At 40.0% G+C, this 144,179-nt stretch overlaps 1 protein-coding gene and 1 non-coding gene across 5 annotated transcripts; both read left to right on the top strand.

Moving 5' to 3' along the window:
- The first annotated feature begins 28,261 nt into the window (after positions 1 to 28,261).
- Positions 28,262 to 134,137, top strand: BMS1 (BMS1 ribosome biogenesis factor). Of its 4 annotated transcripts, none has more exons than XM_049894667.1 (23): positions 28,262 to 28,472; positions 31,972 to 32,181; positions 33,306 to 33,496; positions 38,867 to 38,946; positions 41,732 to 41,920; positions 42,548 to 42,690; positions 43,358 to 43,479; positions 43,768 to 43,961; positions 47,394 to 47,533; positions 49,551 to 50,323; positions 50,538 to 50,639; positions 71,118 to 71,275; positions 74,866 to 74,947; positions 88,140 to 88,213; positions 88,988 to 89,164; positions 91,251 to 91,439; positions 91,531 to 91,711; positions 91,897 to 91,955; positions 126,340 to 126,462; positions 127,365 to 127,512; positions 127,848 to 128,023; positions 132,673 to 132,834; positions 133,616 to 134,137. In XM_049894667.1, exons 2-23 carry the CDS (start codon positions 32,006 to 32,008, stop codon positions 133,829 to 133,831), a joined length of 3,855 nt encoding a protein of 1,284 aa, XP_049750624.1. In that variant the 5' UTR covers positions 28,262 to 28,472; positions 31,972 to 32,005; the 3' UTR covers positions 133,832 to 134,137. The 4 variants fall into 4 exon arrangements, with proteins under 4 accessions (XP_049750624.1, XP_049750621.1, XP_049750623.1 ...); XM_049894664.1 differs by having other exon boundaries at positions 31,969 to 32,181; XM_049894666.1 differs by having other exon boundaries at positions 28,262 to 28,524.
- LOC126082302 (U6 spliceosomal RNA) lies at positions 123,021 to 123,127 on the top strand. The gene has a single exon (XR_007518539.1). It is a non-coding gene; the product is annotated as a U6 spliceosomal RNA (small nuclear RNA).
- Positions 134,138 to 144,179: the final 10,042 nt, after the last annotated feature.

Raw genomic sequence — 144,179 nt, 5'->3', positions numbered from 1 at the left:
AACGACATTTTTTAATGAGATGGAGAAACAAATCACCAACCTCATATGGAAGGGAAAGAAGCCCTGGATAAGTAAAGCACTACTGAAAAAGAAGAAGAAAGTGGGAGGCCTCACTCTACCTGATTTTAGAAACTATTATACTGCCACAGTAGTCAAAACAGCCTGGTACTGGTACAACAACAGGCACATAGACCAATGGAACAGAACTGAGAACCCAGACATAAATCCATCCACATGTGAGCAGTTGATATTTGGCAAAGGCCCAGTGTCCATGAATTGGGTAAAAGATAGTCTTTTTAACAAATGGTGCTGGCACAGGTGGATACCCATCTGCAAAAAAATGAAACAAGACCCATACCTCACACCATGCACAAAAACTAACTCAGAATGGATCAAAGACCTAAACATAAAGGCTAAAACGATAAAGATCATGGAAGAAAGCAGGGACAACGTTAGGAGCCCTAATACATGGCATAAAGAGAATACAAAACATTACTAAAAATGACAAAGAGAAATCAGGTAACTGGGAGCTCCTAAAAATCAAACACCTATGCTCTTCCAAAGACTTCACCAAAAGAGTAAAAAGGCTACCTACAGACTGGGAAAAAGTTTTCAGCTATGACATCTCCAACCAGCACCTGATCTTTAAAATCCACATGATTCTGCTAAAACTCAACCACAAAAAGACAAAAAAAATAAAAAAAAACCGAATTAAAAAATGGGCAAAGGATATGAAGAGGATAAAGAAGACATTCAGGTGGCTAACAGATACATGAGGAAATGCTCTCGATCATTAGCCATTAGAGAAATGCAAATCAAAACTACAATGAGATTCCATCTCACACCAACAAGGCTGGCATTAATCCAAAAAACACAAAATAATCAATGTTGGAGAGGTTGTGGAGAGACTGGAACACTTAAACACTGCTGGTGGGAATGTAAAATGGTACAGCCACTTTGGAAATCAAACTGGCACTTCCTTAAAAAGCCAGAAATAGAACTACCATATGATCCAGCAATCCCACTCCTTGGAATATACCCTAGAGAAATAAGAGCCTTTACGAACAGATATATGCACACCCATCTTCATGGCAGCACTGTTTACAATAGCAAAAAATTGGAAGCAACCAAGGTGCCCATCAACGGATGAATGGATAAATACACTATGGTATATGAGAAATCCTGGTGGTGTAGTGGTTAAGTGCTACAGCTGCTAATGAAATGGGGCAGTTCTACTCTGTCCTACAGGGTCACTCTGAGTTGGAATCATCTCGACAGCACTGGGTTTTATATTCACAAAATGAAATACTACTCATGGATAAAGAACAATGTTGAGTTCATGAAACATTTCATAGCATGGAGAAAACTGGAAGACATTACGCTGAGTGAAATCAGTCAATTGCAAAAGGACAAATATTGTATAAGACCACTATTAAAAGAACTGGAGAAACAGCTTAAGCAGAGAAGAAAATACTCTTTGATGGTTACAAGGGGCGGGGGTGGGAGGGAGGAAGAGGGTATTCACTAATTAGGTAGTAGCTAAGTTTCATTTTAGGTGAAGGGAAAGAATACACAATACAGGAGAGGTCAACACAAATGGACTAAACCAAAAACAAAGAAGCTTCCTTAAAAAACTAAACACTTCAAAGGCCAGCATAGCAGGGGTGGGGGTTTGAGGACCATAGTTTCAGGGAATATCTAAGTCAATTGGCATAATAAAACCTTTTAAGAAAACATTCTGCAGCACACTTTGGAGAGTGGTGTCTGTGGTCTTAAATGCTAGCAAGCGGCCATCTAAGATGCAATTGGTCTCAACCCACCTGGAACAAAAATAATGAAGAATACCAAAGGCACAAAATAATTATGAGCCTAAGACACAAATAAGACTACATAAACCAGAGACTACATTAGCCTGAGACCAGAAAAGCTAGATGGCACCCGGCCACAACTGGTGACTGCCCTGACACGGAACTCAAAAGACAAACCCTGAGGGAGCAGGAGCGGTGAGATGCAGACCTCAAATTCCCATAAGAAGATAAGACTTAATGGTCAGACTGGGACTGGAGGAACCCCGGAGTCCATGGACCCCAGACCTTCTGTTACCCCAGGCCAGGAACTATTCCCAAAGCCAACCCTTGAGACAGGGATTGGACTGGAATAAAAAAAAGTGGAAAATGAGACTGGTGAAGAACAAGCTTCTTGGACCAAGTTGACACATGAGACTATGTTGGCTTCTCCTGTCTGGAGGGGAGATGAGAGGGCAGAGGTGGTCAGAAGCTACCTGAGAGAGAGTGGAAGGAAGTACTGTGCTATCTCATCAGAGAGAGAGCAATTGGGAGTGTATAGCAAGGTGTATGTAAATTTTTGTATGAGAGACTGACCTGATTTTTAAACTTTCACTTAAAGCACAATAAAAATTAATAAAAAAAAAAAAATTATCCAACAAGTGTAATGGTGAAATTAGGACATTTCCAGATAAACAAACAAAAAAAAAAAAGAAATTTGTAAAAACCAGACCAACTTTACAAGAAATATTACAGAGAGTCCTTGGGAAAGAAAACTAATAACTAAAAACTAGAACCTCCATATGGAAGGGAATTCAAGGCGATATCAAGAAATAAGTTGCTACTTTAAACTTGGGAAGATAACAGTAAATTTTGGGGTAACCACAAAGAAAGTCAACAAACCTACTCATCAAAATATAAAAGAAGAAAATCATAAAGATTCAGCACACACAAAACCAAAAACAATGAAAGAAATGAAAAGACAGGTCACAATTAAAAAAAAAAAAAAAACTCAGCAGGAAAATTAAGCTGAACAAAAAAAAACAGTCAACACCACACACACACACACAAATGACAACAATAAACTCATATCTATCAGTAATCACACTGAATATAAATGGCCTAAATTCACCATTAAAACGATGAGGAGTGGCAGAGTAGATTAAAAAAACACGACCCATTAATATGCTATCTGTAAGAGACACAACTTAGACACAAATATATAAATAAACTAAAACTTAAGGGACAGAAAAAGATACATCAAGCAAATAACGACCAAAAAAGATCAGGAATGAGAATATTAATCTCTGATAAAACAGCTTTTAAAGCAAATTCCACTATAAAAGAAGGACATTATATAATGATAAAAGGGTCAATCCACCAAGAGGACATAACCATAATAAATATACACTCAACCAATGACAGGGCTTCAAAATACATAAAACAAACTCTAACAGCACCGAGGAAAGAAATAGACACTTCCACAATAACTCTAGGAGACTTTAACGCACAGAACAACTAAATAGAAGCTCAGCAAAGACACAGAAGATCTAAACAACACAATCAACCAACTCGACCTCATAGATATATACAGAGCACATTGCCCAACAGCAGCAAAGTAAACATTCTTCTCCAATGCTCACGGATAATTCTTCAAAATAGACCACATTTTAGGCCACTAAGCAAGCCTGGACAAATTCAAAAATATCAAAATAATATAAAGCATCTTCTCTGAGCACAACGCTATAAAAGTAGAAATCAATAATTGGAAAAGCAAGGGGAAAAAAAACTAATAAATGGAAACTAAATAATACCCTGCTTAAGAACTTTTTTTTTTTTTTTTAAGAACTACTACTGGGTAATAGAGGAAATCAAAGATGAAAATAAAAAATTCCTAAAATCAAATGAGACAAAAGCACAACATACCAAAACCTTTGAGACACAGAAAAAGAAGAGTTCAGAGGTCAATTTATAGCAATAAATGTACACATCAAGAAGAAAGGACAAAAATCAAAACATTAACCCTACAACTCGAACAATTAGAGAGCAGCAAAAGAAGTCATAGTCAGCAGAAGAAACGAAATAATCGAAATTAGAGCAGAAATAAAGGAAACCGAAAAACGGTATAAAGAATCAACGAGACTAAAAGCTGGTTTTTGAAGGGATTAATAAAATTGACAAACCACTAGCTGAACTGAAAAAAGAAAAACAGGAGAAGATGTAAATAACACAAATTAGAAATGGGATGGGTGACATTACAACGGAATCAAATGAAATAAAAAGGATCATAACAGAATACTGTGAAAAATTATGCTTCAACAAATTTATAAACGTAGAGGAAATGGACAAATTTCTAGAAACACACTACCTACCTAAACTAACACAAACTGAAGTAGAAAATTTGAACAGACCCTTAACAAAAGAAGAAATTGTGGGGGTCATTAAAAAAAAAATCCCAACAACACCAAAAAAATCCCTGGTCCAGAAGGCTGCACAGGAGAATTCTACCAAACATACAGAGAAGAGTTGACATCAATTCTACTCAAACTATTTCCAAATGTATAAAAGGAAGGGATACTCCCAAACTCATTCTATGAAGCCAGCACAACCCTAATACCAAAGATAGGAAAGGACACACCTAAAAAAGAAAACAACGGACCAATATTCCTCCTAAATACAGACACAAAAATTCTCAACAAAATCCTAGCCAATAGAATACAACAGCACATTAAAAAAATGATACATCACAACCAAGTGAGAGTCATACCAGGCATGAAAGCTTTGTTCAACATTAGAAAATCAATGTAATTTGCCTCATAAATAAAGGAAAAGAATCACAAAATCATATCAATCAAGGAAGAAAAGGCATTTGATAAAGTCCAACACCCATTCCTGATTTAAAAATAAATAAACTCCCAGCAAGATCGGAATAGAAGGAAAATTCCTCAACATAATAAAGGGAATTTATACAAAACCAACAGCCAACATTATCCTCAATGGAGAGAATCTGAAAGGATTCCGCCTCAGAATGGAAACCAGACAAGGATGCCCCTTATTACCACTTTTATTCAACATTGTTTTGGAAATCCAAGGGAGACCAATAAGGCATAAAAAGGAAACAAAGGGCATCTATACTGGTAAGGAAAAAGTAACCTATTCCTATTCACAGATGTTATGACTCTATACATAGAAAATACTAAGGACTCCACAAGAAAGCTATGGAACTAACAGAAGCATTCAGCAAAGTGGCAGGATACAAGATTAACACAAAAATTAGTTGGATTCCTCTACGTCAACAAAGAGAACTGTGAAAGGAAGATCAGGAAAACAATACTATTTACAATAACCCTCCAAAAGATAAAATACTTAGGAATAACTCTAACCAGGGATGTAAAAGACTTATACAAAGAAAACTACAAAACACTACTGCAAGAAACCAAAAAAAAACCTACATGAATGGAAAAAACATACCATGCTCTTGGATAGGAAGACTTAACATTGTGAAAATGTCAATAATACTCAAAGGGTTATACACACATAATGCAATTCCGATTTGAGTTCCAACAGCATTCTTCACTGAGATTTAAAAAACTAATCACTAATTTTATATAAATGGGAAAGAGGCCTTATTAAAAAAGAAAAACAAAGTAGGAGGCCTCACACTACCTGATCTCAAAACCTACTATACAGTCATGGTAGTCAAAATAGACTGGTACTGATACAGCAACAGACACACAGAACAATGTAACAGGATTGAGAACCCAGACGTAAATCCATCCACCTATGGAGAGCTGAAGGAGCCCTGGTGGCCCAGTGGTTAAGAGCTCAGCTGCTAACCAAAAGGTCAGCAGTCCAAATCCACCAGCCACTCCTTGGAAACCCTATGGGCAGTTCTACTCTGTCCTATAGGGTCGCTAGGAGACCCAACAACACCTAACAACAATGACAACAGAAAGCTGGCCTTAGACAAAGGTCCAAAGATTATTGAGTGGGGAAGAGACAGTCTCTTCAATAAATTATGCTGGCAAAATTGGATATCTATCTGTAGAAAAATAAAACAGCATCCGTACATGACAGCATACACAAAACTAGCACGAAATGGATCAAAGACCTAAATATAAAACCTAAAACCATAAACATCTTAGAGGAAAATTAGGGACAATGCTACGGACTCTAATATATGCCATGAATACATTACCAAGCATAACTAAAGATGCACACACAGAAGAAAATGAAACAGATAAATGGGACCTCCTAAAAATTAAACCCACCACATATCTGTCAGTTTCTCCAACCTTAGTGGATAGGCTATAATGGAGCTTCCAGACTAAGATGGACTAGGAAGAAGGGCCTGGCGGTCTATTTCTGAAAAAAATTGGCCAGTGATAACCTTACAGATAACAGTAGAACATTATATAATATAGTGCTGGAGAATGAGCTTCTCAGGTTGGAAGGCACTCAAAACATGACTGGGGAAGAGCTGCCTCCTCAAATTAGAGTCATCCTTAATGACACGGATGGAGTCAAGCTTTTGAGACCTTCATTTGCTGATGTGGCACAACTGAAAAAGAGAAGAAACAGCTGCAAACATCCATTAATAATGTACAAAGTATAAATCTAGGAAAATTGAAAGTCTTTGAAAATGAAATGGAACTCATAAACATCGATATCCTAGGCATTAAAAAAAAAAAAGGCATTAGTGAACTGAAATTGATTGGTGCTGGCCATTTTGAATCAGACAATCATATAGTCTACCACGTTGGGAGTGACAACTTGAAGAGGAATGGTGTTGCACTCATCAACAAAAAGAACATTTCAAGGCCTATCCTGAAGTATAATGCTGTCAGTGATATGATAATATCCACATGCCTCCAAGGAAGGTCAGTGAATATGACTATTATTTAAATTTACACAACAACCACTAAGGCCAAACATGAAGAAATTGAAGATTTTTATCAACTTCTGCAGTCTGAAATTGATCAAACATGCAGCCAAGATGCATTGTTAATTACTGGTGATTGGAATGAGAAAGTTGGAAACAAACAAGGATTGGTAGTTGAAAAATATGGCCTTGGTGATAGAAACGACTCTAGAAATTGCATAGCAGAACTTTGCAAGACCAAAGACTTCTTCATTGCAAATATCGTTTTTCAACAACATAAATGGCAACTATACACTTGAACCTCACCAGATGGAATACACACGAATCAAATTGACTACGTCTGTGGAAGGACATGATGGTAAAGCTCCATACCTTCAGTCAGAACAAGGCTAGGGGCCGACTGCGGGACAGACCATCAACCGCTCATATGCAAGTGCAAGTTGAAGTTGAATGAATTTGAACAAGTCCACAGGAGTCAAAATACGACCTTGAGTATATCCCACTTGTCTTAGTTATCTAGTGCTTCTATAACAGAAATACGAGTGGGTGGTTTAACAAACAGAAAGTTATTTCCTCACAGTAAAGTAGGCTAAAAATCCAGATTCAGGACATTAGCTCCAGGGGAGCTGATTGGTTCTGGAGGAAGGTTCTTCTCAACAACCTTCTGCTGGTCTAGGAGATTTTCTGTGCAGGACCCCAGGTCCAAAGGATGTGCTCTGCTCCTGGCACTGCTTTCTCGGTGGTATGAAGTCCCACTGTCTCTCTGCTTACTTGTCTGTTTTATATCCCAGAAGAAACCAGCTTGAGACACAATCCAATCCCATAGATTGAGTCTGCTGCCCATTCTCCCACATTAACATCACAGAGGCCAGATTCAGAACACATAGGAAAATCACATCAGATGAAAAAATGGTGTACAATCACACAATACTGGGAATCATGGCCCAGCCAAATTGATACACAATTTTTGGGGGGACACAATTCAATCCATGACATTCCACTCTTTGACCCCCAAAAATTACATCCTTGCAACAAGCAAAACATATTCACCCCATCATATCATAGCAAAAGTCTTAACTTCAAGCCCAAAACCCAAAAATTCCTCTTCATCTGTGAAATCTAAAATACAAGTTGTCTGCTTCCAAAGGTACAATGGCAGAACAGGCACAGCTAGACATTTCCATTACAAGTGGGAGAAACTGGAGGGAAAGAAGGAATAACAGGCACCAAGCAAGTCAGCAGAACACATTACATTAGCCCTCAAGGCTTCGAAAGTAATCCTCTGTTCTCTGAGACGACTTACACAATGGCCCTACTCTCCAGGCTCAAGATATTGGCCACACTCTCCGGATTCTGAACAGAGGCCCCTCGGCCCTGGGCTTCAGCTCTGCCTTCCAGACCCACTTGGCTTTAGACACACCATTCTCCCAGTCCATCTGAGTGGCAACTAAACCCTTAGAAACACCAGAGGCCATGGCTCCATGCTTTGAAACCCCTGAGATCATGGCCATACCTTTTGAGACTGAGGCAGCTCGGTTTCCTGTGTTCCTTGCCTCTTCAGCTTCTGCTTCCCAGTTCCTTGACCTCTCGGCCCCTGAGCCTCACGTCCACATCTGCCCTGCTGGGGCAAGTGTTCCAAAGCATCGTAGCTCTGCTGATAAGTGCCTGGAGGCACCCCACTCTGCCAGTAAACTTCAAACAGAAGGCACTTAGCTCTCTTGCTCTGTGGGTTGGCAAGCCCAGCTCCACTGATGAGTGCCAGGAGGCACCCCATTCCACCAGGAAGCCTCCCCCGCAAAGGCACTCAGCTCTCTCGCTTTGTCAGTCGGCTCCAGGGCTGTCTGGTGCTAGTCTCCTGCTTCTGCTGCTGCCAGTTCTCTGCCGCCTCTCACCATCTGTGCCATCATCTCTCCTCATTTCCTTCTGAGTCCTCTGTCCACTCAGTTTCAAACCACTTCCACATTTTAGGCATCTGTTAGGGCAGCACCCCACTCCTGGTACCAAATTCTGTTAGTTATCTAGTGCTGCTATGACAGAAATATCACAAATGAATGGCTTTAACAAACAGAACTTTATTTCCTCACAGTAAAGTAGGCTAAAAGTCTAAATTCAGGGCATGAGCTCCAAGGGAAGGCTTTCTCCCTTTGTTGGCTCTGGAGAAATGTCCTTCTCGTCAATGTTCCCCTGGACTAGGAGCTTCTTCACACAGGAACACTGTGTCCAAATGTTGCAGTCTGCTCCTGGCACTACTTTCTTGGTGGTAGGAGGTCTCTTTGTCCCTCTGCTCATTTCTCTCCTTTATATCCCAAAAGAAACTGGCTTGAGACAAAATGCAATCCTGTAGATTGAGTCCTGCCTCATCAACACTATTGTTGCCCACCCCTCCTCATTAACATAATGGAAAATGGATTTACAACATATAGGAAAATCACATCAGATGATAAAATGGTGGACAATCACAGAATACCAGGAATCATGGCCCAGCCAAATCAATACACCCATTTTTTGGGAGACACAATTCAATCCATGACACCACCTGAACTTAGAGACCATCTCAAGAATAGATTTGATGTATTGAACACGAATGACCAAAAACCAGGTGAATTGTGGAACAACATAAAGGACATCATACATGAAGAAAGCAAGAGGTCAGTAAAAGACAGGAAAGAAAGACCAAAATGCATGTCAGAAGAGACTCTGAAACTTGCTCTTGAATGTAGAGTAGCTAAAGTGAAAAGAAGAAATGACAAGAAAGGAGAGACTGAAAGGGCTGACTCAAGACGGGGAGAGTAAGTGGGAGTAGGGAGTGAGATGTATGTAAACTTATATGTGACAGACTGATTGGATTTGTAAACGTTCACTTGAAGCTTAATAAAAGTTATTATAAAAAAAAAAAAAAAAAAAAAAAAAAAGAAGAAATGATAAAATGAAAGAGCTGAACAGAAGATTTCAAAGGGCAGCACCAGAAGATAAAGTATTGCAATGAAATGTGAAAAGGCCTGGAGATAGAAAACCGAAAAGGAAGACACATTAGGCATTTCACAAGCTGAAAGAACTGAAGAAAAAATTTAAGCCTTGAGTTGCAATTTTGAAAGATTCTATGGTGAAAATACTAAATGGTACAGGAAGCAACAAAAAAAAATGGAAGGAACATACAGATGTATTTTACCAAAAAGAATTTGTCGACATTCAACTATTTCAGGAGGTAGCACATGATCAAGAACTGTTGATACTGAAAGAAAAGGTCCAACCTTTGCTATAGGCATTGGTGAAAAACAAAGCTCCAGGAACTGACAGAATATCAGTTGCGATGTTTCAGCAAACAGATACAGTGCTGGAAGCTCTCACTTGTCTATGCCAAGAAATCTGGAAGACAGGTACCCGGCCAACCAACTGGTAGAAATCCATGTTTGTACCCATTTGAAAGAGAGGTGATCCAGCAGAATGCAGAAATTATCAAACAATATCATTAATATCACACTTAAGCAAAATTTTGCTGAAGATCATTCAAAAGCCGTTGCAGCCATACGTCAACAGGGAACTGCCAGAAATTCAAGCCAGATGCAGAAGAGGACTTGGAACAAGGGATATCATTGCTGATGTCAGATGGATTATGGCTGAAAGCAGAGAATACCAGAAAGATGTTTACCTATGTTTTATTGATTATGCAATGACATTCAACAGTGTGGATTACAAATTATGGATAACATTGAGGAGTTCCAGAACACTTAATTGTGCTCATGAGGAACCTGTACATAGATCAAGAGGCAGTCATTCAAACAGAACAAGGGGATACTGAGTGGTTTAAAGTTAAGGAAGGTGTGTGTCAGGGTTGTATCCTTTCATTGTACTAATTCAATCTGTAATCAGATTTTTTTTTAAATCAGATAAACTGTACTATATGAAGAGGAATACATTATCACTACTGGAGGATAACTCAATAACAACCTGTGATATGCAGATAACACAATCTGGCTTGCTGAAAGTGAAGAGGACTAGAAGCACTTACTGAGGAGATCAAAGACCACAGCCTTCAGTATGGATTACACCTCAACATAAAGAAAACAAAAATCCTCACAGTGGACCAATAAGCAAAATCATGATAAATGAAGAAAACATCATATTGTTGAGGGTTTTATTTTACTTGGATCCATAATCAACACCCGTGAAAGTAGCAGTCAAGCAATCATATGCCACTTCGCTTTGGGCAAATATGCTGCAAAAGACCCTTTAAGTGTTCAGAAGCAAAGATGTCACCTTAAGGAGTAAGGCGCACCTGACCCAAGCCATGGTGTTTTCAGCTGCCTCATATGCATGTGAAAGCTAGACAACAAATAAGGAAGACTGAAGATTAATGGATGCCTTTGGATTAAGGTCTTGGCAAAGAAAATTGAATATACCATGGACTGCCAGAAAAAAACGAACAAATCTATCTTGGAAGACGTACAGCCAGAATGCCCATTAAAAGCAAGAATGGCAAGAGTTCGTCATACATAATAGGGACATATCAGGAAGAACCAGTTCCTGGAGAAGGACATGCTTGGTAAAGAAGAGGGTTAGTGAAAAAGACCCTCAACAAGATGGCTTGATGCGCTGCCTGCAACAATGGACTCAAGCACAACAGCAATTGTGAGGATGGCACAGGGCCAGGCTTTGTTTTGTTCTGTTGTGCATAGGGTTGCTATGTGTCCGAACTGGCTTGACAGCACCTAATAACAACAACAAAAATTAAACACATACTCAGCAAAAGACCTCTTTAAAAGAGTAAAAAGAGAATCTACAGATTGGGGGAAAAAAATTGACTATGATATATTCGACAAGGGTCTAATCTCTAAAATTTATAGCAAACTTCAACACCTCAACAAAGGAAAGACAGATAATCCAATTAAAAAATGGGCAAAGGAAATGAACAGACAGCTCACCAAAGAAGACATTCAGCCTGCTAACAAACACGTGGAGAAATGTTCACGATTATTAGCAATTACAGAGATGCAAATTAAAACTGCAATGAGATACCGTCTCACCACATTGTTGGAACTGATTTAAAAAAAAAAACAGAAAATAACAAATGCTGACAAGGATTTTGGGGAGATTGGAACTCTTATACACCGCTGGTGGGAATGTAAAATGGTACAACCACTACGGAAAACGGTATGATGCTTTCTTCCTCAAAAAGCTAGAAGTACCACAAAAAAAAAAAAAATCCAGTACTCCCACTCCTAGGAACATATCCTAAAGAAATAAGAGCCATGACACAAATAGACATATGCACATTCATGTTCACTGCAGCATTATTCACAATAGCAAAAAGATGGACGCAACCTAAGTGCCCATCAACAGATGAATGGATTAACAAAGTGTGGTACATACACACAATGGAATACTATGCAATGATAAAGAATAATGATGAATCCATAAATCACCTCACAACCTGGATGAATCTGGAGGACATTATGCTGAGTGACATAAGTTGATCACAAAAAAGACAAATATTGTGTAAGACTTCTTTTATAAAGTAACTACAAAAGGTTTAAACACAGGAAAAAAAAGACTCATATTTACTAGGGATGGGAGGGAGAAGGAGGGAAAATTACCAAAGAGATAGCATATACAAGTTAATATTGGTGAAGGGAAAGGCAATACACAGTATGGGCGAAGTCAACACAACGTGATCAAGGCAAGAGAGGACGATGAGAGGAGAAAATCCTGCAACAATAGAATAAACAAAAACAATAGTGTATGAATTGATACATAGATAGATAGGTAGATATGCCAGGAGATGAGGGAGGGGTTAAGGGAACACACCCACCGGCAGACACAGGTTCAGAGGTGAAAGTTTCTAAATATATGATTGTAGGTGCTCCTCATATATTAATATAGACAATAGAGCACAGTATGAGAAATCTCTTACACATAACTAAACACCTCATGGGATGAAGTTCCCAGGCTCAAAGGTAAAGTACCATAGACTCAGGGAACATCTACATCAATTGGCACAATATAGTTCTTAAAGGCAATATTCTACATCCTACTTTAGTGAGCAGTGTCTGGGGCCTTAAAAACTTATGAATGGCCATCTAAGACACAATTATCGGTCTCTTCTACTCCAGAACAAAGAAGAGGGAAAAGTACTAAAAACTCAAGGGAGCAATTCATCAAGAGAACTAACAGACCACATGAACCACAGTCTATGTGACCCTGAGACCAGAAGAATTAGATGGTGCCAGCTAACACTACCAACTGCTCTAACTGGGATTGCAATAGGAAGTCCAGGACAGAGCAGGAGAAAAATGTAGGACAAATGATCAAATTTACAAAAAAAAGATCAGGCTTACTGGTTTGACAGAGACTGGAGGAACCCCTGAGACTATGGCCCCCGAACACCCTTCTAAGTCAGACTTGAAGTACCTCCTGAAGTTCACCTTTCACCCAACAATTAGGCAGGTGTTTTTTTTTTTTTTTTTTTATAAGACAAGCAGAAACTCTAGTGGCATAGCGGTTAAGAGCTATAACTGTAAAACAAAAGGTCGGTACTTCAAATCCACCAGGTGCTCCTTGGGAACTATATGGGGCATTTCTACTCTGTCCTGTAGGGTTGCTATGAGTCATAATCAGCTCGACAGCAGCGGGTTTGGTTTTTTTTTTTTTTTAATAGGACAAACAATAACACACATGAGGAATGTGCTTCTTAGATCAAGCAAATAAGATCAAATGGGCAACAGCTACCCAGGAACAAAGACTAGAAGGCAAGAGGGGACAGGAAAGCTGGACGAACAGACGAATGGACATGGTGAACCCAAAATGGAAAGGGAGAGGAGGAGAGTACTTACACAATGTGGGATTGTAGACAATGCCATGAAACAATTTGTGTATAAATTTTTGAATGAGAAACTAATTTGCTCTGTAAGCTTTCACCTAAATCACACACACACACAAAAAACCTAATCTTGTACATTGTGACCTGCCTCACTAACGTAAAGGCAACTAATCCTGCCTCGCTGACATCATAGTGGTTAGGATTTACAACATATAGGATAATTACATTAAATCACAAAGTGGAGAACAGCCACATAATGCTGGGAATGATGGTCTAGCCAATTTGACACACATTTTTGGGGAACACAATTCAGTTCATAACATTCCACCCCTTGGCCCCGAAAAATTCATGTCCTTGCCACATATAAAACGTATTCACCCCATCTTATCCCAAAAGTCTTAAACCAACACCAAGTACCAATTCCATTCTGGGGCAAAATTCCTCTTCATCTGTGAAATCTAGAATACAAACTATCTGCTTCCAAAGTATAATGATGGAACAGGAACAAGCTAGACATTCCCATCACAAATGGGAGAAATAGGGGGGGAAGAAGGGATAACAGGCACCAAGCAAGTCCAAAACCCAGCAGAACACATTACATTAGCTCTCAAGTATTGAAAATAATCTTCTGTTCTCTGAGACCATTTAGGCAGTGGCCCTGCCCTCCAAACTCTGAGTGTTGGCCATATTTTCTGGATTCTTGGTAGAGGCTGCTCAGCCCTGGGATTCAGCTCCACCTTCCGGGCCCACTGGAATGGCAACTCTGCTCCCTCAGCTTTGGGTGACCCCGTTCTTCTAGTCCCTCTGAGTAGCAACCCCACCCCCTTGGCCATGGCAGGCCCTGTTCTTCTGTTCCTTGGGCATGGCAGCCACGACCCCTCAGCTTTGGGCAACAGACTGGCCCCATGTCCCCAGTATTCATGAATGGTGGCCCCACACTCTGGAAGTGAGTTGGTGAATATTTGATTCTTTGAAACCTAGGAGGCTATGGCGCCACACTTTGAGACCCCAGAAGTTGTGGCCCTACCCTTTGAGAACAAGTAAAAGCTGAAGAGTCAAGGAGACCTGTGCTCCTTGACTCTTCAGCTTTTACTTGTTCCTTGGCCTCTCAGCATCTTGGGCCTCTTGGCCTGGCCAGGCCTCTACCCTGCCTGGGCAAGTGTTACAAAGCTCTCTAGCTCTACAGACAAGTGCTTGGAAGCACCTCACTCCACCAGTAAACTTAGGCTGGAAGGCACTCAGATTTCTTGCTCTGTGGGTAGACTCTCACACTGTTTTGCACCAGTCTTCTGGTTCTGCTGCTGCTGCTTCTCACCATCTGCACCACCTCTGGTGTTACAGCTCTCCTCATTTCTTTCTGAGCACTCAGCAGGATTGCCTTTCCTTAGAATAAGGAACAAGTCTTGGGCTAGGGTTAGGGTTAGATTTAGTTCTAGGGTCAGGGCAATGTTTAGGGTTTGGGGTTAGGGCTGGGTTACCTCTAGGGTTAGGCGTAGAATTTGGGTTAGATTTAGTGTTAGATTTGGGTTAGTGTTATGTTTAGGGGTAGAATTAGGGCTAGGGCTTAGGTATAGGTTAGGTTTAGGGATAAAATTTGGGTTTGGCTAGGACTAGAGTTAGCTTTAGGTTAGGATTAGGGCAAGGACTAGTCCTGGGTTAGGACTCGGGATAAGGCTAGGGTTAGGGTTAGTGTTGGTGTTAGGGTGAAGGTTATAGTTAGGGTTTAGTCTAGTGTTCGGGTATGGGATAGGTTTAGGATTAGAACTATTTAGGTTTAGGGTTTGTTTATTACTATGGCTAGGGCAATGGTTGATGTAGGGTTATGGTTAGAGTTAGGGTTAGAAAAAAAATTTTTTAGGGCTAGCATTAGGGTTATAGTTAGGGTTAGTGTTTGTCTTAGTCATCTAGTGCTGCTGTAGCAGAAACACCACAAATGGAAGGCTTAACAAAGAGAAATTTATTTTCTCATAGTCTAGTAGCTTAGGCTAGAAGTCCAAATTCAGGATGTCAGCTCCAGGGGAAGCCTTTCTCTCTCTGTTGGATCTAGAGGAAAGTCTTTCTTGTCAATCTTTCCCCGGACTAGGAGTTTCTCTGTGCAGGAACCCTGTGTCTAAAGGACACGCTCTGCTCCTGGTGCTTCTTTCTTGGTGGTACGATGTCCCCAACTCTCTGCTTGCTTTCCCTTCCCTTTTATCTCTTGTAAGATAAAAGGGAGCCGGCCACATCCAGGGAAATTTCAATTACATTGGATAAGTGATGTTACCTTAGTAAGGGTGTTACAATCCCACCCTAATCCTCTTTAACATAAAATTACAATCACAAAATAGAGGACAACCACACAATACAGGGAATCATGGCCCAGCCAAATTGATACACACATTTTTGGTGTTATAGTTTGATTTAGAGTACAGTTTAGGTGTAGGGGTAGAATTAGGGCTACTGCTAGGGTTAGGATCAGGTTTATGCTTAAAGTTAAGGTTGGATTTAGGATGTCGGTTAAGTTTAGGGGTAGATTTAGTGCTAGAATTAGGGTTGGGGATAGGACTTAATTTTGGGTAGGGTTAAGGTAAGAGGGTTAGTTTTAGAGTTAGTGTTACATCTAGGGTTAGAGTTACATTTAGGGTTAGACTTAGGGCTAGGATTATTGTTAGGATTAGGGCTAAAGTTAAGTCTATTGTTAACTTTGCATTAGGGTTAGGGGTATAAATAGTTCTAAGGTTAGAGTCAGAGTTTGGTTTATGGCTAGTGTTAGGGTTAGAGTTTTGGATGAGTTAGGGTCAGAATTAGGGTTAGAATTATTATTAGAGCTAGTTTTAGGGTTGGGGGGTTTAGGGTTAGGGCCACGATTGGGGTTAAGGTTGGGTTACCTGTAAGGTTCTTCTTGTTGTTGTTAGGGTCCATCAAGTCAGTTCAGGTGCATAGCGGCCCTATGCACAACAGAACAAAACACTGCCTGGTCCTGCGCCATCCTTACAATTGTTGTTATGCTTGAGCCCATTGTTGCAGCCAACTTGTTCAGGGTCTTCCTCTTTTCCACTGACTCTATACTTTACCAAGCATGATGTCCTTGTCCGAGAACTGAACCCTCCTGACAACATGTCCAAAGCATGCAAGGCGCAGTCTCGCTGTCTTGCTTCTAAGGAGCATTCTGGTTGTACTTCTTCCAAGACAGATTTGTTCGTTCTTTTCACAGTCCATGGTATATTCAATATTCCTTGCCAGCACCACAATTCAAAGGCGTCAATTCTTCTTCGGTCTTTCTTACTTATTGTTGAGCTTTCACATGCATATGATGTAACTGAAAATACCATGGCTTGGGTCAGGTGCACCTTAGTCCTCAAAGGGACATCTTTGTTTTTCAGCACTTTAAAGAGGTCCTTTGCGGCTGATCTGCCCAATGCAGTGCATCTTTTGATTTCATGACTGCTGCTTCCATGGGTGTTGATTGTGGATCCAAGTAAAATGAAATCCTTAACAACTTCAATCTTTTCTCCATTTACCATGATGTGGCTTATTGGTCCAGTTGTGAGGATTTTTGTTTTCTTTATTTTGAGGCATGATCCTTACTGAAGGCTGCGGTCTTTGATCTTCATCAGTAAGTGCTTCAAGTCCTCTTCACTTTCAGCAAGCAAGGTTGTGTCATCTGCATAACGTAGGTTGTTAATGAGCCTTCCTCCAATCCTGATGCCCCATTCTTCTTCATATAGTCCAGCTTCTAGTATTATTTGCTCAGCATACAGATTGAATAGGTATAGTGAAAGGACACAACCCTGAAGCACACCTTTCCTGACTTTAAACCACTCAGTATCCCCTTGTTCTGTATGAACAACTGCCTCTTGATCCATGTACGGTTCCTCATGAGCACAATTAAGTGTTGTGAAACTTTCATTCTTCTCAGTGTTATCCATACTTTGTTATGATCCACACAGTCAAATGCCTTTGCATACTCAATAAAACACAGGTAAACATCCTTCTGGTACTCTCTACTTTCAGCCAGGTCCATCTGACATGAACAATGAGATCCCTGGTTCCACGTCCTCTTCTGAATCCAGCCTGGATTTCTGGCAGTTCACTATCGATGTACTGCTGCAGCCACTTTTGAATGCACTTGCAGCAAAATTTTGCTTGCGTGTGATATTAATGATATTGTTCGATAATTTCCATATTCAGTTGGATCACCTTTCTTGGGGATAGGCAAAAATATGGATCTCTTCTAGTCAGCTGGCCAGGAAGTTGTCTTCAATATTTCTTGGCATAGACAAATGAGCACTTCCAGCGCTGCATCCGTCTGTTGAAACATTTCAGTTGAAAATCCTTCAGTTCCTGGAGTCTTGTTTGTCGCCAGTGTCTTCAGTGTTGCTTTTTTTCAGTATCATCAGTTCCTGATCATATGCTACCTGTTGAAATGGTTGCACATCGACTAATTCTTTTTGGTATAATGACTCTGTGTATTCCTTCCATCTTCTTTTGATGCTTCCTGCGTCGTTTAATATTTTCCCCATACACTCCTTCAGTATAGCAACTTGAGGCTTGAATTTTTTCTTCAGTTCTTTCAGCTTGAGAAACACAGATCATGCTCCTCTCTTTTGGTTTTCTACTTCTAGCTCTTTGCCCATGTCATTATAATACTTTGCTTTGTCTTCTTGAGCTGCCCTTTGAAATCTTCTGCTCAGTCTTTTACTTTATCATTTCTTTCTTTTCCTTTAGCCGCTTGATGTTCGAGAGCATGTTTCATAGTCTTCTGTGATGTCTATCTTGGTCTTTTCTTTCTTTCCTGTCTTTTCAATGACGTCTTGCTTTCTCAATGTATGATGTCCTCAATGTCATTCCACAACCCCTCTGGTCTTCAGTCACTAGTGTTCAACACATCAAATCTATTCTTGAGATGGTCTCTAAATTCAGGTGGGATATACTCAAGGACATATTTTGGCTCTCACTGACTTGCTCTGATTTTCTTCAGTTTCAACTTGAACTTGCATATAAGCAATTGATGGTCTGTTCCTTGCCAGATGGAGCACACAGGAATCAAATCAACTACATCTGTAGAAAGAGACAGTGGAAAAGGTCAATATCGTCAGTCAGAACAAGGCCAGGGACCGACTGTGGAACAGACCTGTAGGGTTAGGTGCAGAAATCAGGTTAGAATTAGGTGTAGAGTTAGAATTCAGGTTAGTGTTCAGTTTAGGGGTAGAATTACAGGTAGCACTATGGCTATTTTCAGGGTTGGGAGAGGATTATGAATAGGGTTATGGCTAGTGTTAGGTTTAGGTCTATGGTTATTGTTAGGTAGGATCAGGGCTTGGATTAGGGTTAGGGTTAGTATCAGATTTAAGGGTATGGTATGTGTTAAATTTATGTGTAGAATTAGAGCCAGGGTTAAGGTAAGGATGAAGTTTAGGCTTATGGCTATGAATAAATTTTGGGAAAAAGGGCTAAGTTTAGGGTGTTGGGGTGAAGCTTAGGTCTATGGTTAAAATTAGGATTAGTGTATCTTAATTATCTAGTGGTGTTGTAACAGAAATACCACAAGTGAATTGCTTTAACAAAGAAATTTATTTCCTCACAGTAAAGTAGGCTAAAAGTCCAAATTCAGGACATCAGCTCCAGAGGAAGGCTTTCTCTCTGTTCTGGCTCTGGAGGAAGGTTCTTCTCATCAATCTTCCCTTGAACTAGGAGACTTTTCAAGCAGAACTCCAGGTCCAAAGGACACACTCTGCTCCTGGCACTGCTTTCTTGGTGGTATGAGGTCCCCCTATCTCTCTGCTTGCTTCTGTCTTTTATACTGTAAAAGAAACTGGCTCAAGACACGATCCAATCCAGTAGATTGAGTCCTTCCTCATCAACACAGCTGCTACCCATCCCCCCACATTAATATCACAGAGGTAGGATTTACAACTCAAAGGAAAATCACATCACATGAAAAAATGTTGGAAGATCCAGTAATACTGGGAATCACAGCTCAGCCCAATTGATACACACATTTTTGGGGGACACAGTTCAATCCACGACTTAGGGTTAGGGTTAGGATTTGGATTAGAGTTAGGGGATAGGGTTAATATTAGGATTAGAATTAGTTTTTAGGGTTAGGGTGAAGACTAGGGCCATGGTAACTTTTAGGTTTATGTTTCAGGTTGGTGTTAATTTAGGTCTATGGTAGGGTGAGGTGTAGGACTAGGACTAGGGATAGGGTTTGGCTAGGGTTAGAGTTTGGGTTAGGGCTAGGGTTTGATCTATGTTTAGGTTATGCATTAGGTTTAGGGTTAGAATTAGGGTTAGGGCTAGGACTGATGTTAGGGTTATGGTTGGGGTTAGGGCTAGAGCTAGGCTTAGGTTTAGGGTTAAGGTTAGGGTTAGATCTAGGAATAGGGTTTTGGTTATGGGTAGAATATTGGTTAGTTAGTGCTAGGGTTACGGTTTAGGGTTCGGGTACTTTTACAGGTTTAGGTCCATGGCTAGGGTTAGCGTTGGGGTTAGGGTTAGAGGTAAGGTTAGGTTTAGGTTTAGGTTGACTGTTACGGTTAATATTACGGTATGGGCTAAGGTTATGGCACTGGGTTAAGGTTAGGGATAGACTTAAATCTATGGTTAGGGGTATGGTTAGGGCTAGGTTTAAGGTTAGGTTTAGTGGTGGAATACGGCTATTGCTAGGTCTAGGGGTAATGTTAAGTTTAGTGCTGGGATTTAGTTTATTGGTAACATTAGGGCTATGGCTAGTGTTAGAGTTTGGGTTAGCATTAGGGTAAGGGTTATGGTTATTAGGATTTGCGTTTAGGTTAAGATCAGGGTGAGGTGTATAGCTACGGCTAGGGCTAGGAGTAGGCTTAAGGTTGATTTTATGATTACGTTTAGGGTTTGAATTAGGTTTAGGGCTAGACTGGGGTTAGTGTTAGGTTTAGGACAAGGACAAGGGCTAGGGTATGGGTTAGGGCTAGGGTTAGGGTTAGGGCTTGGATTAGGGTTATGGTTAAGTCTAAGATTAGGTTTAGGGTTACAGTTAGGGCTAAAGCCAGGGATATGGTTAGTGTTAGTGTTATGGGTAGAATTACAGCTTGTGCAAGGGCTGCTGTTACATTTAGGGTTAGGGTGAGCTTTAGATTAAATGCTAGGGTATGCATAAATTTAGGGGTGGGATATGAGCTTTGGGTAGTGCTAAGGTTAGAGTTTAGGTTGGTGATAGGTCTGTGGTTAAGTTTTCAAGAAACAGACCAGGGCTATGGTTTGGTTTAGAGCAGGGTTAGGGGTGGGGTTGAGGTCTGGGCACAGGTTAGATTTATGGGAAGAATTGCTACTGTGTTAGAACTAGGGTTAGGGATAGGCATAGGGTTAGGGTTATGTGTAGAATTAATTCTAGGGCTAGGATTAGGTTTAGTGCAAGAGTTAGGTTTAGGGGTATATTTGGGTCCTGTGATATGGATAGGGCTAAGATTAGTGTAGAGCTCTGGTTTGCAATGGTTAAGAGCTGGACTCTTAACCAAAATGTCAGCAGTTTGAATCCACCAGCTGCTCCTTGGAAACCATATGGAGCAGTTCTACTACAGGGTTGCTATGAGTCAGAACCGACTCAACAGCACTTAACAACAACACGATTAGGGTTAGCATTGTGTTTAGGGTTCGGGGTATGAATAAGGGCTAGGGATAAATATTGGGCTAGGGTTAGTTCTAGGGTGTGGATATGAGTTAGGTTTAGGGGTAAAATTAAGGTTAGGGCTAGGACTAGGGTTGTGGTTAGTGCAAGTGTAGGAGTAGGACTAGGGCTAGGAAAGGATTAGTGTTAGTGTCAATGTTTTTGTTATGGTCAGGTTACAGTCAGGGTACAGGATAAGTTTAGGAGTAGGATTAGGGTTAGGGATAGGTTATGATTTAGGTTTAGCTTTATGTCTAGGGGTAGGGTCAGGGTTAGGATTAGGGTTAGGGCTAGGGTTGAGTTAGAGTTAATATTAGAATTGGGGTTATGGGTTGGTTTGGGGCTACGGCTAGGGTTATGACTATGGTTTTGGTTAGGGTTAGAGTTAAGGTTAAGTTTAGGGTTAGGGTTAGGGATAGGGCTAAGTTTAGAGTTAGGTTTCAGGTTAGAGTTAGTGTTAGGTTTAGGGGTAGAATTATGGCTATGGCTAGGGCTACCATAGTGTTAGGGTTGAGATTAAAGTCAGGGTTAGTTGTAGGATAAGTGTTAGGCTTATGGTTAGGACTAGGGCTATGGCTAGTGATTGGATTAGCAATAGGGTTAAGATTACAGTTAGGGTTAAAGTGAGGTCTCACCCTGGTGAGGTACAGTATTGTTTAGTTTTAGGGGTAGAATTAAAGCTAGTGCTACGTTTAGGGTTATGATTAGAGCTAGGGTTATAATTAGGGTATGGGTTAATTTTAGGTGTAGAATTAGGACTAGGATTATGTTTAGTGTTAGGGTTAAGATTAGATTTAGGTTTGTGGTTATGGTGACATCTAGGATTATATTTAAATTTTGGGTGAGAAATAGGACTAGGCTTTGGTTTATGGTTAGGAATAGGGTTAGGACTATGGTTAGGGTTAAGGTTACTTTTTGTCTTAGATTATGGTTAGGTCAAGTGTTGTGGCTAGTCTAGTGTTAAGGCTAGAGTTAAGGGTGTTGTTACAGCTAGGTTTGGTGTTAGGTTTAGGACTAAGGTTTGGGTTAGGGCTAGGATTGTGAAAGAATAAACTTCTGTTTGTTGAAGTGTGGTATTTCTGTTAATGGCAGCACTAGATTTCTAAGACACTAACCATAACCCTAACCATATTCATAATCCTAGCCTTAACACAAGCCCTAGATCTAGCTCTAATGCCTAACACAAAATCAGACTCTACAGCTAACAATAACCATAACCCAAGACCACAGTTTAGAAGGCTAGAAGTCCAAATTCAGAGTGTCACCTCCAGGGGGAGGCTTTGTCTCTCTGTCAGTTCTGGAGGAAGGTCCTTGCCATCAATCTTCCCCTGGACTAGGTGCTTCTCAGTGCAGGGAGCCCGGGTCCAAAGGACTCCTTATGTTTCCAACGCTCCTTTCTTGGTGGTAGGAGGTCCCCATGTCTCCTGCTTGCTTCCCTCTTTTATATCTCAAAAGAGATTGCCTCAAGACACAATCCAATCTTGTAGACTGAGTCCTGCCTCATTAACATATGAGGCAGGGTATCGACTGGAGGGCACTGGGTTGGGTCACTAACATAACTGCACTAATCCCATCTCATTAACATTATAGAGATAGGACTAGGTCTAGGGCTATGGTTAGGGCTATGGTTATGATTAAGGTTGGCGTTAGCTTTAGGGTTAAGGTTAGGTCTAGGGTTAGGGAACTGTTTAGGCTTAGGGAAAGATTTAGGGCTAAGGCTAGGGTTAGGGTTAGGGTTAGGGTTATGCTATATATTAGGTTAGCAGTATATTTAGGGTTAGGCTAGTTCTAGAACTGGGAATTGGACTAGGGCTATGGCTAGAACTAGGACTAGGGCTTAGGTTAGGTTTAGTGTTAAAGTCATGGCTAGGGCTAGCGCTAGGTTTAGTGCTAGTAGTAGGTATAGGTTTATGGTAGGGTTAGTTTCAGGAATAATATTAGTTTTAGGTGTTAGGGTTAGAGTTAGTGGTAGTGTTAGGGTTAGAGTTAATTTAGAGCTAAGTTAGGGTTAGGTTAGTAATTGCATTAGGGTTATGGTTAAGTTTCAGATCATAGATAGGGTTAGGTTAGGGGTAGAATTATGACTAGTACCAGGGCTAGCACGGGGTTATGGTTAGGATTAAGGTTAAAGTTAGGGTTACGTTTAGGGTTAGGAATAGAATCAGAGTTAGGGCTGTGGCTTGGGGTTATGGTACTGTTAGCGTTAGGGTTTGATGTAGGCTTAGTTTTAAGGTTGAGTTTAACAGTAGAATCGGGGCTACTGCTAGTGTTGGGGTTATGGTTAGTGCTAGGGCTATTTTAGGTTTAGGGTTAAGCCTAGGGTTAGTTTTAGAGGTAGAATAATTAGGCCTAGTGCTAAAGCTAGTGTTAAGTTTGCATTTAACGTTAGAGTTGGTCTGGGAATAAGGCTAGGCATGTGGCTAAAGATAGTGCTAGAACTATGGTTAGAGTTAGTGTTAGTTTTAGGACTAGGGTTAGGGTACAGTTTAGCTTTAGAAGTAGAATTGAAATCAGGGCAAGGGCTATTTTTGGCTTTAACGGTATAGTTAGATTTAGGGCTAGCATTAAGTTTAGGAGACGGCTTTGGTTAGGGTTCATGATATATTTAAGTTTAGGGTACATGTTTTATTTTGGGGGTGTAACTAGGGCTAGGGTTATGATCAGGGTTAGGGCTATGCCTAAGTTTCAGGGAAGGGTTAGGTCTAGGTTTAGAGTGAGTGCTAGGGTTGAGGTTAGAGTCATGGTTAAAGTAAGATTTATGGTTAGAATTAGGGTTAGTGTTAGGCCTAGGCTATGGTCAGGGTTAGGGTTAAGGCTAAGGTTAGGGCTAGTGCTAGGGTTAGGGTTAGGGTTAAGTTTAGGATTTTGTTGAGGGATAGAATTAATGCTAGGGCTAGTGTGTTTATTGTTTTTTAAGTCATCACAATCAGTTTAATTAAGTGCACAGAATAGTAGCCAGTCGTGTCACTAAAAACAAAATAATTATTTTTACTTTGAGTGTGCTTTATTTTGTCCACAGGTATTCTGTTAAATAAAGCACCATAGAGAGAGAGAGAGAGAGCCAGGCCACAGCTAAAGAGGATTCCTTACAGAATCCTACTTCTTGTGGCTATTTTGTATACAAGTAAACTTAAGTTTGATAATAAGAACCAGAGGTATTGGGGGCAATCTGCCTCTATTATAAGGTGCCAAACAGGCACAGAGGACATTATATTGTACACAATAAAAATGCTGTAAGTTTAAATTTAACTTATCGGTTCTAAGGTTTGGGCTAGGACTAGGGTTAGTGTTAGGTTTACGGTTAGGTTTAAAGTTAGGTTTAGTGATATATTTAGAGCTAGAGCTAGGGTTAGGATTAGGGTTATGGTTAGGGTTTGTGTTAGTGTTAGGTGTTAAGGTTTGGGTTATGGTTAAAGTTAGGGATAAGGTTCATGCTATGACTAAAGTTAAGTTCAGTGTTAGAGTTAGGGTTTAGAATTAGGTTTAGTGTTAGGGTTAGAGTTAAGATTTGGACCCGGGCTACAGTTTGGATGTGGGTTAGGTTTATGGGTAGAATCAAGTTTTATTTTAGGGGTCGGGATTTTCATTAGGGGCAGGTTTAGGGTTTAGGACTAGGGTTAGGTTAGGGTTATGGTTAGGACTAGGGTAGTGTTAAGTTTATGGCTAGAGTTAAAGTAATATTTAAGGGAGCAATAGGACTACTGCTAGGGCTAGAGTTTGAGTTATATCTATGGCTAGACTTAGAGTTAGAACTAAGGTTAGGTTTAGAAGTAGAATTAGGGCTACCGCCCGGGCTAGTGTAAAGTTAAACTTTGGGTTAGCATTAGGGCTAGGACTGGTTTAGGGTTAGGATTAGGTCTAGGGTTAGGTTTAGGGTTAGAATTAGGGCTAGGACTTGGGCTACTGTGAGGGTAGGGTTAGGGTTAGGAATTGGGCCAAGACTAGGTCTGGGGCTTAGACTAAGGGTTAGTGTTAAGTTTAGAATTAGTGTTAGTTTTAGGGATAGAGTTAGGATTAGAGCTAGGTTTAGGGCACAGGTTAGGTTTATGGGTATAATTAGAGTTAGGGTTGGAGGTCTGGATGAATATTCATGTTCAGGGTTTGGCTAGGACTAGAGCTAGGGCTTGATCTAGGGTTAGTATTAGGGTTATGGTTAGTGTTAGGGTTTGTTACAGGTTTACTGGTAGATTTAGGGCTAGGGCTACAGTTAGGGTTGAGTTTTGGTTAGAGTTCTGAGTAGGGTTATCTTTAGTTAGTGTTAGTGTTCAGACAAGGGCCACAGCTGGAGTTAATGTCAGGGTTAGGGCTAGGGCTAGGTTTAGGATTATTTAGAATTAGGATTAAGCTCAGTTTTATTGGTAGTATTAAGGCTACTGCTATGGCTAGGGTTAGGGTTACATCTAATTTTAGATTTAGGGGTAGTAATAGGTCTAGTGCTAGGGCTAGTGTTATGGTTACAGTTAAGGTCTGGTTTATGGGCCATGGCTAGGGCTAGGGCTAGGGTTAAGGTTAGGGTTAAGGTTAGGATTAGGGTTTGGGTTAGAGTTAGGGTTTGGGTTAGGACTAGAGTTTGGGTATGGTTTAGGTTTAGGAATTGAATTGGGGTTAGGGCAAATTCTGTGTTTAAGGTAAATTTTAGGGCTAGGGCTAGGATCAAGTATATGGTTAGGGTTTGTTTTACACTTAGGTTTAGGATTAGGTTAGGGATAGGTTTAGGGGTAAGATTAGGGCTATGCCTAGAGCTAGGTTTAGGGTTAGTGTTAGTTCTTTGGTTAGCTATATAAAAAAAAAAAGCTATAGGGGTCCGATTAATGCTTGTGGTAGAGATAGTATTAGGGTTAGGGTTACCGTTAAAGTTAAGGTTAGGATTTGTTCTAGGGCTAGGCAACTTTCTTCATTACATATATTTGAATTGGTAAAACTGTACAGTGTTTTTTCAGTCAATGAATGTATTAGGAACTTTGCTTGTTTAAAAAATTAAGGCAAGGTGTAATTTGCAAAGTAAGATAACTCTCTTGACTTCATGTACTTGCATGGGAGAATATGTGTAGTAGTGTGTCAGTCAAAAAATGAGTTGGGAGCTTTCACATCCTTGCAAAACAAAATGTACTTTGAAAACCTGTATTGGCTTCATTTATTTGAATGGAATAATCCATGTATGTTTTCTTATTCAAAGAATGTATGGAGAAATTTAATGTCCTTGTTATGCAAGACGGTCTCTGGTGGCACAGTGGTTTAGTATTTGTCTGCTAACCAGAAGGTCCACATGTCCAATCCACCAGCCGTTCCTTGGAAATCCTAGGGGACAGTTCTGCTCTGTCTTATAGGGTTGCTATGAGTCAGAAGCACTCAACAGCAAAGGTTTTCTGCGTCATACACGATGTGCTTTGAAAACCGAGATAACTCTGTTGAATTCATGTGCTTCAGTGAAGAAACTTTGAGTGTTGTAACAAGGATACACTGTGTAAGTGCATGTTTTAGTTACACAGGGTGTACTTTGAAAACCAGGATAATCCTCATGACTTCAGGTACTCGAATGGAAAATCTGTGCAAAGTTTTCTCAAAGAATGTGTTGTGAACGTGCCTGTCCTTTTTACACATAATGCACTTCAGAGAACAGGGTAATTCTCTGGAGTTCATATTTCATGAGCAAACGCATGTAGTGTTTATTCAGTCAAAGAATGTGCTGGAAACTTTTTCACCCTTGTAATAAAAGATTTGCTTTGAAAACCCGGAAATGAATGGGAGAATCTGTGTAGTGCTTTCTAATCAAAGAATATATGGGGAAATTTCATGTCCCTGTCACACACAATGCATGTTGTAAATGAGGATAATGCCCTTGAAGTCATGCACTTGAATGGAAAATCTGTTTTCTCAAAGAACTTACTGTGAACTTCCCTGTCCTTGCTATAATGTATTTTGAAAACGAGGGTAACTTTCTTGACTTTGTTACCAGGTGGAAACCCCAGGTTCTGCTTGGTGTGACTGGAACTGGCCACTAAGTGAGAAAGCGAGAAGGGAAGGCAGAAAAAACCTGTTTCCTGTCAAGTCGATTGCCACTCCCAGGGACACCATAGGACAGAGTAGAACTGCCTCATAGAGTTTTCAAGGAGCGCCTGGTGGATTTGAACTACCAACCCTTTGGTTAGCAGCTGTAGCTCTTAACCACTAGCCACCAGGGTTTCCTGGCACCTTAATTTCGTTGGGCAAAGACAGGAGTCAGTCAGAGCTGTTGCTGCCAAGACTGCTTCAGAAGGGCAAGGGGAAACGTTAGTTTTAAGGGGTTTACAAGTAGGGACTTCATACAAGTTACATCAGAAACATTCTTAATCATACTACGCGGGCGCAGTGGGGCTTACTTCATGCACCACTAGGCCAAGAAGGGATTCTAATGTGTGGCGGGGCGGGGTGAGGGGGACGCCAAGCAAAGGAAACAAGATTCTAAGGCAAAGCTGTTTAAGGCTCGGCCTTAACTTCGTGTACATGAGAGGCATAATCTGTGTTGCTATGTCTCAAAGAACGTATTGGGGATTTTCCCATCTAAGTAATACAAGGTGAGCAAGTGGAGGAACAAGAGTGGGCCTGCTGTTGGCCCCAGAGCTGATGCTGCGGAATCCAAGACTAAACCCATTGCCGTGGAGCGGATTCCAACTCATAGCGACCCTGTAAGTCAGAGAAGAACTGCCCCATCGAGTTGCCAACATTTTGGTCAGCAGCGTAGCACTTAACCACTGTGCCATCAGGGTTTCTAATCGAAGACTAGAGCCCTTGTTTTCTGACACTCAATCTTGGGATATCCCATTATGCGAGTGCGGGACATGGTAGGTCTGGGGTGACAAAGGCTAAACGTGTTCATTTCGGTTTTCTGTACCGCACTAAGGAACGGCCGCACTGTCGACATTGCCTTTGGCGGGGATAAGCCGGGCGCGGCGTAGGCTCCAAGTTAGTGTAAAGACGCTGGCGCCCCGCCTCCACTGCCCAGCGACCCCCTCTGATGAGAACAGAGACTAGGCACGGCACCGCTGGGAGGCGGGGCGGGGCGGGGCGGCAAGGCGGGGCGGGCGGGGCGGCAAGGCGGGCGGGGCGGGGCGGGCGGCTAGGTGGGCGGTGCGGAGCGGCGCGGCGCGGCGCGGAGCGGGGGGCGGGCGGGGCACCGGGTGGAACATGCCATGGAGAAGTCGCTTGCGGCCACCCTCAACCAATCGCGGGTCTTATTCTTGGCTTTCCCCTGAAAGTCGTCTCTCCGCCGGAGTCCTTCTTCTGCTTCCTTGTTTCCCGCCGGGGTATAGAGGCAGTGCGTAGGGTTTATTTCCGTTTCCGTCCGTGTCCATGCGTGCCTGAGGAGCTCTAGCTGTTGTGAACCAGGTAAACGCTGCGGTTGGCGGAACCTGGGCCCTGGGGCTCTCTGGGAGGATTGGTGAGTCGCCCACCGGGTTAAGATCCTCCTTCGGTCCTCCCGCACAGTCTTTCCTTTTGAGGATCCCCTCGTAGCTCGGACTGACGCACGTTTCGTTCATGCCGGAGAAGTGCTTCGAGGTCTTGGGCGAATGGCAGAGTGAATTTATGCTGAGTCCAGACGCGAGGGGGAAGTGGCGGGAGGGGGAAGTGGAGAGGTCACTTCCCGGCGGGGGAGAGGGGGCATTCCGAGCAGGTGACGGTAGACCTGAGCTAGATTGGTGGGCTCCAAATTGTGCTTTTCCCACGAAGAAAGTCACCAGTACAAGTTGAGAACCAAAATATAAAAGAGAAGAAAATAATCTCTTAAAGTCGCCAGTGACTAGTTTAACAGCGTTCTTTGAACCCAGTTTTTCTACATCCCGGGCCAGTGTTCCTTGACGTTATCCTAAGATGTAAAAAACTAGTTATCCTAGAGTGGATCCTTACTTACGGCGACCCCATGTGTTTCAGAGTAGAACTGTGCTCAATAGGGTTTTTAGTGGCTGATTTTTTCAGAAGTAGATCCACAGACCTTTGTTCCAAGGTGCCCCAGTGGACTGGAACCTCCAACCTTTCGGTTAGCAGCCAAACACATTAACTTTTTGCACTACTCAGAGATGTAAAAAACAGAAGACCAAACCAGCTGTCTTTGAGTCGATTCTGACTCATAGCCATCCTATAGGACAGGGTAGAATTGCCTCATAGGGTTTCCAAGGAGCAGCTGGTAGATTTGAACTGCCGACCTTTTGGTTAGCAGCCATATCACTTAACCAGTGGGCCATCAGGGCTCCTACTTAGGACGTAAGAACTGTCTGTGTGTCTGTGAGAAGCCGCTGACCTATATGTGCTAATTGCAACCAGTGCAGCCTTCTGAAGTGGCAGTTTCTGATTGGCACAGATGAGATCAGTGTGTATTTCCTCTACCGGTCAGACTGTATCTGTAGCTGTCTCCTGGTACAGTGCTTAGGACATCATAACCCATTACCTTTGAGTCGATTTTGACTCATGACGATCCCATGTGTTACAAAGTAGAACTGCTCTATAGGGTTTTCTTGGCTGTGATCTTTTTTTTTAATCTTTCTAAATCATATTTATTTTTATTGTACTTTAGATGAAGTTTTACAGAACAAACTAGTTTCTCATTAAATAATTAATACAATAATGTTTTTGTGACATTGGTTGCCAACCCCACAACATGTCAACACGCTTTCCTTCTCGACCTTGGGTTCCCCATTACCAGCTTTTCTGTTCCCTCCTGACTTCTTGCCTTGCGCCTGGGCTGGTGTGCCCATTTAGTCTTGTTTTGTTTTATGGGCCTGCCTAATCTTTGGAATCAACCCGACAGCAGTGGGTTTTTAATCTTTGGCTGAAGGGTGAACCTCAGGAGTGACTTCATTACTGAGCTGTAAGGGTAGGGGGCCATACTCTTGGGGTTTCTTCAGTCTCTGTCAGGCCAGTAAGTCTGGTCTCTCTTTTTTTTTTGTGAGTTAGAATTTTGTTCTACATTTTTCTCCAGCTCTGTCCGGGACCCTCTATTGTGATCCCTGTCAGAGCAGTCAGTGGTGGTAGCGAGGAGGCACTATCTAGTTGTACTGGATTCAGTCTGGTGGAGGCTGTGGTACTTGTGGTCCATTAGTCCTTTGGACTAATCTTTGTCTCGTGTCTTTGGTTTTCTTCATTCTCCCTTGCGCCAGACTGGATGAGACCAGTGAAGTATCTTAGATGGCTGCTCACAAGCTTTTAAGAACCCAGATGCTACTCACCAAAGTAGAATGTAGAACGTTTTCTTTATAAACTACGTTATGCCAACTGAGCTAGATGTCCCCAGAGAACATGGTCCCCACAGCCCTCAGCTCAGTAATTTGTCCCCTCAAGGAGTTTGAATGTGTCTGTGGAGCTTCCATGACCTTGCCTTGGGCAAGTTGTGCTGGCTTCCCCAGTATTGTATACTGTCTTACCCTTCACCAAAGTTATCACTTATGTATTGTCTATTTAGTGTTTTTCTCTCTGCATCATTCCCCTCCCTCACAACCATCAAAGATTGTTTCTTTTTGTGTGTAAACTTTTTCATGAGTTTTTATAGTAGTGGTCTCGTACAATATTTGTCCTTTTGTAATTGACTTATTTCACTCAGCGTAATACCCTCCGGATTCATCAGTGTTTTGAGGTGCTTCACAGAGTCATCATTGTTCTTCATCCTCGCGTAGTATTCCATTGTGTGTATGTACCATAGTTGGTTTGTCCATTCATGTCTTGATGGATACCTAGGTTGTTTCCATCTTTTTGCTGTTGTGAACAGTGCTGCAGTGAACATGGGTGTGCATGTCTATTTGTGTGAGGGCTCTTATTTTTCTAGAATATATTCCTGGAGTGGGATTGCTGGGTCATATGGTATTTCTATTTCTAGCTTTTTAAGGAAGCGCTGTACTGTTTTCTAAAATGGCTGTACCATTTTGCATTCCCAGCAGCAGTGCATAAGAGTTCCAGTCTCCCCACAGCCTCTCCAACATTTATTTTCTGTTTTTTTGACTTCGTGTCTTGGCTATAATCTTTAAGGAAGCAGATTGCCAGGACTTTCTTCTGTGATGCCTGGGGTGGGTTCAAGTGGTTAAACTTTAGGTTAGTAGTCAAGTGCAAACCATTTGCGCCACCCAGGGATCTGTAATGCTAGAGAGTCATTAACATTTTTTAATTTTTTTAGTAAATTTTGAAAAATAGTTTAAGGTAGGAAAGTACTTAATCTGGTTGATATCTAGGCTTGATGTCCAATGTGGTAGCCATGAGCCACAAATGGGTGTTTAAATTTAGAATTATATTAATTAAAATTAAGTAAAATCATAAATTCAGTTTTTCATTTTCACTAAGTACATCTTAATTTCACAAGCATTTGGTGTTGAAAAGTGCAGACTGAATATTTCTGTTGTAGAAATGGACAGTGCTGACCTAGACACTAGGGTCGCTATGAGTCGAACTCAACTCAGTGGCAGCAGGTTTGGGGTTTTTTTGGACCTAGATACTTCGAATAAAAGGTAACGTAAGCAGAGGTAAATAATCTATTTTACAGCATAACAGGACAACTTGGTGGCTTAGTGGTTAAGTATTATGGCTGCTAACAAAAAAGTCAGCGGTTCAAATCCACCAGGTGCTCCTTGGAAACTCTGTGGGGCAGCTCTACTCTGTCCTGTAGGGTAGCTATGATTTGGAATCGACTCAACAGTAACAGGTTTTGTTATCATTTTTTTTTTTTTTTTAATAGCATAACAGAAAAAAGTGAAATTGAGGATGACATTAAGCAGTTTCTACCCTTGATGGGTGAACAAATGCATAATCTTTTCATAATGAAATAAAAAATTTGCCGTTTTTCCCTTTTGTCGGCTGGATTGCTAAATCTTTCCCCTACTTTTCTCCCTCCGTCCATCTGAAGTAGGTTAGAACTACTTGTGAGTTGGTAAAAAGCTACTATGGAGACTAAAGACCAGAAGAAACACCGAAAGAAAAACAGCGGACCCAAAGCTGAGAAGAAAAAAAAAAGGCATCTGCAGAATCTCCAACTTGGAGATGAGGAAGATGCCCGGAAGAGAAACCCCAGAGCTTTTGCAGTCCAGTCTGCTGTGCGGATGGCTCGGTCCTTTCACAGGTACCTTTAGCTGGAGTCTAGTGATTCTGTCCATTTCTTTTTTTTAAAATGGTAGGAGCCTCTCACAGGTGACCTTTGGATCCATGAGTTCCTATAACACTGGAATTAGAAGTTGCCTAGTGTAGCTCCAAAGGATATGGAGATGCGTGTTGTATACTGTTTACTAAAACGTGCAAAGCCTTTCCTGTGGAAGCTGCCTTGCCTCCAGATTGGATTTGGTTTTTTCACTCCCCCCCCCCACCCCGCAAAAGAAAAGCTTAGAGTTTTTCATTTTAAAATTTGTTGTTAAACTTTATCTCTTGTAGTAAGTGTGCTTGCTTTTTTCTGGTGTGTTTCATATAATTGTAATATGTGGTATTAAATAGCTTTACTTAGTATGTCCTTACTATATGTCAGGCATTGTACTTTAAATATTATTGAATTAAATCCTCCAGTCTTGCGAGTGTAGAGATTATTGTCGTCCTCATTTTATATTGAGGCTCAGAAAGCAAGTTACCCCCCATCACTTAAACAGTAAGTAAAGAAAAAAAAATAAACAACAGTTGCTGTTGACTCATCTCAGACTCATGAAAATTCCATGTGTGTTAGAGTAGAACTGTGCTCCATAGGGTTTTCAATGGCCGATTTTTTGGCAGTAGATTCCAGGCCATTCTTCTGAGGAGCCTCTGTGAACTTGAGCCTCCAGCCTTCATTTAGCAGCTGAGTGAGTTAACCATTTATACCACTCAGGGACTTCAGCCAGTATATAGGAGAGCCATATTCAACTCCAAAGCCTCTGCTCTTATGATATACTGCCCCAGTGTTTGTCTTTTGTCTTCTTTTTAATGTATTAGTATCAGTGTACAAATGAATCCATTTTAAGGCGATTATAGTTTTCCACCCTCTGTACTATTGAAGTCATCTTGTTTCGTCGTTACTGAAAAACAGTTGTTTGGATTGGGGTTAGAAGTTATCAAGTTAACAACTAGTAAGTTACTTCTCTCTACATATTGTCTGCTTCACTGTCTTTAAAATGGTTGATGCCTTTTATAATTTGAAATTCAATTTACCTCTCTGTCTTCCCCCTTCCTCCTTCTTCCTCCCTCACCCTCCCTCTCTCTCTCTTTTTTTTTTTTTGCAAATAGGACTCAGGATTTGAAGACAAAAAAGCATCACATTCCAGTGGTTGATCGAACTCCACTAGAGCCCCCACCAATAGTGGTGGTGGTCATGGGGCCTCCAAAAGTTGGGAAGAGCACTTTGATACAGTGCCTCATTCGGAACTTCACCAGACAGAAGTTGACTGAGATCAGAGGCCCGGTAACAATCGTGTCAGGTAGGAAAGTGCAGCCACAGAGCTGACATAGCAGGTGTTGTCATCCGGGGGCCATGCATGTCTCTGTTGTTTTTGTGGCTGGTAAATGTTAGGGTAATATTGTTATTTCATGTCACCTCTCTTACACTTAGTTGGTTGTAGTAAAGTTAGGTTCCTAGAGATAATAATGATATAGTCATAATGTTTTGCTGTTGAGTTGGCTTTGACTCGTGGTGACCCTATGCACAATGGAACAGAACACTGCTTGGCCTTGCACTGTCCCCATGATCAGTTGCAGACGTTACATTGTGGTCCATTGGCTGATTTTCAGAAGTAGATCTCCAGGCCTTTGTTCCTGTTGTTCTTGTTAGGTGCCGTCGAGTCAGTTCTGACTCATAGCGACCCTATGCACAACAGAACGAAACACCGCCTGGTCCGGTGCCATCCTTAAAATCGTTGTTATGCTTGAGCTCATTGTTGCAGCCACTGTGTCAATCCACCTCGTTGAGGGTCTTCCGCTTTTCCGCTGACCCTGTACTCTGCCAAGCATGATGTCCTTCTGCAGGGACTGATCCCTCCTGACAACATGTCCAAGGTGTTTAAGACCCAGTCTCGCCATCCTTGCTTCTAAGGAGCATTCTGGCTGCACTTCTTCCAAGACAGATTTGTTCGTTCTTTTGGCAGTCCATGGTATATTCAATATTCTTCGCCAACACCACAATTCAAAGGCGTCAACTCTTCTTCGGTCTTCCTTATTCATTGTCCAGCTTTCACATGCATGTGATGCAATTGAAAATACCGTGGCTTGGGTCAGGCACACCTTAGTCTTCAGGGTGACATCTCTGCTCTTCAACACTTTGAAGAGGTCCTTTGCAGCAGATTTACCCAGTGCAATGTGTCTTTTGATTTCTTGACTGCTGCTTCCATGGCTGTTGATTGTGGATCCAAGTAAAATGAAATCCTTGACAACTTCAGTCTTTTCTCCATTTATCATGACGTTGCTCATTGGTCCAGTTGTGAGGATTTTTGTTTTCTTTATGTTGAGGTGTAATCCATACTGAAGGCTGTGGTCTTTGGTCTTCATCAGTAAGTGCTTCAAGTCCTCTTCACTTTCAGCAAGCAAGGTTGTGTCATCTGCATAACGCAGGCTGTTAATGAGTCTTCCTCCAATCCTGATGCCCGGTTCGTCTTCATATAGTCCAGTTTCTTGGATTATTTGTTCAGCATACAGATTAAATAGGTATGGTGAAAGAATACGACCCTGACGCACACCTTTCCTGACTTGAAACCAATCAATATCCCCTTGTTCTGTCTGAACAACTGCCTTTTGATCTATGTAAAGGTTCCTCATGAGCACAATTAAGTGTTCTGGAATTCCCATTCTTCACAGTGTTATCCATAGTTTGTTCTGATCCACACGGTCGAATGCCTTTGCATAGTCAATAAAACACAGGTAAACATCCTTCTGGTATTCTCTGCTTTCAGCCAGGATCCATCTGACATGAGCAATGATATCCCCAGTTCCACGTCCTCTTCTGAATCCAGCCCGAATTTCTGGCAGTTCCCTGTTGATAATACTGCTGCAGCCATTTTTGAATGATCTTCAGCAGGATTTTGCTTGCATATGATATTAGTGATATTGCTCTATAATTTCCACATTTGGTTGGATCACCTTTCTTGGAATAGGCATAAATATGGATCTCTTCCAGTCAGTTGGCCAGGGAGCTGTCTTCCATATTTCTTGGCATAGACGAGTGAGCACCTCCAGTGCTGCAGCTGTTTGTTGAAACATCTCAATTGATATTCCATCAATTCCTAGAGCCTTGTTTTTTGCCAATGCCTTCAGAGCAACTTGGACTTCTTCCTTCAGTACCATCGGTTCCTGATCATATGCCACCTCTTGAAATGGTTGAATATTGACTAATTCTTTTTGGTATAATGACTCTGTGTGTTCCTTCCATCTTCTTTTGATGCTTCCTGCGTTGTTTAATATTTTCCCCGTGGAATCCTTCACTATTGCAACTCGAGGATTGAATGTTTTCTTCAGTTCTTTCAGGATGAGAAACGCCAAGCATGTTTTTCCCTTTTGGTTTTCCATCTCCAGCTCTTTGCACGTCATTATAATACTTTGTCTTCTTGAGAGGCCCTTTGAAATCTTGTGTTCAGTTCTTTTACTTCATCAGTTCTTCCTTTTGCTTTAGCTGCTCGACGCTCAAGAGCAAATTTCAGAGTCTCCTCTGACATCCATCTTGGTCTTTTCTTTCTCTCCTGTGTTTTCAGTGACCTCTTGCTTTCTTCATGGATGATATCCTTGATGTCATTCCACAACTCAGCTGGTCTTCGGTCACTACTGTTCAATGCATCAAATCTATTCTCTAGATGGTCTCTGAATTCAGGTGGGATATGCTCAAGGTCATATTTTGGCTCTCGTGGACTTGCCCTGATTTTCTTCAGTTTCAGCTTGAACTTGCATATGAGCAATTGCTGATCTGTTTCACAGTCGACCCCTGGCCTTGTTCTGACTAATGATATTGAGCTTTTCCATCGTCTCTTTCCACAGATGTAGTCAATTTGATTTCTGTGTGTTCCACCTGGCGAGGTCTGTGTGTATAGTCGCCGTTTATGTTGATGAAACAAGGTATTTGCAATGAAGAAGTCATTGGTCATGCAAAATTCTATCATTCGATCTCTGGCATTGTTTCCATCACCAAGGCCATATTTTCCAACTACTGATCCTTCTTCTTTGTTTTCAACTTTTGCATTCCAATCGCCAGTAATTATCAATGCATCTTGATTGCATGTTCGATCAATTTCAGACTGCAGCAGCTGATAAAAATCTTCTTTTTCTTCATCTTTGGCCCTAGTGGTTGGTGCGTAAATTTGAATAATAGTCTTATTAACTGGTCTTCCCTGTAGGCATATGGATATTATCCTATCACTGACAGCGTTGTACTTCAGGATACATCTTGAAATGTTCTTTTTGACGATGAATGCAACACCATACCTCTTCGAGTTGTCATTCCCAGCATAGTAGACTATATGATTGTCTGATTCAAAATGGCCAATACCAGTCCATTTCAGCTCACTAATGCCTAGGATATCGATGTTTATGCATTGCATTTCATTTTTGACGATTTCCAATTTTCCTAGATTCGTACTTTGTACGTTCCAGGTTCCGATTATTAATGGATGTTCGCAGCTGTTTCTTCTCATTTTGAGTCATGCCACATCAGCAAATGAAGGTCCCGAAAGCTTTACTCCATCCAGGTCATTAAGGTCAACTCTGCTTTGAGGAGGCAGCTCTTCCCCAGTCATCTGTTGAGTGCCTCCCAACCTGGGGGGCTCATCTTCCAGTACTATATCAGACAGTGTTCCGCTCCTATTCGTAAGGTTTTCACTGGCTAATGGTTTTCAGAAATAGACTGCTGGGTCCTTCTTCCTAGTCTGTCTTAGTAGCCTGGAAGCTGAGCTGAAACCTGTCCTCCATGGGTGACCCTGCTGGTATCTGAATACCGGTGGCATAGCTTCCAGCATGACAGCAACACACAAGCCCCCATAGTACGAGAAACCGACAGACACGTGAGGGCCTTTCTTCCTAGTCTGTCTTATTCTGGAAGCTCCACTGAAATAGCATCGTAGCAAAACGTAAGCCACCGTGATACAGCAAACTGACAGACCAACGGTGGCTGTGCATGAGGTGCATTGGCTGGGAATTGAACCCAGGTCTCCCTCATGGGAGGCGAGAATTCTACCATTGAATCCGCAATGCCTCATATATACCTTATTCTGACTGGTCTTGCCAAACGTGCTCCTCTGAAAGAACTTGGCAGGCTTGCACAGACTGGTGTGGTCATGGTCAGCACATTCATTTAACAGCTTCAACAAATGGATGCAATGCTGGAAGCGCATACTCATTTATATCAGGAAATCTGGAATACAGCTACCTGGCCAGCTGACTGAAGAGAGCCATATTTGTGTCCATTCCAAAGTAAGGCCATCAAATGGAAGGTGGAAATTATTGGCCAACGTGATTAATGTCACCTGCTAGCAAAATTGTCCTGAAGATAATTCAAAAACAGCTGCAGCTGTACATCAGCAGGGAACTGTCGGAAGCTCAAGCTGGATTCAGAAGAGAATGTGGAGTGAGCAATATCATTGCTGATGTCAGATGTATCTTGGCTAGAGAACATCAGGAAAATGTTTGCCTGTATTTTATCGTCTCGGAAGAAGTACAGCCAGAACACCCCTTAGAAGGGGTGTTCTGATGTGTCATTAGGAAAGACTAACTGCTAGGAAAGGGCATCATGTTTGGTAAAGTACAAGGTCAGCAAAAATGAGGGAAACCTGCAGTAAGATGAGTTGACGCAATAGCTGCAGCAGTGCTCTCCGACGCAGCAGAGGTCGTGCGGGTGGCGCAGGACCTGGCAGTGTCGGGTTCTGCTATCCGCGCGGCCACCGTGAGCTGGAGCCGGCTTGGTGGCAGCCAGGGCCAGAGCGCCTCCTGTGTACCAGGCGTGTATGCCTGCCAGACCCGAAGCCACGTTCTGGTGGACGTGAGAGGGAGCTGTTTTTTTCTTTATTACGTGGTAATTTGCCTGCTATAGGAAGTGATGGTCTTTTTAAGCTCGAGGGAAGATGAAACCAGTTCCTAAAATGAAAGTGATAGATACCAAGTCTCTTATAGTAATAATAGTCAGGCTGAGGGTTTTCTTTATTTCTCTTCAAGGCATTCCTCATCTTTTTAACCTTTTTTCTTTTTACTTACTTTAGAAATAATTACATTCTTTTTTATTAGTTTTGAGGATGTTTTTAACTATAGTGGGAACATAGTAAACTTTGATATAGGTAAAAGCATAGACTAGCGATGGAACAGAAGGTTCACTCATGAAGCCTTCTCTCCGCCCATTCCAGCCAGAATTTTACTTATTTGAGCAGTTTTACTATCTGGATAGACTTTCTGTATTTAAAATTAAGAGGGACCATAGCAAAAAAAAAAACCAAAATAGAATTTATTTTATTTTAGCAGTTTTCTCTATGAAAACGAACTTTTGGCTTATTCCTATAAATGCACACGGTATTTTACTAGATAAAGTTGGGGATCCTTGGGTGGTACAAACATTTAAGCTCTCGACTACTAGCCAAAAGGTTGGTACTTCAAATCCCCCAGAGACATCTCAGAAGATAGGCGTGGAGATCTGCCTCTAAAAGGTCACAGCCGTGAAAACCCTATGGAACAGTTCTACTCTGCACATGTACGTTACCATCAGTCAGAACTGAGTTGATGACTAACAACAACTGAATGCAATTAAAAAATTATCATTCAAGTTAATGGATAGATTTTTTTTTTCCAGGAAATTAAAAAAAATAAAATTTTGATTTTTTCACTTGCAGGTAAAAAGCGCAGACTTACCATTATTGAATGTGGGTGTGACATTAACATGATGATTGATCTGGCTAAAGTAGCGGATTTGGTAAGTCCATGGGGGCAGCCTGGGCTTCTGGTGGATATTAGCTGTGTGATAGTTTATTTATCCTATACTGAAGGGCAGTAGAATTTATGATTATCAACAGAATGGTATCAACAGAAATATAGTAGATGTGTCTGAATTGGTGATGATGATGATAAAGGAATGTACACAATCGAATGTATTCTAAAACCTAAAAGCAACCGCAGGATGGAGAAAGCCTTTGAAGAACATAGATAATACGTTCTTTAACGTATACACGTATGTACCAATGCTAGGTACCATTTCCTGGACCCTTACTAGGCACTGCACTAACAGCTTTCTCCAAATTTAACTCATTACCCAACAGGCCTTTGAGGTAAGTAGGTATTCTCTTGATGAAATTGGGGGTCCCAGTAGTTAAGTAACTTGTCTGAGGATGGGAACCTTGCTCTTGATGGGGCCAGAACTTCTGTTTGTAATGATTATGATAAGGTAAGTACATGAATTGCCCTTGAGTGATTGGAATTTATAAATAGAAAATCCAAACAGTCTTTAGTATATGGAGAATATGCAGCCTTGATTGCATTTACAGAAATGATAATCTTAGTTATTGCTAACATTCTATTAATTACTTTTTAAATGAGGAAAATCGAAGTAAAATTTTAAGAAAGAAAAATTAAGCCGTATTGATTAGGGAGTATAGGGTAATAGATAAACCTTGCTTTTTTTATTCAACTCTTTCTAGAAAGCTGTTTGTTGACAAAGAGCTATAAGTTTTATCCTTTGGCCCAGGAAGTCTGCTAAAATATAAAATACAAAGTAATTTAATGACGATGTTACAGCTGTTCCATTTAAATATCCCAAAACTAAATGCTATTTAAATTTTAAACATGTGATGCTATCATTGGTAAATATAAGTGTGTTTTTATCAACACAAAACAGTATAAACTTACTAACCCATATGTATTTAGAGAGGTTAAAATAGTTCAGAATATGATAGTCCTTAGTTTCTCTTTTATGTAAAACTTACCCATATTAAAAGCGTATTCATATTAGGAGGGACATTTTGTGTGCATCTTTTTAAGATTTTAAAAAAGATTGCATGTACTTGGTATTCTATTCAAGATGTACTGTTGGGAACGTATAAATATATACTCACCCTTTTGTTATTTTAAAATATATTGTTCTGTGCTTTACCTTTTCTGCCTGGATTATAAATAGTGAGTATTTATAAGCTCAACATCATTTTTAACAGTTTATTCCATTGTGAGGCTACACTATGGTTTATTTAACCTAGTTTATGTTGATTTCTCTGGGCTGCCATGAAGCATCCTAAGTCATGCGAAGGCACACACATAATACACAGATGTGTGTGTGCACATGCATGTGTGCACATATGTGTGTATTCAGGGAGGAATGTAGGCTTCACTTATCTTTAATTGATGAAGATTGACAGCTAAGGGGCTGCATGCCAGTCCCTAATCCTACAGTAGTTGCTTGCTGCCTGGCACTCCATGGTGTCAAATGGGAGGTGGGAATATTCCAGAGCCAACCAGCCCACCTGCCTTCACATTGTTGTAGTGTATCTGGGGAACACTGCTGCTGGCTGGTCTGGGGTCTGCAGTGGCAACTATGCTTCCTGGCTTCCAGCTTCTGCCACACTCTGTAGCCTACCTTTGTGTACTTTGTGGTTTGGGGTTATGGCCGTTCCTTATTTTAATCAAAGATGGGTTTTTCTGTTTCTGTTTTTTGTTCTGATTTTTAGTTAACTACAGATAGACAAGAGCAGTAATGTCTATAATATCTTAAAACTAGAAGCCTCCAGGAATCAACTCTGAAATTATTTTGCGTGCTTGAAGAGTCATAAATTTTAGAAATTTGCTCTTTTGTTTTTTTATTCCTGGGGATAAAATAATTGGGTCAAAAGGTTTATCACAATGATTACCTTTTTTTTTTTTTTTTCCTTTTCTATCATTCTTTAGATGAAGCTTTACAGAGCAAATTAGTTTCTCATTAAAAATTTGTTTTATCTGCTTGTATTTTCATATAGATTACCCTTCATCACAATGTCACAGCCCTTTGGTTCAACTCTATAAACTGGGAGCCATTTTTTTTTTTAGTTTCTAAGCAATTACATGATATAAATTAACATGAAAGATAGAGCTTTCCTACACACTTCCCAGCAAAAAAAATATTATTTTTTTCTTATGAGAAGGTTGAAACAAAAATGTTCGGTTTCCTGTGCTTCTTTATTATTTTTGTAATTCGTTACTGCTTGTTTCCATTTTTTGGGTCTCACAGATCTGTTATTTGGCTTCCTTGTTAGATGTCTATTATTTAGCTTTAAAATACCTTAATAAAGAGCATTCATTTCCTGAAGTGAGACCCATCCTTTTCTGAGTTACTTCTCACACTTCAGAATTCTTGACATGGCAGAGTTTATATCCTGGTGGGTATCATTTTATGGTTGCCTTTTAGAGCAACTCAGAGGATATTTTCTTTGTCAGGGTGATCCCTAGGTAGTCATCCGGTTTAGTCTATAGCAGGAGTCAGGAAACTTTTTCTGTAAAGGGCCAGATAGTAAATATTTTAGGCTTTGCAGGTTTCTGTTGCAACTACGTAACTATGCATTTGTAGTGCAAAAGCAGCCATAGGCAGTATGTAAATGAATAAAAGTGGCAGTGTTCCAATAAAACTTGTTACGAAAACAGGTGATGAGCCAAATTTGACCCATGGGCTATATAGTGTGCTGATGCCAGTCTACATGATTCATTTTAGTAGCTTCCTTCAGAAATTGTTCTGTTTTTAGGTTCTGATGCTTGTAGATGCCAGCTTTGGGTTTGAAATGGAAACATTTGAATTTCTAAACATCTGTCAAGTACATGGCTTTCCAAAAATTATGGGAGTTCTCACCCACCTAGACTCCTTCAAGCATAATAAGCAACTGAAGAAGACAAAGAAGCGATTAAAACACAGATTCTGGACAGAAGTCTACCCGGTAGGAAGAGAAATAATTTTTGAACACTAATACTATAATCCTTTTCAAATGGACAATGTGAAGGAGAGATTAACAAATATCTCTACAGGATTCACTCCTGAGTTTATGTATCGGTTCCAGTCTCTGCAATATTTCCCTTGAGACAGTCTTTATTCTGGGCTTCTCGATGTATCGTCTCTCTGTCCACCAGTACCAGGCAGTGTCTGGCTGTAAGTGATTCGGGTTCATGAGTTAGAGTTCATCAGAAGTTTCTCCTAGTTACAGGATTAGGAGCTATAGAGTATACATCTTGCCACTCCTCCCTCCCCTCTATACTGCTGTGGCCAGTTCGTCACAGAATTCTTTCTGTGCTGAGGAGCCTCGTTGCCCTTCTGTGTGCAGTGTTCCAGACAGATGCCACTCTCCTATCAACATAGATCAATCATGAAACTAAACTTGCAGTTCAGCCCCTGATTGGTCCTAATAGGATGAGTCTCGAAGGAAGCCCTATAGGCTCTGGAAGCATCGAGACGTTTGTCTTGCCAGAAGGGGCACTTACTTAGAATTGTTTCTGACTTAGGACCTTTATTTTGGTGCAATATTGAGAAGAATTTAATTGAAATTTAACTTTATTTTTTTAATATTTAGGGTGCCAAACTGTTCTACCTTTCTGGAATAGTACATGGAGAATATCAAAACCAAGAAATTCATAATCTGGGCCGTTTTATTACAGTTATGAAGTTTAGGCCTCTCACATGGCAAACCTCTCACCCTTATATCCTGGCAGACAGGTAAGAAGTGAATGTAAGCTTTTTCTTCCTGGCACATATATCCTAAAGCTAAAACAGTTAAAAAAGAACAATGATAGAGCTTATTTTGTGCGTATTTGATTAGTGGGGGAAGAAATGTACTTCATGGGAGGTATCTACTTTCCTTGAATCATCACTTAAAGATGCTCTGCCTTCAAAAGTGAATATGAAATGTTCTATCACGAGGATTATAAAGCATTTAAAAGACTACAGGATTTGGCCCTGTCTTACTTTCTCAGCTCACATGTGCCTTGCACTTTCCTTCCTTTATGTTTTTACTCACATTGCTTTTTCAGCCTAGAATACCCTTTTTCCACCTGCCAGAATCCAAGGCACATTAAAAAACCCAAATCAAAGATTAACTGTCTTCCATAAAGGTTTTGTTAAATATGTTCTCTACCCCTGATTACTGGTAGAAATCATTCCCTATTTCTGAGGTCTTAGGGAATGTATGTCCCATACACCATAAAAGAGATACAGTCGTATGCCTGCTGTTTTTCCTTTGGTAGACTGAACTCTGCTTCCTTACTTCTGTATTTTCTATAAATGCTTAGTAAATGAGTGAATGTGATGAAGCATTGACATGTGAGGGAGGTACAGTGAACTTTTAATATTCATTTCTGTCTTGATTGAGTTTTTATTTTTCTAGGATGGAGGATTTGACAAACCCAGAAGATATTCGAACAAATATCAAGTGTGACCGAAAGGTGTCTCTTTATGGTTATTTAAGAGGAGCGTACTTGAAAAATAAAAGCCAAATTCACATGCCAGGTATCCTCTTGTAAAACTCTGTGTTTTTACAACTTTGGGAGTGATTTCATGAGAAACTGAGGAATGGTCAACAGGTTAGAGCCATCTTAGTGGAGGTTTAAAAAGTAACCCAGCTATGCATCAGTTAGCAAAGGAGTTGACAGATACCCTCTGCTTTGATGATGGTACAGTCCCAGTGTTGAACGGTGCCCCTTTTTATGTGTCTTAAGCCTTTGGACTTTGGAGCTTTGCTACCAACATTTAATTCACTTGTCAGCTGAATCCCTTTTCCTTTGTTCTGTCTTCCAGGTGTAGGAGATTTCGCTGTGAGCGATGTCAGTTTTCTCCCAGACCCGTGTGCTCTTCCTGAACAGCAGAAGAAGCGTTGTTTAAATGAGAAAGAGAAGTTGGTTTATGCACCTTTCTCTGGCGTTGGTGGTGTGTTGTACGACAAAGATGCTGTCTATGTTGATCTCGGTGGCAGCCATGTTTTTCAGGAATCGGTGAGAATGTGGAAACTTTGATCTGAACTCTCGTCGTTCTCTTAGGATCTGTTCTTTAGTGACAGAAGGTGCAGGATGTGAGGCAAGAGTAATGCTGGTTGTGATGGTTAAGGTTATGTGTGTCAACTTGGTTAGGCCATGATTCTCAGTGGTTTGACAGTTATGTAATGATGCAGTCATTCTCCATTGTGATCTGATATGGTCATCCTTCATTTTCGCATAGTACCAGTTTTCACATGAAACCTAACCATGTTGATAAGTGAGAAGTGGCTGTATGTGCATATAGTCATATAAATGTATATACGTAGGCATACACCTTTATATACACATACATGCCTTCATGCATATGTATATACCTGCACATATATTTTTTGGTTGTTTCAAAATTATATGTGCCATAGTAATTACCAACAGGTCCTTTTTTCTTGTGTACTTTTTAGTGACTTCGTTTACATTGACTACTCAGTGTACACTTCACCCTTATTCACTGTTACTTTGTCCATCACCAAAAATAACAAGTGTCTACTATCTGGAGAGTGAATTCCTCCCTCCCCTACATCTCTGGTAACCACTAATAAACATTAGTTTCTATATATTTACTCATTCATGTCATTTCATAAAAGTCAGAACATACAGCATTTGTTTTTTTGTGATTGACTTATTTCATTCAACATAACGTCCTCCAGGATCATCCATGTTCCAAGATGTTTTGGGAACTCATTTTTCTTTATTGCTGAGTAGTATCACATTGTATATGTGTACCACATGTGTACCACATTTTATTTATCTGTTCCTCCGTTGATGGGCACTTAGATTGTTTCCACCCTTTTGCTATTGTTTATAGTGCTGTGATGAACATAGGTGTGCATATGTCTGTTCATGTCACCTCTGTTAGATCCCAGGGGTGGAATTGCTGGGCCATATGGCAGCTTTACTTCTAGTTTTTTGAGGAACCACCATAGTGATTTCCACAATGGCCATCTCGCTTTGCACTCCCATCAGCAATGGATAAGGGTTCCAGTTTCTCTACATCCTCTACAACAGCTGCTATTTTCAGTTTTTTTTTTCGATCTTGTCCGTTCTAGTGGGAGTAAAATGGTATGTCATTGTGGTTTTGATTTGCATTTCTCTGATGGCTAATGACATTGAGCATCTTTTCATGTGTACGTTGGCTGGTTAAATACCCTCTTTTGTGAAGTGTCTGTTTTTGATTGGGTCGTTTGTGTTTTTGTTAAGTTGGAGACGTTTTCTATATATTTAGATATTAGACCCTTAGCAGTTACATCATTGCCAAAGATTTTTTCCCAGTCTGTAGATTGTCTCTTTACTCTTTTGATGAACATAAGTATTTAACTTTTATGAGGTCCCAGTTATCTGTTTTGTTTTCTGTTGCATGTGTATTTTTTGTTATATTTGATAATCTATCACTGAAAAAAATTAGGTCCCAAAGCTTTGCTCCTATATTTTCTTCCAAGAACTTTTATGGCTTTAGATTTAACATTTAGGTCCTTGGTCCATTTTGAGTTAGTTTTTGTCTATGGTGTGTGGTATGGATCTTGTTTTATTTTTCTCTATGTGGAGATCAGTTTTGTCAGCACTATTTGTTGAAGAGATGGTTCTTTCCCCCACTGAATGGATTTGATACCCTTGTAGAAAATCAATTGACCATAGATGTGTGGATTTATTTCTGGGTTTTCAATTCTGTTCCATTTGTCTACACATCTATCATTAAACCAGTACCAGGCTGTTTTGATCACTGTAGCCATGTAATTTATTTTGAAGTCAGGAAATGTGAGACCTGCTACTTTGTTCTTCTTCTTCCAAATTGCTTTGGCTATCTTGGGTCTCTTGTCTTTCCATATAGAATTGAGGATTAATTTTTCCATTTCCGTAAAGAATACTTTTGGAATTTTGATCATGATTATGTTATAGCTATAGATAGCTTTGGGAAGCATTGACATCTTGACTATATTAAGTCTTCTAGTCCATGAGCATAGATTGTCTTTCCATTTATTTAGTATGCGACGGGTTTGGTTTTTTCTTTCTTTTTTTTTTTTTAAAGTCTCTTTCAGCATTATTTTATAATTTTCGTTGTCTCAGTCTTTCACATCCCTGGGGAAATTTACTCCTAGATATTTTATTCTCTTAGATGCTATTATAAATGGAGTTGCTTTAGTAACCTCTTTTACAAATTGCTGGTGTATAGAAACCCAACTGATTTTTGTGTATTAACTTGTATCCTGTAACTTTTTAAAATTTCTTTATTAGTTCTAGATGCTTTTTAGTAGATTCCTTGAGATTTTCTATACATGCGATCATGTCATCTGCAAATAAGTATAGTTCTACCTCTTCCCTTCCGATTTCTTTTTCTTGCCTTATTGCTTTGGCTAGGTAGAGCTGCTTTCATCTTTTTGACAACTGTGTAGTATTTCATTCTGTAGGTAAAACATGTTTACTGAACCAGTTGTTGAGGGCTGTGGGGCCCACTCCCATTTGCTCTGGTGTGAACAGTACATCAGTGACCACCCTTGTGCATGAGGCTTTGCTCATTCCTGGGGAATCTGTTTATATGGTCATGTGCCACATAACATCCATTCAGGCAACGTTTGATTGCATATATGTCCATGATCTGGTGTGTGCCCTCTGCAGGGTGCCCACAGGCCAACTTGGCAGTGAGCCTGCCCCACTGTCCCTCACCTGTGGGTCAGGCGTCCCTGCCACTGGGAGGAATGGCCACTCAATCCTGCTCCCAAGTGCCCAAGGTCAGCAAGCATGGCAGAGCTTGGGTGAGGTGGGGGTGCTGGGTCACTGAGACCATTCCCTTGCTGCCTGGGCCTGTGCCCAGAGCCTCCCCATGGTGACTTTCACAGGGCCGCGGGGCCACGTGCTGGGTAGGACCTGACCAAGTGCTCTCCTGAGCGTCTGCAGCAGGAGCTGCCCAGGCCTCACGCCGCACAGCAGCCCCTGGGCCCCACAGACTCAGGTGTTCACACAACATCCAAATTGTATAATGCCCTATTTCACATAATGTATTGTGGACGTTAAGCGACTCGTGAGTGTACAGTAAATTCCATGAAGTAAAATTTTTGGCTCAAAGAGTCGCAAACTTTTTTAAAAATGAGCTCTGGATTTTTATTTCTTTGACTTCTGAAATGGGATTTTTTGGGGCCAGTGATTTTCTTTAGCATGGGAGCTAAAGTTAGCTAAGAAGTGAGGCTAACGGATTATTACTCCATGAACTTGGGAACAATTTAATGAAGGTGGGGCTCAATATCAGTATTTGTTGTGAGAATTTTCTTCTTTCTGAGGCAGCAAGAAGGATTCTCAGGAATTAGGTTTAAGGTAATTCTGAGGAAGTGATTGAAACCAGTTTGTCTTTCATCAGAATCCACTGTATTTTCCTCACTTTTCCTTTCTTGGTTGCCTTGACAGGATGAGGTGAAGCCTACTCATGAACTGGTCCAGAATCTCATTTCCACCCATTCCACTATTGATGCCAAAATGGCTTCAAGTAGAGTAGCACTTTTTTCTAATTCCAAACCACTAGGATTAGAGGATATAGATAATCAAGGGTAAGTCTGCTTTTTTAATTTTTTATTTAAAAAAAAAATGGTGTTACAGATTATAACTTCCATAATTCTGCCATCGTAACACATTTTGGTGGAATTTATTCCTGTTTTTTTGTTTTGTCTAATTTTTTTATGTGCATGTGTTTCTGAGAGTTCTTTCACTTATGTAACATATATAAGTGTTTTCTCAAAATCATAAGATACAGTATTCATTTTTTAATGGATGCTTAATAAACCTCAAATACTACAGAAACTTTCTATACGTTGCATTTTGTTTCTTAGGAAAACTGAAGCTGCTTGCCTTTTTTGGTATCCAAACCACTAGAAAAGGCAGAATCAGGAGCTTGTTCAAGAGGCTGTCCAGAAGCGGCATACCTTATCTAAGACTATTACTTGGAGAGTGTTGTAGTGGTATTTCCTGTGTGTAGATCCCCACTAATGGTTGGCTTATGTGAATTATTTTTCATTCTGGCTTGAGAATTTGTATATTGTGTCCCTAGTGGGTGTTTGCAAAACATTTGATTGCATTGATTTATGACCCCCAATAAAATCAATCTGAAAAATGATTAAGATTATCTGGTATATAATTTATTACAAATATATACAAACATGAAGAAAAACTTAGGTAATATCATCTGCTACCCTTAACCCAACTAGCAGGTGGTATAGCACATTAGTTAAGAGCAATTGACATATTAATTTGAGGAAATAATCCCTAAGCCTCAATTTCTAAATATCTCGTAAGAGTCATGGTGATGAAATACAATAATGAGCATAAACTGCTTAGCCTGATGCCTGGGAGATAAGAACTATTCACCAAAAGGTCACCGTTATTATGATCTGTGTTGTTACTACCTAACTGTTTTTGTTATTGAGTACACCTCTAGTCAATATTGTCTATGTGTGTACTTTTTTCCAATGTAGTTACAGCCTTAATGCATGGGAAATTTTTATTTATCTTTTTCTACTTAGTCTTTTTATACTCTTCCCATTTTATTGTTTTTAATGTATTTTAATTTACCAACATTCCCTTATGGTTAGATTTTTAGTATTTTTATAATTTCATAATTTTATATATACCATTACATTAATAGCTTCATCCATAGAGTTTTTTATTTCATCCCATGATTTTAGTGTCTTGATGATTATTTATCATTGCATCATTTATTGATTGCATCGGTAATTTCAAAATAATGATTTTCTTGATCCGTGATTCCTTCTGCGTTGATTAGCTGGTATTCTCTAAAAAAGAGCTTTCGCTTTCACTGTTGTTATAGTATCACTGTTAATGAATGGATTTTCTTTTTATTCCATGTGTTATCCATTACTATTATTATTCTTTCTAATGCCTATATTGTCCCAAATTTGGCCGTGGGAGCCCTTCAGTTTGTCTCTGTCCTTTTGCACATCCCTGTTATTCTTTGAGCACTTTCTTGCTTTCTCACAACAGTATGTTCCAGGCTTGCTTTGTACGTTACCTGCCTTGAACCTAGAATCAGCCATTTCTCTAAGGATCATCAGTTTCAAGCTTGGAAATTAGTCTTCTAAATGATCTGCTAATTTTTCACTTCTCTTTTGAGCAATTTCTTCCTAAAATTAATTTTTTTTAAGTTATCTCTTTATTCTCAGTAAGTTCCTTCAAAGTGGGGTGTTGGAAAACTACATAAGTTTGCTTACTAACTATTCTAATACAGCGAAACCTGTGAGAGCCGGAACTCGATGGGACTGTCTTGTTTTTCTGGGTCTTGAAAGCTTTCTGCCTATGACAGAGTGCAGTCTTACCACTTTACTATCACTGGTTTTAGTGGAAAATAGTTGGGTTTTCCTTCTCTTGACAGGTTTCCGCCTTACACAGGTTTTACTGGATTTATCAAGCCATTCCTTTCTATGCTATGTCATTATATACCGTTCCTTGACATTTCTTCGTATTTCTTTGCATTCTCGTTGACTATATTGCCATATCTGGTATAGCCGACTGTTTTACAAATTGAGTTATTTTGCATTTACTGGTGTAATACAGGCTTTGGATGCCAAAAGAGGAAAAGCACATGGATTTGAAAACTGGTCGAGTGCGTCGGAAAGCCATTTTTGGAGATAAAGAAGATGAACCTGGAGATAGTGATGATGAAGATGATGAACAAATGTCTGAAGGTGACAGGTTGGAAAATGGCTCTAGTGGTGGTGAAACAGAAGAGGAAGAAGACGATGAAATGATTGATAAAGAGTACATGACTGTTAAAGGTATCAAACAGCAGAAACTTGAGGAGATGGAAGAAGACATTGAGGTGGATTTGCCTGCATTTGCTGATAGTGATGATGACCTTGAGAGGAGCTCAGGGGATGAAGAGGAAGCTGAAAAAGCCAATGAAAGCAGTGAGGAGGAGGAGGACTCTACTGCAGAAGTGGAAAGTGATATTTTAGACTCTAAGGCTGTTGGAGACGGTTATAAATTAGGACTGTTAGAAGCTAATGGTTTGACTGACAGATTGAATCAAGAGAAGTCTTTGACTATGAAAAAAGCAGTCCTCACCGCTTCAGATTCAGATCATTGCAGAGCTGAAGAGGCATTTGCATCTGAAGATGAATCTGAAGAAAGCTCCTCTCTCATTTCAGAGGAGGAGGACACAGAAAATGAAGAGATGGTTAGGAAAAAGCTTCCAAAGTCTTCTCAAGAGGGCCGTGGTCAGAAACTGGGGCCAGAGGACATAATTGATGAGGCCAGTGATGTAGAAGATATATTCCAACCGGAGGAGGATTACAAGGAAGAAAGTAACTATTCCACAGAAACATCAGGTATGTTTAAATGGAATTGACTGCTTTTATAAACTTGGTGCTGAGAATGTTGCTGTAAATAGAATGGCTACATTTGGGGGTCTCTTGTTCTGGAGATTTTGTTAACTCCGAATTTGTTCAAATATTGCATCTCATAAAAGAATGAATGAACAGTGAGGCTGAAGGGGAGGACACACAAAAAACTTAACTAGGATGTCACCATTGGTCCTTTCAGGTACCCTCAAGTGGAAGGAAGACCTTTCTAGGAAGGCAGCTGAGGCCTTTCTGAGGCAGCAACAAGCAACTCCAAACCTTCGAAAGCTTATTTATGGGACAGGTAAAAGGGCTTTGGTATAGAGCTAGAAACACTTTAGTTGCTTAGATCATTTTCTGAAAAGGAGATGAGGAAATTGGTTGAAGGATTTGGGTGATACTTTATATATCCATAAGATACTCCTGGCTGTTACATTTATGTTTGGCAGATTTTTAAATCATTAGATCATAAGCACCAAGTATCAGTTAAACCAAGTAGTTTTAGTCCATAATTTTTTTTTTTTTTTAGGTTTAGCAAATGTAGACAACATGTTGCCCAGATTTTTTGTTTTGTTTTGATTTTTGTTTGTTTTTTAATATTTTATTGTGTTTTTGGTGAAAGTTTACACAGGATATTAAGTTCTCATTTAACGATTTCTGTACATATCGTTCAGTGACATCGGTTACATTCTTCACGATGTATCAGCATCCTCGTTATTTCCATTTTGGTTGTTCTGTTTCCATTAATCTAGCTTTCTTGTCTGCCCTAGTCTTTTCATCTTTGGTCTAGGATAAATGTTAAGCATTTGTTGCATCTAGATGAATATTTTGAGGAGCACAGTACTCACCAGTAATATTATTTATTTTACAGGCCAGTGTGTCATTTGACTGAAAGGTGACCTCTGGGAGTGGTTTGAGTTCCCAGTTTAAAGAATATCTCAGGGGTGATAGTCTCTATGATTCATCTAGCCTCTACGGGTCCAGTAAACCTGACCTTTTTTGAGGAATTTGAGTTTTGTTCTACATTTTTCTTCCATCCTTTCTGGGACTATCATGTTGAGTCTCTGGTCAGAAGTGTCAGTAGTGGTAGTCTAGTTATTCATGTAGACTACTGGTTCTGTAAACTAGTTTCTTCTTTAAGTCTTTGGTTTCCTTCATTCTCTTTAGCTCCAGATAAGTAGAGACCAATAGTTGTATCTTAGATGGCCTATCACAAACTTTTAAGACCCTAGATGCTACTCACCAAACTAGGATTTAGAACATTGTCTTTATGGACTACACTGTGCCAATTGACTGAGCTGTCCCACAAGACTACGGTCCTGAGTCCTCAAACTTAGTAGACCAATCCCATGAGGTGTTTGGTTGTATCTAGGAAGCATCCATAACCATGCCCCCATGTGTTTTATTTTATACTTGAAAATACATGCAGCACACATAAACATGTACGTACGTATACCTGCAATTATTCATATGTGCCTTCCTGTGCATACTTATGCATAGTTACATATCCGTGTAACCAAACACATTTTTAGTTATTACTGTTCTTGCCAAATTATATATCCCCCAATGATTTTTTTTATAAATTTCTAGATAAATTGTTCATTGACATTAGTTACATGTATTGCAATTTGATGGCGTTCTCATTAGTTGTGTCTATACCCTTCTACTTGTGCTCAAACACTTGTCTTTAGTTGAGCTGTGTTCACTACATCCACACTCAGAGCCACATTTCCCATCACCAAAATAATAATCATCTTAAGTTCTAAAGCATACTTACCCACCCCCCTCCCTAGTAATAACCACTGGTGAACATTGGTCTCTGTATTTATCTGTTCTTGTCTTATAAAAAGGAGATTGTACAATATTTGTCCTGATACGCTTGACTTCACTTAGCATTTTGCCCTCCAGGTCCATCCATGTTATAATATGTTTTGGGGGACTCAGTATTGTTCTTTACAGTTCTCTGTGGTAGTATTCCGTTGTTTGTATGTGCCGCAGTGTGCTTATCCATTCATCCATTGATGAACACTTTGGTTGTATTTATTGTTTTGTGAATAAAGCTGCCGTGGACACAGGAGCGCGTATATCTGATTATGTCAGTAGTTTTACATCTCTTGGGTATATTCCCAGAGGAGGAATTGCTTGATCACAGTGTAGTTCTATTTCTAGGTTTTTTTTTTTTTTTTTTCAGCTTTTTTAAAAATTATGTCTTGGTGAAAGGGAGCCCTGGTGGTCCAGTGGTTAAGAGCTCTGCTGCTAAACAAAAGGCTGGCAGTTTGAATCCACCAGCAGCTCCTTGGAAAAACCCTACGGGACAGTTCTACTCTGTCCTATAGGATTGCTATGAGTCAGAATTGACTTGACAGTGATGGACTTAGGTTTTTTTTTTTTTTTTTAGGTGAAAGTATACAGCTCAGTTAATTTCTCATTGAAAAATTTATACACATACTGTTTTGTGATATTGGTTGCGATTCCAACAACGTGACAGCAAACTCCACCTTTCAACTCTGGGTTCCCCGTATCCATTCATCCAGCTCTTGTCCCTTCCTGCTTTCTCATCTTGCTTTGGGGCAGGAGTTGCCCATTTGGTCTCACATATTTGATTGAACTAAGAAGCACATTCCTCATGTGTGTTACTGTTTTATAGGCTTGTCTAGTCTTTGAAAAGTGGGTTTTGGGAGTGGTTTCAGTTCTGGGTTAGCAGAGTGTCCAGGGACCATAGCCTTGGGGGTTCCTCTAGTCTCTATCAGACTAGTAAGTCTGGTCTTTTTTGTGTGAATTTGAATTTTATTCTGTTCTCTTCCTCTGTCCAGGACTCTCTGGTGTGACCCCTGTCAGAGCAGTCGCTGGTGGTAGTGGGGCACCATCTAGTTCTTCTGGGCTCAGGCTGGAGGAGGTTCTGGTTCATGTGGTCCTTTAGTCATTTGGGGTAATGTTTTCCTGTGTCTTTCATTTTCTTCATTCTCATGTGCTCTGAATGGGATGGAACCAATAGATGTATTGTAGATGGCTGCTCACCAGCTTTTAAGACCCCAGATGCTAATCGCCAAAGTAGAATGTAGAACATTTTCTTCATGAACTATGTTATGCCAGTTGACCTAGATGTCCTCTGAGACTATGGTCCCTAGTGCCCAGCCTCCACAACTAGGTCCCTCAAGGTGTTTGGATGTGTCCAGGAAGCTTCTTTGCCTTTTGTTTTGGTCAGGTTGCACTGAGTTCCTCTATGTTGTGTGTTGCCCCTTCACCGAAGTTGACACTTGTCTGTTATCTTGTTATTTCTAGTTTTTTTGACAAATTGCCAAACCATTTTCCATAGTACATGTGCTGTTTTACAGTCTCATCAGCAGTGAATTAGGGTACCAATTTACCCACATCCTCACTAACATTTGTAATTTTCTGTTTTTTTTTAATCAGTGCCATTTTAGTAGGAGTGAGATGGTATCTCCTTGTAGTTTTGATTTGCTTCTCTCTGATGGCTAATGATGGTGAATATCTTTCATGTGTTTTTTGGCTCTTTGGATGACTTCTTTGGTGAAGGTTCTGTTCATGTCCTTTGCCCATTTTATAATTGGGTTATCTTTTTGTTTTTGAGTTGTTGGAGTTTTCTATTAATTTTGGAGATTAAGCCCTTATCTGATACATCCTTCCCAAAAAATTTTTCTCAGTCTATACGTTCTCTTTTTACTCTTTTGATGAGCAGAAGTTTGTAATTTTTCTGAGATCCCCTTTATCTATTTTGTTTTCTTATATTTGTGCATTTGTTGTAATGCTTGTTATCCTTTTTTTTTTTTAATTAATTTTTATTAAGCTTCAAGTGAACATTTACCATTCCAATCAGTCTGTCACATGTAGGTTTACATACATCTTACTCCCTTCTCCCACTTGCTCTCCCCCTATTGAGTCTGCCCTTTCAGTCTCTCGTTTCGTGCCAATTTTGCCATCTTCCCTCTCTCTCAATCTTCCCATCCTCCCTCCAGTCAAGAGTTGCCAAGACACTCTCCAGTGTCCACCTAATTTAATTGGCTCACTCTTCATCAGCATCTTTCTCCCCCCCACTGACCAGTCCTTTTCATGCCTGATGAGTTGTCTTCGGGGATGGTTCCTGTCCTGTGCCATCAGAAGTTCTGGGGAGCATTGTCTCTGGGATTCCTCTAGTCGCAGTCATACCATTAGGTATGGTCTTTTTATGAGAATTTGGGGTGTGTATCCCATTGGTCTCCTGCTCCCTCAGGAGTTGTCTGTTGTGCTCCTTGAGAGGGCAGACATCGGTTGTGGCCGGGTACCAACTAGTTCTTCTGGTCTCAGGATAATGTAGGTCTCTGGTTCATGTGGCCCTTTCTGTCTCTTGAGTTCTTAGTTGTCGTGTGACCTTGGTGTTCTTCCTTTGCCTTTGCTCCAGGTGGGTTGAGACCAATTGATGTATCTTAGATGGCCGCTTGTTGGCATTTAGGACCCCAGGTGCCACAATTCAAAGTGGGATGCAGAATGTTTTCATAATAGAATTATTTTGCCCATTGATTTAGAAGTCCCCTCAAACCAAGTTCCCCAGACCCCAGCCCCTGCTCCGCTGACCTTTGAAGCTTTCATTTTATCCCGGAAACCTCTTTGCTTTTAGTCCAGTCCAATTAGGCTGACCTTCCTTGTATTGAGTGTTGTCTATCCTTTCACCCAAAGCAGTTCTTATCTACTAATTGATCAATAAAAAGCCCTCTCCCTCCCTCCCTCCCTCCCCCCTTTGTAACCACAAAAGTATGTGTTCTTCTCCGTTTTTTCTATTTCTCAAGATCTTATAATAGTGGTCTTATACAATATTTGTCCTTTTGCCTCTGACTCATTTCGCTCAGCATAATGCCTTCCAGATTCCTCCATGTTATGAAACGTTTCAGAGATTCATCACTGTTCTTTATCGATGCGTAGTATTCCATTGTGTGAATATACCACAATTTATTTACCCATTCATCCGTTGACGGACACCTTGGTTGCTTCCAGCTTTTTGCTATTGTAAACAGAGCTGCAATAAACATGGGTGTGCATATATCTGTTTGTGTGAAGGCTCTTGTATCTCCAGGGTATACTCCGAGGAGTGGGATTTCTGGGTTGTATGGTAGTTCTATTTCTAACTGTTTAAGATAACGCCAGATGGATTTCCAAAGTGGCTGTACCATTTCACAATCCCACCAGCAGTGTATGAGAGTTCCAATCTCTCCGCAGCCTCTCCAACATTTATTATTTTGTGTTTTTTGGATTAATGCCAGTCTAGTTGGTGTGAGATGGAATCTCATCGTAGTTTTAATTTGCATTTCTCTGATGGCTGATGATCGGGAGCATTTTCTCATGTGTCTGTTGGCTGCCTGAATATCTTCTTTAGTGAAATGTGTGTTCATATCCTTTACCCACTTCTTGATTGGGTTGTTTGTCTTTTTGTGGTTGAGTTTTGACAGAATCATGTACATTTTAGAAGAGATCAGGTGCTGGTCTGAGATGTCATAGCTGAATATTCTTTCCCAGTCTGTAGGTGGTCTTTTTACTCTTTTGGTGAAGTCTTTAGATGAGCATAGGTGTTTGATTTTTAGGAGCTCCCAGTTAGCTGGTTTCTCTTCATCATTTTTGGTAATGTTTTGTATTCTGTTTATGCCCTGTATTAGGGCTCCTAGGGTTGTCCCTATTTTTTTTCCATGATCTTTATCGTTTTAGTCTTTATGTTTAGGTCTTTGATCCACTTGGAGTTAGTTTTTGTGCATGGTGTGAGGTATGGGTCCTGTTTCATTCTTTTGCAATTGGATATCCAGTTATGCCAGCACCATTTGTTAAAAAGACTATCATTTCCCCAATTGACTGACACTGCTCCTTTGTCAAATATCAGCTGCTCATACGTGGATGGATTTATATCTGGGTTCTCAATTCTGTTCCATTGGTCTATGTACCTGTTGTTGTACCAGTACCAGGCTGTTTTGACTACTGTGGCTGTATAATAGGTTCTGAAATCAGGTAGAGTGAGCCCTCCTACTTTCTTCTTCTTTTTCAGTAATGCTTTGCTTATCCGGGGGTTCTTTCCCTTCCATATGAAATTAGTGATTTGTTTTTCTATCCCCTTAAAATAAGACATTGGTATTTGGATTGGAAGTGCGTTATATGTATAGATGGCTTTTGGTAGAATAGACATTTTTACTATGTTAAGTCTTCCTATCCATGAGCAGGGTATGTTTTTCCACTTAAGTATGTCCTTTTGAATTTCTTGTAGCAGAGTTTTATAGTTTTCTTTGTATAGGTCTTTTACATCCTTGGTAAGATTTATTCCTAAGTATTTTATCTTCTTGGGGGCTACTGTGAATGGTATTGATTTGGTTATTTCCTCTTCGATGCAGAGGAATCCAAGTGATTTTTGTATGTTTATTTTATAACCTGAGACTCTTCCAAACTCTTCTATTAGGTTCAGTAGTTTTCTGGAGGATTCCTTAGGGTTTTCCATGTATACGATCATGTCATCTGCAAATAGTGATAGCTTTACTTCCTTCTTGCCAATCTGGATACCCTTTATTTCTTTGTCTAGCCTAATTGCCCTGGCTAGGACTTCAAGTACGATGTTGAATAAGAGCAGTGATAAAGGGCATCCTTGTCTGCTTCCCGTTCTCAAGGGACATGCTTTCAGGTTCTCTCCATTTAGAGTGATATTGGCTGTTGGCTTTGCATAGATGCCCTTTATTATGTTGAGGAATTTTCCTTCAATTCCTATTTTGGTAAGAGTTTTTATCATAAATGGGTGTTGAACTTTGTCAAATGCCTTTTCTGCATCAATTGATAAGATCATGTGGTTTTTATCTTTTGTTTTATTTATGTGATGGATTACATTAATGGTTTTTCTGATATTAAACCAGCCTTGCATACCTGGTATAAATCCCACTTGATCAGGGTGAATTATTTTTTTGATGTGTTGTTGGATTCTATTGGCTAGAATTTTGTTGAGGATTTTTGCATCTATGTTTCTTTTTTTGTAATGTCTTTACCTGGTTTTGGTATCAGGGAGATGGTAGCTTCATAGAATGAGTTGGGTAGTATTCCGTCTTTTTCTATGCTTTGAAATACCTTCAGTAGTAATGGTGTTAAGTCTTCTCTGAAGGTTTGGTAGAACTCTGCAGTGAAGCCGTCTGGGTCAGGACTTTTTTTGTTGGAAGTTTTTTGATTACCGTTTCAATCTCTTTTTTTGTTATGGGTCTATTTAGTTGTTCTACTTCTGAATGTGTTAGTTTAGGTAGGTAGTATTTTTCCAAGAATTTATGCATTTCTTCTAGGTTTTCAAATTTGTTCGAGTACAGTTTTACGTAGTAATCTGAGATGGTTCTTTTAATTTCATTTGGCTCTGTTGTGATGTGATCCTTCTCGTTTCTTATTTGGGTTATTTGTTTCCTTTCCTGTATTTCTTTAGTCAGTCTAGCCAATGGTGTATCAATTTTGTTAATTTTTTCAAAGAACCAGCTTTTGGCTTTGTTAATTCTTTCAATTGTTTTTCTGTTCTCTAATTCATTGAGTTCAGCTCTAATTTTTATTATTTGTTTTCTTCTGGTGCCTGATGGACTCTTTTGTTGCTCACTTTCTATTTGTTCAAGTTGTCGGGACAGTTGTCTGATTTTGGCTCTTTCTTCTTTTTGTATGTGTGCATTTATCGATATAAATTGGCCTCTGAGCACTGCTTTTGCTGTGTCCCAGAGGTTTTGATAGGAAGTATTTTCATTCTCGTTGCTTTCTAAGGATTTCCTTATTCCCTCCTTAATGTCTTCTATAACCCAGTCTTTTTTCAGGAGGGTATTGTTCATTTTCCAAGTATTTGATTTCTTTTCCCTAGTTTTTCTGTTATTGATTTCTAGCTTCATTGCCTTGTGGTCTGAGAAGATGCTTTGTAATATTTCGATGTTTTGGATTCTGCAAAGATTTGTTTTATGACCTAATATGTGGTCTATTCTAGAGAATGTTCCATGCGCACTAGAAAAAAAAAGTATACTTTGCAGCAGTTGGGTGGAGAGTTCTGTAGAAGTCAATGAGGTCAAGTTGGTTGATTGTTGTAAGTAGGTCTTCCGTGTCTCTGTTGAGCTTCTTGCTGGGTGTCCTGTCCTTCTCCAAAAGTGGTGTGTTGAAGTCTCCTACTATAATTGTGGAGGTGTCTATCTCACTTTTCAATTCTGTTAAAATTTGATTTATGTATCTTGCAGCCCTGTCATTGGGTGCATAAATATTTAATATGGTTATGTCTTCCTGATCAATTGTCCCTTTTATCATTATATAGTGTCCTTCTTTATCCTTTGTGGCGGATTTAAGTCTAAAGTCTGTTTTGTCAGAAATTAATATTGCTACTCCTCTTCTTTTTTGCTTGTTATTTGGTTGATATATTTTTTTCCATTCTTTGAGTTTTAGTTTGTTTGTGTCCCTAAGTCTAAGGTGTGTCTCTTGTAGACAGCGTATAGATGGATCGTGTTTCTTTATGCAGTCCGTGACTCTCTGTCTCTTTATTGGTGCATTTAGTCCATTTACATTCAGCGTAATTATAGATAAATAAGTTTTTAGTGCTGACATTTTGATGCGTTTTCATGTGTGTTGTTGGCCATTTCATTTTTCCACATGCTTTTTTATGCTGAGACGTTTTTCTTGGTAGCTTGTGAGATCCTCATTTTCATAATGTTTAACTTTATGTTTGTTGAGTCGTTACGTTTTTCTTGGCTTTTTTCTTGAGTTATGAAATTGATATTCCTTTTTGTGGTTACCTTATTATTTACCCCTATTTCTCTAAGTAAAAACCTAACTTGTATCGTTCTATATCGCCTTGTATCACTCTCCATCTGGCAGTTCAATGCCTCCTATATTTAGTCCCTCTTTTTTATTATTGTGATTGTTTATTAATTTCCATGATTTCCTGTTATGTGAATTATTTTGTTTATTTATTTATTTTTAGAATTAATCTTAATTTGTTTGTTTTTGTGCTTTCCCTATTTGAGTTGCGTTGATATCAGGACGGTCTGTTTTATGACCTTGTGTTGTGCTGGTACCTGATATTATTGGTCATCAGGCCAAACAATCTCCTTTAGCGTTTCTTGCAGTCTTGGTTTAGTTTTTGCAAATTCTCTAAACTTGTGTTTATCTGTAAATATCTTAATTTCTCCTTCATATTTCAGAGAGCGTTTTGCTGGATATATGATCCTTGGCTGGCAGTTTTTCTCCTTCAGTGTTCTGTATATGTCGTCCCATTCCCTTCTTGCCTGCATGGTTCCTGCTGAGTAGTCTGAACTTATTCTTATTGATTCTCCCTTGAAGGAAACCTTTCTTTTCTCCCTGGCTGCTTTTAAAATTTTCTGTTTATCTTTGGTTTTGGCGAGTTTGATGATAATATGTCTTGGTGTTTTTCTTTTTGGATCAGTCTTAAATGGGGTTCGATGAGCATCTTGGATAGATAGCCTTTCATCTTTCATGATGTCAGGGAAGTTTTGTGTCAGGAGTTCTTCAACTATTTTCTCTGTGTTTTCTCTCCCCCCTCCCTGTTCTGGGACTCCAATCACCCGCAAGTTATCCTTCTTGATAGAGTCCCACATGATTCTTAGGGTTTCTTCATTTTTTTTAATTCTTTTATCTGATTTTTTTTCGGCTATGTTGGTGTTGATTCCCTGGTCCTCCAGAAGTCCCAGTCTACATTCTCATTGCTCGAGTCTGCTCCTCTGACTTTCTATTGTGTTGTCTAATTCTCTAATTTTATTGTTAGCCTTTTGGATTTCTACATGCTGTCTCTCTATGGATTCTTGCAACTTATTAATTTTTCCACTATGTTCTTGAATAATCTTTTTGAGTTCTTCAACAGTTTTATCAGTGTGTTCCTTGGCTTTTTCTGCATTTATCCTAATTTCATTTGTGATATCTTTAAGCATTCTGTAAATTAGTTTTTTATATTCTGTATCTGAGAATTCCAGGATTGTATCTTCATTTGGGAAAGATTTTGATTCTTTTGTTTGGGGGGTTGGAGAAGCTGTCATGGTCTGCTTCTTTATGTGGTTTGATATGGACTGCTGTCTCCGAGCCATCACTGGGAAACTAGATATTCCAGGTAATCAGCTAAAAAAAAATGCAGTCAGATCCCTATCTGAATTCTCCCTCTGGCTCAGGGTATTCGGATGTTAATGGAGCCGCCTGGGGAGGGTGGGGGAGGGATCAGAGAGCTAGGAGTGTAGCACCACAGAATATAGAGCTGATCCCCGCGTTCACGCTCCGTCCCCGTCCGCCAAAATCCTGGCGGGACAGCTCCCCGGCTGGGACGCTACTCTCCCCGCTCTGAGACCTGTCACTTCCTCCCGGGGACTTCTCCCTCCATTGCGTCGCACCGCTCGCGCGAAATGGGTGGGCGTCTCCCACAGTAACGGGTGGGCCCACCCCCGGGGTCTATTCAGGGGAATATAATTGTACCCCGCGCTCACACCCCACCCGCGCGCGCCCAAATCCCAGCGGGACGGCTCCCCGGCTGGGATGCTGGTCTCCCCACTCCGAGACCAGTCACTTCCTCCCGGGGACTTCTCCCTCCGGTGCACCGCATCGCTCGCACGAACAGGGTGGGCGTCACCCGCATGACCAGGTGGGCCTGCCCCCTGGGTCAATTCAGGGGAATATAACTGATCCCTGTGCTCACACCCCGCCCGCTTTAGCCAAAATCCCAGCGGGACGGCTCCCCGGCTGGGACGCTGTTCTCCCCGCTCCAAGACCAGTCACTTCCTCCCGGGGACTTCTCCCTCCGGTGCGCCGCGCCGCACGCGTGAATTTGGGGGGCGTCCCCCGCACGAACGTGTGGGCCCCGCCCTGGGGTCGCTTTAGGGAAATACAGCTGATCCCCCCGCTTGCGCCACGCCTGCTTCCCGCCAAACTCCCGGCGGGACGGCTCCCCGGCTGGGACGCTGTTCTCCCTGCTCCAAGATCAGTCACTGCCTCCCGGGTGCTTCTCCCACCGACTGCGCCGCTACGCCACCTGTGCCAACCAGCTAGACTTCCTCCCGGGATGGGTTCGGGGGGGTAGGGCTGGGCCCCTTGTCTGTGCCGTCTGCCGCCCTGGGCTCTGCCCCAGATCGGGCTCCGAAGGTCACCTGCCTGGTACGCTGGCTCCTAGTTCTGAAAACGGTCGCTGTCTGCCCGTATTTGTTCGTTTTCCGTCTCTAAGTCTGTGTTTGTTGTTCAAAGTTCGTAGATTGTTATGTATGTGATCGATTCACTTGTTTTTCCGAGTCTTTGTTGCAAGAGGGATCCGCGGTAGCGTCCACCTAGTCCGCCGTCTTGGCCACCTCCCTCCTTGTTATCCTATTTTTATAGAAGATTAGGTCCCATAGTTTTCTCCTAGGAATTTTATGATTTTAGGTTTGATGTTCAGGTCTTTGAACCAATTTGACTTATTTTTTTGTGTGTGGTGTTTGTTTCCGTTTTCTGTAGGCGGATATCTAGTTTTGCCAGCACCGTTTGTTAAAGAGACTGTCTCTGCCCCACTGGATGAACTTTGACCGCTTGTAGAAGATCAGTTGCCCATAGATGTTTAGGTTGAATTCTGAGTTCTCAGTTCTGTTCCACTGGTCTGTGCCTGTTGTTGAACCATTTCCAGGCTGTTTTGATTACAGTGGCCATCTAGTATGTTTTGATATCAGGGAGTGTAAGGCCTCCTGCTTTGTCCTTTTTCTTCAGTATTGCTTTGGCTATTTGGGGTTTCTTTATTTTCCATATGAGGTTGGTCATTAGTTTTTCCATTTCAGTAAAGAATGTTGTTGGGATTTGAATCGGGATTGCATTGAATCTGTAGATCACTTTAGTTAGTATTGACATTTTCACTACATTAAGCCTTCCTACCCATGAGCATGGGATGTGTTTCCATTTTTGTAGGTCTTTTATAGTCTCTCGTAGCAGCGTTTTCTAATTCTCATTGTATAAGTCCTTTATGCCCCTGGTTAGGCTAATCCCTAGGTATTTTATTGATTTGGGGGCTGTTGTAAATGGTATTGTTTTCTTGATTTCTTTTTTGGAGTAGCCTTTGTTATCATAGAGGAACCCAACTGGTTTTTGTATATTGATGTTTTATCCTGTAGCATTGCTAAATTCTTCTATTAGTTCCAGCAGTTTTGTTGTGGAATCTTTAGAGTTTTCTATATTTAGGATCATGTCATCTGCAGATAGTGATAGTTTTACTTCTTCTTTTCTAATTTGGATACCTTTTATTTCTCTTTGTTGTCTTATTGCTCTGGCTAGGACTTCCACTACAATGGTGAATAAGAGTGGTGATAATGGGCATCTTTGTCTCATTCCCATTCTCAGAGAGAAGGTCCTTAGCCTTTCTCTGCTGAGTATGATGTTGGCTGTTGGTTTTTCTTATATGCCCTTAATTATGTTGAGGATTTCCCTTCTGTTCCTATTTTGCTGAGAGTTTTTATCAGGAAAGGGTGTTGAATTTTATTGAATCCCTTTTCTGCATTGATTGACATGAGCATGTGGTTCTTTTCCTTTGTTTTATTTAGGTGGTGTATTGCATTGGTGGAAACCCTGGTGGCGTAGTGGATAAGAGCTACAGCTGCTAGCTAAAAGGTCAGCAGTTCAAATCCACCAAGCACTCCTTGGAAACCCTCTGGGGCAGTTCTACTCTGTCCTTTTAGGGTCTCTATTTTTTTTTTTTTAATGAGTCAGAATCGACACTGATTGATTTTCTGATGTTGAACCACCCTTGTAATCCTAGTATGAATCCCACTTGATCATGGTGTACGATTTTTTTTGTATGTTGCTCCAGTCTACTGGCTAGAGTTTTGCTGAAACATTTTGCATCTGTGTTTATAAGGGATATTGGTCTGTAGTTTCCTTTTCTTTTTTTTTTTTTTTTTTTGTGATGTCTTTACCTGGTATCAGGGTTATGTTGGCTTCCTAGAAGGAGTCCGGTAGTATTCCTTCTTCTTCTATGTTTTTGAAGATTGTATAGAATTGGTGTCAACTCTTCTCTGAATGTTTGATAGAATTCTGCAGTGTAGCCATCTGGGTTTTTTTGTTGGTAGTTTTTCCATGACATCATCAGTCTCTTCGTTTTTGATGGGTCTGTTTAAATTTTCTATCTCTGTGATAACTTGGGTAGGTGGTGTGTTTCTAGGAATTTGTCCATTTACTCTAGGTTTTCAAATATGTTGGAGTGTATCTGATGGATTGGTTATGTCACCAATTTCATTTCTTAATTTGTCTCTTCTGGATTTTTTCTTTTGTCAGTCTAGCTAGTGGTTTGTCTATTTAATCCTTTCAAAGAACCAACTTCTCATTTTGTTCATTCTTTGAGTTGTTTTTCCATTTTCTCATTCATTTACTTCTGCTCTGATTTTTATAATTATTATTATTTTCTGGTTTCTTTTGCCTTCTTTTGCTCTTCCTTTTCTCTTTGTTCAAGTTGTCAGTTTAAGTTAGTGATTTTGGATCTCTCTTCTTTTTTAATGTAGGCATTTACTGCTATAAATTTCACTCTGAGTACTACTTTTGCTGTGTCCCAGAGGTTTTGATATGTTGTGTTTTCATTTTAGTTTGATCCTAGGAATTTTTAAGTTTCAGTTTAGATTTCTTATATGACCCCATAATTTTTCAGTAGTGTATTATTTAGCTTCCATGCAATTATTTTTCCCCCTTATTTATCCTGTTGTTTTCTAGTTTCATACTGTTATGGTCCGAGAAGATACTTTGCATGATTTCAGTCTTTTCAAACTTGTTGAGACTTGTTTTGTGCCCTGGCATATTACTTATTCTAGAAAATGATCTGTGTGCACTGAAGAATGTGTATTGTTCTGATATTGGTTGGAGTGTTCTATGTATGTCCATTAGGACCAGTTGGCTTAAGGTTTTATTTAAGTTCTTAATGTCTTTAGTAATTTTTTTATAGTTGTTCCATCTATAATTGAAAGTGTTGTGTTACAGTCCCCTGCTATTATTGTGGAGTTGTCAATTTCCCCTTTCGTAATAGTCAGAATTTGTTTCATATATTATGGTACATTGCTGGTAGGTACATATATATTTATGATCGTTATGTCTTCTTGTTTAATTGACACCTTTATTATTATGTAATGTCGTTTTATCTCTTGTAACAGATTTTTTTTCTTCTTTTGGTGTCTGTGGGCATCTTTTGCTGTTCTCTGTTTAGGGTCGCTATGAGTCGGAATTGATTCAACAGCAACGGGTTTGGTTTATTCAATTTGTGTAGCTAATGTTTTGATTTTGTCCTTCTCTTTTTTTTTTATTTTTATTATTGTACTTTAGATGAAGGTTTACAGAACAAACTAGCTTTTCATTAAATAGTATATATACTGTTTTATGACAGTGGTTACCAACCCCACAACATGTCAACATTTTCCCTTCTCAGCCTAGGTTTCCTATCACCAGCTTTCCTGTCCTCTCCTGCCTTCTAGTCCTTGCCCCTGAGCTGGTATGCCCATTAATCTCGTTTTGTTTTATGGGCCCATCTAATCTTTGGTTGAAAGGTATGCCTTAGGAGTGACTTAATTACTGAACTAAAATGGTGTCCGAGGGCCATACTCTTAGGGTTCTTCCAGCCTCTGTCAGGCCAGTAAGTCTTGTCTTTTTTGTAAGTTAGAATTTTGTTCTACATTTTTATCTAGCTCTGTCTGGGACCCTCTATTGCGATCCCTGGTGGTGGTGGCTGGGCAGCATCTAGTTGTAGTGTACTCATTCTGGTGGACGCCATGGTAGTTGTTGTGTATTAGTCCTTTGGAATAGTCTTTCCCTTGTGTCTTTAGTTTTCTTTATTGTCCCTTGCTCCCATAGGTTGAGACTAGTGGGAGTATCTTAGATGGCTGCTCACAGGCTTTTAAGACCCCAGACGCTACTACTCACCAAAGTAGAAGGTAGAACATTTTATTTATTTATGTTACGCCATTTGAGCCAGATGTTCCTGAGATCATGTCCCCATAGCCATCAGCCCAGCAATTTGGTTCCTCAGGGAGTTTGAATATGTTTGTGGAGCTTCCATGACCTTGCCTTGGACAAGTTGTGCTGGCTTCCCCAGTATTGTATACTGTCTTACCCTTCACCAAAGTTACCACTTATCTATTGTCTATTTATTGTTTTTCCATCCCTACCTCTCCCATCCCTTATAACCATCAAAGATTGTTTATTTTTGTGTGTAAACCTTTTCATGAGATTTTGTAGTAATGGTCTCATACAATATTTGTCCTTCTGTGATTGACCTATTTCACTCAGCATAATGCTCTCCAGATGCATCCATGTTGTGAGATGCTTCGCAAATTCATCATTGTTCCTTATCCTTGTGTAGTATTCCATTGTGTGTATGTACCACAGTTTGTGTGTTCATCTGTTGATGGGTATCTAGGTTGTTTCCATCTTTTTGCTATTGTGAACAATGCTGCAGTGAACAGGGGTGTGCATATGTCTTTTTGTGTGCCAGCTCTTATTTCTCTGGGATATATTTCTAGGAGTAGGATTGCTGGGTCATATGATATTTCTATTTCTAGCTTTCTGAGGAAGTGCCATATCATTTTCCAAAATGGTTTTACCATTTTACGTTCCCACCAGCAGTGCATAAGAGTTCCAGTCTCACCACAGCCTCTCCAACATTTGTTATTTTCTGTTTTTTTGATTTGTGCTAGTAATGCCAGGGTGAGATGGTATCTCACTGTGGTTTTGAATTGCATTTCTCTAATGGCTACTGATTGCAAGCATTTCCTCATGTGTCTGTTAGCCACTTGAATGTCTTCTTTGGTGCAGTGTCTGTTCATATCTTTTGCCCATTTTTTAATTGGATTATTTGTCTTTTTGTTGTAGAGGTGTTGGCTTTTTCTATAGATTTTAGAGATTAGGAATCCCTGGTGGCGTAGTGGTTAAGAGCTACAGCTCCTACCCAAATGGCCGGCAGTTCAGATCCACCAGGCACTCCTTGGAAACTCTGTGAGGCAGTTCTACTGTGTCCTATAGGGTCACTATGAGTCGGGATCAACTCGACGGCAACAGGTTTCGTTTTTGGAAACCCTGGTGGTGTAGTGGTTAAGTGCTACAGCTGCTAACCAAAAGGTCAGCAGTTCAAATCCCCCAGGCCCTCCTTGGAGACTCTATGGGGCAGCTCTACTCTGACCTGTAGGGCCACTATGAGTCGTAATCGACCCGATGGCAACGGGTTTGGTTTTTTTAGAGAGTAGACCTTTGTCAGATTTGTCATAGCCAAGTTTTTTTTCCTAGTCTGTAGGTTTTCTTTTTACTCTTCTGTTGAAGTCCGTTGATGATCATAAAGTGTTTAATTTTTAGAAGAGCAAAGAACCCAGTTATCTAGCTTATCTTTTGGAGTTTATATGTTGTTACTTATGATTTGTATCCTGTTAATGCCGTGTTTTAAGGCTTCTAGCGTTGATCCTATTTTCTTCTTCTATAATCTTTAGAGTTTTTGGTTTTATATTTAGGTCTTTGATCCATTTTGAATTAGTTTTTGTCTTGTAGAAGATTTTGATTTAAAGTCTATTTTATCTGTGTTACGAATTGAATTGTGTCCCCTCAAAATGTGTATAGACTTGGCTAGGCTATGATTGCCAATATTGTGTGTTTGTCCAATTTTTGTGATCTGATGTGATTATCCTATGTGTTGTAAATCTAACGTCTGTAATGTTAATGAGGCTGGATTAGAGGCAGTTATGTTAACAAGGCAGGACTCAAATCTATAGGATTAGGTTGTATCTTGAGTCAATCTCTTTTGAGATGTAAAAGAAGCCAGCAGAGAGAAATGGTACCTCATGCCACCAAGAAAGAAGTGCTGGGAGTGTGTCCTTTGGACCCAGGGTCCTTGTGCTGACAAGCTTTTAGACCAGGGGGAGATTGAAGACAAGGACCTTTCCCCAGAGCCGAGAGAGAGAGAGAGCTGGTGCCCTGAATTTGGACTTCTAGATTCCTAGACTGTGAGAGAATAAATTCCTGTTTGTTAAAGCCATCCACTTGTGGTATTTCTGTTATAGCAGCACTAGATAACTGAGATGATTTTATATCAGTATGGCCATCCTTACTCCTTTGTTTACTGATTGAAATGCATATTTTTCTCCGGGTCTTTTTTATTTTGGTCTGTTTGTGTCCCTGGGTCTAAGGTGGGTTTCTTGTAGACAGCAAATGGATTGATCATGTTTTTGTTTTTTTAATCCATTCTGCCACTCTTTGTCTTTTGCATGAGGCTTTTAGACCATTTACATTTAAGGTTATTTTGAAAACGAATTGTCTGCCTCACTGATTTTGTTACTTGTTTTTTGAGTGTTTCATATCTTGTTTATTATACGGATATTTCTGTTTTTGTTTAGATTTGAGTGCTTTCTTGTGATGAGCCTTTTTGTTAACTTGCTTCTTTTCTCCTGAGTTTCTCTTTCTTAGTGATTTCTTAGTGGTTACCACATATGGTACATTACTTGACTTACAATTACTACAGTGTCTAGCATACAAATAACTGTTAACATATAACCGTTACATATTAAATCTACCCCTGATATGCCCCTCCCTCCCTCATTTCTGTTGGTGTGTCTCCATTAACATCAATATATAACCTATATTTTGGTTGGTTTAGTTTGTATTTCTTACTGTTCTTTCCCTTCTGTTTGGAGTACTTTCTTGAGTAATACTTGCAGAGCTGGTCTGGTAGTGGCAAATTCCCAGAGTTTTAGTTTGTTTGGGAATGTCTTGATTAACCCCCTCATTTTTGAGTGACGACTTTGCTGGGTAAAGTATTCTTGGTTGGCAGTTCTTTTTTGCTTCAGTATTTTATACATGTCGTTCCATTGTCTTCTGGCCTCTAGAGTTTGTGGAGAGAAATCCATACTGATTTTTATGAAAGAACCTTGGTATTTTTAAATTTTAAATTGTTTTTTTCTTTGGCTGCTTTCAAAATTCTTTCCTCTTTGCCTTTCAATGATTTTATTGTCAGAGTTGATTTTTTGTGTGTCTCTTCTGATTGAGGTTTGTGTAGCTTCCTGTATTTGCAGGCTTGTTTCTCTGCTCATGTCTGGGAAATTCTCCTGATTATCTCTTGGAAAATTGTTTCTATGCCTTTATCGTTGTGGTGCTCTGGGATTCCAGTATTTCTATTGTTAGACTTCTTAATCTAATCCCACATTTCTTTTTGGGTTTTGTCTTAGTTATCTAGTGCTGCTATAACAGAAATACCAAAGAGAAATTTATTTTCTCAGAGTCTAGTAGGCTACAAGTCCAAATTCAGGGCAGGGAAGGCTCTCTCTTTCGGCTCTGGAGGAAGGTCCTTGTTCTCAATCTTCCCCTGGTCGAAGAGCCTCTCGGGAGCAGGGTGCATTCTGCTTCTGGTGCTGCTTTCTTGGTGTTATGAGGTCCCCAACTCTCTGCTTGCTTCCCTTTCCTTTTGTTTCTTAAGAGATAAAAGGTGTTGCAGACCACACTCCAGGGAAATTCCCTTTACCTTGGATCAGGGAGATGACCTGAGTCAGAGTGGTGTTAGAATCCCACCCTAATCCTCTTTAGCGTAAAATTACAATCACAAAATGGAAGACACCATACTGGGAAGCATGGCCTAACTAAGTTGACACATATTTTTGAGTGACTCAATTCAATCTATGACAGGTTTGTTATCTCTTCTTTGTTCTTTTCTCTTGTTTCCCTTGAGACTTGATAAGTTCAGATGTTTTTTCCTCTAATTCTGATATTCTGCTTGTTCTATTCTCTTGTCGATGTTTCTTTTCTATTTCTAATTCAGGTGTTCCAGTAGTTCTTTCTCACCTCTCCCCCTCCCTTTTTTTTTTTTTTGGTATGTTTTCAAATTCCTTGTTGAATCTCTCATTTTGTTCTTCCATTTGTTTCTCAAACCCCCTTAGTTTGTTTTCTGGGTGTTCTTTACTTTCTTTAAACATATTTCGCACCATAGTCTGAAAAGTATCAATTCTTTGTATTATTCTGGCTTCCATAGGAGAGATTCCCTCTTCATGTTTTGCTTTTTGAGTGCTTCTTCTTTTTTGCTTTTGTGATTTTATTATGTTTTGTTGAACTTGAGCCATTTTGTTACCCTTTCTTGAAATTTTTTATTCTGTTTATTGTGGGAAATTTTCCTGTTTGGGTGCCCTGCTGGGGGAGCATCAGATTTTCCGGTACCAGTGGAAAAGCTGGGACCCTCCTGTACAGCTACTGTACAGGAGGAAGATGTGGCAGATGGCTCCCTCCAAGATTCACAGGCCTAGGAACTCCAGGAGGCCTGATGCCTCAGCCCTGCAGGTTCCCTGTTAGGTAAAATCTGAGACAGCAAGATTGGTATCTTCTCTTGTGAACCACTAGATGGCACCCCTACCCGAGGAGTTGATGTAACAGATCTGTTTGCTTGGTCTGTAGGATTCAATATGCATGTGAGGGAGGGGAAGGTTTGCTGGATGCCTCAGGCAGTGTGTGCTGCAGAGATGGACTTTACTGTGGTGAGGGTGAGTGGTTTTTTTCGTCTTTCCCTCACTGGAGCCCCTGTATTGGCACACTCACTATATCCAGGGTGTCTTGCTGGGGGCAGCCTCCTGCTTGCCTGTCAGTCTGGACCTTTTGCCTCACCCTGTTGCCCCTACAGCTCTTCTGTGACCTAGTGCCTCTTCATTCCAGGCCTCAGCGAAGTTCAGCAGTACTCTCATGCAGTGTTAAGAAATTCCTTCACCCTCTACTGCTTGTGCAGCCTGTGAATTCTCACCACCAATTTGTGCCACCTTAAAAGAAAATCCAGCTAGAGTTAAGCTCCCTTTCTGTGTTCCTTGCCTGGCATGTTCCCCAGTCCCATCCCAAAATCTCTGCAATGAGCTCTAGCTTCTGATATTAGTGGGTATGATCTCTCAGTTTCTGTGCTGATTCCGTTCCTCCCTTTCCCCTCTTCTGGAGTTCTGAGATCTCAGTCTGTGTTTTTATTTATTGTTCAGCGAGTTAGTTTCTGAGGGAATAGGTGGAAGTGTCCATTCACTTCATCATCCTGCCCCACCTCTCTGTGCTTGTGATGAGAATACTTACTGTCCATTATGTCACTTAGTATCCCTACGTAAAGTTCTTCATGAGAAATTTTTTGTGAAATTTGAAAAAACCAAAACCAGACCTAGTGCCATCGAGTCGATTCCGACTCATAGCGATCCTATAGGACATGGTAGAACTGCCCCATAGAGTTTCCAAGGAGTGCCTGGTGGGTTCGAACTGCCGACCTTTTGGTTAGCAGCCATAGCTCTTAACCACTACGCCATCAGGGTTTCCTGTGGAATTTAGTACCATAAAAACGTTTTCTGCCTGTGAAAATGCTTTTCGTTTCTAAAAATGAGAACCCATTCTGTTTTTGCTTTTGCCCTTGTCCTTTGATTTTATGTTTTATTAAACTTGTCTATATGTTCTTTTTGGAGAGAGCATGAATCAGTAATGGAAAATATAAAGTGGTGAACTTTATTTGTGCTTGCTGGTTACCACATGGCTAGACGAAGGTTCAAGAAGCACGTGTGGGCTAGGAGCATAGGATTGCAGGGTTAGTGTGAACTTGAGCACAGAACCCTCTGCTGCTGCTTTGCAGGAGGGCAGGAGTCCTCCAGACATGTCAAGCAATGGTTTCCTGGCCTTTCTCTGCCTGTGGCTCTCTGGCTGTCTTGCCAGGGACCACAACCATAGCTGCCACAACCCCCTAGTTCTAAACTTTTGGCCTAACTGCTTAAAGATGATGAATTCTGGAGGATTGATTGATTATTTATTCATTCATACATTTATCCTCACTTTTCCATCATGGCGGTCTCTTTAGTGACAGAGGATAATGAAGAAGATGATGGTGACCCCAGAGAAGAACTTGGAGGCTTATTTCGTGTCAGCCAGCCTGACAGAGAGTGTAAGCACAAGGCCGACTCTTTGGATTGCTCTAAATTTCATGTGGAAGCACCCCACAATTGGGATTTAAAGGAGGTAAGGCTGAATAGTATGTTTTGACTTATGAGAGAATTAAATTGTTCTAGAAGAGAATTATCAGATTTCAGTATTACTTGTCTCTTAGTGGCTTCTTGTTTTTGTGAGATAAGACTTTTTCTCAGATATTGGAGTGGATATTTCATGTATCCTAATAAAAACCAAAACCAAACCAAACCCAGTGCCTTCGAGTTGATTCCGACTCATAGCAACCCTATAGGACAGAGTAGAACTGCCCCATAGAGTTTCCAAGGAGCGCCTGGCGGATTCAAACTGCCGACCATTTGGTTAGCAGCCGTAGCACTTAACCACTATGCCATCAGGGTTTCCTGTATCCTAATGTGTGGGTTTAATCAGTCAGATCATGTGCGTGTATTATGGAGAAAAGGAAAATGTTTGTGTTTACTGTGTGCAGTAGTGTTAATCTTTATTTGGAAGCATTCCATGTAAGTTTTTATACATTTGAAATATTTTATGTTTTAAAATTAGGACATACCTAATATTTGTGAGTAACATTTATAGTTCTACTGTTTGTGAGCAAACAGAAATCCATGACACTGGTAAATTTTCTTCCCCCCAGCTTACCATCCCCTAGTTATACTGGGATTAATTTAGTTCTCCCATTAATCCCATTTTAGACCTTTTGCCCCTCTGCTTTCTGTTCTGGAGTTTTCTTCTGATCTTCCCAAGGCTGGCTTTTTGTCATTCAGAGTTTAGCTTAAATGTCACTCCTAGGAGAGGCCCAGTCACTATCATATTACCTATTTTCAATCACTGGGTAACACTTGTAGCCCTGGTGGCGCAGCAGTTAAGCATTTGGCAGCTAACCAAAAGGTTAGCAGTTCGAATCCACCAGGTGCTTCTTGGAAACCCTATGGGGCAGTTCTACTCTGTCCTGTAGGATCATTATGAATCGGAATCAACTCAATGGCAATGGGTTTGGGGTTTTTTTTTGTTTGTTTGTTTTGGGTAACATTTATATACTTTATAAGATTTTACTTAATCATTTTGTACGGTAAAATTTAATACAGATAGAGAAAACCATGTAAAAACAATTGTTTAACTTAGTGAATTAGAAGATGAATACCGCTGTAACTACCACTCAGGACAGTGAATAAAACTGTACTGCCACGACTCCCTTCATGTGTAAGTAACTACTATACAGACTCTTCTGGTGATCATTTCTGACTTTTCTTCATAAATTTATCTATCAGGTGTGCATCTCTAAACACCATAGCTTAATTTTACCCAATTTTTATTTTTGGTTTATTTATTTATTTATTTTGATATGCTGTTAATCTACAATCTTCACCTTCCCCAATCTTTTTATATTTTGTTTGTTTAAGGACCAAATATTTGATATGTAGAGTTTCTCATATTCTGGATTTTGTGGATTGTATCCTCATGTGCAGTTTATCATGCTCCTTTCTCTTCTGTATTTTCTATAAATTGGCTCAGAGTAATATCAATGGGACTTTCTGTGATATTGGAAATGTACTGTATCTAAGCTGTCCAGTGTGGCATCTGTGGCTAGTCAGCACTTCAAATGTAGCAAATGAGACAGAAGAACTCAATTTTTAATTTTTTAAGAGTTTTATTTTATTAAAATTTAAGTAGTCACATGGTTTGGGCTATTGCATTGGACAAAACATCTATACGTTTGATCGGACTTAGGTTGGATTTTTCGTATTTTGGCGAGACTGCTTCATAGGTAGCGGAGTCTTTCATAAAGAAGACACAAAGTCTAGTTGTCTCTTTTTGTGATATTTGCAGTCGTTGATGTACAATGCCTAGATCTATTAATTTAGTAAGTATGTAAAATGATGGTATTCTATTCAGCTTGTCAGTTTCTATAAAGAAACCAGCTGGGAATCTGATAGGGATTGGGTTGAATCTGTAGATCGGTTTGGAGACTGTCACCACGTTAACAAAATTAAGTCTTCTAATCCATGAACATGGGCTGTTTCTCTGTTGTTTAAGTCTTCTTTCTTTCAACAGTATTTTCAATATTGTTTTAAACAGTGTTTTCAGAGTGAGCTTTTAGAGTATAAGTTTTATACTCCTTTGTTAATATTTTTTGCTAAGTATCTTTTTCTTTTTGATGCTAGTGAGGAAATTGTTTTCTTAATTTCATTTTTGAATTATTTTTATTGTTACTGTATAGAAATGCAATTCATTCGTATAGTAAAACTTAAAAAGCTGGACCCTTTGTGAGGCAGAAATCTGTCAGAGAAGGAAAACTCAAATATCACTAAAACAAGTGATAGAAAAGTGGTCAGACTGTACCCAGTTAAAGGCAGAAAACTTGTGAGACCTGGAAAAACAAGGCAGTCCCATTGAGTTCTGGCTCTCACAGGTTTCACTGTATATGCTGAACTTGTTTATTAGTTCCAGTAGTTTTTTTAGTGGACTCCTTACAATTTTCTATATATAAAATCATTTCATGTGTGAATAAAGAGTTTTCCTTTGCAATCTGGATGCCATTTATTTAATTTTTCTTGTCTAGATGTCCTATTTAAAACATCTAGTACAGCGTTAAATGAAAGTGGTGAGAGTGGACATCCTTTCTTGCTCCTTATCTGAGGAGCAAATCATCTAGTTTTTCACCATTATATATGATGATAGCTGTGGGTTTTTTAAATAAATGCCTCTTATCAGGTTGAGGAAATTTCCTTTGATTCCTATTTTATTGATTGGTTTTATCATGAAAGGGTCTTGTTTTTTTATTTTATAAGTAGATTGTTAAGCTTCATGAAAGCAAGGAGTGTCTTGGAACAGCTTGCCATTCAGTGTGTGCTCTTGGCATAAAGTAGATGTTTAGTAAATATTTAGTGAGTGATTGTAGGCAGGAAGAAACAAACAAATGACACCCTTGCATCTGTTGTAATTATGGTAACTCTAAGGCTACTGTTTGAGTGCAGCTGTGTGTGAAAAACATGAGTCATGACCAAAATGTGAAAAGGACCTGTGTAAAGGTTTGTATAAAATGTGTACTTTTTAAGGCCTTTGAAATAAATAGGTTCCCCAGGAAACAGACTTTGAGATGCAAAGTTGTATACAAGATTTTGTTCTGTATTTGAATGGTGTACCCATCATCGATTACATGTGTGTACCAGATGATCTGGCAGGTCAGGGACTAGAAACCTGATCCACTGTTCTTTGCACTGTACTGTGCTCATATAAGACATTTTGTCTTTGTCGGAATTTAGTGGTCCAAGGAATTACATTTTCAAACAGCTGTGATAAGTTTGGATTAACAACTAGCAAGACCACCTTTTTAAATTTGCTATCTAACTACATTGCCTTTGAAACATTAGTGAACTTCGAAAATAGTTGGATCAGTAAATATCTGTTTACTTATTAGGTTGTTGGCTACTAGTTCTTTCCCTGTTCACTGCTTAGTGCTATGAGTTTTTTTTCCATTAATTATACTATGTGCATCATAGGCCCCCTTGAAATGAGACTGTCCATAAAAGTGGCTTGAGAAGTATCTAAAGGCAAGTTATAGCCTGCTAGTTTTTCTTAGTAGCAGTTGTTTCATTGAGTGATTGGAGCATGTCATCTAAGTGCTGCATTATTTTCTATGTAAGGCTATGAACAGCATCAGAGACTGCTTTGTGACTGGGAAGTGGGAAGAAGATAAAGATGCAGCCAGGATCTTAGCAGAAGATGGTAAGTAAAGAGCTTCATCCTTCAGGAAAAAAACTAGCTTCTCAGTACTTTGTTTTCTTTTAAAAATATCTGAAATAATTATTGTTGTGAGTTGCTGTCGAGTCAATTCTGACTCATGGCGACCCCACGTGTGCACAGTAGAACTGCTCCACAGGGTTTTCAGCGCTGTGACCTTTTGGACGCAGATCTTCTGAGGCACCTCTGGGTGGGTTTGATCCGCCAGCCTTTTCGCTAGTAGTTGAGTGCTTGGCCGTTTGTGCCATCTAGGACTCCATCTTAAATAATAGTCAAGTTGAAAATAATAGTTGATTGTGAAATGCTTTGGGGAACTCTGACAGATGTTTGGATAATACTCTGGTTCCTCCTTTCAGTAATGATTTTATTTTCTCCTGTTTAATCAAGGAGACTTACAAGATTTGAACTTTGGAGAAAAGTGAGAAGCTTTCTATAAAAATGGCATGGGGGCTCTGTCTGACCTCCTTTAACTTCACAAGGGGGAAAGAGAATCAAGATCAACAGCCCAAGGCTGATTCCTACGAGATGGAAGTCAGACGTGCCTCCTTTCTCTCTGCCATCTTTGCCAATTCTGATACCATCCATCCCTCCACCAGCAATCTCCACTTCTCTAGCGGGTTCGATAATTCATTGCAGTAGCCACACACAACTCACAGACAATACTCACGATTATGAGCTTTGTTAGTGAAGTAACAGTTACATATCAGGCTCAGGAACACTCAGGATACCGCTCTTCGATCAGGACATCCTCTTCCCAGCTCCTCACATTATTTGCTCAGCATACCGATTAAATAACTATGGTGAAAGGATACATCCCTGATGCACACCTCTCCTGACTTTAGAACACGCAGTATCACCTTGTTCTGTTCAAACAACTGCTTCTTGGTCTAAGTACAGGTTTCTCATGAGCACAATTAAGTGTTCTGGAATTTCCATTCTTTGCAGTGTTATCCATAATTTGTGTTTTGTTAACTATATAAAGGCATATCCATTCAGTCGAGTGCCTTTGCAAAGTCAATAAAGCACAGATAAACATCTTTCTGATATTCTCTGCTTTCAGCCAAGATCCATCTGACATTAGAAATGATATCCCTCGTTCCACGTCTTCTTCTGAATCTGACTTGAATTTTTGGCAGATCCTGTTGGTGTACTGGTACGACCATTTTTAAATTTTGCTTGTGTGTGATATTAATGATACTCTTCGATACTTCCACATTCTGTTGGATCACCTTTTCTTTTAGAATGGGCACAAATAGGGATATCTCCTAGTTAGTTGGCCAGGTACCTGTCTTCCAAGTTTCTTGGCATAGACAAATGAGCGCTTCCAGCTTTGCATCTGTTTGCTGAAACATCTCAGTTGGTATTCCGTCAATTCCTGGAGCCTTGTTTTTCGCCAGTGCCTTCAGTGAAGTTTGGACTTCTTCCTTCATAACTACTGTTTCTTGATCATATGCTACCTCCTGAAATGATTGAACATTGACCAGATTTCTTTGTTACAGTGACTGTGTGCATTCCTTCCATCTTTTTTTGATGCTCCCTGTGTCGTTCAGTATTTTTCCCATGGAATCCTTCAGCATTACAACTTGAGGCTTGGATTTTTCTTCAGTACTTTCAGCTTGAGGATTGCTGTGCATGTTCTTCCCTTTTGGTTTTCTAACTCCAGGTCTGTGCACATTTCATTATAACACTACTTTCTCTTCTCAAGCTGCCCTTTGAAGTCTTCTTCTGTTCAGCATTTCTTCCTTTCACTTTAGCTACTCGATGTTTAAGAGTAAGTTTCATAGTCTCTTCTGGCGTCCATTTTGGTCTTCTCTCTCTCTTCTGTATTTGTTAATGACCTTTTGCTTTCTTCATGTATGATGACCTTGCTGTCACTCCACAAGTCATCTGGACTTCAGTCATTTGTGTTCATTGTGTCACCAGTATTTCAAATACCAGCAGTGTTACCCATGGTGCTAAGGTTTCAATGAAGCTTCCAGACTAAGACAGACCAGAAAGAAGGACCTGGCAGTCTATGTCTGAAAAGATTGACTGGTGAAAACCTCATGAATAGTAGTGGAACATAATCGGGTATAGTGCTGGAAGTTGAGCTCCTCAGGTTGGAAGCTACTCAAAATATGACTCGGGAAGAGCTGCCTCCTCAAAGTAGAGTCGACCTTAACGGCATGGATGGTATAAAGCTTTCAGGACCTTCATATGATAATGTGGCACGACTCAAAATGAGAAGAAACAACTGCAGACAGCCATTAATAATCGAAAAGTACAATGTCCGAAATATGAATCTAGGAAAATTGGAAGTCAGAAATGAAGTTGAACACAATAAAGATCAGTATTGTAGGCATTACTGAGCTGAAATGGACTGGTATTGGCCATATTGGATTGGACAATCATATGGTCTACTAAGCCAGGAATGACAAATGGAAAAGGAATGGCATTGCATTCATTGTCAAAAGAACATCTCAGAACCTCCCTGTCACATTGTCAGTGATAGGATAATATCCATACACCTACAAGGAAGACCAGTTAATCTGACTGTTATTCAAATTTACACACCAATCACTAATGCCAAAAATGAAGAAATTGAAGATTTTTACCAACTTCTGCAGTCTGAAGTTGATCAGACATGCAATTAATATGCTTTGGTAGTTAGCAGTGATTGCAATGCAAAAGTTGGAAACAAGAAGGTTCAGTAGTTGGAAAATATGTCCTTGGTGATAGAAACAGTGCAGGAGATCACATGATAGAATTTTGCAGTGCCAATGACTTATTCATTGCAAATACCTTTTTTCAACAATCTAAACAGCGACTGTACATGTGGACCTCAGTGGATGGAATATACAGGAATCAAATCAACTATATCTGTGGAAGAGACAATGGAGAAGCTGAATACCATCAGTCAGAACACGGCCAGGGACCAGTTGTGGAACAGACCGTCAGTTGCTCATATTTAAGTTCAAGTTGAAGCTAAAGAAAATAAAACAAGCCCATGAGAGCTGAAGTACAACCTTGAGTATATCCCACCTGAATTAACAGACTGTCTCGAGAATAGATGTCATGCGTTGAACACTAATGACCAAGTGTGGTAAAACATATATACAAAAAACCTGCCATTTCAACCGCTCTTTAGGTGTACAGTTCAGTGACATTAATCACCTTCATCATCCTATGCAACTGTCACCACTATTCATTTTCAAAGGTTTTTTTATTTCCCCATTCTGACACCTAGTACCCCTCAACCAGTGAGTCCACCATTTCCCTCTGTCTCCATCGCCTGGTAAATAAGATATTTCATGTAAGAGAGGTCATACAATCTTTGTTCTTTGGAGTTTTATTTCACTTAGCATACTGCTTTCAAGATTCATCCATATCATAGCATGTATTAGAATTTTATTTCTCCTTATGGCTGAATAATATTCCGTTGTATATACCACATTATGTTTGTCCGGTCATCTGTTGATAGACGTTTGGATTGTTCCCACGTTTTGACTGTCGTAAATAGTGCTGCAATGAACAGGCATCTCTTTGGGCCCCTGCTTTTAAGTCTTTTGAGAATTTATCTAGAAGAGGAATTGCTGGTTTATTTGGTAATATGTTTGAATTTTGGGGGACCTGCCAAACTGTTTTCTATAGTGGCTGCACCGTTTTATAATCCCACTAACAATGGATAAGGGTTCCAGTGTCTCCACATCCTTGCTAGCACTTGTTATTTTCCTTTTTTCTGATAATTGCGATCCTAGTGGGTGTGACTGTGGTGCACGGTTCTACTCTGACACACATGGGGTCTCCGTGAGTCATAATCAATTTGTTGGGTTTTTTTTGTTTGTTTAGTGGGTGTGAAATGGTATCTCGTCGTGGTTTTGATTTTTATCTCCCTAATCGCAAATCCTAATAAATGGAGAAAACATTGAAGTTGTCAAGAATTTCATTTTACTTGGAGCACAACCAGTACCCAGGGAAGCAGCAGCCAAGAAATCAAATGACGTATTGCATTTGGCAGATCAGCTTCAAAGATGTCACTTTGAGGACTAAGGTGCCCCTCACCCAAGTCTTGATATTTTCAGTCTCCTTTTATGCATGTGGAAGCTCAACAGTGAATAAGGAAGACCAAAGAAAAATTGATGACTTTGAATTATGGTCTTGGTGAAGAATGTTGAATACACCATGGACTACTGGAAGAAGGAACAAGTCTGTATTGGAAGGGTGCAACCAGAGTGCTCCTTGGAAGTGATGATGGTGACACTTCGTTTCACTTACATTGGAAATGTAATCAGGAGGAACCATTCCTTGGAGAAGGACATGCTTGAAAAGGTAGAGGGTCAGTGAAAAAGAGGAAGACTCTAAATGAGGTAGCTTGACACAGTGGCTGCAGCAATGGGCTCAGACACAGCAATGATTGTGAAGATGGCGCAGGACCAGGCAGTGTTTCATTCTGTCGTAAATAGTGTCTCTGTGAGTTGGAAGCAGCTCGATGGCACCTAACAACAACAACAACAATTGCAAACAGTGTTGAGCATCTTTTCATGTGCTTGTTGGCCATTGTATATCTTCTTTGGTGAAATGTCTGCTCAAGTCCTTTGCCCAGTTTTTGATGGGGTTGTTTGTCCTTTTGCTGTTGAGTTGAAGGATTTCTTTATATATTTTGGCTATTAGGTTCTTATATGGTTCCCGAATATTTTCTCCTATTCTGTGGAATTTCTTTTCTCCTTTTTGATAACGGCCTTTGAGGTACAAAAGTTTTTAATGTTTATTAAGTCCAATTTATCTATTTTGTCTTTTGTTGCTCGAGGTTGTAATGTCATATCTGAGAATCCATTTGTAAAATTAGATCTTGAAACATTACCGTTTTGTTCTAAGAGTCTTATGGTTTTACGGTTTATTTAGGTCATTGATTCATTTTCAGTTAATTTTTGTGTAAGTTTTGAGGTATGGATCCAACTTCATTCTTGTGCATGTGGAGATCCAGTTGTCCCAGCCCCATTTTATTGTAGAGACTATTCTTTCCCCATTGAGTGGATTTGGCACACTTGTTAAAAATCAGTTAGCCATAGATGTCTGGTTTTATTTCTGAATTCCCAGTTATATTCCCTTGGTCTATACGTTTGTCCTTATACCAGTACCAGACTGGTTAAATTTGTTTTTTTTTTCTTTTTTTATACTACGTTTTAAAATCAGGAAGTTTGAATCCTCCTACTTTGTTCTTTTTTTTCAAGATTGCTTTGGCTATTTGAGGCCCCTTGCAATTCCATACAAATTTATGAATTTGAAGATTAGCTTCTCCATTTCTGCAAAGAAAGGCTATTAGAGATTTTGTTGAATCTGTAGATTGCGTTCAATAGTATCGACATCTGAACAATATTAAGATATCTGATCTATGAACACAGGATGTCTTTCCATTTAATTAGGTCTTTAATTTCTTTCAGCAATGCTTTATAGTTTTCACTGTACAAATCTTTCACTTTCCCGGCTAAATTTATTCCTTAGTATTGTATTCATTTAGATAGTATTGTAAAATCAGATTGTTTTCCAAATGGTTCATTGTGGGGTGTAGAAACACAACTGATTTTTGTGTGTTGACCTTATGCCCTGCGACTTTACTGAATTCACTTATTAGCTCTAGTAGCTTTCATGTGGATGCTTTGGAATTTTATATATATTGGATCATGTCGTCTTCAAGTAGAGATAATTTTACTTTTTTCTTTCCAATTTGGATGCCTTTTATTTCTTTTTCTTGTCTGACTTCTCTGGCTAGAACCCCCAGTACAGTGTTAAAGCACCTGTGGTGAAAGCCGGCATCCTTGTTTTGAGCCTGTCCTTGGGGGGAAAGCTTTCTTCTTTCACCACAGAATGTGGTGTTAGTGGTAGGCTTTTCATAAGTGCCCTTACCATGTTGACAAATGTCTATGTAGTTGTAATTTCCTGAGTGTTTGTATCATGAAGAAGTGTTGGATTTTGTCCAATGCTTTCTCTGTGTCAATTGAGATGACCTTGTGGTTCTTCTTCTTTGTCCTGTTAATGCAGTGTGTTACATTGAATGCCTTTTTTATGCTGAACCACCCCACATTCCTGGGATAAATCCCACTTTGTCTTGGTGATAATCGTTGTAATATGCTTTTTGATTCTGTTTGCTAGTATTTTGTTAAGGATCTTTACATTTATATTCATAATGGGTAATGGTCCCTAATTTTCTTGTGGTAACTTTATCTAGCTTTGGTGTAAGGGTAGTGCTGGTCTCATAGAATGACTTAAGAAGTATTCCCTCATCTGTTTTCAGAAGAGTTTGATCAGGGTTGGTGTTAATTCTCCTTTAATTGTTTAGTAGAATTCACTAGCGAAGCCATCTGATCCTGGATTTTCCTTTCTTGGGAGATTTTTCATTTAATCTTTTCACTCCTTGTGGGTCTGATGAGATTTTCTATTTTTTCTTGAGGCAGTTTAGGTAGTTTATGTGTTTCTAGGAATTTTCCGTTTTCATCTAAGTTATCTAGTTTGTTGACATTCAGAATTTCATGGTAATCTCTTACAATCCTTATTTCTGTGGATTTAGTTGTGTTGTGGGGGAAAAAACATCACAAAGTTTAGTAAAAGCAAAAAGAAAGTTTTATTCGGCATATATTCAAAAAGACAAAAGTTGAGAAGCAGACAAGCATGCCACCAGAAGTAATGTCTGCCTGAGTCCAAGAAAATATTACCGAATAGGCAAGAATGGGAAAATGGACAAGCATGCTGCCACAGCCATGTCTGCCCGAGTCCAAGGAAAGTTACAGAGTCATCAGTATGTATTAACATTACAAATGGGCAGAACCGTTGAAAGCTTCGCCTTTTCACAGATTGGCTAGAAACTGTGATCCTACATTTTGAATTGTCTTTCTTAATGATCATTGGTAAGGTTTCAGTAATGACAGTCAGCAGGGTCTTCATTGGTCCAACAAATTTTCTGTTCACTAAGTACTAAGTAAAAGATAAGAATGGAAAGTCTTGTGTTCTGGTTTATGTGAAAGGTTCCCTAAAAGATATTTTCCAAGATTATTCTGCCTATTGTCTATCTCAGGGCCCAGCTGATGTGTCCTTGTGAGTCCCTGTGAGCCCAGCTCCAGCTAGGTCACATTCTCTATGCTCAAGGACAGGGAATAATAATCCTAAATCAGTAGTAATGCCTACTCTTTCTTTTCTGAATTTAGTTATATCTGTCTTCTTTTTTCCTTGTCTAGCTAAACATTTGTTGATGTCATTAATTTTTTAAAGAACCAACTTTTAGTTTTGTTGATTCTCCCTTTTTCTATTCATTATTTCACCTACCTCTAATTTTTATTAATACTTTTCTTCTGATAGCTTCTTTTTCTCATTCCCCAAAGTATAAAGTTTTTTTTTCTTTCTTTTTAACTTTATTTACATCTTTTTTTTCTAAAGTTTATTTTGTTGTTGTTGAGAACATACACAGCAAAACTTCCACCAACCCAATAGTTTCTACAGGTAAAATTTAGTGACATTGATTACGTTCTTTGAGTTGTGGAACCATTCTCACCCTCCTTTTGTGAGTTGTTCCTTCCTCACTAATGTAAATTCACTGCCCCTAAGGTTTCCTATTTAATCTTTCAAGTTGCTGTGGTCAATTTGATCCCATATAGATAGTTCTTAAAAGAGCATAATGCTTAAGGCAGACCCTTTTTATTAGTTAGGCTAAATTATTGTTCTGTTTTAAGATGACTTCAGGGAATATATTTGGATTAAGGTTTAATGATTATTTTAGGGCAATAGTTTCAGGGGTTCATCTACCCTCCGTGGCTCCAGAAAATCTAGGGTCCATGAAATTTGAAATTCTGTTCTACATTTTCCCCCTTCTGATCAGGATTCTGCTATGGAATATTTGATCAAAATGTTCAATAATGGCAGCCAGTCACCATCCAGTTCTTCTTGTATCATGGCACAGGACGCAGCTGTTAATGGAGGCAATTAGCCACACATTTCCTGTCCTGCTCTTGTTCTTGACTCTCCTTCTTCCTCTGTTGCTCCAGGTAGATAGAGACCAATTGTTATGCTTTGGATGGCACTTGCAAGCTTTTATGACCCAGGCATTATAGAGAACTAGAAGATAGAACAGGCCAATTAACCAGAATGTCCTATGAAAGCAACACCCTAAACTTCCAAACCAAGGAACCAAATCCCAGGAAGTGTTTGGTTGTACATAAACAGCCTCAGCAACTACTCTTTTTTTGTCATTGTTGTAAATAAATCTATCATATAACTTTTGCCAAATGAACTTTTTACAGGTGTACAACTTATTGATAGCAATTAAATATCGCTGTGAAACTCTACCCTTAATCAATGCTATTTTTCCATCATCGTTAATCCCCCTTTTCCTCCTCCCTCCCACCCCTTGTAACCACTAATAAACTTTGGCCTCTGTACGTTTACCTTTTCTCTTTATATAAGTGAGGTTATGTAATGTATGTCCTTTTGTAATTGGCTTATTTCTCTCTGCACAGTGTCTTCAAGCTCCATCTATACTGTAGCATGTATCAGGACTTCATCTTACCTACTACTACCTGAGTAATATTCCATTGTATGATTGTACCACATTTTGTTTATCCATTCATCTGTCAATGAGTATTTAGGTTGTTTCCACCTTTTGATTTTGACTATCGTGAATAGTGCTGCAGTGAACATCAGCGTACAAGTCTCATTTTGAGTCAGTGCTTTCAAGTCTTGGGTATATATTTAGCAATGGAATTGCTGGGTCATATCAGACTTCTACTTGGTAAAGTAGAGGGTCATTGAAAAAGAGGAAGACCCTCAATAAGATGGATTGGTGCAGTGGCTGCAGCAGTGGGCTAAAGCGTAATGATTGTGAGGATGGTGCAGAACCGGGCAGTGTTTCATTCTGTTGTACGTAGGGTTGCTATGAGTCAGAACAGAGTCGACAGTGCCTAACAACAATATGGTAGTTCATTTATATTTTCTTGAGAAACTACCACTGTATTTTCCACAACAGGTGTACCATTTTGCATTCCCACCAGAAATAGATAAGGGTTCAGATTTCCTCATGTCCTCGCCAACATTTGTTATTTTGGGGTTTTTTTTTTTAGACATTCTAGTGGCAGTGAAATGGTATCTCATTGTAGTTTTGATTTGTTTCTCTCAGACGGCTAATGATGCTGACCATCTCTTCATGTGCTTGGTGGCCGTTTGAATGTCCCCTTCGGTGAAATGTCTATTCCTGTCCTTTGCCCATTTTATGGTTGGGTTATTTGTCTTTTTTTATTGTTAAGTTGTTGAAGTTTTGCATATATTTTGGTTATTAGATTCTTGTCGGACATATGGTTTCTGAAGATATTCTCCCAGTTGGTAGCTTGTCTTCTCACTCTTTTGGTGAAGTCTTTTCATAAACAAAAGTTTTTAATTTTTGTAAGGTCCCATTTATTTTGGAATACCAGTTGAGGTGTCTGAACAAACAGTTGCAGTACTAAGGTGCTTAGTCATCTATGCCAAGAAATTTGCAAGGCAGCTACCTGACCAGCTGACTAGAAGACATCCATATTTCTGCCCATTCCGAAGAAAGGTGATCAACAGAATGTGGAAATTGTCAAAGAATATCATTAATGTCATACACAAGTACAGTTTTGCTGAAGATCATTCAGAGTGGTTGTAGCAGTACATCAGCAGGGAACTGCCAGAAATTCAAGCTGGATTCAGAAGAGGATGTGGAACAAGGGATATCTTTTCTGATGTCAGAGGGGCCTTGGCTGAAAGTAGAGAACACCAGAAAGACATTTACTTGTGTTTATTGACCATGCAAAGGCATTTGACTATGTTAATCATAACAAATTATGGATAACATTGTGAAGAATGGGATTTCCAGAACACTTAATTTTTAATCATGTGACATAACAAGTGGAATTGCAATATTAAAATACCATAAAACTGACCTTTATATTTTACCCATGAAGTTATCTTTACTACAGATCTTTTTTTTTCATCATAGGTCTTTGAGTTACTGTCCTTTCTTTTCAACTTGAAGTGCTTCATTTAGCATTTCTTGTAGAACAAGACTCATGGTAATAAACTCCCCAAGCTTTTGTTTATCTGGGAATGTCTTAATTTCACCCTAGATTTTGAAGGACTGTTTTCCCAGGTACAGGATTCTTGGATGAAAGCTTTTCTCTTCAACTCTTTGAATATATCATTCTGTTGCCTTCTGGCCTCCATTGTTTCTGAGGAGAAATCACACTTGGTCTTATTGGAGCTCCCTTGTATGTCATGGTTTGCTTTTCTCTTGCTGCTTTCAAGATTCTCTATCTTTGCTTTTCGAAATATGATTATAACATGTCTTAGTGTGAATCTCCTTGGGTTTATCCACTTGGAGTTTGTTGAGTGTCTTGGACGTGCAAATTCGTGTCTTATTCACATTTGGAACATTTCAGCCATTTTTTTCTTCAAATATTCTTTGTTCCCCATTCTCTTTCTCCCCTTCTCCTGAGACTCCCATAATGCATATATTGATCCTTCTAATAGTATTCCGTATGAGTCGTTTGGTTAATAGTATTCCGTGGTTCTCTTATGCTCTGTTCCTTTTTTCTTCATTCTGTTTTCTTTCTGTTCTTCCGATTGTATCATTTCAATTGTCCTATATGATTCTTTCTTCTGCCTGCTCAAATATGCTGAATTGATGAATTTTTAATTTCAGTTATTGTACCGTTCAGCTCCAGAATTTTATTTTTATAATTTCTATCTCTTTGTAACATTCTCGTTTTGTACAGACATTGTTTTCCTGATTTCCTTTAGTTTTTTATGTTTTACTTTAGTTCTTTGAGCATATTTAATACTGTTGTTTTAAATTCCTTGGAAACTCTGTTGGCATAGTGGTTACGTACTACAGCTGCTAACCAAATGGTCCGCAGTTCGAATCCACCAGACGCTCCTTGGAAACTCTGTGGGGCAGTTCTACTGTGTCCTATAGAGTCACTATGATTTGGAATCAACTCGACGGCAGTGGGTTTGGTTTGGTTTTTGTATATCAGTTGCTGTTGAGTTGACTCCAACCCATGGCGGACGCATGTATGTCAGTAGGACTGTGCTCAGTAGGTTTTCAATGGATGATTTTTTGGACGTGGACTCGCCAAGCCTTTCTTTTGAGGTGCCTCTTGGTGGACTAGAACCTCCAACTTTTCAGTTAGCCGATAAGCATGTAACCGTTCATACAACCCAGAGACTCTAAAGTCTTCAGCTAAAGTCCATTATCTGTCCTTCTTCAAGGATAGTTTCTGTTGCTTAATTTTGTTCTTTGCATAGTTTGTTCTTTCCTGTGTTGTTATATGCTTTGTGATTTTTTTGTTGTTGAAACTGGAACGTTTGATTATTATACTGTGGTAACTCTGGAAATCAAATTTATCCCCTTCCCTAGGATTTACTCTCTTTTTTTAAAACTATCGAAGGCTGTGTTTATCACCAGACTCCCTCTCTGATTGTGCCTAATGTTGCCACTTTAAGATCAGGCTTCCTGCCGACTGTCACTGTTTTAATACCAGGCTTTCTAATCTAATTGTTCTTGCTCTTGCTGCTTAACACCAGGCTCACTATTTAGAAGTGCCAGCTGCTGCAGATACCCTAAGATGGCCATGCCAAACCAGGGAGGGAGTGGGGAGCAGATGGGTGGTTGATTAGAAGTCTTAGTAGGGCTGTGGCTAAGTGCTTGTCTGTTAACTGTAAGGTCAGTGGTTCGAATCCACCAGCTGCTTCATGGGAGAAAGAAGTGGCAGTCTGCTTCCATTAAAAGATTACAGCCTTGGAAACCTTATGGGACAGCTCTACCCTATCCTGTAGGGTCCCTATGATTCCAAATCAACTCAACAGTAATGGGTTTGGTTTTTCTCTTGATTCAGTGTGATGCCTAGATGGTATAACACTTTGACTGGTTTCCAGAGTTCTGAGACAATTGATCCCACTGATTTCTTTTTTTTTTTTTTAGTCTGGGTTTTGTTGTGGGGAAACAGAAACATAAAGCTGTTTATGCTGCCATCTTTCTTTGTCCCCCCCTTTTTAAAAAAAAATTTTAATACTACTGTATATTCACAGGCAATTATAAGAACTAATACAGAGAAAGCCTGTGTACCCTTTACCCAGTTTGTCCCAGTGGTAATCATGTACAACTATAGTATAAGATCACAATCTAGATATTGACATTGATACAGTCTGATCTTACGCAGATTCCCCTAGCTTTATTTGTACTGTGTGTGTGTGTGTGTGTGTGTGTGTGTGTGCGTGTTCTGTGCTATTTTATCACGTGTAAATTTGTTTATCTACCAGTAGTTAAGGTACAGAACAATTCCGTCATCACAAGGATCCCTTATGCAGTTCTTTTATAAACACTCACTTTTACCCCTTCCTCTCATTCCTTACCCCTCTCAAACACTAAGCTGTTCTCTATTTCTACAATTTTGTCATTTCAAGGTATTATATAAAAGGAAGCATACAGTGTGTGTGATTTTGTGATTGGCTTTTTTTTTCATGCAGCATAATTCCCTGGCAGATTGTCCAAGTTTTTGTGTGTAACAATATTTGTTCCTTTTTATTGCTGAGTAGTATTCTATGGTATGGAATATACCACCATTGAAAGACATCTGGGTTGTTTCCATTGTTGGGCTTTTATGAATAAGGCTGCAATGAACGTTCATGTACAGGTTTTTGTGTAAATGTAAACTTTAATTTCTATGGCATAAATATCCAAGAATTCACTTGGTGAGTTAAATGGTAATTGCATATTTATTTTTATAGGAAACTGACAGAGTTGCTGTGTAATTTTTATGTTTCCACCAGCACTATATGAGTGGTCTAGTTTCTCCACATCCTCACCATCATTTGGCGTTGCCCCTACTATTTTAGCCATTCTGATAGGTGTGTGGTGACAAAATACTGGAAGATTAGCCCTTGGCTAACTAAGACTTTGAAGTAAAGTGTGGAAATATGGATTGTGTCCATTTAACCTGGACAAATGATGACATATTGACCATTTAAAAAAGGGAAAAAAGCCTATGTAAATGTAGGATTATTTTGGTATGTGTGGTAGTGGGAAGAAGAAAAATGAGGATAGAAGGAGGACTACACAGTGTGGTGCTGTGATAGTGATAAAGTGTCCAACTCAGGTCTCACTCACAGACTCATCATGTAGATGTTCTTTCCCCAGAGGAGCTATACGGTGACTTTGAAGACCTTGAAACGGGGGATGTGCATAAGGAAAAATCTGGTCCAGATATTCAGGTATGACTTTGCCAAACCAGACCTGTTGCCTCGAGTCAATTCTGCCTCATAGCAACTCTATAAGACAGAGTAGAACTGTCCCATAAGGGTTTCCAAGGAGCAGCTGGTGGATTTGAACTTCTGGCCTTTTCGTTAGCAGCTGAGCTCTTAGCTGCTGCGCCAGCAGTGCTCCACTGTGACTTTGCCAAGGGGTGGTTCTGAGAGAGACACATGTTCAGAAAGGCAGATCTCATCTCTGTAGATTGCAGACTGGATGGATTTCTTCCTGTGTGCGGGGCATGGGTACAGATAAAAGATTATTTGTTATTCTTGATATTTTGGATAACACCTACTACTTCTTGTCATAGTCATTTACCAAATTTCTGACTGTTCTTTATTTTTTGGAAGCTTTAGCCTCTGGATCATTGTCTTCCTTTCCACCATTCCTTTTGTCATTCTCCACTTAAATTTAAGTGCCGTTTAAATGAACTAATTTCCTGTTCTCCCTGATATTCTTCAGAATAGTGGCTAGGAGCACCTGGGTTGGGGAAACTTGCTATTATTTTTATTCATGTTTGACTCTCTTAGCCAGATTAATTTTTACTGTAATTCAGGTGTTTAAATGTCTCCTGTAGCAATACCATGTTATTTAGAGACAAAGGCTGTGCTTTATTTTGTTTTTCATGATGATCAGAACTAATACTTTTGCAGTTCAAATAGAACTTTTTATCTGCTTTAATATTTAAAGAAAAGGTATCTGCAAACTTTTACAAAATTTTCTCTTCTGGATTGAAGATTGAAGGTGTAGAAGAAGAAGTTAAGGAAGAAATTGAGCTCAACCCAGAGGAAAGTGCCAAGAAAAAACATATGGATAAGAAGAGAAAACTGAAGGAGATGTTTGATGCAGAATATGATGAAGGAGAAAGCTCATATTTTGATGAACTTAAAGGAGAAATGCAGAAACAAGCCTTGGTAAGGAAACCTAGTTCCTGTCAGCTTAATTTAAAGGCTATGGTATAGTAGTATTTGAATCCCTAACTTTTTGGTTCTCTGCTCCCTGACCCCATTCTGTGTCTCTTAACGTGGACTTCTAGGTAAGCTGCATATGAGTGTGTTTATTCATGCGCTCTTCTGTCACTTCACTCAGAAGTTCACCAGAAAGATACCAGTACCTGATTTGTAAACGTAGATGCAAACCTAGCTCTGAAGTCTTTGCTTCAGGCTGTAGAACCTATAGGCCATTGTAAAGGATTTTGGATTTCTCTACTTTGAGTGAAATGGGGGCTGTTGGAGGGTTTTGAGCAAAGGAGAAAAATGATCTGACTTAAATCTTTGAAAGGATTGCGCTGGTAATATTTTAGTAAGAAATTAAGGTGATACAAACTAGGGAAGTAGCAATGGAGGTGAGAAAAATCATCAAATTTTGAATATACTTCATTCTAAAGGTGGATAAATAGGAATTCCTGGTGGATTGAAAGTGGGGTGTGAGAGAGAGGAAATAAGGATGACAGACTGGAAGTTACTGGAAAGATTAGGTTGTCCTGAATAAGACAGGAAAGCCTTTAGGAGGTGTAGGTTTGTCCAGGAAAATGACTTTTGGATATGTTACATATGAGCTGTCTTTTAGACAATGGAGTATTAAATAGGGAGTTGGGAGTTCTGGAGAGCGATCTGGGCCAGGGTTTTAAAATGTAGAGTCCCTAGCGTATAAATGTTGTTATTTAACACCCTGAGATTGGATGAAGTCACCTAAGGAGTGAGCATAGATACAGAAGAGGAGAGCCCCAGGACTGAGCACTAGGCACTCCAGCATAAGAGGTTGGGCAAAGAGGAGAAACCAGCAGTGGGGATTGAGTGGAGCTCAGCAAGATAGAGGGAATCTAAGAAAACAAGTATGCTGGAAGCCATTGTAGAGAGGAGTGATAAATTGTTTCAAATACTGCTGGTATGTTAATTGAGGTGATGACAGAATTGTCCATTGGATTAGAAATGCGAAGGCCTTTGGTGACTTTCACGAGCATATTCATGAAGTGGAGGATGTGTCCATGCCGATTTAAGAGGGAATGGGAGGAGAGGAAGTGGAGGGTGGGACTATGGAAAGCTTGCCTGGAGTGGTAGTTGGTGGAGGAAGTGGAGTCAAAAGAAGGTTTTAAGATGAGAGAAATAACAGAGGGAAGATTTGTTGGAATAAAGTCCAACAAAAGTGGCTCGTATCTACTGTACAAGTGCTGTTTGGTATTAAACAGGGGCATGGATAAGTAGTCTGTAACAGTGCTGTCCAATAGAACTTTGGAATATATGGAAATCTGTATCCGTGCTATCCAATTTTTCTATACCCCCAGTCTCCACCTCTTCTCCTCCCATTCTCTCTTGATTGTACATGGACACATCCACCACTCCATGAAAATGCTCGTCAAAGTTATTAAAACCTTTCACATTTCCAATGTAGCCCCTAGCCACCTGTGGATATTGAAAACTTGAAATGTGGCTAGTGTGACTGAGGAACTGAATTTTTAAATTTTATTTCATTTTGATTAATTTTGGTTTAAATAGCCATATGTGGCTATCATATTGGGCAGTGTAGAGCTATAAGAGGCTGGTTATGGGTGCAAATCCTGGTAGAGGAGTTGGTTGTAGAAGTTCCATCTGAATGTTCACATTTTGAGTGAATTAGGAAACAATCATCAGCTGAGGGTACAGATGAGGGAAGAGGTGTTGGCATTGGGGGACAGAATTAAAAGTGAAATGATCGTTACGAGAGTTAGAAAGTGTGGGCTGAGAAAATTGAGACCGTTTGCTGCCCAGCACTAAGGGCTCCTTTCTGAGTTGTGTACATTTGCTATTACCTTGAAGCAACAAAGAGGATAACAGCTGGGACATACTCTGAACAAACTGTAAAAATAAAATGTGTATTATTATTTTAATTAGCATAAAACCTGAATAATTGTGTTCATAGTTCCCTTATTTAGAAATTACTTGATTTTTTTTTTTTATGTTAATCTTCCATTTATTAAAGGTTAACAGCATCATGGATTTTTCTCCCCCATCTCACATATAGCTTAACCGGGCAGAATTTGAAGATCAAGATGATGAGACCAGAGTTCAATATGAGGGTTTTCGACCTGGGATGTATGTCCGGATTGAGATAGAAAACGTCCCCTGTGAATTTGTGCTTAACTTTGACCCCCATCACCCAATTATTCTGGGTGGTTTGGGCAACAGCGAGGGCAATGTTGGATATGTACAGGTAGGTACCTTGTTGTGTATTTGGTAAATGAAGTTTTTTTGACTTACCGTCCACCAGTGATTTTATTGAATGGAATCTCTCCTCTGCTCAGATGCGTCTGAAGAAACATCGTTGGTATAAGAAAATCCTCAAATCCCGAGACCCAATAATTTTTTCTGTAGGATGGAGACGGTTTCAGACCATGCCACTCTATTATATCGAAGACCATAATGGAAGGCAAAGGCTTCTGAAATACACCCCACAGCATATGCATTGTGGAGCAGCATTTTGGGGTAAAATGTTACTAGAATAACTTGCTTGCTAGGTTCATTTAAACCTTGTAGGCTTTGTCATTTTAGTTGTGGTTTATTGATTTCATGAATTCCTAATGTATATTTTCGTTTGGAGTGTATATATAAAACTGAAATCTAAAGTTTGTGGTTCATTTTTTTTGTTTGTTTTTGTTTTTCTATTTAAGGTCCTATCACTCCACAGGGAACTGGGTTTTTGGCAGTGCAGTCTGTCAGTGGCATAATGGTAAGCATCTTAGATGTTTTCTTTTATAGATCGTATTTGAGAAATATAGGCTATTATGTAAATGAAATTTTAAATTGAGTATTAGTCATTTTCTGTGTGAAATATATAGTAAATTAGTGTGGGAGTGAAGAAGAGGAATAGAAGAATTATAATAGTACTGATGACATTTTATATTTTTATGCATATTTCGAACCTGATTTTAAGCAGTGCTTACCATGTGCCATGCACTGTATGTACTAGTTTCTGGGAATATATCTGTATACCAGTTTCACGTAAGACTTATCTCTAGTAACACTGGTTTAGCAAAGTATGTTCACACATTCTTTATTTGGTCTATCAGAGGGTTTTATTAGCCTCGTTTAGCAAAGAAGAAAATAGTAATAAAGAGATGGAATCCTCTCTGTGGTTCCAAAATTTAATTTCTTTTTCATCTTTTTCCTGTGCTTTAGATGAAGGTTTACAGAGCAAATTAGTTTCTCATTAAACAGTTGAGACATATTGTTTTCTGACATTGGCTGCCACCCCCACAACATGTCAACACTCTCCCCTTCTCCGCTTTGGGTTCCCCATTTCCATTTGTCCAGGTTTCCTGTTCCCTCTTGCCTTCTTGTCGTTGCCCCTGGGCTGGTGTGCCCGTTTAGTCTCATACACATGGTCGAGCTACGTTTATTACTGTTTGTTTTATGGGCTTGTCTAATCTTTGGATGAAAGGTGAACCTCAAGAGTGACCTCAGTACTGAGTTAAAAGTGTATATGGAGGCCATACTCTCAGAGTTTCTGTAGTCTCTTGTCAAACCAGTAAGTTTGATCCTTTTTTGTGACTTTGAATTTCGTTCTTCATATTTCTCTAGCTCGGTACGGGACCCTTTATTATAAACCTTGTGAGAGCATCGGTGGTAGTATCCAGACACCATCTAGTTTTGCTGGACTCAGTCTGATGGAGGCTTTGGTAGTTGTGCTCCATCAGTCCTTTGGACTAATCTTTGTCTTGTGCCTTTGGTTTTCTTCATTCTCCCTTGCTCCATACAGGGACCAGTGGAGTATCTTAGATGTCCACTCACAAGCTTTTAAGACCCTAGGTGCTACTCACCACAGTAGAATAGAGAACACTTTCCTTATGAATTTGTTATGCCAATTGAGCTTGATGTCCGCAGAGACCATGGACCTCAGCCCAGTAGTTCAGTCCCTCCGAGAGTTCGGGTGTGTCTGTGGAGCTTCCCCCCTACGTGTCTGTCAGTTTCTCGTGCTGTGGGGGCTTGTGTGTTGCTGTGATGCTGGAAGCTATGCCACCAGTATTCAGATACCAGCAGGGTCACCCATGCAGGACAGGTTTCAGCTGAGCTTCCAGACTAAGACAGACTAGGAAGAAGGACCTGGCAGCCTACTTCTGAAAAGCATTAGCCAGTGAAAACCTTATGAATAGCAGCGGATATAGTGCTGGAAGATGAGCCCCCCAGGTTGGGAGGCACTCAAAAGATGACTGGGAAAGAGCTGCCTCCTCAAGGTAGAGTTGACCTTAATGACATGGATGGAGTAAAGCTTCCAGGACCTTCATTTGCTGATGTGGCATGACTCAAAATGAGAAGAAACAGCTGCAAACATCCATTAATAATTGGAACCTGGAATGTACGAAGTATGAATCTAGGAAAATTGGAAATCTTCAAAAATGAAATGGAACACGTAAACATCGATATCCTAGGCATTAGTGAGCTGAAATGGACTGGTATTGGCCATTTCGAATCAGCCAATCATGTAGTCTACTATGCTGGGAATGACAACTCGAAGAGGAATGGTGTTGCATTCATCATCAAAAAGAACGTTTCAAGAGCTATCCTGAAGTACAACGTTGTCAATGATGGGATGATATCCATATGCCTACAAGGAAGACCAGTTAATAGGACTATTAGTCAAACTGACGCACCAACCACTAGGGCCAAAGATGAAGAAATAGATTTTTATCAGCTGCTGCAGTCTGAAATTGATGGAACATGCAATCAAGATGCATTGATAATTACTGGCGACTGGAATGCAAAAGTTGGAAACAAAGAAGGATCAGTAGTTGGAAAATATGGCCTTGGTGATAGAAACAATGCCAGAGATCGAATGATAGAATTTTGCAAGACCAATGACTTCTTCATTGTAAATACCTTCTTTCACCAACATAAACAGCAACTATACACATGGACCTCGTCAGATGGAACACACAGAAATCAAATTGACTACATCTGTGGAAAGAGACCATGGAAAAGCTCAATATCATCAGTCAGAACAAGGCCAGGGGGCGACTGTGGAACAGACCATCAATTGCTCATATGCAAATTCCAGCTGAAACTGAAGAAAATCAGAGCAAGTCCACGAGAGCCAAAATATGACCTTGGGTATATCCCACCTGAATTTAGAGACCATCTCAAGAATAGATTTGACACCCTGAACACTAGTGACCAAAGACCAGACGAGTTGTGGAATGACATCAAGGACATCATCCAAGAAGAAAGCAAGAGGTCACTGAAAAGACAGGAAAGAAAAAAAAGACCATGATGGATGTCAGAGGAGACTCTGAAACTTGCTCTTGAGCGTCGAGCAGCTAAAGCAAAAGGAAGAATTGATGAAGTAAAAGAACAGAAGATTTCAAAGGGCCTCTTGAGAAGACAAAGTAAAGTATTATAATGACATGTGCAAAGAGCTGGAGATGGAAAACCAAAAGGGAAGAACACACGTGGCGTTTCTCAAGCTGAAAGAACTGAAGAAAAAATTCAAGCCTCAAGTTGCAATAGTGAAGGATTCCATGGGGAAAATATTAAACGACACAGGAAGCATCAAAAGAAGATGGAAGGAACACACAGAGTCATTATACCAAAAAGAATTAGTCAATATTCAACCATTTCAAGAGGTGGCATATGATCAGGAACTGATACAACTGGAGGAAGAAGTCCAAGCTGCTCTGAAGGCATTGGCGAAAACAAGTCTCCAGGAATTGATGGAATATCAATTGAGATGTTTCAACAAACAGGTGCAGCACTGGAGGTGCTCACTCGTCTATGCCAAGAAATATGGAAGACAGCTTCCTGGCCAACTGACTGGAAGAGATCCATATTTATGCCTATTCCCAAGAAAGGTGATCCAACCAAATGTGGAAATTATTGAACAATATTGTTAATATCACACGCAAGCAAAATTTTGCTGAAGATCATTCAGAAACGGCTGCAGCAGTATATCGACAGGGAACTGCCAGAAATTCAGGCTGGTTTCAGAAGAGGACATGGAACCAGAGATATCATTGCTGATGTCAGATGGATCCTGGCTGAAAGCAGAGAATACCAGAAGGATGTTTACCTGTGTTTTATTGACTATGCAAAGGCATTCGACTGTGTGGATCAGAACAAACTATGGATAACACTGTGAAGAATGGGAATTCCAGAACACTTAATTGTGCTCATGAGGAACCTTTACATAGATCAAGAGGCAGCTGTTCATACAGAACAAGGGGATACTGATTGTTTTCAAGTCAGGAAAGGTGTGTTTTAGGGTTGTATTCTTTCACCATACCTATTTAATCTGTATGCTGAACATAGAACCCAAGAAGCTGGACTATATGAAGAAGAACAGGGCATCAGGATTGAAGGAAGGCTCATTAACAACCTGCGTTATGCAGATGACACAACCTTGCTTGCTGAAAGTGCAGAGGATTTGAAGCACTTACTGATGAAGACCAAAGACCACAGCCTTCAGTATGGATTACACCTCAACATAAAGAAAACAAAAACCCTCACAACTGGACCAATGAGCAACATCCATGGTAAACGGAGAAAAGATTGAAGTTGTCAAGGATTTCATTTTACTTGGATCCACAATCAACAGCCATTGAAGCAGCAGTCAAGAAATCAAAAGACACACTGCAGTGGGCAAATCTGCTGCAAAGGACCTCTTTAAAATGTGTGCGCCTGACCCAAGCCATGGTATTTTCAATTGCATCATATGCACGTGAAACCTGGACAATGAATAAGGAAGACCAAAGAAGAGTTGACGCCTTTGAATTGTGGTGTTGGTGAAGAATATTGAAAATACCGTGGACTGCGAAAAGAATGAACAAATCTGTCTTGGAAGAAGTGCAGCCAGAATGCTCCTTAGAGGCAAGGATGGCGAGACTGCATCTTGTGTACTTTGGACATGTTGTCAGGAGGGATGAGCCCCCGGAGAAGGACATCATGCTTGGCAGAGTACAGAGCAGCGGAAAAGAGGTAGACCGTCAATAAGGTGCATTGACAGAGTGGCTGCAACAATGAGCTCAAGCATAACAACAATTGTAAGGATGGGGCGGGGCAGGGCAGGGCAGTGTTTGGTTCTGTTGTGCATAGGGTCGCTAGGAGTCGGAACCAACTGGAGGGCACCTAACAACAACAACTACAACAATGGAGCTTCCATGATCTTGCCTTAGACAGGTTGTGTTGCCTTTCCAGTATCGTGTACTGTCTTACCCTTCAAGTTACCACTTAACTTTTGTCTAGTTAGTGTTTTTCCCACCCTCCCGTCCCCTCCCTCGTGACCCTAACCACTTGGTTGGGGTTTGTTTTTTTTTGTATTTTTTTTATGGTACGGAATTCTGTTGGTTAGAAATTTTTTATTTTGGATTGTACTTTAGATGAAGGTTTACAGAACAAACTAGTCTTCTATCAGTTAGTACACACATTGTTCTATGACATTGGTTAACAACCCAACGACATGTCAACATTCTCATTTCTCAGTACTGGGTTCCCTATTACCAGCTTTCCTGTTCTCTCCTGCCTTCCAGTCCCTGCCCCAGGGGTGGTGTGCCCCTTTAGTCTTTTTTTGTTCCTTTGGGCCTGTTCAATCTTTGGCTGAAAGGTGAACCTCAGGAGTGGCCTCATTACTGAGCTGAAGCGCTGTCTGGGGGCTGTACTCTCAGGGTTTCTCCAGTCTCTTTCAGGCCAGCAAGTCTTGTCTTTCTTTGTAAGTTAGAATTTTGTTCTACTCTTTTCTCCAGCTGTGTCTGGCACTCTGTATTGTGATCCCTGTCAGAGCAGTCAGTGGTAGTAGCGGGACACCATCTCTTTGTACTGGACTCAGTCTAGTGGAGGCCTTGGTAGACGTGGCACGTTAGTGCTTTGGACTAATCTTTCTGTTGTGTCTTTACTTTTCTTCATTCTTCCTTGCACCAGAAGGGGTGAGACCAGTGGAGTATCCCAGATGGCCACTCACAGACTTTTAAGACCTCAGACACTACTCACCAAAGTAGAATGTAGAACATATATATTTTTTTCTTTTTAAATTTTTATTGTGCTTTAACTGAAAGTTTGCAAATCAAGTCAGTCTCTCATACAAAACCTTATATACACGTTTCGGAATCGACTCGACAGCAGTGGGTTTTTTTTTTTTATATATATATACTCCTACTTGCTTTCCCCCAATGAGGTGGCACACTCCTTCTCTCCACCCTGTATTTCCATGTCCATTCAGCCAGCTTTTGTCCGCCTCTGCTTTCTCATCTTCCCTCCACACATGAGCTGCCCACATAGTCTCATGTGTCTACTTGATCCAAGAGGCTCATTTCTCACCAGTATCGTTTTCTGTCCTATAGTCCAGTCCAATCCCTGTCTGAAGAGTTGGCTTTGGGAATAGTTGCTGTCTTGGGCTAACAAAAGGTCTGGGGACCATGACCTCCAGGGTCCTTCTAGTCTCAGTCAGACCATTAAATCTGCTCTTTTTATGAGAATTTGAGGTCTGCATTCCACTGCTCTCCTATTCCTTCAGGAATTCTCTGTTGTGTTCCCTGTCATGGCAGTCATGGGTTGTAGCCAGGCACCAAATAGTTCTTCTGGCCTAAGGCTGATATAGTCTCTGATTTCTCTGGCCCATTCTGATTCTTGGGCTCATACTTACCTTGTGTCTTTGGTGTTCTTCTCCTTTGCCCTATTGATACGTGTTAGATGGCCACTTACTAGTGTTTAAGACCCTAGATGCCACTCTTCAAAATGGGATGCAGAATTTTTTTTAATAGATTTTATTATACCAGTTGACCTGGATGTCCCCTGAAGCCATGGTCCCCAAACCCCTGCTCCTGCTATGCAGGCCTTCGAAGCCTTTGGTTTTTTCAGGAAACTTCTTTGCTTTTGGTTTAGTCCAGTTGTGCTGACCTCTCCTGTGTTGTGTGTCGTCCTTCTCTTTACCTAAATTAGTTCTTGTCTACTATGTAATTAGTGAATCCCCCTAATCTACTGATCAAAATAAAGAAGAAAAACAAAGTCTCAGTAAACACACAATCTACAAAAACAAAAGAAAGTAGAAAAAAATCCACAAACAAAAGGAATTCAGCACAGGAGAGTAAGAGGAACAAAGAAAACATCAGCAACACAAAAAAAGCACTGCAAAGTGATAGCAATAAACTCATACCTATCGATAATCACGCCGAACATAAATGGCTTAAAGGCACCCATTAAGGAACAGAAAGTGGCAGAATGGATAAAAAACAGGACCCAACAATATGCTGTATACAGGAGACATACCTTAGAAACAACAACAACAAAAGGGATGGGAAAAGAATATATCAAGCAAACAGCAACCACAAAAAAGCAGGAGCGGCAGTACTAGTTCAGATAAAATAGACTTTAAAACAAAACTCATTGTAAAAGACAAGGAAGGTCTTTATATAATGATTAAAGAAACAATCCACTGTGAGGACATAACCGTAATAAATATCTACACACTCAATGACAAGACTCCAAAATACGTAAAACATACCCTCACAGCACTGAAAAGAGAAATGGACACTTCTGCGGTAGTAGTAGTAGTAGACTTCAATACACCACTCTTGGTTAAAGACAGAACATCTAGAAAGAAACTCAACAAAGATGCAAAAGGCTGCAATCAACCAACTTGATCTCATAGACATATATAGAACACTGTACCCAACAGAAGCCAAGAATACATTCTCTTCCAATGTACACGGAACATTATCTAGAATAGACCACCTCTTGGGCCACAAAGCAACCCTCAACAAAATCCAGAACACTGACATAATAGAAAACATCCTCTCTGATCACAATGCCATAAAAGTAGAAATTAATTACAGGAAGAGCAAGGAAAAAAAAATCAAATACATAGAAAATGCATAACACCTTGCTTAAAAACCACTGGGCAATAGAAGAAATCAAGATGGAATTAAAAAATTCCTAGACTCAAACAAGAATAAACACACACTAAAAAAAAAAAAAAACCTTTGGGACACAGCAGAGGCAGTGCTGAGACGTTAGTTTATACCAATAGATGCGCATATCAAAAAAGAAGGAATGAATAAAATCAGAATGTTAGCCATACAACTTGCACAAATAGAAAGAGAACAGCATCAGAAACCCACAGCTACCAGAAGAAAGGAAATAATAAAGATCAGAGCAGAAATAAGTGAAAGAGAATAGAAAAACTATGGAAAGAATCAACAAAACCAAAAGTTGGTTCTTTGAAAGGATCAACGAAATTGAAAAACCATTGGCAAAACTGACAAAAGGAAAACAGGAAAGGACCTAAATAACCCAAATAAGAAATGAAATGGGGGACATTACAACAGACTCAACTGAAATAAAAAGGATCATAACAGAGTATTATGAAAAACTACACTCCAACAAATGTGAAAACCTAGAGGAAATGGACAAATTTCCAGAAACATACTACCTATCTAAACTAACACAAACTGAGGCAGAAAATCTTAACAGGCCCTTAACAAGAGTAGAGATGGAAAAGGTAATAAAAAAAATTTTTTTTTTAAGTCTAGGCCCAGATGGCTTCACTGGATAATTCTACCAGACATTCAGAGTACTCTTCTGAAGTACTACATTAGCACTAAAGCTTTTTCAGAACGTAGAAAAGGAAGGGATACTTCCAGATTCATCCTATGAAGCCAGCATAACCATTATACTAAAACCAGGCAAAGACATCACAAAAAAAGAAAATTACAGACCAATATCTCTCTCGAATATGTTGTTGTTAGGTGCCGTCAAGTTATTTATGACTCAGTGCAGAACTGCCAACCTTTTGGTTAGCAGCTGACCTCTTAACCACTGTACCACCACGGCTCCATAAATATAGTTGTAGAAATTATCAAAAAAATTCTAACCAGACTTCCAAGCAATATGGCACCATAGACAGAAATACCACGCCGTCCCTCCACAGCAAAGACTCGAAAAACTAAGTAGGACAGAGACAGACATCATTCCAGGAACCCAGAGTATCAAATGAAGAGTTAAAGAATTCAGCCAAACACTGAATGAAATAAGAAACTGACAGAGGACTGAGAGTGAAGAAAGATATGTGCTGAGGTTCCTTATCAGCTGATGCAGCATGGATTCACCATCTTGGACTCTTGTCGGAGATCGGCTGACAGGGAGCATGGGAAAGCAGCTTTATGGAGCTCCCAGTGGGAGCACCCAGTAACCAGCAATACACGCTTTCTCACCCCTATCCTCATTGCCTGGGTTGGTATCTGGCTGATGCTGTCCTATGTTCTAGATTCAGGTAGTTTGAGGTCATTTGTTCTCTTCCTGAAAGATTCCCTTTAATTCTTGTAAGTTTGGGTTTGTTTTTACATATTCCCTTATTTTCTGTTTATCTAGAAATGTCCTAATTTCACCATCATCTTTGAGTGAGTGTTTTGCAGGATATATTATTCTTGGTTGGCAGTTCCTTTCTTTCAAGCTTTTGTATATGTCATCCCATTGCCTTCTTGCCTGCATTATTTCTCCAGATTAAATAGAGCTTAATCTTATTGTATGTGACTTTGTTTTTCTAGACCTGCTTTCAGGATTCTTTCTCTGTCTCTGATTTTTGCAAGTGTGATCATGGTATATCTTGGTGATTTTCTTTTGGGGTCTATCCTGTATGGGGTTCTTAGAGCTTTTTAGATGGTCAGCTTTTCATCTTTCCTGATACTAGGGAAGTTTTCTGTCAGCTTTTGTTCATTTTTCCTCATTTGTTTTTCTGATTTTTCCTCAAAGTGGTATCCAAGGATTTGTCTTCACTATCACTCGTCCTGTCTTCCATTGTCTTAAACGTGCTTCTAAAACCTTCTATTGTGCTGTCCATTTCTGAAATCTTGTTTCTTTTGGTTTTCTAGTTGCTGTTTTTGTGTGATTTCTCATTGTTAATTTGTTTTGACATTTTGTTCCTGTATTATTTTCCTGAATTCTCCCATTGCTTTGTCTGTTTTCCCTGACTCTGTATTTTCTATGATTTTGTCTATTTTTTCCATATTTTTGTCTGTATTTTCCTTCACCTCTTTCCTAATTTCTTGGAGGACCCTGTATGTTAGACTTCAAATTCCCCATCAGGTAGTTCCAGTGCCTTTTCTTCTACTGGAAAGTCATCTGGTGTTTTATTTTGGTTGTTTACTGGAGCCGTACTATTCTCTTTTTATATATATTTTGATATTATCTGCTGTCTCAGGGACACTCAGGAATTATTTTCTTTGTTTATTGATCGTAGATTTGTCCCATCATTTTTTTTTATTTGGTTATGCGTGGCAAGTGGGCATGGTGTGTTTTGTTGTCTGCTCGTCTGGGCATGATACTTCTCCCTACCTTGTTCAGGTAGGCAGGGCTGGTTGCTCATCTTTGGTGCAGCATGGCAGGTCCAGCAGGTGGGAGGGGCAGGGATGAGTCATTTGCAGCTCAAACTGGGATGGGTGGGGCAGGGGCGGGGGGCAACAAAGAGCAGAGTCTGGGGATCCACACCAGTTCTGCTCTGGAATGTGGCACTCGGCATGCTGTGCAGATGGGCAGGAGGGAACAGAGAGGATGTGATGTGCAGAGCTAAGTGAGAGAGAAACAGAACCAGAAAAAGGCCAAAAAAAAAAAAAAGGAAAAAAGTAAATAAAATGGCTGCATGATGGGATTTGGTGGGTGTGGGTGGGGCAGACCCAGGAGGCCATGTGCCAGTGGCCCTGTAGCCAAGTGGTGTGGCTCAGCCTGTCTAGAAGGGATATGGATGGCACACAGTCTAGGTGGACAGGAGAAAGAAAAGGAAAAATGGGAAAGAGCGAGAAGGAACAGAAAACAATAACAACAAAAAATAAGTATGGTGCTGAGGGAGCCAGCTGTTGGGGACAAGGTGGAATCAGGGTGATGGTGAGATGGTATCTCTCACCAGGCAGCATGGCACAGCCTCTCAGGAAGGGACACAGGCAGCACGGCACAGCCTCTCAGGAAGGGACACAGGCAGCACGGTGGTGTTAATGGGATGGAGAAGGTAAAGGGAGAAGAGGAAAGATAAAGATAAAAAATATGTTGCTGAGGGAGCCGGCTTGTGGGGGTTGTGCAGACTCAGGGAGGCCGTGTGCTGGCCTCCAAGTAGTGCAGAACCCCAGAAGCACCCCACTCTGCCAGTAAACCTCAGCAAGAAGGCACAACTCTAGGTCTGTGGGGCAGTGGGTCAGAAAACCTAGCTCCACCAAGTGCCCAGAGGCACCCTTCTCAGCCAGCAAGATTCTTGCCCAAAGACACTCAGCTTTCTCACTCTGTGGGCCAGGAAGCCCCCCAAGCCACTTCCTGCCAGTCTGTCCTGCATTGTTTCTCTGCCACCGTTTAGAAGAGGGTAAGGTTAAGAATTAGGGTTATAGTTACGTCTAGAGTTGTTGTTAAATGTCGTAGAGTCATTTCCAGCTCATGGAGATGCTATGTAAACAGAATGAAACACTGTCCTATCCTATTTTTGAGCCCATTGTTGTAGCCACTGTATCAGCCCATCTCATTGAAGGTCTTCCTCTTTTTCACTGACCCCCTACTTTACCGAGCATGATGTCCTTCTCCAGGAACTGGTCCCTCCTGATAACATGTCCAAAGTACGTGAGATGGAGTCTTGCCATATACTTGCTGCTAAAAAGCATTTTAGCTGTACTTCTTCCAAGACAGATTTGTTCACTCTTCTGGCGATCCATGGTATATTCAGTATTCTTTGCCAACACTGTAATTCAAAGATACCAATTCTGTTCTGCCTTCCTTATTCATTATCCAGCTTTCACATGCATATGAGGTGATTGAAACACACCGTGGCTGTGTCAGGCACACCTTAGTCCTTCAAGTGAGGGTTAATGAACATAGGAATGCATGTATCTGGTCGTGTCAGCAGCGTTAGGTCTCTACGGTATATCCCTAGGAGTGGGATTGCTGGATCATGGTGCAGTTGTAGTGTAGTTCTATTTCTAGTTTTTTGACGAAGAGCCAAACTGTTTTCCATGGTAATTATACCACTTTACAGTCCCACAAGCAATGAATAAGGGTTCCAGTCTACCCACATTTTCACCAACATTTGTCATTTTCTGTTTTTTTTTTTTTTTTTTTTCCGGCAGTACCATTTTAGTAGGACTGAGATGGTATCTCGTCGTAGTTTTGATTTGCATCTCTAATGGCTAATGATCGTGAACATGTTTTCATGTGTTTGTTGGCTGCTTGGATGACGTCTTTGGTGCAGGTTCTGTTTGTGACCTTTGCCCATTTTGTAATTGGGTTGCTTGTCTTTTTATTTTTGAGTCGTTGAAGCTTTTTTTGTTAATTTTGAAGAGTAGGCCCTTATCTGATATGTCCATTCAAACATTTGTTTCCAGTCTGTAGGTTCTCTTTTTACTCTTTTCATAATGTCTTTTGATGAGAAGTTTGTAATTTTTATGAGATCCCATTTATTTGTTTTTTCTTCTATTCGTGCATTTGTTGTTAATGTTTGTTATCCTATTTTTATAGAAAATTAGGTCCTATAATTTTATTCCAGGAATTTTATGATTTTAGGTTTGACATTTAGGCCTTTGAACACTTTTGAGTTATTTTTTGTGTTTGGTGCGAGGTATGGGTCCTGTTTCAGTTTTCTGCAGGTGGATACACAGTTTTACCAGCACCGTGTATTAAAGAGACTATCTCTGCCCCACTGGGTGGACGTTGACCCCTTGTCAAAGACCAATTGTTCATAGATGTTTGGGTTTAGTTCTGAGTTCTCAATTCTATTCCACTGGTCTATGTGTCTGTTGTTGAACCAGTATAGTATGTTTTGATATCAGGGAATGTGAGGCCTCCTGCTTTGTTCTTTTTCTTCAGTATTGCTTAGGTTATGTAGGGTGTGTTTCCTTTCCATATAGTGTTGTTAAATTAATTTTTCCATTTCAGTAAAGAATGTTGTTGGGATTTGAATCAGAATTGTGTTGAATCTGTAGATCGCTTTAGGTAGAATTGACATTTTTACTACATTAAGCCTTCCTACTCATGAGCACAGAATGTGTTTCCATTTTTGTAGGTCTTTTTTTTTTTTTTTCTCCTTATGAAATATATATTTTTTTTTATTAACTTTTATTAAGCTTCAAGTGAACGTTTACAAATCCAATCAGTCTGTCACATATAAGTTTACATACATCTTACTCCGTACTCCCACTTGCTCTCCCTCTCTTGAGTCAGCCCTTTCAGTCTCTCCTTTCGTGAGAATTTTGCCAGCTTCCCTCTCTCTCTATCCTCCCATCCCCGCTCCAGGCAAGAGTTGCCAACACAATCTCAAGTGTCCACCTGATATAATTAGCTCACTCTTCATCAGCGTCTCTCTTCCACCCGCTGACCAGTCCCTTTCATGTCTGATGAGTTGTCTTTGGAGATGGTTCCTGTCCTGTGCCAACAGAAGGTCTGGGGAGCATGGCCGCCGGGATTCCTCTAGTCTCAGTCAGACCATTAAGTTTGGTCTTTTTATGAGAATTTGGGGTCTGCATCCCACTGATCTCCTGCTCCCTCAGGGGTCCTCTGCTGTGCTCCCTGTCAGGGCAGTCATCGATTGTGGCCGGGCACCAACTAGTTCTTCTGGTCTCAGGGTGATGTAGGTCTCTGGTTCATGTGGCCCTTTCTGTCTCTTGGGCTCTTAGTTGTCGTGTGGCGTTGGTGTTCTTCATTTTCCTTTGCTCCAGGTGGGTTGAGACCAATTGCTGCATCTTAGATGGCCGCTTGTTAGCGTTTAAGACCCCAGACGCCACATTTCAAAGTGGGATGCAGGATGATTTCATAATAGAATTATTTTGCCAATTGACTTAGATGTCCCCTCAAACCATGTTCCCCAGACCCCCACCCATGCTCTGCTGACCTTTGAAGCATTCATTTTATCCCGGAAACTTCTTTGCTTTTGGTCCAGTCCAGTTGAGCTGACCTTCCATGTATTGAGTGTTGTCTTTCCCTTCACCTAAAGCAGTTCTTATCTACTGATTATTCAATAAAAAACCCTCTCCCACCCTCCCTCCCTACCCCCCTCGTAACCACAAAAGTATGTGTTCTTCTCAGGTTTACTATTTCTCAAGATCTTATAATAGTGGTCTTATACAATATTTGTCCTTTTGCCTCTGACTAATTTCACTCAGCATAATGCCTTCCAGGTTCCTCCATGTTATGAAATGTTTCAGAGATTCGTCACTGTTCTTTAACGATGCATAGTGTTCCATTGTGTGAATATACCACAATTTATTTACCCATTCATCCGTTGATGAACACCTTGGTTGCTTCCAACTTTTTGCTATTGTAAACAGAGCTGCAATAAACATGGGTGTGCATATATCTGTTTGTGTGAAGGCTCTTGTATCTCTAGGGTATATTCAGAGGAGTGGGATTTCTGGGTTGTATGGTAGTTCTATTTCTAACTGTTTAAGATAACGCCAGATAGATTTCCAAAGTGGTTGTACCATTTTACATTCCCACCAGCAGTGTAAAAGAGTTCCAATCTCTCCGCAGCCTCTCCAACATTTATTATTTTGTGTTTTTTGGATTAATGCCAGCCTTGTTGGTGTGAGATAGAATCTCATCGTAGTTTTAATTTGCATTTCTCTGATGGCTAATGATCGAGAGCATTTTCTCATGTATCTGTTGGCTGCCTGAATATCTTCTTTAGTGAAATGTGTGTTCATATCCTTTGCCCACTTCTTGATTGGGTTGTTTGTCTTTTTGTGGTTGAGTTTTGACAGAATCATGTAGATTTTAGAGATCAGGCGCTGGTCGGAGATGTCATAGCTGAAAATTCTTTCCCAATCTGTAGGTGGTCTTTTTACTCTTTTGTTGAAGTCTTTAGATGAGCATAGGTGTTTGATTTTTAGGAGCTCCCAGTTATCGGGTTTCTCTTCATCATTTTTGGTAATGTTCTGTATTCTGTTTATGCCTTGTATTAGGGCTCCTAGGGTTGTCCCTATTTTTTCTTCCATGATCTTTATCGTTTTAGTCTTTATGTTTAGGTCTTTGATCCACTTGGAGTTAGTTTTTGTGCATGGTGTGAGGTATGGGTCCTGTTTCATTTTTTTGCAAATGGATATCCAGTTATGCCAGCACCATTTGTTAAAAAGACTATCTTTTCCCCAATTAACTGACACTGGTCCTTTGTCAAATATCAGCTGCTCATACGTGGATGGATTTATATCTGGGTTCTCAATTCTGTTCCATTGGTCTATGTGCCTGTTGTTGTACCAGTACCAGGCTGTTTTGACTACTGTGGCTGTATAATAGGTTCTGAAATCAGGTAGAGTGAGACCTCCCACTTTCTTCTTCTTTTTTCGGTAATGCTTTACTTATCCGAGGCTTCTTTCCCTTCCATATGAAGTTGGTGATTTGTTTCTCCAACACATTAAAAAATGACATTGGAATTTGGATCGGAAGTGCATTGTATGTATAGATGGCTTTTGGTAGAATAGACATTTTTACTATGTTAAGTCTTCCTATCCATGAGCAAGGTATGTTTTTCCACTTAAGTATGTCCTTTTGAATTTCTTGTAGTAGAGCTTTGTAGTTTTCTTTGTATAGGTCTTTTACATCCTTGGTAAGATTTATTCCTAAGTATCTTATCTTCTTGGGGGCTACTGTGAATGGTATTGATTTGGTTATTTCCTCTTCGGTGTTCTTTTTGTTGATGTAGAGGAATCCAAGTGATTTTTGTATGTTTATTTTATAACCTGAGACTCTGCCAAACTCTTCTATTAGTTTCAGTAGTTTTCTGGAGGATTCCTTAGGGTTTTCTGTGTATATAATCATGTCATCTGCAAATAGTGATAACTTTACTTCCTCCTTGCCAATCCGGATACCTTTTATTTCTTTGTCTAGCCTAATTGCCCTGGCTAGGACTTCCAGCAGGATGTTGAATAAGAGCGGTGATAAAGGGCATCCTTGTCTGGTTCCCGTTCTCAAGGGAAATGCTTTCAGGTTCTCTCCATTTAGAGTGATATTGGCTGTTGGCTTTGCATAGATGCCCTTTATTATGTTGAGGAATTTTCCTTTAATTCCTATTTTGGTAAGAGTTTTTTTCATAAATGGGTGTTGGACTTCGTCAAATGCCTTTTCTGCATCAATTGATAAGATCATGTGGTTTTTGTCTTTTGTTTTATTTATGTGATGGATTACATTAATGGTTTTTCTGATATTAAACCATCCTTGCATACCTGGTATAAATCCCACTTGATCATGGTGAATTATTTTTTTGATGTGTTGTTGGATTCTATTGGGTAGAATTTTGTTGAGGATTTTGGCATCTCTGTTCATGAGGGATATAGGTCTGTAATTTTCTTTCTTTGTAATGTCTTTACCTGGTTTTGGTATCAGGGAGATGGTGGCTTCATAGAATGAGTTGGGTAGTATTCTGTCATTTTCTATGCTTTGGAATTCCTTCAGAAGTAGTGGTGTTAACTCTTCTCTGAAAGTTTGGTAGAACTCTGCAGTGAAGCCGTCCGGGCCAGGGCTTTTTTTTGTTGGGAGTTTTTTGATTACCGTTTCAATCTCTTTTTTTGTTATGGGTCTATTTAGTTGTTCTACTTCTGAATGTGTTAGTTTAGGTAGGTAGTGTTTTTCCAGGAATTCATCCATTTCTTCTAGGTTTTCAAATTTGTTAGGGTACAATTTTTCATAATAATCTGAAATGATTCTTTTAATTTCATTTGGTTCTGTTGTGATGTGGTCCTTCTCGTTTCTTATTCGGGTTATTTGTTTCCTTTCCTGTATTTCTTTAGTCAGTCTAGCCAATGGTTTATCAATTTTGTTAATTTTTTCAAAGAACCAGCTTTTGCCATTGTTAATTCTTTCAATTCTTTTTCTGTTCTCTAATTCATTTAGTTCAGCTCTAATTTTTATTATTTGTTTTCTTCTGGTGCCTGATGGATTGTTTTGTTGCTCACTTTCTATTTGTTCAAGTTGTCGGGACAGTTGTCTGATTTTGGCTCTTTCTTCTTTTTGTATGTGTGCATTTATCGATATAAATTGGCCTCTGAGCACTGCTTTTGCTGTGTCCCAGAGGTTTTGATAGGAAGTATTTTCATTCTCGTTGCTTTCTAAGAATTTCCTTATTCCCTCCTTGATGTCTTCTATAACCCAGTCTTTTTTCAGGAGGGTATTGTTCATTTTCCAAGTATTTGATTTCTTTTCCCTAGTTTTTCTGTTATTGATTTCTAGTTTTATTGCCTTGTGGTCTGAGAAGATGCTTTGTAATATTTCGAAGTTTTGGACTCTGCAAAGGTTTGTTTTATGCCCTAATATGTGGTCTATTCTAGAGAATGTTCCATGTGCGCTAGAAAAAAAAGTATATTTTGCAGCAGTTGGGTGGAGAGTTCTGTAGAAGTCAATGAGGTCAAGTTGGTTGATTGTTGTGAGTAGGTCTTCCGTGTCTCTATTGAGCTTCTTACTGGATGTCCTGTCCTTCTCCGAAAGTGGTGTGTTGAAGTCTCCTACTATAATTGTGGAGGTATCTATCTCACTTTTTAATCCTGTTAAAATTTGATTTATGTATCTTGCAGCCCTGTCATTGGGTGCATAAACATTTAACATGGTTATGTCTTCCTGATCAATTGTCCCTTTTATCATTATATAGTGTCCTTCTTTATCCTTTGTGGTGGATTTAAGTCTAAAGTCTATTTTGTCAGAAATTAATATTGCTACTCCTTTTTTGCTTATTGTTTGCTTGATATATTTTTTTCCATCCTTTGAGTTTTAGTTTGTTTGTGTCTCTAAGTCTAAGGTGTGTCTCTTGTAGGCAGCATATAGATGGATCGTGTTTCTTTATCCAGTCTGAGACTCTCTGTCTCTTTATTGGTGCATTTAGTCCATTTACATTCAGCGTAATTATAGGTAAATAAGTGTTTAGTGTTGTCATTTTGATGCCTTTTCATGTGTGTTGTTGACAATTTCATTTTTCCACATACTTTTTTGTGCTGAGACGTTTTTCTTAGTAAATTGTGAGATCCTCATTTTCATATTTTTTGACTTTATATAGTTGAGTCGTTACGTTTTTCTTGGTTTTTATCTTGAGTTATAGAGTTGTTATACCTTTTTGTGGTTACCTTATTATTTACCCCTATTTTTCTAAGTAAAAACCTAACTTGTATTGTTCTATATCGCCTTGTATCACTCTCCATCTGGCAGTTCAATGCCTCCTGTATTTAGTCCCTCTTTTGGATTATTGTGATCTTTTACCGATTGACTTCCATGATTCCCTGTTATGTGTGTTTTTTTTTTAATTAATCTTATTTTGTTTGTTTTTGTGATTTCCCTATTTGAGTTGATATCAGGATGTTCTGTTTTGTGTCCTTGTGTTGTGCTGATATCTGATATTATTGGTTTTCTGACCAAACAATATCCTTTAGTATTTCTTGTAGCTTTGGTTTGGTTTTTGCAAATTCTCTAAACTTGTGTTTATCTGTAAATATCTTAATTTTGCCTTCATATTTCAGAGAGCGTTTTGCTGGATATATGATCCTTGGCTGGCAGTTTTTCTCCTTCAGTGTTCTGTATATGTCGTCCCATTCCCTTCTTGCCTGCATGGTTCCTGCTGAGTAGTCTGAACTTATTCTTATTGATTCTCCCTTGAAGGAAACCTTTCTTTTCTCCCTGGCTGCTTTTAAAATTTTCTGTTTATCTTTGGTTTTGGCGAGTTTGATGATAATATGTCTTGGTGTTTTTCTTTTTGGATCAGTCTTAAATGGGGTTCGATGAGCATCTTGGATAGATAGCCTTTCATCTTTCATGATGTCAGGGAAGTTTTGTGTCAGGAGTTCTTCAACTATTTTCTCTGTGTTTTCTCTCCCCCCTCCCTGTTCTGGGACTCCAATCACCCGCAGGTTATCCTTCTTGATAGAGTCCCACATGATTCTTAGGGTTTCTTCATTTTTTTTAATTCTTTTATCTGATTTTTTTTCAGCTATGTTGGTGTTGATTCCCTGGTCCTCCAGATATCCCGGTCTGCATTCTAATTGCTCGAGTCTGCTCCTCTGACTTCTATTGCGTTGTCTAATTCTGTAATTTTATTGTTAATCTTTTGGATTTCTACATGCTGTCTCTCTATGGATTCTTGCAACTTATTAACTTTTCCAGTATGTTCTTGAATAATCTTTTTGAGTTCTTCAACAGTTTTATCAGTGTGTTCCTTGGCTTTTTCTGCAGTTTGCCTATTTTCATTTGTGATGTCTTGAAGCATTCTGTAAATTAGTTTTTTATATTCTGTATCTGAGAATTCCAGGATTGTATCTTCATTTGGGAAAGATTTTGATTCTTTTGTTTGGGGGGTTGGAGAAGCTGTCATGGTCTGCTTCTTTAAGTGGTTTGATATGGATTGCTGTCTCTGAGCCATCACTGGGAAACTAGTTTTTCCAGAAAATCCGCTAAAAATAAAATGCAGTCAGATCCCTATCGGAGTTCTCCCTCTGGCTTAGGCTATTCGGATGTTAATGAAGCCGCCTGGGGAGGGTGGGGGAGGGAACAGAGAGGTAGGAGAGTAGCACCTCAGAATATAGCCAGAGTTGCTTGTCTTGCTTGGAATGACTATTATATCTGAGATTCCCGCGGGGCGCATCGCTTATATATGCTGGCTGTGTGGAGATTGCCCCCAGGGGGTCTGGCCCGCTGGAGTCACGGTCACATCCTCTGCTTCCAACCCCACGCCCAGGGTCAAGGCTCCCCTGCTGGAACGGTGCACTATAGACTCCAAAATCAGTTGCTTGCTTCCGGGGACTTCTCGTCCCGCCAGCCGCGTTGCCATGTCACCTCCGCGAACTTGGCTGGGCCCCCTACCAGGGTTAGTTCAGGTGAGTGGAGCAGCTCCCCGTGCTTGTGCCGTGACTGAGTGTCCCGGCTGGGACACTGGTCTCCCCGCTCCAATACCCGTCGCTGCCTCCCAGGGACTTCTCCTACCGGCTGCGTCCCACGCTGCCCGAGTGAACCGGCTTTGCCCGCTCCCAGTGTTAGTTCAGGGGGGTGGAGCAGCTCTCTGTGCTTGTGCCGTACCTGACTGGTATGCTGGCTCCAGGCTCTGAAAACAATCGCTGCTTCCCCGTATTAGTTCGTTCTTCGTCTCTAAATCTGTGTTTGTTGTTCAGGGTTCGTGGATTGTTGTGTATGTGATCGATTCACTTGTTTTTCTGAGTCTTTGTTGCAAGAGGGATCCGAGGTAGCGTCTGCCTAGTCTGCCATCTTGGCCCCGCCTCTTTTGTAGGTCTTTTATAGTCTCTTGTAGCAGCATTTTCTAATTCTCATTGTATAAGTCTTTTATGCCCCTGGTTAAGCTAATCCCTAGGTATTTTATTGATTTGGGGGCTATTATAAATGGTATTGTTTTCTCGATTTCTTTTTCAGAGTAGTCTTTGTTAATGTAGAGGAACCCAACTGATTTTTTACGTTGATGTATCCTGCAGCATTGCTAAATTCTTCTATTAGTTCCAGCAGTTTTTTTATAGAATCTTTACGGTCTTCTGTATTTAGGATCATGTCATCTGCAAATAGTGATAGTTTTACTTATCCTTTTCCAATTTGGATACCTTTATTCTTCTTTGTTGTCTTATTGCTCTGCCTGGGATTTCCAGTACAGTGGTGAATAAGAGTGGTGATAATGGGCATCCTCGTCTCGTTCCTGTTCTCAGAGAGAAGGTTCTTAGCCTTTCTCTCTTGAGCATATGTTGGCTTTGGTTTTTCTTAAAGCCCGTAATTATGTTGAAGGTTTTCCTTTTATTCCTATTTTGCTAAGAGTTTTTATCAGGAAAGGGAGTTGAATTTTATTGAATGCCTTTTCTGCATCTATTGATATGATCATGTAGTTCTTTTCCTTTGTTTTGTTTAGGCAGTGTATTACATTGATTGATTTTCTGATGCTGAACCACTCTTGTAATCCTGGTGTGAATCCTACTTGATCATGGTGTATGGGTTTTTTTTTGATACGTTGCTGAATTTTGCTGAAACCTTTTGCATCTGTGTTCATAGGGATAATGGTTTGTTGTTTCCTTTTCTTTTTTTTTGTGATGTCTTTGCCTGGTATCAGGGTTATGCTAGCTTCATACAAGGAGTCCGATAGTATTCCTTCCTCTTCTTTGTTTTTGAAGAGATTGAGTAGGATTGGTGTCAGCTCTTCTCTAAATGTTTGATAGAATTCTCCAGTGTAGCCGTCTGGCCTTGAGGGTTTTTTTTGTTGGTAGTTTTATTATTTTTTTATTATGTTCTAGATGAAAGTTTACAGCTCAAGTTAATTTCTCATGCAAAACTTTATACACATATTTTATGACACTAGTTGCAATCCCTATAATGTGACAGCATACTTCCCCTTTCTACCCCAGATTTTCCATGTGCGTTCAACCAGCTGCTGTCCCTTTCTGCCTTCTCATCCTGCTTCCAGACAGGAGCTGCCCATTTAGCCTCATGTATCTACTTGAACTAAGAAGTACACTCTTCATGAGTATTATATATATATATATTTTTTTGCGTGTGTTTGAAGTGAAAGTTTACAAATCAAGTCAATCTGTCATACAAAAATTTATATACACCTTGCTATATACTCCAAATTGCTGTCCCCCTAATGAGACAGCACACTCCTTCCTTCCACTTACTATTTTTGTGTCCATCGGCCAGCTCCTGACCCCCTCTGTCCTCTCATCTCCCCTCTAGACAGAAGATGACAAGATATCCTCATGTGTCTACTTAATCTAAGAAGCTCAATCTTCACCAGTATCATTTTCTATCCCATTGTCCAGTCCAATCCCTGTCTGAAGAGTTGGCTTTGGGAATGGTTCCTGTCTTGGGCTACCAGAAGGTCTGGGAACCATGACCACCAGGGTCTTTCTAGTCTCAGTCAGACCATTAAGTCTGGTCTTTTTACCAGAATTTGGAGTCTGCGTCCTACTGTTTTCCTGTTCCCTCGGGTTCTCTGTTGTGTTCCCTGTCAGGGCAGTAATCGGTTCTAGCTGAGCACCATCTAGTTCTTCTGGTCTCAGGCTGATGTAGTCTCTGGGTTATGTGGCTCTTTCTATCTCTTGGGCTCATAATTACCTTGTGTCTTTGATGTTCTTCATTCTCCTTTGCTCCAGGTGGGTTGAAACCAATTGATCCATCTTATATGGCCTCTTGCTAGCGTAAGACCCCAGATGCCACTCTCCAAAGTGGGATGCAGAACGTCTTCTTGATAGATTTTATTATGCCAGTTAACTTAGATGTTCCCCGAAACCAAGCTCCCCAAACTCCTGCCCCTGCTATGTGTCAGTTTATTCAGGAAACTTCTTTGCTTCTGATTCAGTCCAGTTGTGCTGACCTCTCATGTATTGTGTGATCTCTCCCTTTACCTAAAATAATTCTTATTTGCTATCTAAATGGGTTTTGGGTAATTAGTGAATATCCCTCTCCCTCCGTCCCTCCCTACCCATAACCATCAAAGAATATTTTCTTCTCTGTTTAAGCTATTTCTCGAGTTCTTATAATAGTGGTCTTATACAATATTTGTCCTCTTGCAACTGACTAATTTCACTGAGCGTAATGCCTTCCAGATTCCTCCATGTTTTGAAATGTTTCAGGGATTCATCACTGCTCTTTATCGATGCATAGTATTCCGTTGTGTGAATATACTGTATTTATCCATTCATCCGTTAATGGGCACCTTGGTTGCTTCCATCTTTTTGCTATTTTAGTAAACAGTGCTGCAGTGAACATGGGTGTGCATATATCTGTTCGTCTAAAGGCTCTTATTTCTCTAGGAATATTCCAAGGAGTGGGATTGCTGGATCTGTGGTAGTTCTATTTCTAGCTTTTTAAGGAAGCGCCAAATCCATTTTTGAAAGTGGTTGTACCATTTCACATTTCTATCAGCAGTATATAAGTGTTCCAGTGTCTCCACAACCTCTCCAACATTTATTATTTTGTGTTTTTTTGAATTAATTCCAGCCTTGTTGCAGTGAGATGGAATCTCATTGTAGTAAAATTTGTATTTGTCTAATGGCTAATGATCGTGAGCATTTCCTCATGTATCTGTTAGCTACCTGAATGTCCTCCTTAGTTAAGTGCCTGTTGTTATCTTTTGCCCATTTTTTAATTTGGTTATTTGTCTTTTTGTAGTTGAGTTTTTGCAGTATAACCACTAACGTAGATTTTAGAGATCAGGCGCTGATCGGAAATGTCATAGCTAAAAACTTTTTCCCAATCTGTAGGTAATCTTTTTACTCTTTTGGTGAAAGTCTTTGGATGAGCATAGGTGTTTGATTTTTAGGAGCTCCCAGTTATCTAGGTTCTCTTCTGCATTCTTAGTAATGTTTTGTGTACTGTTTATGCCATGTATTCAGGCTCCTAACGTTGTCCCTATTTTTTCTTCCATGATCTTTATTGTTTTAAATTTTATATTTAGGTCGTTGATCCATTTTGAGTTTGTTTTTGTGCATGGTGTGAGGTATGGGTCTTGTTCCATTTTTTTGCAGATGGATATCCAGTTATGCCAGCATCATTTGTTAAAAAGACTGTCTTTTCCCCATTTAACTGACTTTGGGGTTTTGTCAGATATCAACTGCTCATATATGGGTGGATTTATGTCTGGGTTCTCAGTTCTGTTCCTTTGGTCTATGTATCTGTTGTTGTACCAGTACCAGGCTGTTTTGACTACTGTGGCGATATAATAGGTTCTAAAATCAGGTAGAGTGAAGTCTCCCACTTTGTTCTTCTTTTTCAGTAATGCCTGATTTATCCAGGGCTTCTTTCCTTTCCATGTGAAGTTGGTGATTTGTTTCTCCATCTCATTAAAAAATTCCATTGGAATTTGTATAAGAATTGCATTGTATCTATAGATCGCTTTTGGTAGAATAGACATTTTTACAATGTAAATCTTCCTATCCATGAGCAAGGTATGTTTTCCACTTATGTAGGTCTCTTTTGGTTTCTTGCAGTAGTGTTTTATAGTTTTTTTGTATAAGTCTTTTACATCTCTGCTAAGATTTATTCCTAAGTACTTTATCTTCCTGGGGGCTATTGTAAATGGTATTGATTTGGTGATTTCCTCTTTGATGTTCTTTTTGTTGGTATATAGTAATAAAACTGATTTTTGTTATGTTTGTCCTGTATCCTGATACTCTGCTGAACTCTTCTATTAGTTTCAGTAGTTTTCTTGATAATTCTTTAGGGTTTTCTGTGTATAAGGTCATGTCATCTGCAAATAGAGATACTTTTTCTTCTTCCTTGCCAATGGATGCCCTTTATTTCTTTATCTAGCCTGATTGCTCAGCACAGTGTTGAATAAGAGTGGCGATAGAGGGCATCCTTGTCTGGTTCCCGATCTCAAGGGCATTGCTTGGCCTAATATTCTTGAGAATGTTCCATGTGCACTGGAAGAAAAAGTATACTTGGCTGCCACTGGTTGGAGTGTTCTGTATTTTTCTCTGAGATCAAATTGGTTGATTGTGGCATTTAGATCTTCCAAGATTGTGTGTCAACTTGCTTGGGCCATGATTCTCAGCGTTTTGGCAGTTGTATAATGTTGTGATCACTTCCCTGTTGACATTTGACATGTGATCACCCCCATGATGGAATCTACTGAGTGGTACCAGTGGGGGCGGGGCTTGTGGTGGCTCACCACCCCCACAGCCTTTATCTTTCCACCTCCACCGCCTACTTCCTTCCTGCTTGCCATGCCAAGGTTTTTGGCTTGTTCTGGATTCAGCAGCTTCTTCTTGTCTGACCTCCAGTTCTTGGGACTTGAGCTAGCAGCTTACCTGTCCATCTTGTGGTTCGTCGATCTTCACAGCCTGCGAGCAAGAGTCCTGCTCCACAACCTGCTAATCCTGGGTTTGCCAGCCCCTACAGTTATGTGAATGAGGAGAAACCTTGGAGTCTTGCCTGCCGACCTTGGTTTTCCTCAGCCTTCACAGCCTGTGAACAGGAGGCATGCTCTTCAACCTGCTGATCATGGGTTCACCAGCTTCTGCAATTCCATGAATTGGGGAATGCCTCTATCCTGATCCACAGATTTGGGATGTTCCAACCTTTACAATCATGTGAGCTGTTTCCTTGATATAAATCTCTATATATTTATACCCCTTACTGGTTTTGCTTCTCCAGAGAACCCAGCCTTAGACACTTGTCTTTACTGAGCTTCTTTCTGCATGTTCTGTCCTTCACTGAAAGTGGTGTGTTGAAGTCTCCTACTGTTATTGTGGAGCTGCCTATCTCCCTTTTCAGTGCTGTTATAATTTGAGGTATTTTGGAGCCCTTTTTTTGGGTGCATAAATATTTTTTTATGGTTATGTCCTCCTGGTGTATTGACCCTTTAATCACTGTGTAGTGTTCTTCTTTATCCTTTGTGGTAGATTTTGCTTTAAAGTCTGTTTTGTTAAAGATTAATATTGCCACTCCTGCTGTTTTTTGATTGTTGTTTGCTTGATGTATTTTTTTCCATCCTTTGAGTTTTAGTTTGTGTCTTTAAGCTCTGTCTCTTGTAGGCAGCATATAAACAGATTGTGTTTTTTTAATCTATTCTGCCACTCTGTGTCTTTTTATTGGTGCATTTAGTCCATTTACATTCAGTGTAATTATTGATAGATATGAGTTTCTTATGAGTTTAGTGTTGTCACTTTGATGTATTTTTTTGTGTGTCATTGACATTTTCTTTATTTCACTTAATTTTCTGTGGTGAGTTGTTTTTCTTTATGTATTTTTTTTCATCTGTTTCATTGTCGATTTTGTATTTGGTGAGTCTTTGTTTTTCTTCTTTTTTATTTTGATGTGTAGGTTTTTTTCATTTCCTTTGTGGTTACCTTAAAATTTACCTCTATTTTTCTAAGTTTAAAGCAATCTTTTATTTTTTGATGTTGCCTTGACTTCCTCTTTATATGAAAGTTCCATAACTACATTATTTAGTCCCTTTTTTGTTTTAATATTGTCATCTTTTATGTATTGACATCTCTGTTTCCCTATTTGCAGTGTTTCTGCTTTGACTTCTTTTTGTGACTTACCTATCTGAGTCACAAGAAGTGAAACACTGAGTTGATAACCCGGTTGTTCTGTCCCGTATTCTAGTTTTGGGTCATTATCTGATATCATAGGTTCTTTAACCAGAGGACTCCCTTTAGTATTTCTTGTAATTTTGGTTTGGGTTTTACAAATTCCCTCAACTTCTGTTTGTCTGGAAACACCCTAATCTTGCCATCATAGTTGAGAGACAGTTTTGCTGGATATATAATTCTTGGCAATTTTCTTCCCTTCAAGGCTTTATGTATGTCACCCATTGCCTTCTTGCCTGTATGGTTTCTGCTGAGTAGTCAGAGCTTAGTCTCATTGATTGTCTTTTGTACATGACTTTTCATTTATCCTTAGCCGCTCTTAAAATCCTCTCTTTATCTTTGGTTTTGGCAAGCTTGATTATAACATGTCTTGGTGACTTTCTTTTGGGATATGCTGTGTGTGAGGTTCGATGAGCTTCTTGGATAACTATCTTCTTGTCTTTCATGGTAGCAGGTAAGTTTTCTGCCAACAAATCTCCCGCTGTTTTCTGTTATCCTCCCTGTTCTGGTACTCCAATCACTTATAGGTTATTCCTCTTGATAGAATCCCACAAAATTCTTAGAGTTTTTTCATTTTTTAAAATTCTTTTATCTAATTTTTCCTCCAATATATTGGTGTCAAAGTTCTTTATCTTCAATCTCACTATTTCTTACTTCCGTTGCCTCAGTTCTGCTTGTATGACTTTCTATTGAGTTGTCTAATTCTGAAATTTTATTGCTAATCTTTTGAATTTCCGTTTGCTGTCTCTATGGATTCTTGTTTCCTGTTAAATTTGTCATTTTGCTCTTGTATAACCTTCTTCAGTTGCTCTGTTACTTTGTATGTGTCTTCCTAGGCTTGCTCTACGTTTTACCTGATCCCCTTCCTGATCTGTTGAAGAGGCCTGTGTATTAATCTTTTGAATTCTGCCTCCAGTAATTCCAAGATCTTCTCTTCCCCCAGGAAATTTCCTGGTTCTTTGTTTGGCTACTTGCTGGAGCCATTATGGTCTGCCTCTTTATGTGATTTGATATTGACTGTTGTCTTTGAGCCATCAGTAAGTCTTCATATTTATTTATTTTGTTTCCTTACTATGTCCTAGCTTTTTGTTTTGTTTTGATATGCCCAAATAGGCTGGTCCTAAGAGCTGGTTTGATTGTTGACATCTTTTAAGCACTCACATCCTGTCACCAGGTAGTTAGAGCTGCTACTAGGTGTGTGAGCCCAGGAGTCTGTTTACCTTTCAGTTCAGGTGTCCAGGTTGTCGGTCACCAAGTGTGTGGTGCAGGCTCTCACCTACTGTGCTAGACAGGCAGGTCTATGTAAGAGTGCTTGGAGCAGGCACAGGTTATCTGGCTGCAGTAGGAGGTTATGTGCTGAGCAGGGTAGGGGGCTGACGGCTGCCCCTGAGTGCCTGGGTGGAAGGCATGTTCCTGTTCCCTAGAGCACGTAGATAGGTGGGCTTTACAGCCAGAGTTTGGGCGCTCAGTGCTGTTGGCTGTATGGACTATGAAGCACCACTTATTCTTGGACCTCTGTCATGTGTGGCTAAGTGTAGTGGGTGGAGCCACCAGCCCTTAGGCCCCTGATGTGAGTAGGTGATGTCCCTGCTTAATGGGCATGGCAGTGTCAAATGTCACAGATCCGCCACTCCCCATTAGCTGTTGCAGTTGAAAATAGGCTTCAGGTATATACCCTGGTATAGTATGCTAATAAGGGCCTATGCTCTAGAAATGGGCCCACACAGGCCTAGGCAGAGGTAAAAGGTATTCATAGTCCGTGGACTTCTTATGCCAGTCCTTAGGTAAAGGGGTTGTGCCTGCCCTGAGGTCCTGGCTTAGGGGACCTGGCAGATTATTTTTTCCTGTTTGTTATTTGTTTGTTAATTTATTCCCTCTCCAAAGCCGGGAGAGTAGCTCGGGGTACGCTTATGGGTCCCACTTTGGCCCAGCGAGCGTGGCAATCGCTGAAGCAGGACCGGGACCAGCATAGAGCAGAAAGGGGGTGGGTAAATGGAAGAGGGGTACTTTCCAGAAGGGGAAGGGTTTTTTTAATACCACATGGTAAGTTAAGATGCTTGTACTGAACTTTAGCTGCTTCCTCCTGGTTCCAGAGGCTTGTGAGGACTCTCTACCACTCAGTAGTTTCTCCTGGTGTAGAAAATGTTACCCAAGTGCTACTGCTTGCCTCTGCCTGCATATCGGCTGATCCAGCCTGCAGGGTACCAGCTGGGTCAGGTCTGGCACATCTTCACTGCTTCTGAGCTGCCTGCCTGCCGCTCAGTCCAACTGCTCAACTTTGTCTTTGATGTTTAGGACTCCTCAGTTGTCATATGTAATTGATTCACTTGTTTTTTCCAGCCTTTGTTGTAAGAGGGACTACAGGAAAGGCCTGACTACTCTGCTATTTTAGCACCCTCTGTCATCTTGGAGTATAATTTTTCTTAGTATTGGTTATGATCTTTATCTCTGATGGATTGGTTGTTATGTCATCAATTTCCTTTTTTAATTGGGTTATTTGCCTTTCTGGATTTCTTTTTCTTCTTTTTTTAATCTAACTAGTGGTTTGTTTCGTTGATCCTTTCAAAGAACTAACTTCTGTTTTTTGTTTTGTTGGTCCTTTCAAAGAACTAACTTCTGGTTTTGTTAATTCTTTCAGTTGTTTTCCTATTTTCTCATTCATTTCTGCCCTGATTTTTATTATTTTATCTTTTTTTCTGGTTGCTTTTGGCTCCTTCTGCTGTGCCTGTTCTCTTTGTTCAGGTTGTCAATTTAAATTAGTGATTTTGGATCTTTCGTCTTTAATGTAGGCATTTACTGCCATAAATTTCCCTCTGAGTACTGCTTTTGCTGTGTCCCAAAGTTTTGATATGTTTTGTGCTTATTATTGTTTGAGTCTAGGAATTTTTAAGTTTTACTTTTGATTACTTGTATGACCCCATAGTTTTTCAGTGGTGTATTATTTAGCTTCCATGTAAGTATTTTTTCCCCTTATTTTTCTTGTTATTGTTTTCTGGTTTCATACTCATGGTCCAAGAAGATGTTTTGTATGATTCCAGTCTTTTTAAACTTGTTGAGACTTGTTTTGTGCCCTGGCATATTGTTTATTCTGGAAAATGGTCTGTGCACCGGAGAAGAATGTGTATCATTCAGAGGTTGGATAGAGTATTCTGTATATGTCCATGAGGTCCAGTTGGCTTAAGGTTTTATTTAAGTTCTCAATGTCTTTAGTGATTTCTTTTTAGTTGTTCCATCTGTAATTGAAAGTGTCGTGTTGTAGTCCTCTACTATTACTGTGGAATTGTCAGTTTCTCCTTTCATAATAGTCAGAATTTGTTTCATATATTGTGGTGCTTTGCTGATGGGTACATAAACCCATCAGCAATGTACCACAATATACTAGAACAAAAAACCAAACCCATTGCCATCAAGTCGATTCCAACTCATAGCAACCCTACAGGACAGAGTAGAACTGCCCCTTAGGGTTTCCAAGGAGCACCTCGTAAATTCAAACTGCCACCCTTTTGGTTAGCAGCCGTAGATGTTAACTACCATGCCACCAGGTTAGGTACATAGATATTGATAACCATTATGTTTTCTTGTTGAATTGACCCTCTTATGATTATGTAATGTCCTTTTTTATCCCTTGTAACAGATTATGATTTAAAGTCTATCTTATTTGTTTTACAGATTGAATTGTATCCCCTCAAAATGTTTATCAACTTCGCTAGGCTATGATTCCCAGTATTGCGTGTTTGTCCGCCAAATTGTAATCTGATGTGATTATCCTATGTGTTGTCGATCCTAATCTGTATGATGTTAATGAGGCAGGATTTGAGACAGTTATGTTAATGAGGTAGGACTCAATCTACAGGATTAGGTTGTATCTTGAGTCAGTCTCTTTTGAGATATAAAAGAGAGAATCGAGCAGAGAGGAATGGTACCTCATGCCAAGAAAGAAGTGCTGGGAGAGGAGCATGTCCTTTGGATCCAGGATCCCTGTGCTGACAAGCTCCTAGACCAGGGGAAGGTTGATGACAAGGACCTTCCCCTAGAGCCAACAGAGAGAGAAAGCTGGTCCCTGAGTTCGGACTTCTAGCCTCCTAGACTGAGAGAATAAATTTCTGTTTGTTAAGGCCGTCTACTTGTGGTATTTCTGTTATAGCAGCACTAGATAACTAAGACAATCCAATATCGGTATGGCCGCGCCTTTTCTTTTTTGCTTATTGATTGCATTGAATACTTTTCTCCATCTTTTTGTTTTTGGTCTGTTTGTGTCTTTGTATCTAAGGTGGGTTTCTTGTAGACAGCAGAAGAATGGATCTTTTTTTTTTTTAATTCATTCTGCTACTCTGTCTTTTGCATGCGACTTTTAGACCATTTACATTTAAGGTTATTTTGAAAATGAATTGTCTGCCTCACTGATTTTGTTGCTTGTTTTCTGAGTGTTTCATATCTTGTTTATTATACTGATATTTCTGTTTTTGTTTATATTTGGGTGCTTTCTTGTGATGAGCCTTTTTGTTAACTTGCTACTTTTCTCCTGAGTGTGTCTCTTTCTTAGTGATTTCTTAGTGGTTACCACGTATGTTGTTACTTGACTTACAATGACTGCAGTGTCTAGCATATGAATAACTGTTAACATACACCCTTGACATAATAAATCTATTCCTCATATGCTCCTCCCTCCCCCGTTTCTGTTGGTGTGTCTCCATTAACATCAATATATAACCTGTATTTGGTTTAGTTTGTACTTATTTCTTACTGTTCTTTCCTTTCTGTTTGGAGTACTTTCTTGAGTAATACTTGCAGAGCTGGTCTGGTAGTGGCAAATTCCCAGAGCTTCTGTTTGTTTAGGAGTGTCTTGATTACCCCCTCATTTTTAAATGACAACTTTGCTGGGTAAAGTATTCTTCGTTGGCAGTTCTTTTGCTTCAGTATTCTATACATGTCGTTCCATTGTCTTCTGGCCTCTGGAGTTTGTGGGGAGAAATCCATACTGATTCTTATGAAAGAACCTTGATACTTTAAATTTCTTTTTTTCTTTTGCTGCTTTCAAAATTCCCTTCTTGTCTTTGGCTCTCAGTAAGTTATGACACAGATGTGATTTTTTTTTTTTTTTTTGGCATGTTTTCTGATTCCTTATTGAATCTCTCATTTTGTTCCTCCATTTGTTTCCTGAACCCCATTAGTTTGTTTTCTGTGTGTTTTTTACTTTCTTTAAACATATTTAGCACCATAATCTGAAAATTATCAATTCTTTGCATTATTCTGTCCTCTATAGGAGAGATTTCTTCTTCATGTTTTGCTTTAGAATGTTCCTTCTTTTGTGCTTTTGTGTTGTTGGTGGTTTTTTTGTTGTTGTTGTTGAACTTTAGCAATTTTATCGTTTCTTTAAATTTTTTACTCTGTTTATTGTAGCAAAATTCAAGAGATCTGTATGCTTGGTCTCTGGGATTCAGTACTCATGCACAGAGGGGAAGGTTTCACTGGACATCTCCACTGTTGTACACAGTGGGGACTAGCTGTACTGTGGGGATGGTGAGGGTTTTGTTTTTAAGCCAGCAACCCTCCACTCGCATACCCACTAACCATGGTTTCTTCCTGGGAGCAGCCTCCTGCTTGCCTGTTGGACTGTTCCCCTCACCCTGTTTCCCTTGCAGCTACTCCAGACTCTATTGCCTATTAGTTTCAGGCCTCAGGGAGATTCAGCAGTACTCACATGCAGCTTTAAGATCTTCTCTTGCCCACCCTTACTTGTGCAGCCTGCAGACTCCCATGACCAATTTTCTCCACCTTAAAAGAAAATACACCTTGTGCTCACTTTGGCAGCACATATAGTAAAATTGGAATGAAACAGAGAAGATTAGCATGGCCACTGTGCAAAGATGACATGCAAATTCGTGAAGCATTCTATATTTTTACTAAATACACAATAGATAAGTGGTCACTTTGGTGAAGGTTAAGACAGTACACAGTACTGGGGAAGACAGCACAGCTTGTACAAGGGTAGGTCATGGAAGCTCCATAGACACATCTAAACTCCCTAAGGTGCCAAATTACTGGGCTGAGGGCTGTGGGGACCATGGTCTCACGTAATATCTAGCTCAACTGGCATAGCATATGTTCTACCTTCTGCTTTGGTGAATAGCATCTGGGGTCTTAAAAGCCTGTGTAAGGTACTCCTCTAGTCTCACCCCTTCTCGAGCAAGGAAGAATGAAGAAAACTAAAGACACAGGGAAAGATTAGTCCAGAGGACTAATGGACCACAACTACCACAGCCTCCACCAGACTGAGTCCAGTACAATTAGATGTTGCCCCGCTACCACCACTGACTGCCCTGACAGGGATCACAGTAGAGGGTCCTGGACAGAGCTGGAGAAGAATGTAAAACAAAATTCTAACTCACACACACACACAAAAAACTAGACTTACTGGCCTGACAGGGACTGAGGAAGTCTGAGAATATGGCCCCATTACACCCTTTTAGCTCAGTTATGATGTCACTCCTGAGGTTCACTCTTTAGCCAAAGATTAGACAGACCCATGAAACAAAATGAGACTAAAGGGGCACACCAGCCCAGGGGCAAGGACGAGAAGGCAGGAGGGGGCAGGAAAGCTGGTAATAGGGAACTCAGGGTTAAGAAGGGAGAGTATTGACATGTCATGGGGTTGTTAACCAATGTCAAAAAACAGTGTGTGTACTTCTGTCTAATGAGAAGGTAGTTGGTATGTAAACCTTCATCTAAAGCACAACAACAACAAAAAAGCTAGAATTTACTCAAATAAGCTCCTGTAAAAACGCCTGGGAGAGGTGTCTGACCTCCTCCAATCCCACAGTGGGGAAGGAGAACCAAGGTCAACAGCCCAAGGCTGATTCCTATGAGGTGGAGGTCTGACACACCTCCTCTATAGGCCAGCTCTACCAATTCTGACACCACCCAACCCTCCCTCAGCACTCTACTGGGTTCAGTAATTCATCACAATGGCCACAGAGAACTCACAGACCATACTCAGAGTTATGGGGTTTATTAGGGACGTAACAGGTATGGTTGAGGCTCAGCAATATACAGGATACAGTTTTTCCTTCAGGATAGCCCTTCCCCAGCAGTGTTCTCAGGCATGCCTCTCTCTGGCCCTCAGTCTCTGGCCAAAGGGACTGAGCTTTCTCTCTCCGTGTGCTTGGAAGCCCATCATGCTGTCTTCTGCTGCCAGGCCTCTGTTGCTGAGTCTCTCCTTCCTTGGTGATGGTGGGCACCTCTTCCTGCTGTGGAATTAGCTCTCTTTTAAGGCAAAACTCACTAACGCCCTTGGTAGGCTACAATTACCCTATCACACAGTCACCTGGTAGGAGTTACAAGATCATGGCTAGAAACGCCACACATGAAAGTAACAAAGCGCACCGTAGCTCCCTTTCCGTGTTCCTTGCTTGGGGCATTACCTAGTCCCGTCCCAAAATGGCTGGAGTGAGCTCGCACTCCCAATGTTATTGAGTAGGATCTCTCAGTTTGGCTGCAGTGAGCTCGTACTCCCAATGTTAGCGAGTAGGATCTCTCAGTTTCTGTGCTGACCCCGTTCGTCTTCTCCCCTGCTCTCAATTCACCCCGATGCTCCAGTTCCCTAGCTACTGTCTGGAGTTCCAAGATCTCAGTCTGTGCTTGTTTTTATTCATTGTTCAGTGTGTTAGTTGCTGGGGGAATAGATAGGAGCGTCCATCACTTCGCCATCTTACTCTGCCCCTTCTGTATTAGAGTTTTAGATTGCTTTTGTTAAAATACTTTTTCAAGCAAAAAGCTGGAAGCAACCAAGATGTCCATCAACAGACGAATGGATAAATAAATTATGGTATATTTACACAACAGAATACTACGCATCGATAAAGAACAATGGATGAATCTGTGAAACATTTTATAACATGGAGACCTGGAAGGCATTATGCTGAGTGAAATTAGTCAGACACAAAAGGATAAATATTGTATAAGACCACTATTATAAGATCTTGAGAAATAGTTTAAACTGAGAAGAACACATTCTTTTGTGGTTATGAGAGGGGGGAGGGAGAGAGAGTGGGAGAGGGTTATTTACTGATTAGATAGCAGATAAGAAATACTTTAGGTGAAGGCAAGGACAACACTCAATACAGGGGAGGTCAGCACAACTGGACTGGCCCAAAAGCAGTTTCCTGAATAAACTGAATACTTCAAAGGTCAGTGGAGCAAGGGCAGGGGTTTGGGGATTATGGCTTCAGGGGACATCTAAGTCAACTGGCAAAATAAATTCTATTAAGACATTCTGCATCCCACTTTGAAGTGTGGCATCTGGGGTCTTAAATGCTAACAAGTGGCCATCTAAGATACATCAGTTGGTCTCAACCCACCTGAATCAAAGGAGAATGAAGAACACCAAGGTCACAAGGTAATTATGAGCCCAAGAGACAGAAAGGGCCACATGAACTAGAAACTACATCATCCTGAGACCAGAAGAACTAGTTGGTGCCAGGCCACAGCCGAAGACTGCCCTGACAGGGAGCACAACAGAGAACCCGAGGGAGGAGAACAGTGGGATGCAGACCCCAAATTCTCGTAAAAAGACCAGACTTAATGGTCTGACTAAGACTAGAAGAATCCCGGTGGTCATGGTCCCCAAACCTTCTGTTGGCCCAGGACAGGAACCATTTCCGAAGCCAACTCAGCAGACATGGATTGGACTGGACAGTGGGTTGGAGAGAGATGCTGATGAGGAGTGAGCTCCTTGCATCAGGTGGAAACTTGAGACTATGTTGGCATCTCCTGTCTGGAGGGGAAATGGGAGGGTAGAGGGGATTAGAAACTGGCAAAACAATCACAAAAGGAGAGACTGGAAGGAGGGGAGCGGGCTGATTCATTAGGGGGAGAGTAAATGGGAGTATGTAGTAAGGTGTATATAAGTTTATATGTGAGAGACTGACTTGATTTGTAAACTTTCACTTAAAGCAAAATAAAAATTATTTTTAAAAAATACTATTTCTCATGTTTAGATGTTCTCTCTTCTTAGCTAAATATAAGTGAAATGTACTTTTGTAATTTATTGCATCACAGGGAATTTTAATTTTTCTTTTATTATCTCTATATTCAAATTTTGTGGGTTCATTTTAGCCTGATTTCCGGATAGCTGCCACAGGAGTTGTCCTTGATCTGGATAAATCCATAAAAATTGTAAAGAAATTGAAGCTAACTGGATTTCCATTTAAAATTTTCAAGAATACTTCATTTATTAAGGTTTGTATGTCCATTAATCACATATTTATTTAAAGCAAGAATGATGTATTTATAAAATGAATTCCAGTGTTTTCAGAACAGGTTTTTGAATCTTTTAAAATCTTGATCTTTGCTATTTTTAGTTTGTTTATGTTCATCTCTCTATTACTTAAATATACTCAGAAATCTTTAAAAGTGTAGTAAAACAGATTTTATTGGCTGAGACTATGATTTATTGCTTCCATGTGAGAGTAGAGTATCTCAGAGCTAATATTGAAAATATATAATTTTGTTCATTCGACTTCGTTTCCTTTTTGGGTTTTGTTAAGAAAGGGGGAAGTTTTTTAGTTTCCTTAATAGTCTCAGTAGAAAAATAGACAAAGCATTTCGCAAAAAACTAGTTGGCAAGGATAGAGAGTAATGAACATACTTTTGCAATATTTTGGGAGGGTAGTTTGAACAGCATTTATTGAAAATTTCATTAGTGGAGATGTTTCCATTAAAAACAGCCTCAAGAAGGTCATAAAATGTTCTTGTGATATAAGGTAATAATACCACCAGGCATTTATCTAGTTCTTTTTACTTTCTGATCGCATTCACCTAAGTAATAAGATTTGAGCTGCAGTCCAGCCCTGTGAGATGTCAGCAAAGACTACATAGGCCAGTTTAGTCCAATAAAGGTATATTTGATCTTTACTTTTACAAAATTACCACAATCAAGTTTGATTAGTGTTATTTTTGGGAAAAAGTAAACAGTTGTATTTTTTTTTTTACCTAGTAATTCCACTTTTAGGGGGAGAATTTGAGTTATCATATTTTATCACCCTTCAATGAGTTTTTTTTTTTTTTTTTATACCAAGGATATATTTTTGAACTAAGCTAAAGTATATGATTTTATGTATTCTTTTTTCATATTTCTTTAGGGAATGTTTCATTCTGCCTTGGAAGTGGCCAAATTTGAAGGTGCTGTGATTCGAACTGTCAGTGGAATAAGGGGACAGATCAAGAAAGCACTCCGGGCTCCAGAAGGAGCTTTCCGGGCCACCTTTGAGGATAAGTTGTTGATGAGTGGTAAGTCTTCTTTGTGGTGTTTTGATGATAGTGTGCCACCATTCATTGATTTCTACCCAACAGTGGTTAGATGAAGAGAGTTTAGGTCTTTAAACAATCAGAGTCCTCTCCGACACCCCTCAGCTGAGGCATTTGGGGCAGTGTGCTGGCTCACATTATGTCTGGAGCCCTTTGGTTCACACCCACTAAAAGCTTTGTGATATACAAGGTTAGTCCACTTACTGAGTCCTTCAAATATTGACCAACCAGGTAGAGAAGAATAGGGCACATGTTTTTTTCTGTTTGGTGAGCTAGATATGAATCTTTTCAAAATGTTACATTTTCTGTCTTTCCAGATATTGTCTTCATGCGAACTTGGTATCCTGTCTCCATTCCAGCCTTCTATAACCCAGTCACATCTTTGTTGAAACCAGTGGGTGAGAAAGACACCTGGTCAGGAATGAGGACAACAGGTCAACTGAGACTCGCACACGGTATCAGACTAAAGCCAAACAAGGATTCTCTGTATAAGGTACAGGTTATGTATGTATTAGTTATGACGACTGCATGTGCTCAGTAGACATTGAGTCAAAGCAATACTTTTGTATGTAATTGTGAAAAATGGCACGGTGGCATCAGAGGCCCTCTAACTTCACAAGAGGAAAGAATCACCATCAACATCAGCCCAAGGCTGATTGCTGTGAGGTGGAGGTCAAACATACCTCCAGCCTTTTTACCAATTCTGACACCAGCCGTCCATCGCCCAGCACTCTGTACTTCTCTGCTGAGTTCAGTAATTCATAGCAATGGCCACACAGAACTCACAGACCATACTCAAAGTTGCGAGGTTTACTTGAGTAGTAACAGGTTACAATTCAGGGTCAGGAATGACTCAGGATACAGTTCTTCGGTCAGGACAGATTCTCAGCCGTGCCCACAGGCAGACCTCCCTTAGCCCCTTGGCCTGGCCTCTGTCCTGTTCAGGCAAGTGTTACAGCTCTTTATCTCCACCAGTGTCTGAAGGCACCCCACTCTGCCAGTAAGCCTTGGCCCAAAGGCACTCAGTTCTCTTGCGCTGTGGGCCGGCACACTCAGCTCTCTCTGTGGGTCAGCTCTATGGGCTGGGAAGCCCACCATGCCTTCTTGTGGTGGTCTCCTGCTTCTGCCATTTCTCTACCACTCCTTCTAACCATCTCGTACCGTTTTCAGTGTTACAGCTCTTTTTTTGTCTCCTGGGTCTAGGAAGTTTTCAGCGCAGGGACTGTGGGTCCAAAGGACATGCTCCACTCCAAAGTCTAAAAATGTTAGACTTTTCAAGTCTAAAGCCTAACATTAAATTTGGTTGAACATATTGTATATTCATAGAACATTTTGGAAGGAACAGTAGTAGTTCTGGAAGGAATAGTAGCAGTTTTCTCTGGACTGGAAAGGAGACTTCAACTTTCATGTATACCCTTTTTGAGCTCTTTTCTTTTTCACCATATACATGTATACTTTTTAAACATTAATGTGTTAATTATTATTGAAACAATATAGGTTTTTTATTTTTAAAGTGTTAACATACATATGTACAGAAAAGTACAAAAATCACATTTGTACAACTAGATGAATTTTAACATACCGAAGTCACCAACCACTACCTGGTACAAGCAATAGAATGCTACTACCACAGCCAAAGCCCCCTTTGTGATCACTCCTGATTACCACCCCAACCTCCTCCTTAAAGATAGCTACTATCCCAACTTAGTACATGTAAATTAGTTCTGTTTTTGAGTTTTATAAAGTATACACTATTTTACCTGGTTTCTTTCATTCAGTGTTATAAAATTCAACCGTGTTCTTTCATATAACAGATGTTCATTTTTATTGCCAAACAGAATTCCATTATATGAATATGTGACAGTTTATTCATTTTACTTGACAGACATTATTTGCTGTATTTGGCCATTATAAATGCTGACCTGAACACTTGTACACGAGTTATTTGGTTTTCATGTCCCTGCATTTCTCTGTTGGATAGATCCCTAAGGGTGGGATTCCAGGTTACCCTTAGGGATGTAGGGTATGCATGTGTTCAGTTTTATTGTGTGCCTATAATGTCCTGAACTCAACTATATATCAGAGTGCTAGTTCCACATCCTTGCCAACAGTTGGCCTCGTGGTCTTTTTTATTTTAGGCTTTCATTGCCTTTCTAGATTGCCATTTTCATTTAGATTTTGGGCTCAGAACTTTCGTTATTTTCTTGACAGCTTAACGATGCATTTCAAAAGATTCATTTTTTTTGTTTGTTTTGTTTTAATCCAGGGTGTTTCGTTATTTTATAATAAGAGGGTAGTTCAGGACATCAGTCTGCCATTTTGTTGGAAACAGAAGTCTCCCCCAAACTAAGAACTCACTGTCATTGAGTAGATTCCAAGTCATAGGAACCCTGTAGGACAGAGTAGAACTGCCCTGTGGGGTTTCCACGGAGCAGCTGGAGGATTCGAACTGCCTACTTTTTGGTTAGCAGCTGAGTTTTAAATAGTGTGCCATCAAGGCTTCAAGTGTCACCAAGGTATTACTTTTTCTATAAAATAGTGAATAAAATTTTGGATCAAAACCCACCATGAAAGACAAGGAAGGACAGCATATAATGATTAAATGGGCAGTACACCATGAAGACATAATCTTAATAAATACCTATGTACCCAGCAGCAGAGCTCCAAAATACATAAAACAAACTCTAACAGCACTGAAAAGAGAAATAGACAGTTCCCCAGTAATAGTAGGAGACTTTAACACACTACTGCCAGTAAAGGACAGAACATCTAGAAAGAAACTCAGCAAAGATACAGAAGATCTAAAGGCCACAATCAACCAATTTGACCTCATAGATACATAGAACACTCCACCCAACAGCACAAAGTACACATTCTGTCCCAACATACATGGAACATTCTCCAGGATAGAACTGCATTTTAGGACACAAAGCAACGCTCAATGCAATTCAGAATGCTGAAATAATACAGAGCATTCTGTCACAATGCTGTAAAAGTGGAAATCAACAGGAAGAACAAGGAAAAAAAAATCAAACACATGAAAACTGAATGTCACCTTGATTAAAAACAACTGGGTAATAGAAGAAATCAAAAAATGTCTAGAATTAAATGAGATTGAAAATACATCATACAGAAACCTTTGGGATATAGCAAAGGTAGTACTCAGAGGTCAATTTAATGCAATAAACACACACATCAAAAAGAAGAATGGGACAGAATCAAAATGTTAGCCCTACAACTTCAACAAATAGAGAGCAACAAAAGGAGCCCACAGGCACCAGAAGAAAGGAAATACTAAATATTAGAGCAGAAATAGAGAACAGAAAAACAATAGACTCAAGAAGACCAAAAGTTGGTTCTGTGAAAAAAATCAACAAACTTGACAAACTATTGGCCAAACTAACAAAAGATAGGAGAGGAACAAAATAACCCAAATAAGCAATAAGGTAGACATTACAACAAACCCAACTGAAATAAAAAGGATCATAACAGAATACTATGAAAAATTGTACTGTTGCAAATTTGAGAATCTAGAGGAAATGGACAAATTTTGAGAAACATACTACCTACTTAAACTAGGACAAACAGAAAAAAAGCTCAACAGACGTATAAGAAGAGGTTGAAGAAATAGTTAAAAACTCCCAAACAAAAGCCCTGGCCTGAACGGCATCATGGGAAAATTCTACCAAACATTCAGAGAACTCACACCAGTACTACTCAAACTATTTCAGAGCATAGAAAAGGAAGGAATATTCCCAAATTCATTCTGTGAAGCCAGCATAACCCTGATACCAAAGCCAGGCAAAGACACCACAGAAAAAAAGAAAATTAGAGACCAATATCTCTCATGAATATAGATGCCAAATTCTCAACAAAATTTTAGCCAGTAGAATTCAGCATCATATCAAAAAAATAATACACCACCAAGTGAGATTCATACCAGGGTGGTTCAACATCAGAAAATCAACATAATCCACTGCATAAGTAGAAAAAAAGAAAACTACAAGATCATCTCGATCGACGCACAAAAGGCATTTGGTAAAGTCCAGTACCCATTCCTGATAAAAACTCTCAATAAAATAGGAATAGAAGGGAAATTCCTCAACATAATAAAGGGCATCTAGATATGGGGAGCCTGGGGGAGAGTGCTGACACATTAAGGGATTGCAACTAATGTCACAAAACAATTTGTGTATAAATTTTTGAATGAGAAACTATTTGGTGCTGTAAACCTTGCCTTAAAGCACAATAAAAATTTTTTTAAAAATTTGGAGGATTACCTTAACTTTAATTTTTATTAAAATATGCTTCAGGATGTGGTACTTGTTATGTAGCCTGAGATGCTCACTATTTTTTGAAAAGAGATTCTTTTAATTTAAGCGTCGAATTTAGATTACCTTGAAAATTGGGTGTAGAGTGTTTTGCCTTCATCTGTTGCCTTAATTCCACTTTTCTCAGCTGGCCCTCCATTAGAAACAGTCAGAATAAAGTTAAACTTTTTACTGAGAATCAGGGATATGGACATTTTGCTGATTGGAGGAAGTATGTCTCTCAGATCCAAAGAGATTTATAAACCAAAAAAAACCCCATTGCCGTCAAGTCGATTCCAACCCATAGCGACCCTAGAGAACAGAGTAGAACTCCTCCATAGTTTCCAAGGAGCACCTGGTAGATTTGAACTTGACCTTTTGGTTAGCAGCTATAGCACTTAACCACTGTGCCACCAGGGTTTCCAAGAGATTTATAGTCAAGATAAAAGGCTAAATTATTTTTATTAGCTGGAAAACACCACCTCGGTGCTCAAAAGATAAGGTTTGAATCTTCCATTAAAAGAAACTTTAGATCTACTCACCTGCTCTGTTAAGATCTCGTAGTTCCATACCATAGAAATTGGCCCAGTACATTTCTTGGAAAAATTGTAAATAACATATATATATTCCTCTGTTTTGCCATTGTTACGCACATCCATTGAGATAGTCCATATTTGATGAATGAGTGAATCTTCGTTTCTAATGGTCAGCAAACTCTGTGTTACTGACCGTGTGTAAAAAGTCAATCCGTTAAGATTTTATGCAAAAGTTTTTGGATGCACTTAGAGCACAGTTGAAATATGTCACACTCTTTGTTTTATTTTTCTTTCAGCCAATAGTGAGGCAAAAGAAACATTTTAATTCACTGCACATTCCAAAAGCCTTGCAGAAAGCCCTGCCATTTAAGAACAAGCCAAAGACTCAAGCAAAGGCAGGCAAGGTGCCGAAGGACAGGCGAAGACCAGTCGTCATAAGGGAGCCTCATGAGCGGAAGGTACTATGAATGGACGGCTCATTCATTTCCATGTGAAAACGATGCTTTCAGTAGCACATTTGGTATTTCTACTGCATTCTCATTTTTCATCAGGAAGGAATAAGGGCTAGACTTTTTGAGGCACTAGACCTAGAAGTGAGAAGAAAGGTTATGGTCCTTTCCATCATCTTTTGTTTAGTCATGCTCTGCCTTATCCATTTTGACGGGGGTAATAGGTACACAGCTGATGGATCACTCTGCTCCTGGTATAACCAAATCTGAGCAGTCATGTTAGGATCTGAGACAGAAACCAGCAAATCCAACATTTTTGATAAACTTTTATGAGTGCTGACAATACTGATTTGTTTCGTTATTATTTCTGTTAAGTAAGGGAAATAGATTTATTTAACCATATCCTCACCTTCTGCTTTGTTTTCAGTTTGGTGGGGCGGGTGGGGGGGGGTTATTTTTATCTCTTCTAAGCTTTTTAGAGGCAGAAAAGTTTTCTTTGTCTTAGTTAATTGCACATAGTATCCCCAGAATAATGAACAATGGTGGTTTTATGGCAAAAGCCAGTATGTAAGCATTTTGCTAAGTAAATATACTATCAATATCTCCATGTAAATCGTGATATCCCACTTTGGATAAATTTTCATTAGGTTAATAAATCATTTCTGATCATGGATTAAGTCCAGTTTTGATAAAATCAACTGAGGTGTTTAGGTCCCCTGAAATTTAGACAGGAATTAAAGCATGCCATAGCCGTAAGCATATTCTGATGCTCACTCATTTTTTATATCAGGTCCTTGCACTGCTGGATGCTCTGAGCACAGTACACAGTCATAAGATGAAGAAGGCCAAGGAGCAACGGCATCTGCAGAATAAAGAGCACTTCAAAATGAAACAGAAGGAAGAGGAAGAGAGACTGACACATCAGAAGGAGCTCAGGAAGAAGCTCTTCCGAATCCAGGGTCAGAAAGAAAGAAGAAACAATAAATCCAGTCTGAAAGGGGCATGAGGAGCAACTGAAGTAAGCTTCCCAGACGGGTGGGATATCATTTGAATCTGTAGAAATGAATGGTTTTAAGTATGATCGTACTTGTAGATGGGAATTCCAGAACAAGTCAGGGCACTGTAGCCGAAGAGAGACTGCCTTTGCAATGAGAAATTGACAAGACTGCTGACATGACACATGTTCCTTCTCACCATCTAAGTTATGTAGAGATTTAAAACGATACCATTTATGCTTTTGCTCTAAAATAAAAAAAACAGCTAGCTGCCTCAATCTCTTTTTTGGTGTATGCTATAAAAATCCATTAAAATATTTTCTTGTAAATTTTGGCTTACTGTTTTTCATTAAGAGTGAATGCCTGACAAATTGACTGTGGATAATTGCTTTCTCTACCACCTTCCTGGTGAGCCTTCCAGAAAAAAGAAAAATACTAACTCAAATCCTCAGCTTCACAGTGAAATTGTAGAGAATTGAAAAGAATGTATGGCCAGTTGTTTGTTTGTTTTTTGCCTACCATATATTCTTTGATCACTGACCTTAATGGACATTTTATATCTTATTTCATATGATTTGCATGTTAGTTTAATAGCTTTTGTTGTTGTTAGGTGCCACTGAGTTGGTTCCAACTCATAGGGACACTAACAGAATGAAACACCACCTGGTCCTGTGCCATCCTCACAATAATTGCTATTTTGAGCCTGTTGCTGCAGCCACTGTGTCAATCCATCTCACTGAGGGTCTTCCTCTTTTTGGCTCACTCTCATTACCAAGCACAATGCCCTTCTCCAGGAACTGATCCCTCCTGATAACATATCCAAAGTGTGTGAGACTAAGTCTCTCCTTCCTGTTTTCTGTACAGCATTCTGGCTGTACTTCTTCCAAGACATATTTGTTCATTCTTCTGGCAGTCAACGTTATACTCAATATTCTTCACCCACATGATAATTCAAAGGCATCAATTCTTCTTCGATCGTCCTTATTCATTGTCTAGCTTTCACATGTATATGAAACAAAGATACCATGGTGTGGGTCAGGCACATCTTAGTCCTCAGAGTGACGTCTTCACTTTTTAACACTTTAAAGAAGTCTTTTGCACATTTGCCCAGTGCAACGTGCCGTTGGATTTCTTGACCGCTGCTTCCACTAGTGTTGATTTTGAATCCAAGTAAAATGAAATCCTTGACAACTTCAATCTTTCTCCATTTATCATGTTGTTGCTTATTGGTCCAGTTGTGAGGAATTTTGTTTTCTTTATTATGTTAAGGTGTAATCCATACTGAAGGCTATAGTCTTTGATCTTCATCAGTAAATGCTTCAAGTCCTCTTTGCTTTCAGCAAGCAAGGTTGTATCATCTGCATATTGCAGATTGTTAATGAATCTTCCTACAGCCCTGATGCCCCATTCTTCATACAGTCCAGCTCTTCAGATTATTTGCTCAGCATGCAGATTGAGTAGGGATGGTGAAAGGATACAACCCTTGCACACACTTTTCCTAATTTTGAACCACACGGCATCTGCTCGTTCTCTTCGAACAACTGCCTCATGATCTATATACAGGTTCCTCGTGAGCACAATTAAGTGTTCTAGAATTAGCATTCTTCACAGTGTTATCTGTAATTTGTTATGATCCACACAGTCAAATGCCTTTGCATAGTCAATGTTATGGGTTGAATTGTGTCCCCCAGAAGTGTGTGTCAATTTGGCTAGGCCATGATTCCCAGTATTGTGTGGTTATCCTCCCTTTTATGATCTGATGTAATTTTCCTATGTGTTGTAAATCCTAATTTCTGCCTATGGTTAATGAGGCATGAGTCGGTTATGTTAAAGAGGATTAGGGTGGAACGCAGCCGTGATCTGATCTGAGGGGAGTTTTCTGGGGCATGGCATGCATTACCTTTTATCTTATGAGAGATGACAGGCACTGCTGGTGGGAATGTAAAATGGTACAACCACTTTGGAAATCGATTTGGCACTTCCTTAAGAAGCTCGAAATAGAACTACCATATGATCCAGCAATCCCACTCCTTGGAATAGATCCTAGAGAACTAAGAGCCTTTACAGGAACAGATATATACACACCCATATTCATTGCAGCATTGTTTACGATAGCAAAAAGTTGGAAGCAACCAAGGTGCCCATAAATGGATGAATGGATATATAAATTATGGTATATTCACACAATGGAATACTACACATCGATGAAGAACGATGAATCTATGAAATATAACATGGGGGAATCTGGAAAGCCTTATGCTGAGTGAAATTAGTTGCAAAAGGACAAATATTGTATGACACCACTATTATAAGAACTGGAAAAATAGTTTAAACAGAAGAAAATATTCTTTGATGGTTAGAGCGGGGAGGGAGGGAAGGAAAGGGTTTTCACTAATTAGTAGACAAGAACTATTTTAGGTGAAGGGAAAGACATCACACATTACAGGAGAGGTCAGCACATCTGGACTAAAGCAAAAGCAAAGAAGTTTCCTGAATAAACTGAATGCTTCAAAGACCAGCGTAGCAGGGGCAGGGGTTTAGGAACCATGGTTTCAGGGAACATCTAGGTCAATTGGCATAACAAAATCTATTAACAAAACATTCTGCATCTCACTTTGCAGAGTGGCACCTGGGGTCTTTATTGGTAGCAAGCGGCCATCTAAGATGCATCAATTGGTCTCAACCCACCTGGAGCAAAGGACAGTGAAGAGCAAAGACACAAGGTAATTATGAGCCCAAGAGACAGAAATGACCACATAAACCAGGGACTACATCAGCCTGAGACCAGAAGAACTAGATGGTGCCTGGCTACAACCAATGACTGCCCTGACAACAGAGAACCCCTGAAGGAGCAGGAGAGCAGTGGGATACGGACCCCAAATTCTTGTAAAAAGACCAGACTTAATGGTCTGAGACTAGAAGGACCCCAGAGGTCATGGTCCTCAGACTTTCTGTTAGCCCAAGGCAGGAACCATTCCCAAAGCCAACTCTTCAGACAGGATTGGACTGGACAATGGGATAGAAAATGACACTGGTGATGAGTGAGCATCTTGGATCAAATAGACACTTGAGACTATGTGGACAGCCCCTGTCTGAAGGGGAGATGAGAGAGCAGCGGGGGTCAGAAGCTGGCCGAATGGACGCAAAAAGAGAGAGGGAAGGAGTGTGCTGTCTCATTAGAGGGAGAGCAATTAGGAGTGTACAGCAAGGTGTATATAAGTTTTTGTATGAGAGACTGGCTTCATTTGTAAACTTTCGTTTAAAGCACAATAAAAAAAAAGAGAGAGGGGCATCATCCAACCAAGAAAGAAGCACCAGGAGCAGAGTTTGTTCTTTGGACCCTGGGTCCCTGCCTGAAAAGCTCCTAGTCCAGGGGAGGATTGATGACAAGGATGTTCCTCCAGAACTGACAGAGAGAGAAAGCATTTCCCGGAAGCTGGCACCCTGAATTCCACCTTAATGGCTCCTATACTGTGAGACAATAAATTTCAGTTTGTTAAAGCTATCCACTTGTATTTCTGTTGCAGAAGCACTAGATAACAAAGAGTCAATAAAACACAGGTAAATATCTTTCAGCCAAGATCCATCTGACATCAGCAGTGATTCCCCTCATTCCATGCCCTCTTCTGAATCCAGCTTGAATTTCTGGCAGTTCCCTGTCGATGTACTGCTGCAACCACTTTTGAATGATCTTCAGCAAAATTTTACTTGTGTGTGATATTAATGATATTGCTTGATAATCTCCACATTCTTGTTGGATCACCTGTCTTTGGGATGGGCACAGATATGGATCTCTTCCAGTCAGTCGGTCACATAGCTGTTTTCCAAATTTCTTGGTGTAGAGGAGGGAGCATTTCCAGTGTTACATCCATTTGTTGAAATATCCTGGTCAGTTCCTGGTGCCTTGATTTTCGCCAATGCCTTCAATGCACCTTGGACTTCTTCCTTTAATACCATCAGTTCTTGATCATATTCTACCTGCTTAAATGGATGGATGGTAACCAAATCTTTTTGGTACAGTGACTGTGTGTTCCTTACAGCTTCTTTTGATGCTTCCTGCATCTTTTAATTTTTCCCCCATAGAATCTTTCAGTATTGCAACTCGAGGCTTGAATTTTTCTTCAGTACTTTCAGCTTGAGGAATGCCAACGGGAAAATATAAGAATGTTTAAGTACAATCACAAATAATTGCCTTTTCTAAAGACACTATGTGTCTGTAAATAGATCATGTCTGCTAATATTAAAAATGTTTTGGTTTATCATATTTGAAGAACAACAAAAAATGGAAAATTTGCATGAAGAGACTATTTAAATTCTGAAGTTCAGAAGCTCCTATTATTGCCTAAAAATAATCATAAATTGAATAATTGTATTTTTTCCATAGAATTTGTACTGATAAGGCCTAAGCTGGCCAGGTTAATAAAATATATGTATGCATAGTTTTTATAACTATAAAGTTTGCATCCATTTTAGGGGGAGTTAATACATCAAAAAGGGAATTATTTAGACTATGAGAGTTTTATACTTTTTGTAAAAATTTTTTCTTTAAGTGAAAGTTTACAATTCAAGTCAGTTTCTTATACAAAAACTTAGACACACATTGTTATGCAAGCCTAGCTGCTCTCCCCACAACGTGACAGCACACTCCTCTCCACCCTGTATTTCCCATGTCCATTCAACCAGCTCCTGTCCCTAGCTGCCTTCTCATCTCTCCCCGACACAGGAGCTGCCCACATAGTCTCATGTGTCTACTTGAACTAAGAAGCACACTCCTCACCAGTATCATTTTATGTCTTATAGTCCAGTCTAATCTTTGTCTGAAGAGTTGACTTCGGGAATGGGTATAGTTTTGGGCTAACAGAGTCTGGGGACCATGACCTCTGGGGTCCTTCTAGTCTCAATCAGACCATTAAGTCTGGTCTTTTTACTAGAATTTGAGGTCTGCATCCCACTTTTCTCCTGCTCCTTCAGGGATTCTCTGTTGTGTTCCCTGTCAGGCAGCCATTGGTGCTAGCTGGGCACCATCTATTTCCGGTCTCAGGCTGATGTAGTCTCTGGTTTATGTGGCTGTTTCTGTCTCTTGGGTTCATATTTTCCTTGTATCTTTGGTTTTCTTCATTGTCATTTGTTCCAGGTGGGTTGAGAGCAGTTGATGCATCTTAAATGGCTACTTGCTAGCTTTTAAGATACCACTCATCAAAGTGGGATACAGAACATTTTCTTAATACACTTTGTTATGCCAGTTGATCTAGATGTCCCATAAAACCATGGTCCCCAGAAACCCACCCCTACTACTCTGTACCTCGAAGTGTTTGGTTGTATTCAGGGAACTTCTTAGTTTCTGATTTAGTCCAGTTCTGTTGACTTCCCCTGTATGGTGTGTTGTCCTTCCCTTCACCTAAAATACTTCTTGTCTGCCATCTAATTAGTGACTATCCCTCTCCCTCCTTCCCCACCTTCATAGCCATCATAGAATGTTTTCTTCTGTGCTTAAACCTTTTCTTGAGTTCTTATAATAGTGGTCACAATATCTGTCCTTTTGCAACTAATTTCACTCAGGATAATGCCTTCCAGATTTCTCCATGTTATGTTTTAGGGATTCATCATTGTTCTTTATCGTTCCGTAGTTTTCTACTGTGTGAAATACCACAATTTGTTTACCCATTCATCTGTTGATGGGTACCTTGGTTGTTTCCATCCTTTTGCTATTGTAAACAGTGCTGCAATGAACATGGCTGTGCATATATCTATTCATGTGAAGGCTGTTTTTTTTTTTTTTTTAATGTGCTTTAAGTGAAAGTTTACAAATCACGTCAGCCTCTCATACAAAAACTCATACCCACCTTGCTATGTACTCTAGCTGCTCTCCCCCTAGTGAGACAGCATATTCATCCTTTCCACCCTGTATTGTCTGTGTCCATTCAACCAGCTCCTGTCCCCCTCTGCCTTCTCATCTCGCCTCCAGACAGGAGCTGTGCACACAGTCCATGTGACTACTTGAGCCAAGAAGCTCACTCCTCACCGGTATAATTTTCTGTCATATAGTCCAGTCCAATCCTTGTCAGAAGAACTGGTTTTGAGAATGGTTCCAGTCTTGGGCTAACAGAGGGTCTGTGGACCATGACCTCCAGGGTCCCTCTAGTCACAGACCATTAAGCCTGGTCATTTTACAAGAATTTGAGGTCTGCATCCCACTGTTCCGTTCCATCAGGGTTTCTCTGTTGTGTTCCCTGTCAGGGCAGTGATCTTCTTATACTTCTGGCCCCAGGATGATGTAGTGTCTGGTTTATGGGCCCTTTTTGTCTCTTAGGGTCATATTTACCTTCAGTCTTTAATGTTCTTCATTCTCCTTTGCTCCAGGTGAGTTGAGACCAATTGATGCATCTTAGATGGCCACTTGTTAGCGTCTAAGACCCCAGACGCCATTCACCAAAGTGGGAAGCAGAAAGTTTTCTTTTAATACATTTTGTTATGCCAGTTGACCTAGATGTCCCCTGAAACCATGGTCCCCAGGCCCCCATCCCTGCTACTCTGGCCTTTGAAGCATTTTGTTATATTCAGGAAACTTCTTTGCTTTTGGTTTAGTCCAGTTGTGAGGGCTCTTATTTCTCTAAAATATATTCCAAGGAGAGGGATTGCTGGATGTCTGTAGTTCTATTTCTAGCTTTTTAAGGAAGTGCCAAATCGATGCCCAAAGTGGTTGTACCATTTTACATTCCCACCAGCAGTGTGTAAGTGTTCCAGTCTCACCACAACTCCAAAATTTATTATTTTGTGTTTTTTGCATTAATGCTAGCCTTGTTGGGGTGAGATGGTATCTCATTGTAGTTTTGGTTTGCGTTTCTCTAATGGCTAATGATTGTGAGCATGTCCTCATGTGCCTGTTAGCCACCAGAATGTCTTCTTTGGTGAAGTGCCTGTTCATATCCTTTTCCCATTTTTTAATTGGGTTATTTGTCTTTTTGTTGTTGAGTTTTTGCAGTATCTTATAGATTTTAGAGATTAGTCACTGATCAAATTTGTCATAGTGAAAAATTTTTTCCCAGTGTGGGTTGTCTTTTTGCTCTTTTGGTGAAGTCTTTGGATGAGCATAAGTGTTTGATTTTTAGGAGCCCCCAGGTATCTGGTTTCTATTCTGGTGTTTGTTCATCATTAGTAATGTTCTGTATACTCTTTAGCACTGTGTATAAGGGTTCTAAGCCTTGTCCCTATTATTTCTTCCATGATCTTTATCATTTTAGATTTTATATTTAGGTCTTTGATCCATTTTGAGTTAGTTTTTGTGCATGGTGTGAGGTATGGGTCTTGTTCCTTTTTTTGGAGATGGATATCCAGTTCTGTCAGCACCATTTGTTAAAGAGGCTGTCTTTTACTCCATTTAACAGCCTTTGAGCATTCGTCAAATAGCAGCTGCTCATAGGTGCATGAATTTATGTCTGGATTCTCAATTCTGTTCCGTTGGTCTATGTGTCTGTTTTTGTGCCAGTACCAGGCTATTTTGACTACCGTGGCAGTATAATAGGTTCTAAAATCAGGTAGTGTGAGTCCTCCCACTTTGTTCTCCTTTTTGGTAATACTTTATGTATGAAGTTGGTGATGTGTTTCTTCATCTCATGAAAAAATGCCATTGGGGGAGATGGTGCCAAGAAGGCAGAGTAGTTAGATGGTTCCTGTGATCCCTTTTCTAACAAAGACCCGAAAAAAACAAGTGAAACAATTATATCTATGACAAGCTGGGACCCCTGAACATCAAAGGCAAAGTCAGAAAACAGACTGAGCAGTAGGGGGAGGGAGAGACAGCTCAGAAACGGAGAGGAGTTGCCAAATCTGAATCGCCGGGAACCCTCAGGCATCATTTCCGGGAGTGACCGTGGCAGGCTGGTGGTAGCATTCAGCCACAGTTTCCTAAGGGAGAAACAGACAGCTGCACAGCCTACTGACACCTATGGAACCAGAGGAGAATGGTGCTCTTGGCAAAAGGTAACCCCTTGAGTATATTTTACCATGCCCTGTGCCCCCAAGCTGGCTTCAGCGCCTGTTGATTTCCCTGGGCCTGAGATAGGCGCTGCTGAGTGCCCTGAGCCATTCTTCAGGCCTTGGAGAAGGAATAAACTCACAATTGGGGGAAAAGATAATCTGCCAGCCCCACTAACCTGGCGAGCTCAGGACAGAAGTGGCTATGCTCCAGGCATAAACACTCCGTAGCCATTGAACACCTTTCCGCACCTGCATGGAAGTGTGAGGACCCATTTCAGGAGAATAGGCTCTTATTGGCAGACTGCAACTGTTTCAGTTGTGTGGTGGAAAGGTGTGTGTTTGATGTTTGAGGCTGCCTTCCCTAATAAACAGGGTCCTCACCTACCCACATCAGGGGCCTAAGGTCTGGTGGCTGCACTCACTCAGGTCACCCAGCCACCCACGAGAGGGATCCAAGGATAACTGGCAACTCCCAATCCTTACAACCAAAAGCCTTGGGTGCCCATGGTCCACCTGCAGAACCCACACACTTGTGTGCTCTAGGGAAGAGATATGTCTTTCCTCACAGACACTCAGCAGATGGTTGTCGGCCAACTGCCTTGTTCAGAGCGTTACCTCCTGCTGCAACTAGATACCTACGCCAGTCACCCCTGCCCCTCTAAGACTGTAGGACAGAGCATGGACCACACACTTGATGACCAACTACCTGGACACCTGAGCCGAATCCATAAAAGAAAAGTGAATGGACTCCTATGCTCATATACCTGATAACAGCTCTAGCCATCTGGTGACAGGACGTTAGAACTTCAAAAGTGAAAATAAGCTAGCTTACTTAAGCAACCTATTTGGGCATATCAAAACAAAAAGCAAGAAGCTAGGATACAGCATGCAAATATAAAAAATAAACTAATACAGAAACTTATAGATGGCTCAGAGAAAACAATATCAAATCACATAAAGAAGTAGACTGTGGTCACTTCAACAAGCTCTCCAAACAAAGAATCAAGGGATCTCCTGGATGAAGGTGCCTTCCTGGAATTACTGGATGCAGAATACAAAAGATTAATATACAGAACTCTTCAAGACACCAGGAACAAGACCAGGAAGGAGATCAGGCAATACACAGAACAAGCCAAGGAACACATAGATAACGCAGTTGAAGAAATTAAAAAGGTTATTCAAGAACATAATGAAAAACTTAATAAGCTGCAAGAAACCATATCAAAACCAATTAGAAATTCAGAAGATTAACAATAAAATCACAGAGTTAGACAACTCAATAGAAAGTCAGCAGAGCAGAATCAAACAAGTGGAAGGCAGAATTGGGGACCTTGAAGATAAAGCACTTGGCACCAATATATCTGAAGAAAAATTAGATAAAAGAATATTTAAAAATGAAGAAGCCCTAAGAATCATGTGGGACTCTATCAAGAGAAATAACCTATGAGTGATTGGAGTACCAGAACAGGGAGGGGTAACAGAAAATACAGATAGAATTGTTGAAGGTTTGTTGGCAGAAAACTTTCCTGATATGGTGAAAGATGAGAAGATATCTATCCAAGATGCTCATTGAACTCCACATAAGGTAGATCTTAAAAGAAAGTCACCAAGATGTAATCAAACTTGCCAAAATCAAAGATAGAGAATTTTAAGAGCAGCTAGGGATAAAAGAAAAGTCACCTACAAAGGAGAACCAATAAGAATAAGCCCAGACTACTCAGCAGAAACCATGCAGGCAAGAAGGCAATGGGATCACTTATATAAAGTATTGCAGGAAAAAAATTCCCAGCCAAGAACCTTATTTCCAGCACAACTCTCCCTCAAATATGAAGGTGAAATTAGGACATTTCCAGATAAACAAAAGTTTAGGGAGTTTGTAAAAACCAAATCAAGCTAAAAGAAATACTAAAGAGAGTTCTCTGGTTAGGCAATCAGTAATATCAGATATCAACTCAAGACTAGAACACAGGACAGAGGAGCCAGATGTCAACCGAGATAGGGAAATCACAAAAAAAATCAAGATAAAAAAAAAATCCAAACAAGGAAACAGGGATGTCATTATGTAAAAGAGGACGATATTAAAACAATAAAGAGGGACTAAGAAATGCAGTCATAGACCTTCACGTGGAGCTGAAGACAAGGCAATATAAAGAAATAAAAGTTAGGTTTAAAGTTAGAAAAATAGCGGTAAATATTAAAAAAATCATAAAGGAGACTAATAATCCTGCTCATCAAAATAAAATACAAGAAAAAATAGAGACTCAGCAGAAACAAAATCAACAACAATGAAAAAAAGGAAAAACAATATATAAAAATAAACTACTCAGCACAAAAAAATTTAGTGGGGAAAACAAACTGTCAGCAACACACAAAAAAAGACAT

This window comes from Elephas maximus, chromosome 8, assembly GCF_024166365.1.
Source record: "Elephas maximus indicus isolate mEleMax1 chromosome 8, mEleMax1 primary haplotype, whole genome shotgun sequence".
Classification (NCBI taxonomy): Eukaryota; Metazoa; Chordata; class Mammalia; order Proboscidea; family Elephantidae; genus Elephas; species Elephas maximus.
The sequence above is the reverse complement of the archived record's forward strand: the minus strand, read 5'-3'. Positions and strand labels throughout refer to the sequence as shown.

Excerpts from the sequence above, each read along its gene's own strand:
- BMS1 (XM_049894667.1), top strand. The coding sequence starts at position 32,006 with ATGGAGACTAAAGACCAGAAGAAACACCGAAAGAAAAACAGCGGACCC. Across the intron at positions 91,440-91,530 it reads GCAATGTTGGATATGTACAG|ATGCGTCTGAAGAAACATCG; the intron begins GTAGGTACCTTG and ends TCCTCTGCTCAG. Across the intron at positions 91,712-91,896 it reads TTGTGGAGCAGCATTTTGGG|GTCCTATCACTCCACAGGGA; the intron begins GTAAAATGTTAC and ends TTTCTATTTAAG.